This window comes from Kogia breviceps, chromosome X, assembly GCF_026419965.1.
Source record: "Kogia breviceps isolate mKogBre1 chromosome X, mKogBre1 haplotype 1, whole genome shotgun sequence".
NCBI classification, from domain to species: domain Eukaryota; kingdom Metazoa; phylum Chordata; class Mammalia; order Artiodactyla; family Physeteridae; genus Kogia; species Kogia breviceps.
In genome coordinates this window covers 71,368,022-71,512,200 of record NC_081330.1, presented here as the reverse complement: position 1 = coordinate 71,512,200, position 144,179 = coordinate 71,368,022, and the positions used below count along the sequence as shown (strand labels likewise).

Sequence of the window (144,179 nt, the reverse complement as noted above, 5' to 3'; positions counted from 1 at the left end):
AGTGCAGCCGCTCCAGCTGCCAAAGGCAGGCACCGCGTCCGGCTCAGAGGGAAGGATCCTGTCCCGGAGGCAGAGGAAAGGTCTCTGCAGCCCCAGTGGTGGCTTTGTTTTTCTGGTGTTTTTTTTTTTTTTTTTTGTGTGTGTGTGTGTGTGTGTGTGTGAAACAATTAATATATTTATTTTCCTGATATTACAGAATAAGGTTTTATCTGATGTATTTTAATAGATTATTAAAATATTGTCACTTTATTGTTGGCATTCTTTTTCCAGTTCTGACCTGGTTACAGAAGATTGAGAATGTGCTACAGGTTTGAAAGAAAAACCTAATTTTAAATAAACTTTATTTGGAACTTAAGAGAAAAATCACAAAATCTCACAGGTGTATTTCTCAAAGTTTAGAGCATGGTCAGCAAACTTTTTCTGTAGAGGGCCAGAATGTAAATATTTCAATGTTTTGAGGGTCTATTTCATAATTTTTTTAACGCAAATGCTTGTTTTTAACACAGAAGTGAAATGTACCTAAAAATGATCAGTCCCTACCCTCTTGCACTGTTGGTGGGAATGTAAATTGATACAACCACTATGGAGAACAGTATGGAGGTTCCTTAAAAAACTAAAAATAGAATTAACATACAGCCAGCAATCCCACTACTGGGCATATGCCCTGAGAAAACCATAATTCAAAAAGACACATGCACCTCAGTGTTCAGTGCAGCACTATTTACAATAGCCAGGACATGGAAACAACCTAAGTGTCCATCGACAGATGAATGGATAAAAAAGATGTGGCACATAGATACAATGGAATATAACTCAGCCATTAAAAGAAATGAAATTGAGTTATTTGTAGTGAGATGGATGGACCTAGAGTCTGTCACACAGAGTGAAGTAAGTCAGAAAGAGAAAAACAAATACCATATGCTAACACACAGATATGGAATCTAAAAAAGAAAAAAAAATGGTTATGAAGAACTTAGGGGCAGGACAGGAATAAAGACACAGACGTAGAGAATGGACTTGAGGACACGGGGAGGGGGAAGGGTAAGCTGGGACAAAGTGAGAGAGTGGCATGGACATATATACACTACCAAATGTAAAATAGCTAGCTAGTGGGAAGCAGCTGCATAGCATAGGGAGATCAGCTCAGTGCTTTGTGACCACCTAGAGGGGTGGGATAGGGAGGGTGGGAGGGAGACGCAAGAGGGAGGGGATATGGGTATGTATGTATACGTATAGCTGATTCACTTTGTTACACAGCAGAAACTAACACAACAATATAAAACAATTATACCCCAATAAAGATGTTAAAAAAAAAAAGATCAGTCCCTGTACAGAGCAATGCGGCCAACAGGGCCATACTGGAGAGGTCCTCTTCTTGCTTGCCCCAAGCTTTTGAGCAGGGATGTGAGAAGCTGACGACTTCCCCACTCTCCCCAGAGAGGTTCCCTGATAGGGTGGGTCCCCCCTTTTCCAAAATAGTCTGCCTAGGTGACCCAGCCCTTAATCTTGTCCCTTCTTGACCTTTCCCACCCGAGGTGATGGTTTCAAAGATTTGGGCTGATGCAGCAGAGGGCAGGGGGTGGGGTGGGGAAGAGCTCTAGCTATCAAGGGACCAGGGTTTCAGTACCAGCTCCATCTCGAGTGTGACCTTGGCCACTTCATTATTCATTCATTCAGAAAACATTCATTGTATCCACAAGACACTGACCATGGGGGGAAGGGAGGAGGCCAAAGCTGTGAACAATTATCCTGACCTTAAAACAGCTTATGCCTCCCACAGAAGCCCACACATAGGTGACCCATAAATATTTTCTGAATAAATAAATGCTACGTCTTAATCACTACCCACAAGGGCAGGGAATTTTGGGTCACTGATGTGTCCCAGGTGCCTAGAACAGTGTATGACACACAGTAGGTGCTCAGTAGTTTGTCAAATGATAAAGGAATACATTAAGCATTTTGTGAGCACAGAGAACACCTCACCCACAAGAGTAAGTGATGTTTGAACCAAGTCTTGAGGAAGAGTGGGTGTTAACTAGGACCCAGGGCCAGAGGGGAGGGCGATACAGGCAGAGAAGAACCTGTGCCAAGGTACAGAGCCCACGGTGTCCTCACCAATCTGTGCCTCAATTCGTTCCTGTAAGAAAAAAAAAAAGGATAGGGTTGGCCCTCTAATCTCTCAGATTCTTCAGGTTCTGAGATTCTCTGATTCTAAAAATGAATCCAGTTACCCAGGTTAGGTCCTGGACAGCTTTGCAGTTCAAGATATTCAGGTTTTGACTTTTGAGTGGGCCCATCGTCAGAATAAAGACTTGGCGATCTTAGGCACCCCTTTCCCATCCCCTTGCTCTGTCTTTTGTTTGTTTGTTTTGTTTTTTTTTAACATCTTTATTGGAGTAGAATTGCTTTACAATGGTGTGTTAGTGTCTGCTTTACAACAAAGTGAATCAGTTATACATATACATATGTCCCCATATCTCTTCCCTCTTGCGTCTCCCTCCCTCCCACCCACCCTATCTCACCCCTCTAGGTGGTCACAAAGCACCGCCCTTGCTCTGTCTTAAACCTTGGAAATCTCCCTCGAATCCTCATACAATGAGTTATCTATGCCACAAAAAACAGCACTTATTTGTGTATCGCCACGATTTTTCTTTGTATTCAATTGGTTTTTGAAATAAAGCCTTTGTTAATTTCATATTATTAAACTAACACAGTTAATTGTGGGCAAAACAGAAACGTATACAGAAGAAAATAAAAACCACCCATCCTTCACCTACCTGATGTAGTTCCTTGAAGATTTGTTATGCCTTCATTATAATACACACACCTGAGCTCATACAACACACCGTCACAGATGACTGTCATGTGAGCCTTATGTTCCCAGTGAAAGCATGAGCTGGAAGCTGTTTTCGCTTACCCTCCATTAGTTGTGTCTCTGATGGGAAGAGATGTTGGCTGGGACTCCAAAACTCCGATTCTTCAGCCAGGTGTAGACCATCATGTTAAGTCCTCAAAGACCATACTGTTCAGAGAACTTTTCTTTCTGAGGCAGGGCTTTGGGCCTGAACCACTGTGGGGCCTTCTCACCCTGCCTGGAGTTGGGCTAGAGTTGGGCTAGATTACATGGGGGCCACCAGGCCTCCTTTGATCCAGACCAGAGACAGCACTGAGCAGCTTTCTGGGGAGGGGCTGCTTGGGAACTTACTTCCCTACCTGCCTGAAGGGGGCTCCACAAATAAACCCATAACCGTGGCTTACTCAGTTTCCCTTGGTTCCTCCCATTAAAAGCTTCATCCCCAGCACACTGACCCCTTATTGTGTCATAGTTCCTTTCTATTCAATGTGGGATCCATGGGCCAGTGGCATAGACAACAAGCTCTCTAGGAGATGGTTTGTATATTAAAGTTTAAGAAGTAAAGTGTAGATTCTATTTCAGAAGGTCTGAGGCGGAACCTGAAATTCTTCATTTTCTAACAGGTTCCCAAGTAATAGTGATGCAGCTGGTCCACGGACCACAATTTGAGTAGCAAAGATCTAGAAGTCTCTTTTGCCTCCCCTTGTCCTCCCTGAAGGTGAAGGGTTAGGAGAGGCCTCCAGCATTCCCTAGAGATTAGAATATGTAGACACACACACACAGACACACACACACATACACGGAGTCAAGAGCTATGTCCTGGGTGTTGAGTAAATGTTTGATGAGTGAATGCATGAAGTTTAAGAATGAGAAGACTTCAAGGTACACTTGTACCCCTCCCACCCCTCAATGTGTTGCCCATTTTAGTGGCAATAGCATCAGCTTCAGTCACCAGATGGAATTGGGTCCTTAGCCAATTTTTTTAAATTATTTTTTATTTGTTTTAAAATTTACATTTTAAAAATTTTATTTATTTATTTTTGGCTGTGTTGGGTCTTTGTTGCTGCATGCGGGCTTTCTCCAGTTGTGGTGGGTGGTGGCTACTCTTCGTTGTGGTGCGCAGGCTTCTCTTGTGGTGGAACGCGGGCTCTAGGCGCACGGGCTTCAGCAGCTGTGGCACGTGGGCTCAGTAGTTGTGGCTCACGGGCTCTAGAGCGCAGGCTCAGTAGTTGTGGTGCACAGGCTTAGTTCCTCCGCGGCATGTGGGATCTTCCCGGACCAGGGCTCAAACCCGTGTCCTCTGCATTGGCAGGCGGATTCTTAACCACTGCGCCACCAGGGAAGTCCCTCCTTAGCCATTTTTGCCTGGCTTTGTCTTTCCTTTCTCACTGCTTCTATTCTCATTCAGACACTTCTCATCTATCCCCAGGCTTCCTCTTGTCTCCGGTCCCACTCCCCCCTCCCCAGTTTACCAATAATCCTCTGCAGCTGCACACCAGGCCTTGAAAAAATATTTCCAGAATCTCTCTTCTCCACTCTGAACATGCTTTTACTACCATGGTGTGTCTGGTTCCTGGAAACCTTACCTGTTTTTTCCCACTCCCCTCAGCCCTGTTACAGCCTGCTGCTTAACTTGATGTCCACTTGGATCCAAGGTGCTGCCTCTGTGACCTGCCCTGCTGTGCCCTCGCACCCAACTGCTTTTGCATTGCAGCCTTATTGTAGTGCCCCAGGCTCCTGCTTGGCCTGCAGGGAAAGTCAAACATGGCAACCTGGTTCTCTATTCACATATTTCTATTACTTTCTATATCTTGTGTTCATAAGTAAACTCTAAGCTCCTGGAGGGCAGGGATGTCTGTGTCTTATTCCTCTCTTTCCCCTTTGCAATATCAGCATCTTCATTCATTAATTCATTCATTTCTCAGAGATTGAATCTCCATTCTATGCTAGGCCTGGTACCAGGTTCTGGGGCAGCAGAGGAGAGGCAGACACAGTCTAGTATATTCTAGGAGATTCAGGGCAACAGGGAAGTCCACAAACGTGAGACTGGCAAACTGATTTTGAGCCTGGGCCAGTAGAAATATTTGTGAAAATGGTTGGTGAACAGGCAGGGCCTAACCATGCTTGGGACAGATCAGGAGGCAATTTGGGCTGGTGGATGCTGGACGCCTACCTTAGGGGCTCTGGCGAGAAGTGGAAGAAAGGGATGGAGTATTGTCTACATTAGCACATAGAAAGGGAAGTAGCAATTATGGTCCTGACCAAAACAACGTTTCCAGTTGTTACCTGAAACAATAAGATTTGGGGTGTAATTCTGAGAGGTGGGTGATGTCATGGGAATAGCACTAAAGTCAATTCTTTCTAGAATTCAGATTCCACGACCCTTTGACCTGGGTTTGGGTGCCAGCTCTCCCTCTTGCTTGCTGTCAGACCTTGGCAGGCCCCATTCCCCTTTGGCCTCAGCGTCTTCCTCTCTGACATGGCAGGATGTGGAGTGGGGTGGTGTGTGAGGAGTTGGGCTTGTGAACCATAAGCTTCCTCCCAGCTCTTGACATCCGTGGCTTGCGATGGGAGGAGAGGCACAGAATAAGAAGGCTCAAGCAGCAGAGTGGACTAGGGTTGGGGAGGCAGGTGAGGAGTGGAGGGAGAGAGGGCCTGACCCAGGGCAGGTACTGGGGCATGAAGAGGGGCTAATGGATTCATACCATATTTAGGAGGAAATGGAACTGACAGGAAGTGTCAACTGACCAGATGATGGAGAGAAAGAAGAAGGGAGAGGTCAAAGACGATGGAGATTTTGCTCCAATCCAGGAGGACAGAATAAGAGGAATCTTGGGTCACAGGCCCAGAACTGCCAGCAAACTGCCATGTGGTCTTCAGCAAGTCTTTGCTTCTTTCTGGGTCTCAGTTGCCACATCTGTACACTGAAGGGATGGCTTTGATCTACACAGACCCCCCTCCCTGACCCATGACGACTGCAATAAGTTAGGGAGTGCTTCTGGTTTCCAAATTACCCTTTAGCTTGTTAGAGGTTTGGAGGCGAATTCTAGACTCTTAAGTGGGAAACCTGAAGCCATGGCAGAGCCTGTAACTTCAGCGCCTTGGGCAGCGGAGGTACGGGGGCGGGGTGGGGGTGGGGGTTGGAGGGCAAGTGGGGCTACGGGGAGAGGCCTTGGAGGTTGTCCTGAGGCAAAGCCAAAGGACAGGCAGTCCCTGAAAAGGGGCTTGTTTCTTGGCCTCAGAAGACCTGGCCTTGGCAGCGTTTTAAAGGGGATATTTAAAGATCCCAGGTCCCAGAAGAATACAAATGGCACAGCACTGTGCGTGGTGTTGGAGTCATCTTTGCATAGTAGGGGAGCTTAGCTGGAGGTAGGGCTTTGCCCTGGGGTTTGAGTTAATGAACTCTGCACCCTGATCTATGGAAGCCCATTTGTAGATAACAATAAGAGCTAACACTTAAAGGGTACCTGCTGTGTCCTAGGCCTGGATCTAAGTACTTTACATGTACTCATCCACTTATTGCATCCTCACAGCAACCCTGTTTTACAGAAGAGGAGACAGTACACAGAGAGACTAAGTAGGTTGGCCCAGATCACATAGCTATTGAGTAGAGGAGTGAGCAGACCTGTCTCCAGTGCAGTAAGCCACAGTGGTATTAGCAGCATCTGGGACTGTCACCGGTAGAGTCACAGCTTTTTCTCATATCACATCACAGTTGTTGCAGGAATCTCAAAAAATCATTTTTCCTTATTACTGCCTCAAAATTTTGTATTAGACCTACTGCTAGATATTGTTACCTTGAATCTGTTCGTCAAGAAGCACATATGACCAGATTGTAAATTGCATTTCAGTAATCAGTTTCCTTTGTAATCCTAAGTAGTTTATTTAATGTATTTAAAGGCATTTTATTTTTTCTGAGAAAGCATCCATAGACTGCCAAAAGGCTTTGCTGCGTGCCCTAGAAGGCTCCTCTGATAGAGGGCAGGCTGGAGAGTTGGGAAGCGTGCACACCAAGCACCCCTCTGTGCCAGGCACTTCGCCCATGTACTTTCATTGCAGTCCCGTGACCCAGGAACTTGGTGTGATTATCCCACTTGACACACGAGGAGACCAGGGCTAGCGAGGAGGAGAGCCTCGTGTACAGTCACCATCAAGTAAGTAGCCAGGCTGGGCTGTGCGTCCAGGTCTGTCTGACCAGAGTTTATTTTGTAACCACTGCAGCTGTCTGTCTTCCTAGAAGGTGAGTGCCAGACCTCAAATGCAGTTTCCTCAAATACGAATGACCTCCCTAGGACAAAGGACAGCTGAATGCATACGAGGTGACACCATTTTTTCAGCCCCCATGCATCTCCAGACCTAAGGTATGGGATGAAGGCCCTTCCAGGGAGGAGGGGAGTGTCTTGAGAGCAGTACCAGATTTGATGGTTGGCAGCCAGGGGGATGTGGCATAATGACTGACAGCTGCATGCCTGAGCTCAAATCCCACTCTTGGACCAATTGCTTCACCTCTCAATGCCTCCATTTCTTCAACTGCAAAATAAGGATAATAATGATACCGCCTACACTGGTCATGAGGATTCAGTGAGGTAACAAAGCCTTTGACACTGTGTCTGGCATGATGGTGTGAGCCGTTGGCATTATTTTCTCCTGAGAGAGTGATATGCATGGAGGGAAGAACTGCTTCTGGAAGAACTTTGGGAGATGCCAACCCTTTCTCTTTCCCCATACCTGTTATCTGGTCACCCTTCCTCGGATTCCCTGATGTGTTAAGCAGCAGGAACCCTCAAACCCATGGCTCGCGCCTCTGACAGCACATTAGAATCACCTCTAGAGCTTTTACACAGGTGGTGCCCAGGGCGCCCTAGACTAACGGAATCTGTCTCCAGGGGTGAGGCTTGAGTAGCAGCCTTTTTTTTCCAAAGCTCCTCAGGAGATTCTTATGTGGAGACAGCTGAGAACCATGGCCTCAAAAGGAAATGAGGCTGTGTGCTGCTGTTTTGGGTGAGAAAGGAGGAGGCAGCTTGGAGACGGTGCCCCGCTCTGCAGACAGGATGAAAAGGAACAGAAGCCCAGGGGTGGAGAAGAGGCGGGAAGAAGGGGAGCTGGCGCCTGCAGTAATTAAGAGCCACCAGGCCCAGAGCCTGGCCCCAGGCCCTGCCAGGCCGATGGCCTAGGTGGTTTTCCTGCAGAGGAAATGGTAAATATGGGGACAAGGGGAACATGAGGATGTGCTCACAGCCTCTTTCTGTGCCCTCGAATGGCAGATCCTGACCGGTTGTTAACACCTTGTAAAGAACACGAGAGACAGGCTGTTCCTCCTCCTCCTCCCCTGGCACACACACAAAATGGCTCCCCATCTACCCACTCACTAGCTCGCACCCAGATTCCACCCCCACCCAACCCAGCAGAAAGTCCCAACTCTGATCCGTGTAAATATCTGGCAGCTGGAACAGCACAGCCTGCTGGGAGTCAGACGCCAGGACCCTAAGGGTGCTGCCTTCTGCTGTAACAGGAGACAGCAGCAAGCTGGGAGCATGGCAGGGCTGCCACTATTAGCTTTTCACGTGTCACGAAAGGAAACCATGGCCCAAAGGAGAAGAGTGACTCTCTCATGGTCACACAGGAAGTAGTGAGAGATGGGACTCCTGCTCCAGTGCTCTTTTTCCCACACCCACCTGCAGACTTCAGCAGACCAGCCCAGTGACTCTAGCAGAGTCTCTTGAGTCACCCAGCAGAGGTCTTGAGTTGGCTTCTCCGAGGGAATCTTCAGCTGTGGGTCTGTATCAAGAGTGGAGGTGCGGGGCATTTGGGGTTTTGCACTTGTGTTGCCTTCCCCCTATCTTTTGTCCTGGCACATATTTGGGCCAGGTGAGAGATTCCCACCGCACCCTCCCCCATTGTGGAGACTATGTCTTTAAGAAAGGCCGAGTCAGAGCTGCAGGGATCAGTTTCAAGCAGCCTTCAGAAGGCAAATCTGGATTGAGTTTAGGAGGAAAAAAGAAGGGGTTAGCTTTGGTCCTGCCTCTTTTCCTTTCTCTCCTTTGCTTGTCCCTCCTCCAGCTTTAGTCTGGAAATTCAGTTCATATGGCCAGGAGGTTATGGAGCCCAGGGCTTTCCCCAGCAGCCTTGTCCTCTCATCTTGTCCCTCCTCCAGCTCCCAAGCGCACGATCTGGAGGACTACCGGGCAAGTTGCTGGAATGACTAGGTATGTAGTTTGGACATTTTAACCTTTGCCCTGTCACTGAGGTCCGGGGGTGTCTGACATGGACCTGGTGGGAGGTGGGAGGGGGACCCCCCAGGACCTCCAACAACCTTCATAACTGAGGCAGGAAGAAGATGCATGGGCTTTGACCACAGCCCTCTGGTTGACTCCACCAGGGGCTCTACGTTCGAGAGTCCGTACGCTCAGACAGAGGCCCAGTCCATGCAGGCTGGCCCACCAACACCCTCACGAGTTGTCTACTCAAATCCTGATGAGTGGCAGTTTGGGAATGTGAAGTGTTGAGTGTGCTGCTGCTGCTGGAGGAATTGAGGCCAGAGGGGTGCCAGGAACCCCATGAGAAAGGCAGAGGGGAACATTTCCAGCCCCAGCCATCAGTCTGTCTGTCCATGACACGCTGGTATATAACCTCTTCCATGAGGCAAATGGCATTCGGTCAGCTCGAGTTGCACGTGTGGTGGCCGTGGTGGCCAGGAGCCATGCAAGCTCTTCTAAGGCTTGTTCTCCACTTTGTGGATGCCTACAAGCAAGGCTCTTGGTTTTTAAAGACTTCACTTTACACTTCAGAGAAAAGGACTTAATGCTACTTAACTGAATGGGGGAAAACACAAAGAAAGAGGTAGGGAAGGTAAACTGGGCCAGTGATAGAGATTCAAAGAGAGCCTGAGATTTCTGTGAGCTTAAGAATGTTTCTCTCCTATATTTTAGGATTCATCCATGCATTTCTTTATGGGTTTATTCAGCAAACATCTGTTAAATGACTATCGGCCACTGCTGGTGTTGGGGGAACCAGCAACCCAACATGGCAGCTGACCCTCCCACATGAACTCCTTCTCTATGTCGCTCCTCCTCCCTTCCCTCACCCAACTCCCAGCCCTTTTGACAGGGAAACAGGCATCAGCTTCTAGTGCACTCAGGTGACCTGATGAGGGCATGATAAATGCTGACATTGTTGGCACTAGAGTGGGTATATCTCACCTGACAGCAGTCCCTCTTGAAAGAAACTTGGGGCTGGGGCCCAAACATGACCTCAACCACTGGGAAGGACTTTGAAGGTCAGGAACCAGCAGGGACACAGAAGTTCAGCCTAACCCCTCCCAGACAGAAGGGGTGGTCCAGCCCTTCTCTGGACATTAAGGGTAAAGCTGGGCCCCTAGTTGGGCCTCAGCAACATACGTGGGCCAAGGATCGGTTGGATTTTCCAAGAGCATCTGAGGACTTTGTTCTTTGTGACTTAAGCAAGTTGTCATAATTTGGGCAGGAGGCATGCTGGGTTCTCAGCCACTAGGCTGTTGAGGAAGGGGTTGGGGTTGGGAATACTGGTTCTTGGGTGGTCTTTGGGTGTGGAAGGCTTAGGCATGGCAGAGACAGGCTTGTGTGCACACGTGTGTGTGTGTGTGTGTGTGTGTGTGTGTGTGTGTGTTATAGGAAGTAGTCCCTAGGAGAAAGAGCCTGGCAAAAGCCAGGCAGGAAGTGTAACCCTTTCCAAGTAGGCTTGGGATTCAGGACTGGACTCATAACTGGCAGGTTGCACAAGGGCCCTGTGAATACAGTGAAAGAGCAGTAGATCCAGTGCCTGGGCCTGCTCACCCTGCTGGAGGGAGAAACTGGAGGGGCTGAGTGGACTGGTGAGCTCCATGACTTCAGCTGAGGGGGCTGAGCGGGACTTCCAGGAGCTACCACTACTCCACTTAAAAACAACTCCTTGGGCTTCCCTGGTGGCGCAGTGGTTGAGAGTCCGTCTGCCGATGCAGGGGACACGGGTTCGTGCCCCGGTCCGGGAGGATCCTGCGTGCCGCGGAGCGGCTGGGCCCGTGAGCCATGGCCGCTGAGCCTGCGCGTCCAGAACCTGTGCTCCGCAACGGGAGAGGCCACAACAGTGAGAGGCCTGCGTACCACAAATAAACAAAAAACTCCTCATAGCAATATCTGTCTACAGTGCACTCTGGGCACTTGGGCTTGAGCTGGGCTTATCTGAGGGGCTATTTCTGAGCCTAGACAGGAGATGGGGACAAGACTGTGTGATTTCTTGAGGCTATGATGGTGACGCTCTGCAAATTTATCCTCGTCCACCCTTCAAATCCCACCGTGGTTGCTCCTGCCTCCCCATGAAGGGCTATCACCGAGCTACACCGCCTGTTCCCACAGGTAGGCCCCCTGCCCTCTCACATGCTGTGCCCACTTCCTGGACCCCGGGGTCTGCCTGCAAGCTCCTGTCATTTTTTCACAGAATAAAGCTGCTGCCGTAAGCAAGTTGTTCAGCTGGGTAGCTGAGGGGAGAGGGGCAGGGAAAGCAGAGGAGGACAGGAATTGTGTCAGGAAGGTTAAATGCCAGCCAGCATCCTAAAGATAAAATAGGGAGCTGGGCCTTCCCATCTAGGGCAACTTCATGGAAGAAGTTCAGTAAACGTTGTTTTCTCTCTGAGGGTGCATTTTGGAGAAGCACTTCGTTTCCTCTCCATTTTCTCCACAAATTGATTGTCTAGGGGGAGCAGGTTTTGTGAACTACTTTTTTAAAGTGGAGAAAATCACCCCTTCAATGTAAAGCTAAGTAATTCCAGTAAAATGATCCAAGCAAATGACGCTTCTGCCCAAGTATGGGAAAATATCCGTCCATCTCTCTCCACTTAATTAGAAAAATGATCTGCTGGGTAGTGAGTCATGCTGCCCGTCAGCAAACAGCACCATCCCTAGCCACAGAGCCAGGAATAACGTAGGTGAGAGATGACAGCAGCCGAGATGAAGAAAAGACGTGAGGGGACTCGGATTCTTGATGCCAGCAGCTGTTTGGACTACCTTTGCCCCCTCCTGCGCAATAGATAATGCACTGAACTGGTCTGCCTCATCATCCGTGACGCATGCAGATCAGTATGGCTGGGGAGCGTCAGTGCAGCTTGATTAGTGGGGTCTCTGCAGGGGGGCACTCAGGATCAATCCGCAGCTCTTTGCATAGTCTGGGAGTTCCTTTTTATTGAGTAAAACATACATATAGTAAATTGCATACAGTTCGCTAGTTGTAAATGTGCAGCTCAATGGATTTTTACCTATGTATACATCTGTGTGTAACCATAAACCAAATCAAGATAACATTCGCAGCACCCCAGAAGGCTCATTTTTGCCCCTTCCACCTGGGAGTTCTTTATTTACATGCACCTAAGTGCTGCAGCCAAATGTCTTGGATCAGCAGTGTGCTGGTAAATGTTTAACAGCCAGTTATGGTGTTTGTGGGGGATGCCCTGCTTTGTAGCATTTGCCAGTTTTTCTGGTGTAGATATTCCTGCCATGGCTGATTTCAAGCTATGAACAGTTTAACGACTGATTTGCAAAATTCTGAAACTTTAACAATCAGCTATGGTGAGCCAGGGCAAACTGGCTCCAGCATACCAGTGGCTGTGATGCGGTCTCAAAGAGAACTGGATCCACACATCTACCCAGCCCACCTGGGATAGGTGAAGGTGGGCTCTCAGATACTCCCAGGTGCAGCCCCCTTAGTTAAGAGAGAATTGGCCACAGGATTTAAAGTGACCTCTAACTTCTTTTATCCATGCACCAGACATCAGTTGTGCCTCTATTCTAGAGTCAGGAACATGAGTAAACCATGGTTCTGTCTCTCAAGGAGCTTCCATAATTTAGCACCTGGAGGGAGAGGCAGGCATGTGGAGGTATGTATGCAATAAAGCATTCTAGATACTGGGGTAAGAGACTCATGGGACTTATTGAGGGCACTGAGGAAGGCTCATCTCTGCCTTGGAATCTGAATTTCTTACCCCACTTTACTTTGGGAAGTGCCTTGGGGTTGAGGAAAAGAGCATCATACACGCCTGTCTTGGATCCTGATTCTACCTCTTCCATACTATATGATCTTGAGTAGGTCATTTAACCTTGCTGAGCTTCAGGTCCCTCATCTGTTAAATGGGAGTAATAGTAGTACCTGCCTTACATAATTATTTTGAGTTATTAAATGAAATAATTCATTATAGCACTTAGCACACAAAGCACTTAATAATTATTAGCTTCAATTAGGAATTATTAGCCACTAACTTGGATAAGCTCTGAGTCTCTTTAAGACTTATTTTCTTCATCTGTGAAATGAGAAAAAAAAAAACCAACCTTGCCAGGGTTGTCTTGAGATTTAACTACAGTCATGTAGGTGAGTTGTCTAGCCCAGAGCATGTTCCCAGCAAATACTGGTTTCCATGCCTCACCTGCTTTCTGATAAACTGAGTATGAACCTCTCCCCAAAAAACCCAGCTCTGATATCTTAGAAAATAATACATCACGTAAATATACCATCCCCCCTTTAAAATTTTTATTTGGAAATAATTATAAATTCACAGCAAATTGCAAAAAAAATGTACAGGGGGTCCTGTGACCCTTCATCCAGTTTTCCCTGATGTTGACATCTTATATGACTGTAGTTCAATGTCAAAATTGATATTGGTGCAATCCACAGAGCTTATTCAGATTTCACGTTTTACATGCACTCTGTGAGTGTGTATATGTATTGTGTGTGTATGCAATTTTATCACGTGTGTAACCATCCCCAAAATCGAGGTGCAGAACTGTTCAGTCACCACAAAGATCTCCCTGGTGCTACCTCTTGATATTCACACCCACCCACTCCCCCCATCGCTAACCCCTGGCAACCAAGACACTATTCTCCATATATATGGTTTTGTTATTTTTAAAATGTTATATAAATGAATTCATATCATATATAACCTTTCGAGACTGGCTTACTTCATTCAGCATCACTTTCTTGAGATCCTTGCAAGTTGTTGCATCTATCAATAGTTCGCTCCTTTATATTGCTGAGTGGTATTCCATGGTATGAATGTACCAGTTCATTTAACCATTCACCTGTTGAAAGACATCGGTGTTGTTTCCAGTTGGGGGCTATATGATTAAAACTGCTATGAGCATTCATGTAACAAGTTTGTCTGTGAACATAAGTTTTCATTTCTCTGGGATAAATGCCCAAGAGTGGAGTTGCCAAGTTGTATAGTAATTGCATGCTTAATTTTTTTTCCATGAGGATTTTTTAAATTATTATTATTTATTTATTTATTTTTGGCTGTGTTGGGTCTTCGTTTCTGTGCGAGGGCTCTCTCTAGTTGCGGCGAGCAGGTGCCACTCTTCATTGCGGTGCGCGGGCCTCTCACTGTCGCGGCCTCTCTTGTTGCGGAGTGCAGGCTCCAGACGTGCAGGCTCAGTAGTTGTGGCTCACGGGCCTAGTTGCTCCGCGGCATGTGGGATCTTCCCAGACCAGGGCTCGAACCCGTGTCCCCTGCATTGGCAGGCGGATTCTCAACCACTGCGCCACCAGGGAAACCCATGAAGATTTTTTTTTAATTGAGGTATAGTTGATGTACAATATTATATAAGTTTCAGTTGTACAATATAGTGATTCACAATTTTTAAAGATTGCATTCCATTTATAGTTATTATTGGCTATATTCCCTGTGTTGTACTATATATCCTTGTAGGCTATTTATTTTATATGTAGTAGTTTGTACCTCTTAATCCCCTATCCTGTCCCTCTCCACTTCCTTCTCCCCACTAGTAACCACTACTTTGTTCTCTATATCTGTGAGTCTGTTTCTTTTTTGTTATCTGTTTCTGTTTTGTTATATTCAATAGTTTTTTTTAGATTCTACATATAAGTGATGTCACACAGTATTTGTCTTTCTCTGTCTGATTTATTTCACTTAGCATAATGCCCTCCAAGTCCATCTATGTTGTTGCAAATGGCAAAATTTCATTATTTTTTTATGGCTGAGTACTATTCCATTGTGCATGTATGTGTGCGTGTGTGTGTATACACAACATCTTCTTTATCCGTTCATCTGTTGATGGACACTTAGGTTGCTTCCATATCTTGGCTATCATAAATAATGCTACTATGAACATTGGGGTACATGTACTTTTCAATTTAGTGTTTTCCCTTTTTTTGGATAAATAGCTAAGAGTGGAATTGCTGGGTCATATGGTAATTATATGTTTAGACTTTTGAGAACCCTCCATACTGTTTTCTTTTATGGCTGCACCAATTTACATTCCCACCAACAGTGTGTGAGGGTTCCCTTTTCTCCACATCCTCACCAACATTTTTTATTTGTGTTCTTTTTGATGATAAACATTCTGACAGGTGTGAGGTGATATCTCGTTTGCATTTCTCTGATGATTAACAATGTTGAGCATCATTTTAAGTGCCTGTTGGCCATCTGTATGTCTTCTTGGGAAAATGTCTATTCAGGTCTTCACATTTTTTAATCAGGTTGTTTAGTTTTTTGATATTGAGCTATATGAGCTGTTTGATATTAACCCCTTATTGGCCATATCATTTGCAAATATTTTCTCCCATTCAGTAAGTTGTCTTTTTGTTTTGTCAGTCATTTCCTTTGCTGTGTAAAAGCTTTTAAGTTTAATTAGGTCCCATTTGTTTTCTTTTGCTTCTATTTTCTTTACTTTAGGAGATAAATCCAAAAAACTACTGCTACGGTTTATGTCAGTGTTCCGCCTAGTGGCTGTACCAGGATTTGGTGTGGTCATTTTTTTTTAAGCCACTCTGGTAGATGTGATATCTCACTGTGATCTTAACTTACATTTCACTAATGGCTAATGATGTTGAACATCCTTCTCATAGTTTACTTGACATCTATATATACTCTTCAGTGAAATGTCTGTTCATGGCTTCTGTCCATTTTCTAATTGGATTGTTCTTTTTTTACTGTTGAGTTTTGAGACTGCTTTATGTATTCTAGCATCTAGATATGTGGTTTCTTGGATATGTGGTTTGCAAATACTTTCTCCCACTCTGGAGCTTGTCTTTTTGTCCTTTTCACATGGGCTTTTGCAAAGCATACATTTTAATTTTGACAAGATTCAGTTTATCAATTTTTCTTTTTATGGCTTGTCCTTGAGATGTCAAATCCAAGAACTCTTTACCTAGCCCTTGATACCAAAGATTTTCTCTTTTTTTCTCTGAAAGTTTTATAGTTTATATTTACATTTAACTCACCATCCATTTAGAGATTCTTTTTCCCCCCCTGGGGAGGTCAATTCCTTCAGTACCATTGTTTGAAAAGGTTATTCTTCCTCCATTGAATTGCTTTTTCACTTTTGTCAAAAATCAGTTGGGCATATTTTGTGGGTCTATTTCTGGGTTCTCTATTCCATTTCATTGATCTGTATATCTATCCCTCCACCAATACCACTCAGTTTTGATTAATGTAGCTATATAGTATGAGTAGAGTGAGTCCTCCCACTTCACTCTTCTCTTTCAAGATACTTTTAGCTATTCTAGGGCCTAGTGCCTTTCCACATAAATTTTAGAATAAGTTTGTCTATATCTACAAAAGAATCTGTGGGATTTTGATAGGAATTGCATTAAACCTATACCTTCAGTTTGGGAAGAATTGATATCTTTACTATGTTGAGTCTTCCAATCCATGATACAGTATTGTCTCTCTATTTATTTACATATTTAATTTCTTTCCTGATCGATTTAGTAATTTTCATCATAGAGATCCTGTACAAGTTTAATACATAAGTATTTCTTTTTCTTTGGAACAATTGTAAATGATATTTTGTGTTTTTAATTTGGTTCCCATATGGTCAATGCTAGTATACAGAAATGAAATTGTCTTTTCTGTGTTGAGTAAGAGTGGTAATAATAGACATCCTTGCCTTGTTCCTGATCTCCAGGGGGAAATAGTCTTTCACCATTAAGTTTAATGTTAGCTGCAGATTTTTTTTTTTTTGAGGTATTCTTTACTAAGTTGAGGAAGTTCCACCTCTCTTCCTGGTTTTCTGAGCATTTCTATCATGAATGGGTGTTGGATTTTGCCAAATGATTTTGCTTCAATTGATCTGATCATATGATTCTTCTTTAGCCTGTTGATATGGTAGATTACATTGATTTTTCAAATATTGAACAACTCTTGCATTCCTGGAGTAAATCCCCACTGGAATAAAATATCCACTTTATCATGGCATTTAATTCTTTTTCTATATTGCTGATTTATATTGCTAATATTTTGTTAAACATTTTTGTGTCATGTGTCAATTCATGAAGATATTGGTCTGTAGGTTTCATTTTCATACTGTCTTTGTCTAGTTTGGTATTGGGGTAATACTGAACTCATAAATGATTTACAGGAGTGTTCCCTCCTTTTCTGTTTTCTATAAGAGATTGTGTAAAATTGGTGTTAAATTTTCTTTAAATGTTTGGTTGAATTCTCCAGTGAAACCACCTGGGCCTGGAGATTTCTCTTTTGGAAACTTTGTAAATTTTGAATTCAATATTTTAAATCATTATAGGACTATTTAGATGATCCATTTCTTGTTTTTTTTGTTTTTTTTTTTTTTTGTGATATGCGGGCCTCTCACTGTTGTGGCCTCTCCCATTGCGGGGCACAGGCTCCAGATGCGCAGGCTCAGCGGCCATGGCTCACGGGCCCAGCCGCTCCGCGGCATGTGGGATCTTCCCGGACCGGGGCACGAACCCGTGTCCCCTGCATCGGCAGGCAGATTCTCAACCACTGCGCCACCAGGGAAGCCCCAGATGATCCATTTCTTGATTAAGCTTTGGGAGTTTGTGGTTTCGAGGTATTGATCCATTTCTTCTAAGTTGAGTTTATGAGTGTGCAGTTGTTTTATAATATTTGTTTATTATTCTTCTAATGGTTTCAAGATCTGTACCAATATCCCTGTTTCACTCCTGATATTGATAATTTGTACCTTCTCTTTTTTACCTTTGTTATTCTTCCTAGAGGTTTATCAATTTTACTGATTTTTTTAAGAACCAGCTTTTTGTTTCATTGATTTTGATCAATTGCTTTCTCATTTTTCAATTTCATTGATTTATGCTCTTATCTTTATTATTTCCTTCATTCGTCTTACTTTGGGTCTATTTTTTTCTTCTATGTTCTTGGAGTAAGAACTTAGATTATGGATCTGGGGCCTTGCCCCTTTTCTAAGGTAAGCATTTAGTGCCACAAATTTCCCTCTAAGCACTGCTTTAGATGCATCTTACAAATTTTGATATGTTGTATTTTACTTTTCATTCAGTTCAATGTATTTTTTAATAAATTTATTTATTTATTTACTTATTTATTTATTTTTGGCTGTGTTGGGTCTTCACTGCTGCTCATGGGCTTTCTCTAGTTGTGGAGAGCAGGGGCTACTCTTCATTGCAGTGTGTGGGCTTCTCATTGCAGTGGCTTCTCTTGTTGCAGAGCATAGGCTCTAGGCATGCAGGCTGAAGGAGTTGTGGCTCGCAGGCTCTAGAGCGCAGGCTCAGTAGTTGTGGTTCATGGGCTTAGTTGCTCCACAACATGTGGGATCTTCCTGGACCAGAGCTCGAACCTGTGTCTCCTGCACTGGCAGACAGATTCTTAAACACTGTGCCACCAGGGAAGTCCAGTTCAATGTATTTGTTAATTTCTTGTGAGACGTCCTCTTTGACCCATGGATTTTTTAGAAGTGTGTTGTTTAACTTCCAAGTGTTTGGAGATTTTCTTGTTGTCTTTTTTTTATTAACTTGTAGTTTGATTCCATTATAGTCATAGAATACACTCAATATGATTTCAAATATTTTTAACTTACTGAGGTCTGTTTATACATAGTCTAGGATATGGTTTACCTTAGTGAATATTCCATGAATGCTTGAAAAAAATGTATTCTGCTCCTGTTGGGTGGAGTTTTTCATGTATGTCAATTAAATCCTATGGATTGATTGTATTGTTGAGTTCTTATGATTTTATGTCTAGTAGGTCTATCAATTATTGCAAGTGGAGTGTTTAAGTCCCCAGCTATAATTGTGGATTCATCTATTTCTCCTTTCACCTCTTTTAGTTTTTGATTCTTGTATTTTTCAGCCCTGTTGCTTGATGCATCCATATTTAGGATTGCTGACTTCCTAATGAGTTGATCCTTTCATCATTACGTAATGTCTTTCTTTTTCCCTAAGTAGACTTGAAAGCAAAGAAAGTAATTTTCTTTGCTTTCAAGTCTACTTTATCTGATATCAATATAGTCTCTCTTGCCTTTTAAATTAATGTTTGCATGACATATCTTTTTCCATCTTCTTACTTTCAACCTACCTATATTGTTATGTTTGAAGTAAGTTTCTTATGGACAACATATAGTTGGGTAATGCCTTTTAGTCCACTCTGCTAATCTCTATCTTTTAGTTTTAGTATGTAGACCATTTACATATAATGTAATTATTAATACGTTAGAGCTTAAGTCTGCCACTTTATCTTTTGTTTTCTATTTTCCTTTTCCTGTCTTCATGTGGGTTACTTGAACATTTTTTAGAATTCCATTCTGATGTATCTAAATGTCTTTGAGTGTATCTCTTTGTGTAACATTGCTGAAGGTATTTATAGATAGGTAGATAGATAAATAGATATAGATAAATAGGTAGATAGATAGATATCTCATAAGATGTAGATATAGGATAGACCTTATCACAGTTGCTAATGTTGTCATTTTACCAGTTCAATTGAAGTGTAGAAGCCTTACCTCCCTTTCTGTCCTTTTTAGCATCCATTTATAATTGTCTTAAATATTTCCTCTAGATACATTTAGAACTATGTCAGACAGTATTATAATTTTTGCTTCAACCATAAAACATAATTTAGAAAATGTAAGAGAATCTTAAATCTATTGATTTACCCATATTTTTGCTTATTCTGTGCTTCCTTCCTTCCTGATGTTCCAAAATTCGTTCTTTAATAATTTCCTTTATGTTTAAAAAATTTCCTTTAGCTATTCTTTCAGGGTAGTTCTCCTGATGACAAATTCTCTTAGTTTTCCTTTCTCTGAGAATGTCTTGATTTCCCCTCCATTCCTGAAAGATATTTTCATTGGATATAGGATTCTAGGTTGACAGCTCTTTTCTTTCTGCACTTGAAAAATGTTCTACTTTTTTCTGAACTCCATGGTTTGTGATGAAAACTCTACTGTCAGTTGCATTGTTTTTGCACTATGGGTAATAGATTGTTTTTCTCTGACTGCTTTCAATATTTTTTTTCTCTATATTTAGTTTTCAGAAGTTTATTTATGGCTTGTCTTGGTGTGAATTTCTTTGGATTTATCCCATCTGGGTTTGCTCACCTTCTTGAATCTGTAGGCGTATGTCTTTGATCAAATCTGCGGAGTTTTCACCCTTTATTTCTACTCTCCTTCTGGGGCTCTGATGATATTAATCTTAGATCTTTTGTTATTGTCCCACAGGTCTCTGATGCTCTGCTCATATTTTTTAGTCTACTTTATCTCTGCTGTTCAGACTGTATAATTTATGTTGTTCTATCTCCAAGTTCACGGATCCTTTCCTCTGTCATATTATTTCTTCTACTGAGCCTAGCCAGTGAGATTTTGTTATTGTATTTTTAAGTTCTATAATTTACGTTGGGTTCTTTTTGTATCTTCTATTACTTTGGTTGAAATTTTCTATTTTAAAATTTTTTTCAGTAGTATTTGTTGAAGCACTTTATGATGGCTGCTTTAAAATCCTTGCTTAATAATGCCAACATCTGATTCATCTTTATGTTAGCATGTGCTGATTGTCTTTTCTCATTGATGTTGTGATTTTCCCGGTTCTTGGTATGATGAGTGATTTTTTTAATGTGTCCCAGACATTTTGGATATGTTAGGAGACTCTAGATCCTATTTCAATCTTGTATTTTAACAGGAAGTAATTCTGTTTAGGTTTAATCGGCAGGTCCTGGCCTAATTCTGTGGGCTGTGGTTCCAATAACAATTTAGTTTGTAGAGCCCTTGCACTACAATTCTGGTCTTTTTGTTCACCCTACTGGTGAACAGTAGAATGGGAGTAGAATGCACTTCTTTACATGGGAGTAGAATGCTTCACATGGGAGTAGAATGCACTTCTCCAGGACTGATACTGTTATGTGAGGGTGGGAGACACCAGGCTTGTGAAGGAAGAAAGCTCTTCGCCCGGCCAGATGTCTGTGGACCTCCCACTTGATCCCTACTGGTGCCCCCAGTTGTGGCAGAAGGTGCTTCCCCAGGCCTCTTACCAAGTTCTTCTTGGTAAGCAGTGAGAGATACCAGATTGCAAAGCAGAGAGTGCCTCACCCAACCAGCTCTGTGGGCAGCCCAGTGCCAACAGGGTTCCCACTCAATCTCTACTAGTGCCATCAGGGAAAGAAAGGCCTACCTAGGCTACCTTCTGTCACTGGGTGGACAGCTGGGAGTTTCTGGACCTGGGTTGCCTTCTGCCACAAGGTGGAGGGTTGAGAAATGCTAATCAATCCTGTTTAAGAATCCAAACCACCAGAAAGCTCAAAGAATCCCAGTTTGCTTTGGCAGCATAGGACTTATACTTCCAGATGCAGGGTATGAGAATGAGGTCTGGGAGCCTAAGACCTAATCATACTTCTTGTCTTTGGACAAGTCATTTCACCTGTCTGAGCCTTAAGTGCCTCCTTTGTAAAATGAGGTGAAGGTTGTGTGAAGGTTTAAATGATCTGTGGTCTGTAGCAGGCCCTCAACAAAGAAGCATGTGTAAAAGGATGAGGCAGGGGCAGCCCGAAACACTTTTTTGCTCCATATTTTCAAAATTGTAAACTCTTTCAAACATACAGCAAAGTAGACAGGAAAATGTCAAATCTTAACATTTTGCCACATTTTCTTGAGATCTTTTCTAAGAAACAGCTCATTACAGATCCAGCTGTGAGCCCCACCCCATCCTGGCCTGGAGGAAGCCAGTATCCCAAATTGGCTCTTTCTAATTCCCATGCATGCTTCCACCACATACATATGCATCCATAAAAATATATATATTGTTTTTGCATGTTTTTAAACTTTGTATAAATAGCATCATACTGTTCATGCATATTCTTCTGCAACTTTCTTTTTTTTAAACATTATGCTTTTGAGATTTATCCATGCTGATACAAGAGTTACAATTTATTCATTTTTATTGCTGTATACTATTCCATATAGTGGCTGTACCACAATTTATTTATCCATTCTCCTGTTGTTAGACATTTAGATTTCTTCTCATTTTTCAGTGTTTACAAATACTGCCACTATGAAATGCCTTTTGAAGCTTTCAAAAAAAGTCTCCAACTTCAAGTTTAGTCAAGTTCAGTGGCAGGTACACTTCCAATAAGTAATCCCCATGTGGTATCTGTGGGAAATCTCAGAAAGGTCTGTTAACCACAATCTGGCCCATTTTAGTTGGGTAGGAGCTGGTTATATCAGTGGGCTGGGTCCTGGGTGGAGTTGTTATGGGTATTCAGGACACACACATGCATCTTTTTCACTCATTCTCAATCCCTTGGCCTCATCTCATTGTGGCCCTATTAAAATTCCTCCTGTCCTTGTCACTTTCATGTACACCCCCTTCAGTACACAACATGACATGTCCTCAGTGTCCCTCCTTCTGCCATTATTTATTTGTTAGCCTGCAGTCCTGTGGCCCCACGGAAGGGGAAGGGCCCAAGGTTTATTGAGCATCTGCTCTGTACACTAACACCAAGTTAAGTGCTTCAGATGTCCGGTCTCATTAATGGTCCCACCCAGCCCTCCAAGAAATTGTCATCATTTTCATTAGAGATGAGGAAACATCCAAAATGGCAGCCAAAATGTGTTAAGTGAGTGCAGCACCTATGGGAGTTGTGGGCACTAGGGGATGGGGATTGGGGTGGGGCAGAGCTCTGCTGTGCCTGTGAGCAGCCTTTGATGGAGGAACTGGACTTAGCTCTCTCTTTGGAGGTCTTGTTAACCATCTGTAGTAGGATTCTTCCTTTTAGAGGATGTGTCCTAATTCCCTTGAAGTATCCCAAGGAATCGGAGCTGGATAGGAAAACAGATCACATCTGTACGGTTCCACATGTAATTTAACATACCCATTCACTCTCACACACACACATGCTCCTTACTAACCTAGACCAACAAAGGGCCCAACACTTATTAACTGTCTGCAACATGTCACTTGACCTAGAGATACCATGTTTATACATCATGCCTACTCTGTGATGAAGTATTATTATTATTTTCTCTTTTTTTCTGGTTTGGTTGTTGAACCTCAGAGAGGCTAAGTCATTTGTCTAGGGTCCCAGAGCTAGGATGTGCTGGAGGCAGGATTCTAAACCAGAGTGATGTGAGGTGGCCCCTGGAGCACTCCAACTCCAAACTAAAGTTTAAGTATCACTCTCCTTGGTCAGATGAGCTCCATTCTTTTAATCCGTGAGCACTTAGAGTGTGACAAGCTCTGTGCCAAGCACTTGGTGCCTAATGAGATTGACTTCAGGGAAACTAGAATCGCTCTGGTACCACCCAACTGGCCTCTGGTCCCCATCAAGGGACAGTCATTATCTATCCTGAGTGAGCACTTTACAACTCCCTTTTCATCCCTTCAGTCAGTCATTCCATCATTTATTCAACAAGCATTTGAGTGTCTCCTATGTGCCAGGCCCCTTGCTAGGAGATGGCGATTCAAAGACAAGGAAGACCTAGTTTAGTAGCACACAGTTTAGTAGCAGAAACAGACATATAAATGCATAATTATCATCCAATGGGTAAATGATAATGGTGGAGCATTGGCCTCGATGCAAGAATCCAGATGACGAAATCCCCAGCTCTGCTTGCATGAGTTAGGGAAGGCTTCACAGGGGAGATGAGGCTTCAGTTGGGTTGTAAAGGATGCATAGACATTTTCTAGGTAGGCTATGGGGTGGCATTCCATGCCAACGGTAGAATAAAGCAAATATGGAGGTGTGTTTTGGAAATAATAAGTAGCTGAAAGTAAATCAGAGATCTCAACTGAAGTGCTGAGAGGGCCCAGGAAGTTAATATAAGTGCGTGAAGCAGATCATGTACAAACAAAGACTAGCATGAACATAGTAAGTGGCCCTCCATGCTTGGAGCACCAGAGGGAAGTATGGGGAATGTGGGAAACTGGACAGTCTGTGCCCCAAGGGGACTGCTGCTTCTAAGCTCTGCTACTCGTTGTCATCTGGAATTACTGGCCCAGTGCTGCCACATTTTCCAGTTTTTCGAGATGCCAGAAATTAATCGTTTTTACTGTAAAATATTGTCACTTTTCAACGTTGACAATGATTTCAAATGTGTAAGCTACACCATCAAAACATGTCTACTGCAGGAATAAAGATGCAAATGTAGAGAATGGACTTGAGGACACGGGGAAGGGGAAGCTGGGATGAAATGAGAGAGTGGCATGGACATATATACACTACCAAATGTAAAATAGCTAGCTAGTGGGAAGCAGCAGCATGGCACAGGGAGATCAGCTCGGTGCTTTGTGACCACCTAGAGGGGTGGAATAGGGAGGGTGGGAGGCAGATCCAAGAGAGAGGGGATATAGGGATATATGTATATGTATAGCTGGTTCATTTTGTGATACAGCAGAAGCTAACACACCATTGTAAAGCAATTATACTCCAATAAAGATGTTTAAAAAATAAAATAAAGGAATAGCTGGACGGGGAAAAAAGAACATGTCTACTGGCCACTCCTTTATGGCCTCTAATATGACTATAACATGGAGAGCAGAGGGGGCAGGGAAGAAACACTAGGGCCAGGTGCCCTACCCTTCCCCTCTGCAAGTAGCCCTACTCCTGGGTGATGCGGAATTACATCCACCTGACTTTAAAAATTGGCTTTCAAACAGGAGACAGCACAAAATAATATCCAAGAAGTTGGAGAAGAAAAAAATGGGAGGAGGGTTTCATGTCACTTCCCTCTTTCCCTTTCTGGGTGGAAACATTTAGTGTCTGGGTTATTTACTCATCTGGTCCTGGCCTTCAGCTAGTAATTCTCGAAGGCTAAGGGTGGGGGTAGGATGAAAAACAAAAGGAGTTCAAGAAGGGCATGGTGAGGGCTTCTCTCAGAAGCTGCCCACGCAGGATGCTGCTTGCCTTCTCTTTCCCCTTCACGCCTCAGTTCTGGGCTTCTCTGTGAGACTTGCCAGCCCTGACAGAAACAGCTGCCACAGAGCCCAAGAGCTTTCTTTCGGGTAAGAGCAGGTAGACTGGCCTGGGGTGGAGACTGGAGGCTTTGCTTGGGGACAAAGGCCTTGCAGGCATCATGGATGAAGCCACCCCCTCAGGCCTTGCCCCTGGGTGTTCTCTCCCCTCCCAGTCTGTCTGATCCCTAGTCCCTGTGATTTCAACAGAAAAACATCTAGGATGGTTTCAACCCACAGGGTCAGGTGGAGTGAGCTAGTCCTTGAAACAAAAGCCTGAAACTCCACTCATTGAGCTTCAACCTCCTGTGGGGATGCGGCGGGGCAGCCGACCCAGTGTGCTGCCTCTGTGAGAGATTGGCTGTCCCAGTTCACCCCCAGTAGGGGTCTAGGAGAGGACTGTCCCCAGCTGACTTCCTGGCCTCACTGTTTCTCTGCCCTACTCCACCCCCATCCACGTCCTCCCTGAGAGCAGGGCTCAGTTGCTCTCTTCTCTGTCTTTGAGTTGGTCCTCAATCCTGACCCCTTTTTCCGGCCAGTAGGAGCCTGGGGTGTTAGGGCCAGGCCAGGGTGGGGTGTCCTGGAGCTGCAGGGGGGTTAGGAACTACACACCACACCTATTTGTAGGCCGTAATGGGAGGAGCCAAGAGGTAGGATTTATGAAGCAGAATCTTGTGAAGAAGCTGAAAATCAAAGCTGAGCAGGATGTCCGGTGAAGAAGATAGTTCCTGAACCCAAAGAAGGATCTGCAAGGACTTTGTAGAGTGATCAGGGAGCCTTAGGCCTGGGTTGGTGTGGACCTACTCTGTGCCTTGTGCATGGTAGGTGCTTTATTGAATAAGTGAATGTATTGCAGGAAAGAGAGCTGGGGCCAGAGAGGATGGTCACGTCCCAGGTCTCAGGTGAGTCCCTGGGACGGCCACCAAGTGTGGGTTCTTGGCTTCATGCAGAAAAGAATTCAAGAGCAAGCCATAGTAAAGTGAAAGAAGGTTTGAAACATACTCCATAGACAGAGTGTGGGCCATCTTGGAAGCTGAGAGAGGCAAGAGGGTATGGGGTTGTCAGTTTTTATAGGGGTGGGTAAATTCATAGGCTAATGAGTGGGAAGAGTATTCCAGCTATTTTGGGGAAGGGGTGGGGATTTCCAGGAATTGGGCCACAGCCCACTTTTTTACCTTTCTGGTTGGCCTTGAACTGTCATGGTGCCTGTGGGTGTGTCATTTAGCTTGCTGATGTGTTACAATGAGCGTATACTGAGGCTCAAGGTCTAGTGGAAGTCGACTCATCCGACATCTTGGACCTATTTGGTTCTAATCAGTTTATGTCATGTCCTCGGGCTATGTCATTCTTTTAAAGGTTTTGCCCTGTCCCCTTCCTGTCTCAAATGAATGGATGAACGAACCAGGTGAAGACATGTAATTCAGGGCTCTCACAGACCCAAGTCGGGTAGCTTCTGTCCATAATTATCTGGTTGCCCTCTCGCCTCATGCATCTGCTCTGTGCCAGGCCTGGGCTAGGTACGTAGGGTGGTGGGGCAGAGAGAGGAGGGTTGTGCTCGGTGCTGCCACTGGGGTGCCCACAGTTGGCTTGGGGGAGGTGAGCATGCACACATGCAACTGCAAGGTGCAGGTCCCTACTCCAGTGTTCTCTGCCTCATCAGACCTAATCCCCATCAGACCTAATAAATAGCCAGTTCACTGTCACCTCATTTACTATCCTAAAGTGAATTTCCTAGAAGATATAACCTGCCTACACACATAATTCCACCCTGAAGACCCTGCTTGAAGTCTCTGCAAATTTAACCACGTTCAACTTTGTGTGTCAGGATCAATCATGTACCAAACATTATTAATCATATTACTAATACATGCCATTTATTGAGAATGTTCCAGGTTACAAGATAGTTTCTATGTATTATTTGTAACCTTTGTACTAACTTGAAGCAGATAATGTTACTATCCCCATTTTACGCACGAGGAAATAGGCAATGAAGTTTCCTTATGAAATTGCCAAAGTCACCCAGTAGATGGCAAAGCTGGGATTTGATCCTAGGCACTCTGGCCTCAAACCTGTATGCTTTCTGTTACACCCTGCTGCCTCAGAAACGACTTCTTTAGAGCCCCTGTGCACATTTCAGCACTCTTTACTCGAGGGCCCCTTTCCTCAGAGGCTGCTGTGCATTAAGACTCCCTGAGGCTTCCTTTTGACCAATGTGGTTGCTGTCCCTCTTGGACCACGCACAGTTGATTATGTTGGCAAATATTTGCTCTCCATCTCATCTGGGGCCTGTGTTCCTAAGCCCTTGTCCTTCCCCACTCAACTCAGTGTGAGCAAAAATTCACTTCGTAATCACAAGTGGAAATCCAAGTTTTAGGTCAGATCTTTCTTCGAAAGGAGTGGAGATTCTGCAAGGACAAAATAAGCTAACCAAGCCATGAGGAAGCCAGTTTAGTCCTACACTTGAAGCCAAGTGCAGGTATTTGTTCTGTCAACACTTACAGGCCCTCCTTTGTGTCACACACTCTGTGGGTGGTGATGGAGATACAGAGATGAATGAGGCCCAGACCCCATCCTTAAGGGTCTCCCAGGCTAATTGGGAGGTTTGTGGAAAGCCAGTTCCAGATGGGCATCACCAATGCTATGGTCATGGAAGACAAAAGGCTGGAGCTGAGGGGACACAGGTCAATCTTAGGCCCAGCAGACTGGCACTTAAGGCAGACTGGCACAGAGAGCCAGCATTGACACGAGAGCCAATCAGGAATCCAAAGATGAACCAGAAGCAGATATGTGGGGCCAACATGGTAGCAGTGGAGGACGTTGTGGCTCTTTGGATTCTCACATGCTTGGGGCCCATCCGACACAGCTAGAGACCAGGATTTAGGACAGCAGACTGAATCCCAGTTCCTCCTAGTTTTTGAACTCTTCCCCCCATTGAGTGGAAGGGAAGGTGCTGCTCCCTAAACCAGGACTCAAGCCCTGTTTAGTGTGAGCATCAACCAGTATCCTTGTCAGTGTGCCCCTACCACCTCCCACCTCAGTGTGGCTTGTGCCCCCACAAAACATTGAACTGAATAAAAAGTAAAATACAATATATCAAAATTTGTAGGATGCATCTAAAGCAGTGCTTAGAGGTAAATTTGTGGCACTAAATGCTTACCTTAGAAAAGGGGAAAGGCCCCAGATCCATAATCTAAGTTCTTACTCCAAGAACATAAAAGAAAAAAATAGACCCAAAGTAAGAATGAAGGAAATAATAAAGATAAGAGCATAAATCAATGGCCCATGGAAACTTCCTAACTGGGGTGGCCCTGTCTGTACAGCAGGCTAGAAACTCCCACGTGGGGGTATGGGGCCATCAGGTTCCAAGCTGGCTCTGGACAGAGGGGCCGGGGACAGCTAGAACCCAGCAACCTTCCCAGCTCCTAGCACACGGTAGGTGCTAAAATTGAGGAATAGCCCAGCCAGGGCATGAGAAGCAGTCTGAGTATAATGTCTAAAGGATGTGGGGGAAACTCAAGGCAGATGTGATACAGAGTGCAATATCTAGAGAGTGTGGGAAGCAGGGTGCAATAGCAGGCCTTGGCGTTCGGTGGGAATCTAGTCACTCATCCCACAAGCCCACACAAGGCATGGGGCCTAAGTACAGTTTTAACATTGAGGAAAGGGAGGGACTGGCAGGAACCAAACCTGCCAATTGGCTCCCCAGCAGCCAGCTGAGGCTCAGGACTGGATGCCAGGTCCCCTGCGAGGTGAGGCTGATGGAGAGATCAAGACAGTGGCCCCAGGCACAATGGCTGGTCAGGAAAACCAGCCCTTCAAGGTGGGGGTTCAGGCACAGTGGCAGGTGGGAGACCCCCATGGCCTCTGGGGCTTAGCTCACTCCCAGCCTCAGATGCAGCGCCCAGGGCAGCAAATGCTATTTGCAGTGTCCCCTCATACCACTTGCTAAGGACGGAACCCCCTAGCGCCCTGTCAGGCTGGGTTCACATTGATTCCAGAGCCGGGCCAAGTTGAGTGGGCAGAAAGTCTTTGATCATCCTTGCTGACTGAGACAGGCTTGGGGCAGGCAGGGACTGACATATAAATAGCTTTTCCTTCACTCAGGGGTTTAAGATGACCATGTGTGCCTTTTTATATCATGTACAGACCACATGCCTATGGCCTGCACAATTTGCACTTGTGCAGACCTGGCAAAAGCAAAAGTCTGCTAAAAATTGCCATAGGTTTTTTTTGTTTTGTGTTGTTTTTTAATATGACTGAGAACTTATGGATGCCAAAGGCCTGAGTGGGAGCGGCCCCAGCTTTCTTCAGCCCCCTCCATGGACAGGTATAAGCATCTAAACAGAGCTGCCGACCTCTCCTCCCCTGTCCCCAGTTCAGGAAGACAGTTTCTTTATCACAGCCAATGAAAATCAAGGCTGCCTCATGGAAACAGAGGGGCTCACCCTCCATTGGTTCTTGGATGTTGCTGAGTGCTTTCATTGGTCCGTTCCCCCTATCTCCCTGGGCCCTGCATTCCTAACCTTTTAAGGTTTGGAGTTTCTTTGCTCCTAGGCCTCCCCACAGCCCCATCTGATAGGTAAAAGAGTCGCTTAGACAACACCTGGCAGCCTATCTTCCTGGAAAAGTATCGAATGGCTCGAGACCCTAAAAAGCCATCCCTAAAATTCTAACAGCAATAAGGCAACTCTGCATACCCAGAAGAGGGCTTTTATCAGGCCAGGTGTTGGAAATGGCAGAAATCTTGTGCTTCCCAATTCCCACATCTTTAAACAAAAAGAAAAATACTCCCGTGCTCCCTGAGGGCTGATGTGAGAATGAACTAATCAGAGTGATCTCGATGTACTTTGCCAATATAAAAGTGAGCTGGCAGTACTCATGATCGCTAAGGAATCTGGCCCATTTCCTCCTCTTCCTGTGGTTATGAATGCAGAAAGCTTATTAAAGCTAAGAGTCTGGTGGCACTGATAAATGGGCCATGCCACCTGGATTCTGGCTCCCAAATCCTGGGCTGAGGATTATGCTCTCTTCTCTGGGGACATTTCAAGGACAGACACTACAGAGAGGGGGGTTCAGGGGTCACCTTTACCCTGTGTTTCTGCTTCTCAGTGTCTTTACGTTGCTGGCAAAGCCCCTAATGCTGGCTCAGAACAAAATTTAGATGTAACAAATAAATGACTTCCTCTGTGCCTGGCACTTGGCTAGTTTCTCTTATACACATTTAAGCCCCCAAACAACATTACCAATGTAGTATTGTTATTGTTGTTATTATTATCAGGGTTGTACAGATGGGAAAACAGAGGTTCAGAGAGGTTAAGTGACTTCTCCAAAGTCACACAGCTAATAAGTGGCAGAGCTGGTATTAAAATCCCAGGTTTGTTTAATTCAAAATGTAATGTCATGTGCATACACTACAGCTGTTGTTCACCCTGAAGGTGGTGAAGTTGAAACATGGCTGCCCCCTTAGTTCCCTCCCTCTTACACACACATACCTCACTTCATCATCCTTTTTGCCCACCATCCTGAAACCATATCCAGGAGCCTAGTTGCCCTCATGCTTCCCCCAAGTGGTCTCCCCCATTATGCTTCCCTTACTTGTATTTGAGTATTTATTTCTCCGTAGGTGTTGGCAGACCGAGCATGGGGAGAAGGGAGCTGGCACCCATTGTGTTTCTCAGTTTTGCAGAGACTTTGCTCAGTAAACTGTTCTACTAACGCCATCAACATTCGAGACTGATTCACTGTGTTCCCATTCTCAGGCTTTGTATTCTCACTGGGAACAATGGCTTTGGCCATGGAATGAAGATTTCTAATGGCAACAGCCACTGAATGACAGAGGAGGCACTTCTGGGCTTTTCTCTTGCCCTCCAAATCCTCTCTGCCTATATTGAGCCTGGCCCTGACTTTAAGTTTTTTAGTTCATTAGTTGTCTCACCAAATCGGGTTCCAGGGAGCCCCAAGTGTCTCAGGATGAGAACCATTAGTAGATTTCTCCCAACCATTGTGAGGCCTAGTGTGCTGGGCTGGGCACAGAGAAGGTGTGCCTGGTGCCTGGATGCAACATGGCACCTGAGGCCAGCTCCTAGTGCTAGCAGCCCTTGGGGTTGCCCAGTCATTTCAGATCAAGAGAGCAAGTCAAAATAGGGTAAAGAGGAGGCAAGTTGGGAAGCCAAGAGTGTCAGGAGGAAAGGATTGCCAACTCCGCCATGCAGAAGAATGCACCCTGAGGGCTCTGGGATCCAGCCTCGCAGTGACCAGGAGCCTTCTTTTGTAGGGCTTCCATCCTGAAACAAACCCTGAGCTATCCAACCCTGACTTGTCCAGACTGGTTCAGTGCCATTGACACTTCATTGTCGTTCAGTGTGCCCTTCACATTCAAGATAATGCTAATAATAATAAGCAACACTTATCGAGTCCCTACTACATGGCAGGCACTAAGCTAAACACTTTATGTGGATTAACTCCCTCAATCCTCACAACTCCATAGGGTAGATACTATTTTCTTCCCATAACACAGATGAGGAAGTGGAGGCACACAGATTAAGTCACTTTCCACTACTTGTGTTAAAGGAAAGGTAGTTAATAGGATGGGATGTGATCCAGGATAGAGGTGGGCAGGAGCAGACTTGAGAAAAGATGAAGGACCTATCATCCTTCAGGGGAAAAAGGAACTCACGAAAAGCAGATGCAGATAACTTTGTTGGTGGGAGGGGCAGAGTGACAGAGTTCTCATCTGATGGCTACCACTTTCTCAGAATTACGAGTCTTTATTCTCTTGCTTAAAAAGGGGTGACATGATCTCACTGCGATCTTGGGGAGAGTGCTGATGCTCTATCCCCATTGTTTCCAATGCAGATGTTCCAGCAGACTCAAATACTCACATGTGGATGCCAGTGGGGGAGCCTTTTATTTCTCCTTCAGTGAGAGGAGAAAAGTCATCAACATTGCCTTTAGGCAACACCAGGGGGTGCAGCAGCTTGTTTGTAGCCTCTGGCTTCTTGGACTTTACTCAACCTCTGTTGTGAGGGTAGAGAAGCATGTACCTCCCTAAATGAGGCAGGTGAGATGTTGCTGATAATAGAACACAGAGTCCTTGCTTGTAGAATAATATTCAAAATTCACCCGAGAACTGATTTTCGTCCGTTGGCTCCACCTACCTTCCTGCCAGGGAAGAAACTGCTGTGTTCCAGGGCAAGGTGGCCGGGCAGAAGCTGTGAAACAGGGATAGCAGCCAGGGTGGTGACAGTGCCCTCAGCAGGTGGCAGTGGGTTGCAGAATGATGGGAGACTAGAAACAACCTGGTTGGCCAGAGGGCTGATATGGGGATCAGGACCGCTGCATATGGTTCTGTAAGTTGTGCCCTGTGCAAGGGCGCCCAAGCAAGTTGGGACTGAAATCCAGCCCAAGCTCCAATAGCCAAGCTCTGCATCTGGGGGCCATTTACCCTAATCCTCCCCGAGGCATCGCTGCTCTCCAAATTGTGTGTCCAGCAGAAGACACCTTTCTCAAATTTGTGCAAAGGTGCCCTTATGAGCTAGCAGTGCCCAATGGGAGTAAAACCCTCCTCCCTTCCTTATTCTCTCTGGTGTCTCTTTTGCTTCTAAGAGCCCCCTCCCCATACATTTTTTAGGGACATTTCCTGCCTGAGCCTCCTGGCTTTTTCCTCTTCCTGGAGTCTTACTTCTCTGTAGCTCTATCACCCTTCCTTCTGCCGACGCCTCAGACCCAGTCCCCAGCTCCTACCTCAGGCAGCAGTATACATTCCCTAGAAACACTGTGAGCACCTGCTTTGGCACATCTGAAATCCGGTCATTTGAGCAATCAAAATGATGCAGAGCTGGGGACACTCAAGGCTTCTCTCTTCTACCCTGTGCCACTCAGCGCTCCTTTTCACTCACTCAGCAGATAGTCAGTGAACATCTACTCTGTGCCAGGCACTCTTCTATAGGCACTGGGGACGCAGCAGTGAACACGAGTAAATCCTGCTGGAGCTTACGTTCTAGTTCTAGCGAGATCACATTCCCTTTGATTTCACCATCCTTCTCTGGGTCTGATGACCTGAAAGCTCTCCTCTTCTCCTTCCCCTCTGGAAGACCCCTCCTGGCCCCTGCAAAGGCTGGACCTTCCACCTTGGCTATGGAGCTCAGACATCCTGCAGGGAGGAGCTGATTCTCATGTGAGGAACATATGTGTAAATTGTGCTCTCCAAGTGCCTTTGCATCCGGGCCTGGCAATAAGTTCCAAATCATTGTTCTCTCCACCTTGGGCCACTTTCGTTTAATATTATTTATTTATTTTTTTGACTGAAAGCCAGTGAAGCTGGGTACGGGCAAGGGTGGCACTGAACCCAGGCTCTGTGATTTGGCTTTTATTAGGAACTGTGGGATCATTTTTCCTGTTATTTTTCCTGATCATGGCTGTGTTGGTCTTCAGTTTGGGTCTGTGGGCTTCTAGTTGGTTGGATTGTAGTAGTGGCCAGCTCTGTCTCTTTCATCCCTCCCCTCCTTTCCTTTTTTCTCTTTTACTTAAAGAATATTTCAAAAAGTCAGAGGATAATGTAGCAAATTCTCATGTACCTTCCACCAAAATGAACAAATGTTAACATTTGCATCATGTTTGCCTGAGATTTTTTTCTAGCAAGATGACACATTACAGATCCCACTCAAGTCCCTGTGCTGTCCTCTCAGTCCCATCCTTCATTGCCTTAACCATGATAATGTTACATATCCAGGCCATGTTTATGTGTCCATATATGGTGTGTAGTGTTAGTTTTTGTACTTTAAAATTTGTCATAAGTGATATTCTTTATGAAATAGCTGTCTAAAATTTGCTTTTTTCACTCAGCACTATATTTTTGGTCTCTGTTCTTTTTACACATATAGATGTAGGTTGTTCATGGTAACTGCTACATGGTGTACCATCATATGAATAATAAAATCTATTTCTCTAATCCCCGATGATAGAAACTTAGGTTGTTTCTATTTTTTTACCACTGCGAACTACACTGCAGTGAATGTTCTTGTGCATATTTCCCCAAGCACATGTAGAAATTCAACTGTATGTACCTAGAAGTCAGATTGCTGGGTTGAGGGGTATGTCTAGATATTACAAAACTGCTCTTTATGATGGCTGTGCCAATTTACAGTTCCACCAATAATATATGAGAGAACCTCTTCCCCTAGGTCAACATCAGCATTTCCCACAGCGACTGCACATCCCAGATAATGTCATGCCACAGGATCACCTCCTACCTGACCCACCTCTCTCTTGCTTCTCCCATGTCACTACCAGGTCAATCTTAGTTAAGATTTCCTTCTCCACAATGCGTTCCTGATCCATTCCTCCAGCTGGAATTTAAGACCCTCCACAGGATGGGTCCAGGCAACCTTCCCAATATCATCTCCTACCACTTGCTTCCAGCAAAGTCTTCTAATTGCAGGCCTCCAACCATGCATCCGAATCTGTTATCTACACACCTTTGGTCATGCTACTGTTCCCTACACCTAACCACAGTGTTCATTTCCACCTATGAAAACTTCATTTATTCCTCAAAGCTTGCCTCAATGGCACCTTCTCTGGGAGCCGCCCAGATACCTCTAGGCAAAGTCCCCTCTTGGTTCCCACTGCACTTAATACAGTATTTATCCCAGCAGCTTGAAACAAATCAGACATAAAGCCTCTTGACTCTTGCTCGGAAAGTAAGTTTGGCCAGCGTGGACTCATTTTCCCTTGTTGCTTAGAATTTCTTCAAGAAATTAAACAAATATGAATCACATGCTCACTCCATCAGGGCCAGGTACTGACTGGTGGCTGAGCCCACCTGGGCCCCTGCCCTCCTGGTGCTCCCAGTGTGATGGGACAAGGAGCAACATGCGTGCCTGTCATCCTCTGAGAAAGCTGGGTCCTCGGGCCTCTGAGGCATGCCTGACTGGATGCCCCAGTTTATGTCCTCAGTGTCTGGCACCAAGGAGGGATGAGAGTGAGCTTGCTTGTGTGCAAGGTCAGGCACTGAAAGGCTTGGAGACTGGATGGGAGAGAAGCAGTCCTCAGTTAGGGCACAGAGCTGCCAGGAGGCCTCCAAGCCAACCATCCTGGGAATTGTCTGGGAGGCCACACAACTTCTGGAACAAAGCTAGGAGTCTCAACTGAAGGAGGTGTGCTTGGAGATGCAGGAGGGGATGGGGCAGGGACATGACCAATCTCTGGTCCTCCCCACTTCTGCCTCTCCACTCCACCTTCCCCTGTGTCCCTCTCCCGTTCCTCCAGGGGCACAGGACACTCTCACCTGTCTCTCCAACTTGGGCTGATGCCCTGGTGGTTTCCAAGCTTGACATTTTCCTATGTGTGAGGAGTGAAAGCCCCCCTCCAGGTTGCAAATGGAAAAGGCAGTTGGTGGCCTCCCTGGGGCAACCCATCTCTCTGGGCTTTCCCTCCACACTGCTCAGGTAGCAGAGCTGGGGACATGTCACTGCCTTGCCCCCCGCAGCCCCTCTGCAGATACCCCATTCCTGGGTTGCTAACTGAAAAGGGTAATTTTCTCTCTTATTTATTAACACCTGTTGAAGGTGCTGCTGGTCTGGCCCTCTTGGCCTCTGTAGGAGGCGGCTTGATTTCTATTTGTAAAAGGCAGCAGGGATCTGATGTGAACCTTTCCTGTGGGGAAACATTTCCTGTCATTGCCCAGTCCAATTGGCACTTTGTTTAAACAGCCATAACAATGTGTCCCAAATTGGGGAAGGGAAATGACAAACAATACTCCATGTTGGGAAGAACATAATGGCCAGAATTGAATGTGAGCCCTGCCTCATTAGGAATTGAGTGCAGCGAACCAGGAATTAGGAACCTTTTCTTTAGTCGTTCACTTCTCCCCGCTGACCCCAGGCTTCTGGGCCATTTCTTCGGAGTTGAGGGCTGCACCCCCTCTCACTAGATTCTTGCAAGAGCCTCCTGACTACTTTGCCTGCCTTCATTCTCTCCCCATCCAATCTTCTCAATTCTGGAGATAGGGCCTTCAGTGGCTCTTTATTACCTTTGGTACAATTTCCCAAAACTTGGAATCTCCTCCACTTTCATGAGTTGAAATGCCTTCCAGAGGTACGGATGAACTTTTCCTTTTATTTGAATGCTTATGTATTTATTTTTCTATACACTAGAGAAAAGTATAAGCAGCATATCAAATCCATAGTGTCATAGAGATAGTATTACTTAGGATGAGGCTGAAGTTCAGAACCACAGACTGGCAGATCTGAAAAGGGCCTGAGAGATCATCTCGCCCACTCACATGTCTTTGCCTTCACTTCAATTCTCATGCTCTCCCTGACTACATCTGCCTCCTGAACTCCTACCCTACCTTCAAAGCCCATCTCAAAAGCTGCTTCTTTCACAAGTTGCATATTATCTTCCCCAAACTGGGAACTTTTTGTAATAAGCTTCTCATCTGGGGGCCCACTCCTCCACTCCCATCTCATGCCCAGCACATAGTAGGTGTCAAGCAATGTGTTTGTGGGAGAAATGAACAGTCTTACCATCTAGGGAAACACAGAATATGTCTGCTTCCCCTGGGTGAGTCCCTTGAAAGTGGCTTGGGGGCAGGGACTCCATCTAAGGACTTGGTCATCATGAAGAGAGCCTTACAGAATCTTCAGCAAGGCCTCACTGAGCACCTTCTCACTCTGGGCCAGGTCTGCTCTGGGTGCTGGGGATACAGCGTAGCACTCTTTCCAAGGAGACTACGTAACCCATTCTCTGCCATACTCCTCTCTGTACTTTGTATAGGAAGCAGAGTTATCCTACTTGCACATGTCAATGACAAGTTCTAGTACCATTTGGTAGGTTGTTCTAAATTGGCTGCTTTTAGATGGGTTCAATAAGCTTTTAGGAGACCCCTACTCCCACCTCCCCAGTGCAATAAGCAGGACATTTTCAAACTCTCTCTTCTCTGGGCCACTTTTGCAGTTGTCTGAGCTGACCCATGTTCTGAGATTCTTAATAGCTTCCCTTTCAGAGAATGACATGTCCTTCTGGTCCCACCCCCCAACATTGTCTTAAATAGAGTTGATTTTCCTGATTATAAAAGTAAAATGTTTTACTTATTGGCAAAGAACTTATTACTTAAATCTCTTTACATAACATAGAAATTAACCCTTTTCTGCCCTGTGCTGCAAATATCTTTTTATTTCCCACTTTGGTACTTTGATTTTTGAGTTATTGTGCTTTGGGATGTGCTAACATTTTTTTTTTTTAATGATGCTGCCAAATGTGTGGCTGTTTTCCTTTGTGATTTTTATGCTTAGAAAGTCTTCCCTTTTCCCAAATCAGATGAATACTCATCTATATTCTCCTCTAGTGGTGAGGGGAACGTTCACCGACCTTGCCCCATTCTACTTCTGGGCTTCCCTCTTCCAGCCTCCAAGCAGCCCCTCCCCCTGCGGTGAACACAACCTTTCTTCAATGGAGGCCAAAGCAATCAATTAGGCTGAGGCTTTAAGTATGCTAATGAGGTCTATACCCCAGTCACTCTTTTAGCCCCTTTGACAAAGGACAGCGTGGTGTGGATCCCTCCCACCAACTTTCTATCTCCTGCTTCCTAACCTCCTTCTCAGTGGGGAGAGGGAGGAAAAGAAAAGTAAGAACTAACTTCAAGTGTTGGAGGGCTACCTTGCTCTCACCCCATCTCCAGTGTATGCTTTTCACCTCTTCTCAGTAACTACATTTTCAGTTAGGTTCAAATCTAGTGCTCCCCGTTAATGGACAGTCCCTGAGCATCTAAACACTCGGGCCTGAGTGAAGTCATGCGGCCAGCAGCCAGAGCTCCCCCAGCAACCGCCAGGCCAGGCTCCTGCATCTTCTCCGACACAGTTGCCATGGGAACTCGAGCTCTAAATTGCTTTGTGTGTTTGGAAGCTGAAGACCTCAGCTTTGACGCATGTAGCCCAGAAATCGATTGACCTTACGTTAGGTTTTTGTTGTTTTCTTGAAGCATCTTCTGCTTGCGTCTTGCCCATCCCTCTTGAGGACTGCGTTGGAGAGAGACCCAAGCTGTAGCTCAATTTTTGTAAAAAAAGATTTATACCTTGACTTATTCCAAAAATGATTTAAGGTAGCTTATGAAGATATACCCAGTACTTGGGAAGAGCCTAAATCAGATGTACGAGAGAAAGATGAGGCAAGGGGAAAGCAAGGGTAACCGGTGAAGAAGTCCCTTCTTGATAAACATGAATCTCAAGACTTGGCTTTAAGCTTTCATGGCAGATAACAGAAAGGGGAAGCATGATCAGTTATAAGATTCACAGATAAAAGCAAATCAATTGCTTAGTGAAAGCACAAGTGTTCCAAACCTTGAGACTAAAAAACAATCTGCATTTTTTTCTGGAAACTCTAACAAAAAGTTCTTATCTTTTTATTCCTGTCACCCAGCATGTAACTTGAACAAATGGAGACATATTCTAACCTCAGTAGATGCTCTTTCTTTCTTCCTTTTCCACCTTTGTTATTATCGTTGTTAAATAAGTAAAAAAAAAATTGTAATGGGAGAAGAGTAGAAATGGCCTGAATAACCATGGAATACTATGCTGCCTTAAAAAGTGAGGTGGCTCTTTGTGTCAAATGAAAAGTGTAAGGTGCCAAAACTGTGTGTAATATGATGGTACCATCTAATTTCTTGTATATGCACAGAACATCTCTGGCAGGATGTCTAAGAAACTGGGCTAGGGCTCAAGGACACTCACTTTTCTCTGAATTCACTTTTGTACTCTCAATATTTATGCAGTGCATATGCATTAACTATTCAAAAAACATCCTAAAATGAGTAATACACATACACACAAGAGTGGTTAGAAGGTGGAGAAATGAGGAGAAATATAAGTGTAGAAAATAAAACAACCGTTACAGAATTTTTACCACTTAGATCTGACTACTGTTAATCTTTTATTTTTTGAAACAGAATTTTTCCCACGTAAATCGGTACAGCCTTTCTGCAGGGCATTTAGGCAGTATGTTTCAAAAGCCTTAAAATGTGTATACCCTTTGGCCTGGCAATTCTACTTTTAGAAATGCATGCTAAGGAAATAAACAAGTGCCCAACGATTCTTATACAAAGATGTACATCAAAATGTTGGTTATGATGTGGAGAGAAAAGGAAAAAAATTCTAAATGCCCTAAATAGGGGACTGGCTAAGTCAGTTATGGAGTGGCCCTACAGTGAGGTACTGTGAAGCTGTTGAAAATGAGGATGGAGATCTCTATTTATCAGCAGGTCTCCCGAACTGCATCCAGCCTCACCAGTATACACTCTCAACATCCTGTACCTTCTTCTTTCCTTGCAGTTATCATGGTTTAATTATATTTGTATTTATGTGCTCACTTAACACCCACCTCCCCCCACCTCATACACGCACACATACACCCCTAGGCTGGCAGGTCCATGAGGATAGGGACTATGCCTATTTTACTCCTTATGGTATCCCAAGTACTTTGCAATCTTCTTGGCACATAACGGATGTTCAATAAATATCTGTTAACTAATTGACTGACTAAATAAATGAATGAAAAATCAAGGCAGTTTTCCTCGCATCTATCTGAGAGGTTCCTCAGTCTCCAGCTGGGCCTTCGATGCTGCCTGGACATACTTTTATTTCTCTCTAGTCTCTATGGCAGCTGCTTCACATCTTCCATGGCTCTTTTTATTTTATTTTGTTTTGTTTTATTTATTTAATTTTATTTTTTATTTGGCTGCGTCGGGTCTTAGTTGCGGCACATGGGGATCCTCGTTGCAGCATGTGGGATCTTTCATTGCAGCATGTGGGATCTTTCATTGTGGCACGTGGGGCCTCTAGTTGTGGCGCATGGGTTTAGTTGCCCTGCGGCATGTGGAATCTTAATCGAACCCGTGTCCCCTGCATTGGAAGGTGGATTCTTAACCACTGGACCACCAGGAAAGTCCCTTCCCTGGCTCTTCAAGCCCCAACTACATACCATCTCCTAGCAATGATCTCATCTCCTACTTCCCAGAGAAAATAGGAGCCAGCAAGTGGAAGCTCCTTCCATGCCCTCCCCTATCTTATTCTGGCCTTATTCTGTGAACTTTAGAAACCAGGAGGCCAGTGGTAACCCAAGCTAGTGCATGTTGGGTAGATTGATAGAAATCAAAATGTAGATATCCTATCCACTTCTTTCTCGGGACCTCTCTCCAGCAATCCCCCCTACTTTTCACCATCAGAGCTCTTGAAAGAGTAGACTGTTTTCTGACTCCCATTCATTTTGTCCTTATTTGCACTCAAGGGCACAGTTAAATATATTGCTCTGCATACTATTATCTATCCATGAAAGGTCCTTTAAATTTTTGTGCAGTCTTATTTTATTTTTCCCTTTCACCTCTAATCCTCACTCCCATCCCTTCTCTAGTCGGTTGGTATGTGTTCTTGGAAATACACGCATACCTCGTAGATGTTGTGGGTCCAGTTCCAGACCACTGCAATCAAGCTAATATCGCTATGAAGCGAGTCACACAAATTTTTTTTCAGTTTTCCAGTGCATACAAAAGCTGTTTACACTATACTTAGTCTATTAAGTGTGCAATAGCGTTGTATCTAAAAAAAAGATGTACATACCTTAATTTTAAAATACTTTATGACTTAAAAGTGCTAACCATTATCTGACAATGCAGGGTTGCCACAAACCTTCAGCTTGTAAAAAAAAAAAAAAAAACACGCCATCTGCGAAGCACAATAAAGAGAAGTGCAATAAAATGAGGTGTACCTGTATGGATGTCTTTGAAAAATACATAGTGTTTTATGTATATATGTGCTTTTAATTTACATAAGTGGTGTTGATCCATAGATCATATTATTTTTTCCCTTAACACTCGGTTTTTGATGTCTCCCTATGCTGCTATGTGCACATCTAGTTTATTACTTCTGACACAGCATACATCTGTCACATTTTACTTCTCCGTTCCTCTAAGATTGGACGTCTTGGTCCTGCCAACCTGTTATGACCACAAGTAGTACTGCAATAAACCTTTCTTAAGTTGCCCCCATGGACCTGAGCAAGAATTTCTCTAAACCAGCAGTTCTTAAAGTGTGGTCCACAGACCCCTAGGAGTTACCAGGGCCCTTTCAGGAGGTGTGCAAGATCAGAGCTATTTTCAAGATAATATTGTACTAAGACATTATTTGCCTTTTTCACGAGGCTGACATGTGCACCAAAGGCAGAACTGCTGGCACCTTAGTATGAATCAAGGCAGTGGCACCAAACTGTACTAGCGGTCATTGACTACTTCACCACCACACACTCTCAGTTTTTTTTTTTAAGTCTGTCTTACTGAAGAATGGCTTTGATAAAGCAGTAAAAATTGTTAATTTGATTAAATCTTGACCCTTGAGTTCAGTTCTTTTTAATATTCTGTGTGACGGAACAGGAAGAACACATAGAGCACTTGTGCTGATGCTGAAGGATGATGTTCGTCTCGAGGAAAAGCACTTGTACAATTGTTGAGGTGTGAGCTCAACAGGCCTCTTTTTTTCATGGAACATCATTTTTACTTGAAAGGACGACTGACAGACAAACTATGGTTTTTCAGACTTGGGTACTTGGCAGACATTTTCTCAAAAATGAATGGAGTGAGCCTGTCACTTCAAGGAAAACAGCTGACAGTGCCTTTTACCAAAGATAACATTTGAACTTTCAAGTGAAAATCAGAATTTTGGAAAATATGTTTCTGCCACCACGGGCTTGACAGCTTCTCAATACTTAAAGGCTTTCTCTTCCTACCCCTTAATTCTTCATGACCTGTTGGGATTATCAAGTCCCTCTTCCAGAAAATCCTCATGTCAAGGGTGCCAGCTGCCTGCCTGGATTGCTAAGGCCCTATGCACACGAGCCCATGTCATCTTTGTCCACCCAGTTGCAGGAGGGCATTGGTCTGCATTGCAGGAGTTTCCCTAAAAGTTGGACTAGTGCAGAGCCAGGGAGAGACACAAAAAGTCAGGACCCAAAACATAAACGTCAGTGCTCCCTTCTCTTCCCATTTTCCCCACTCAAACTGGACCGGCTCATCTATCTTTGGCTTCATATACCCCTGAGAGGTAGTGACTGCTCCATATACCCCTGACCTCCTCCGAGCCCCAGACTGCACATCTCCACCGCCTCCTGGACAGCTGCGCCCAGAGGCACTGCGCATGCCCAGTGGCCAAGCTGAGCTCTCTCCCCCTTCCCTGCACCTGCCCCTCTTCCAGAGCCACCTAACTTGGAGAATGGCACCACCCATTCTATTCCCATGTCACTGTGGCTGTCTGTTCTTCTCTCTACCCCACCGCCAGGAGAGAGCCAGGGAAAAGGGTCAGGTCATGACAACCTGGGGTACTGTGTTTTAGGGAAGTTAAGCAAATCTGCCAACCAGAAGTATTTCCCCAAGACACACAGGCTTTGGACCCTGGTAACCTGGAAGTGAGCTCAGGGATCTTCATCAACATACACAAAACCGGCTCGCGCCTCTCCTCCCCCTGCCTCTGGGAGATACCCCCACGGGGCTTGGGCCTCTCTGTCGAGGCAGCCCTTGAGCTGATTCAGGCACCCAGCTGCCTGTTGCCATGGCAACATTCCAGCGTGCTTTGCATAGTGACAGGGATGCTAAGCTTTGCTAACAAAGTGCTCTGTAAAGGACTTCATGTCTTTGGCAGGAACAATTCCACCTTCTTTTTCACAAGGATAACTTTGGGGGCCGTGAGGGATTTGGCAAGTCACTTCCCCTGGCTTGGCCTGCGCCCCTGGGCTTTCCTTGAAGGCACAAATTGGCAGCTTTTTATTTTTCTCTTTCCAAATACACCATCACCACCTTCCTCCTGTCCACTCCCCCTCCAAAAGAAAGAATGGGTTTTCCCTTACTTTGAGCTCTGGTGAACTCAGCATGTTTAAGAAAATGGGACAAATGGACTGTTTTAATCACTTATATAACCTTGGCTGAGTGCTGGGTCAAATAGTCTTCAATCCCCTTTTCTTTGTTCAGGATGCCCAGTAATTTTCAGGATTGAATCAGGAAGACCCTGTATTGTCTTGGTGAATGAGTCCCTGGAGCAGGAAACATAACTAGAATTCTGAGTAGGATGGAAATGTAGCCAGGCAGACCTGGGTGAATCCTGCTTTTATCACTTACAAGCTGTGTGATCTTGGACAAGTTAACTTCTCTTGGCCTCAGTTCCCTCATATGTGCAGTGGGGATGATAATACTGGCCTTTCAAGGGCATTATTGTAAGTTTGTCACAAGGTTTAAATATATCTTATGCTTGCCTGCTTCTCACTGTTTCCATTGCCCTGATCCTAGTCCACCGTCTCTTGCCTGGACCAGTATGGTAGCCTCCTCGCTTCTCCATTTCTACTCGAACCCCCTTTCAATCCATAGTCCACATAGCAGACATGGTGGCCTTTTAAATTTGTAAATCAGATCTTGTCACACCCTTTTAAAAAAATCTAACGGTTTCCCATTGTACTTAAAATAAAATCCACAACTCTCCCCACCACCTTCTCCTAGGCCACCCTAGATGTGCTGGCCTCTTCTATTTCTCAAAAACATTAAGATCCTTTTCACCTCATGGACTTGGCACTTTCTGTTTCCTCTGCTGGCTCCTGGTCATCCTCATTTCTTAGCTCAGAGGGACCTTCCCTGATGACTTATCCAAACTAGCTCCCCACCCCACCCCCCATCACTCACCATCATATTGCCATGTTGATTTCTTCATAGCACTTTTCACAAGCTAGCCCTTCCTTGGTTATTTGTGTCTTTGATTATTGTCTGTCTCCTCTGACCAGATTGTAAACTCCTTGTGTGTGTCCTGTCCATCTCTCTGTCCCCCAGTGCCCAGCACAGGGCCTAGGTATAATAGGCTCAATGAAATCTACTGAATGAATGAATGACTAAGGCATGCAGAATACTGAGAACAAAGCCTGAAAGATAGTAGAGCACAACACATGCTTATCCCCTCCTTTTGCCTTCTTCCATCACCTGGCTGTAAGGCAGATGGTGGTTCACTAGACCTGTGGCTTCCAAAGTGGGTGCATAATCCATCGGGGTGCAGGAAGAGAATATTAACATTCCTATTAACATTCATTTTAATCACATCTGAATTTCCATATTTGTCTATGTTTTATAATTTATAAGATCGATTAGCACAGTATTACATGAATATCCTTTATACATCAATATACAGATGTTGGGGTATGGACTCAAGAGAACTGGGAGACCACAGCTGGTGGGAAGCACACTGGCAAGCTGTTGGCAGCCTGTGGACCACAGATAGGTTGGGCTGGGCTAGCATAGAGGTTTCCCAGATTGGAGGTTGAGTGCTTAGGGGCCAGAGTCAGGGATGGGCAGCATGCACACTCCAGCTCTCCACCACCCCCTATTACTTCCCCCAGCATACTTCATACATTTCTCTGCCCTTCCCAGCCTCGTGCATTTCCAACCCCAGCTAGGGTTTCCCTTGCAAGTCTCTAGAGACCCTCCTACTCTGGAACTTGGTGCTGGCATATCCCCAGGAGCAAGTATATTGGAAAAACCGATGCCTGGGAGCCTCCTGAGGGCAGCAGCTGGGACATCTCAATCTTGCATCCCCTATGACCAGAATGCTGCCTAGAACAGAATGAGCACTCAGATGATTCAAGAACGCATTCGTTGACAAATTTCAGTGCATAGGACAACACCTTTCTGAATGTCTGAGTTGACAGGACCCTCAGGGAGCAATTAGGTCCATATATTTCACTGCCCAAGTGGGAACTAAATGGGGTGCAGAGAAGCCCAGAACCCACCCAAGGTTATGAAGCATCCAGCCAACACTGCCCCCTGTGCCGGCCTCTTTGCTTAGCCTCTGGGATGTATGCTCATTTATGATCCAGGCTGGTTCCACCCCCTTGGCCTGTGACTCATCAGCACCAGCTCTCAGAAGGTGCTCTGGCTTTCTTACTGGGACAGGGGACAAAGAAGAAAACATGCACCAAATCACAAATCCACAGCCTCCTGCTTTCCCTAAACCCACTTCCTATACAGCCATGCCCTCCCTTCCTTGGATGTTAATGGCACCACCTTTCTAGTCACTTGGGCCCCAAACACAAAGTGTTCAGCCCCTCTTGAGCAAGGACCTGTTTTTAAAAATTTGTCAGCTGCTTTTCCAAAAATAAATTGTATGGGTAATTAACATACACACCAAAAAATGCACACATCAAAAGTACACATCAAAAGATGCTCACATTGATGAATGATGACAAAGTGAACACACCAATGTACCCACTACCCAGGTCAAGAAGTTGAGCCTGACCAGGACTAAAGAAGCCCTCCTCAAAGCAGTTTTTGGCCATCACTGCAGATCTTCTCACAACAGCCCTGGGAGGAAGGTGTAAGTAATTCAATATACTTTAAAGATACTGAATTATTTTTCTTGAAACCAACTCACTTAATTCAGCCTTGAGTACTCAGGAAATTACACATTTTCTGCACTAGAGTTTTCCTCTGAATACTATTAGAATTTAATATGCATTAGAATGAATACATGACTATTAAACTTTAAAAAGATCCTTCATATATACTGAAAATTCCCTCTCGTACCATTCCCTCACTAGCATTTGCCACAGCAAAATGTATACCACACTTTGGGGAACATTGTGTTGTAACATTGTAAACACAAGGAAGAGGCAGTTTACATTTGGGAAGATCAGGAAAGGCTTGAAGCAGGACGAGGAGGCATGTGCTATGGGCCTGACATTTGTGAAGAGGATATGTTTTCTTAACCACTTTATTGAGGTATGATTGACATACAAAAACTGTACATAGCTAATGTATACAACTTGATGATGTCGGGGAAAAATTTTAATAATAAATAAATAAAGAGGATATGGCCACGCGGAGGTGAGTTTGCTTCTGGCTGCAAGGCTGAAAGTAAGCTTCATGGAGGAGGAGGCTGTGTCTTGAGAGATGAGTATGATTTTTCACAAGAAGAGTTGGAAGTGGAAGGAAAAGCATTCCCGGCAGAAGAAGTAGAAAACAGGGAGCTCTTATTTGGGGCTGGAAGAGAAGTTAGTGCTTCAGGCTTGAGGGACTGTGACTGATATGCAGTGGGAAAGTGTCCCTGGGATGGGGCATTGAGTGAACTGCCAGGGGCCAGCTTCTCGTCAGCTACGGCCTGCCAGAACCAGAGTTGGAGCCGGGTATTAGAATCCACTTCTCCTTGTGGAACTTGCACCTGTAGGTTTGCTCACAGCAGGATAGTGTTTGTGAGGGTCATGATAGCCAGGCCAGAGGAGGGAAGGACCAGGTTTGGAGTTGGTCTAACTTGGCTTTTAGTTCTGACCATGTCACTTAGCAGCTCCACCTCCCTCCCCAAGCTCCACTTCCTCATCTGCAGAAGCGGGCCTAATAATGCACAGGTCACAGGGTGGTTGTGAGGAGTGAGTGAGAGAGCATGACTCAAGCCACATGCTGGCTCTAGTCCCAGCTCCTGGGCTCCCAGGGACAGTCTGGAGATAGTACTGACCTGTCCACTCTTCCCCCAACCCCGAGTACAGCTGGATGTGACTGATGAGGTGGCAACAATGAGCCTTAAACGCTTTCACTTTGGGGAAATGGACCCCAGACTTGCTTATTTCAAGCCTCAGCCTTCTCTGTCACCTCTCCTGGTGTCTCTAAGACTCCAAGTCGGGTGAGGACCTGGCCCTTCCTCCATAGACACGGCTGCTCCTGGCCTGGCTTGGCTTATGTGTGTGCTGAAGCCCCTTCCCCTCTAAAACTCCACATGAAAACACCATAACGGGTCTAACCCCTTCCTAAAGCCACTGCATCCCACCCCCAGCACACTACTCGGCACAATGGGTAGCTGATCTTCCTAGCACCATTCTACCAGCAGTGATCTCATATCAGTGGACCCAGCAGAACAGCTGCCACTAGCACCACACACAGCCTGGAGGTCCACCCTGATAAGTAGAAAGGGATGAGAACATTTTCAGAAGACTCTTGGGTTGGTAGGGACACGAGGACCAAGCATGTGGAGCCTTTGGAGGGATTGTCAGGGAGCAAAGAAGATGTGGAGGAAGAGGAGGAAGGAAGATCTGCCTGGTCAGGGTAGCTTGGTCTTTGCTGATTCACTGGCAAACACTGAGACATCCTCTGTGCCAGGCCCTGCATGGGGCATACTCGAAATTGCAACCCATCCCTCAAGGAACTCACAAGCTCCCTGGGCAGAGAAGGTTCATGAGCACATGCAAGATTTCTAACAATTTCAGGACATCTATGTTTAGGGACAAGTGAGTGGCTCATACAGCTGGGGCTGAAGGTACTGAGGAGGGAGTGAGCCCTGCAGACTGAGGGTGGGTGGGGAGAGGGCTTTCATGGGATGGTGGGGATTGAGCTGAATCTTGAGGGGCTGTAGGATTTGGGAACAGTAAGGAGAGACAGTGAGAAGGGGATGAGAAGCACTTTTTAGCAAACACCTACTATGTGCCTGATGCCCGTTAGCTAACAGAAATCTCTCAATAGCCTGCAAGTTAGATGTTTTCATCCTCCATTATACAGATACGGAAAATCGAAGGCAGGGAGGTTAAGTAACTTGCAAGATCACACAGGTAGAAATGGTAGAGTGGGGATATGAATCCAGATTTCTCTGACTACAAAACCTTTCCCGGGTTGCTGCACCATGGAGTGATAAATCATAAGGACAAGGTAAAGAATATAACGAGTAGCCCACAGGTTGCATGGGCAGAGGTGTTTGTTTCAGGGAACAAAGAGAGAGAAGTTGAAGAGGTCAGCTGGGCGGGTTCTGAGTGTTGGCTAGAGAGCATGGACTTGACATTGTAGACAACAGATCACTGGCAGACTCCAAGCAATGGACTGATATGATTTGGTTTACATTTGTAAAAGCTCATTCTGGCTGTTGTGTGCAGAATAGATTATAAGATGCAGGGATGGAAGCAGGGAACCCAGTGAAGAGGATGCTCACTGCAGTGTTGTGGGGGAGAGGGATAATGGTGGCTGGGGCCAGGGTGAGAGAAGTGGAGGTGACACTGAGAAGTGCTTGGATATGAGACAGTTCCAAGGAATAGCTTACAGGATTCAGTAAGTGGATACGGTAAGAAGAGGAAAGTGGTAAACATGTCTAAAGGCATTTCCCATCCCCGTTAGATGATAAAGAGGGATATGGTAGAGAAGGTGCTGAATTTGGAGATAGCCAGACAGGGGTTCAAATACTGGCTGCCCCGTGTCCCAGTTGGGTTCATTTAGTCAAGAAGGAGCATGTGACTCCCAGTGGCAAACAGAGCAGGGAGACCCAATGACAAAAGATGCTGAAGCATCCTGGATGTGGCCATGGGGACCTTCGTGACTGGGTGAGGGATGAGGAGGAGCCAGGGCTGCAGAGGGGAGGAGGTGAGGACGTGGGACACGGGCTGTAGACTCCCCTTATGAGAAGCTCAGACAAGAAAAGGAGGGAGAGGAATGATAAGGTCAAGGGACACAAGGAGAAAGGAGGGGTTCTGTGTCTGTTGTTCTGTTCTGTTGGCTTTTCTCCTCTGGGGGCAACTTGAGCAGGTGTATAGGCTCAGTGGAAGAGGCCAATGGAGACCTCGGTCAAGCTCCCTCCCCTCACTTAGCCTCCGCTTAGGTATCTGTAAAGTGGATTGAACTGGTATCTACCTGACAGGGCTATTGTGAGGAGATCTGCAATAATGGTTTAAAAACTGCTTGTAGGGGGGCTTTTGTAGTCCCAGTCAGGCTCAGCTTGTTGACCTGGGTAGTGAGTACACACGTGTGCTCAGTTTATCATTCACTCATTCCTCAGCAGCCCTCTCCATCCCCTTAGTCCCCAAACACTTCCAAAACATGCCTGTTCCTATTCAAGCTTCCTCACCTGGCCCCTGGGAATATCATCTGGTGGCCCAAGTGCACAGCCCAGTTGAGTTCGATTCTGCTTTGACTCTCAGGGTGTTCCTGTGCATTTTAGGACTATCTCAAGACATCAGGGTTCTGTCTCTTCCAGCCTCTCTAAGCTTTTTCCAGTCCATGTTTACAACCTTGGACCTACCAAGACTCATATCTGGGATGCACCACAAGTGGACAAGAGGGCAGGGACCAAACTGTCCCCAAACCTCACCTTCAGGGTTTTTCCTATGTTCATAAATCTTTAAGGTTTTTCTCATAAATCTATTTTCCCAAGATGCTTCACCCTTGGTCCTTCACACTTGCTCTGGGACCTCTATTTCCCAAGACCTCTTTTCTGACCTCCAGTAGGTCCCCTTGGAGGCCTCCTGACACATTCAACAGTGAGCTGCAAAGCCCAAGCAAGGATCACACCATCCTGTGACTTCTCAGTATAATTATCTATCTCCCCAGTGAGGCTGGGAGCCTCGAAGTCAGTGTCTGCCTCCCTCTGTAGCCTTGTTCTGGCACAGAGGTGGAACTGAAGGGATGTGTGTGGAAATACTGAAGAAACCTGAACAGACTGTTGACATCTGGGGGCCTGGCAGGAGATGTTCCTAGCACAGGTACTATTCCAAATATTTAACAGTATACCCTTTCCCTTTCTGGGTCTGGCCAATTCTTCTTCATCCTTCTTGACCCACTCCAAGAGTTACCTCCTCTGGGAAGGTATCTCCAACCTTTCCAGACCAAAGAAATTTCTCATTGGTGTTCCCCTAGCATGTGATCCTTTCCCTGGTATAGCAGTGATCACACTGTACTGTCATGGTCTGTGGATATGTCAGTCACCCCTCCTAGATGGTGACTTATACCGCTGTGTCCCCAACACTTAGCACAAGGCCTGTCTGGCCAGAGCAGATCTCTGGGAACTGTTGAAAGAATGACTGAATGACTGAATGGGAGAGTGAGTGGGTGGATGGATGGATAGATGGATGGACAGATGGATCCCACTTTAGACCTCTTGCCCCAAAGTCAGAAAGCTCTGCTTTCTGGGTGGCACAGAGCCCTAAGTCGGCCAGGCTGAGGCTGTAGTTGGACCTGCATCCACAGTGCTCTGTGGCCGTGATTGTGACAGACAGGCTCCCTGCCTCTGTGAGCATGAGTCTGATGACATCAGCGTTGGGCAGTACGACAACTCTGCTAAGTAAGTGAAGTCACTCAAGGCTGTCTGGCTCTGGCAGAGTTGATTCCAGGAGTCATGGCCCTTCCTCTCTGCCAGGCTATTGGGGCTGGAATGAGCTGCTAAGCCAGCACAACCTGCCCCATGTCATTTATCCCACAGGGCTACAACGCTTGCAGTGAACAGCTTCGTGTGTGTGTGTGTGTGTGTGTGTGTGTGTGTGACACAGAGAGGGGGGGGTGAGAGGATTTACAGAGGGACTCATGGAAGGAGCCTTCTCATTGGCTGCCAAGGGTCCCCGCTCCAGTCTGTGAATCTCTGGGCTGCCAGCGCTACCCTCCCCTGGGAAGGCAAGGCAGGCGAAGGAGGGGAGAGTGGAGTGAGACTTCAGGTGTGTCTGACAAGGAGGCAGGTACACCTAGTGACCACATTGGGCATGCAAGAGGCATCTGGCTGTGTTTGTTCCCAGTCTGCAGCCTGGCAGCCTCGTGCTCTGCCCAGATTTCCTCAGTCAAGACTGGAGCCCAGAGTCCATTGGCAGCTGTCACTTACAGAACTGGATCCGTCCCCCAGCGGAGCAGGGAGCTGTGTCACTTAGAATTCCTGGGTAGCACATTCCTTCACTGGTCTCTGTCACACTCCCAGATTAGGCTCTGTTATTGGCCCCTCGCTCCTGCAAGCTTCTGCAGACAGAGCCGCAAGCTAGCGGCAGCAGAAATGACAGCACTGGGAACAGAGGCAGCCAGGGATGGTGAGGGCTGGCGAGACGGGTCCCCGAGGGCTCCCGTGCTGGCCCCGTCTGCAGAGGCAGATGTGGCGGGGGCCAAACTCGGGGCTCACTAGGGTTCTCCTGGAACCTGGGCTGCTCAACCTGAGTGGAGCACCAAGCAAGGGGGAGGGGGGAGGGAGGGGGAGAGAGAGAGAGGAAGGGAGGGAGAGAGGGAGGGAGAGAGAGGGAGAGAGATAGAGAGAGGCTGGGAGAAGCTCCTAGCAGGCTCTAGTCCAAGTGAGAGGGTCAGGTCTGGACAATTGTGTGCCAGGGGCACAAGTGGGATTTTGATGAGCCATGTGTGTGAGAAGCAAAGCTGAGGTGATGTAAGCACCTGGGGAGGAGCACAGACAGAGCAGGAGGAGGAGGGGGGGAGGAGGGGGAGGAGGAGGAGGAGGAAAAGGAGGAGGAGGAGGAGGCGGCGGCGGCAGCCACGGGGCGGCTGCCAGTCCAGAACAGAATGATGGGCAACTCTCACCACAAGCAACCGAGGAGTAAGAGCCAAAGCAGGATGCATTCAGCAACAGGTACTCTCTTCCCTTCCCTCCTTTTTCCGGGGCCCCTCCAACCAGGGCCTCCCCAGCTGCAGCCGCGCGGGGGCCCCTGACCCTTGGCGTGACTTTCAGGGGCTGGCAGGGGGCGGCGAGAGAGCCCGAGGGAGATGCCGGTGAACTCCCAGCTCCCCTGCTCCCGCGCCAGCCTGAATTGCATAAGTCAGAGCTCTCCGAGCTGGTAGGGGCCGGCCTCTTCGCCAGCAACCCCATGTAGCCTCTGGAGGGTAGCTGGAGCGTCAGGGAAGTGAGCAACGTGCTGTGGACTGAAGTTTATTGCTAGGACTGTGCTTTCTGTCTGCATCAGTAGGCAGAGACCTGGAACCATGCATGGCTTATCCTCTATGAGCCTCCTTTGTTATTCAAACCTCCATCTCCCCCAGCGGCCCCCACCCCCGCACTGTACACCTACACCTCTCCTGGCTCTACCTCCTATGCTGCATGCACGGAATGATCCAGATGAATCTGTTTCTTGCTGTGTAATGCCCTGCCCCCACCTTCTGCCCCAGCCCCGGCAGGGAGCTCTCCTCACCACAAGGACGAGAGGAGCCTATGCCAGCTTTGAGCTTGTTGCCTTCCTACCCTGGGCATGCCCTGCTTCGCCCCTGGGCCCTCTCCAAACAAGGACTCAAGGGTGCTGGCATAACTCCCCCCACCAACCCCTTCCTGGATGCTAACAGTGTGGAAATCAGGGACACAGGATCTGGAGACAACTTTTCCTAGCCCACCATCCCAGGCAGTGCAAGAGCAACGTGGACGTGACTTCTCTTGTCCCGTTCACCCCCCACCAACTCTTTTCCCTCCTGCTTTTCCCTTGGTCACTGGGAAGCAACTTCCACGGCTGCTTCAGATCAGGCCGCACACACTAGGGCCAGGGGTAGCTTCCCTGCCCTCCTCCCTCTGTCTTGATGGTGCCCCGTCCTCTCTCTTCTCAGTATCCCTCCTCACAGAGAAGCCCGTGGTTTTCATCTGTACCTGTTGGGGAGGCCCTCAACTACCATTCAGGCCAGCGGGAAGGAAGAAAAAGTTTTCGCTAAGTTTAATTCAAGTTTACCATAAGAAAGCAACAAATAGATAGGTGTCTTGCTGAAAATCTGCCATGCTCAGGCCCAGAGGGTTGCCTCTGCCTTTTCCTGGGGACTCAGCTGGCCGTCTGGTTGAGGGGAGTTGTCCAGGGCCGGCCAGTCCTAGGGGCAGCCCTAAAACGGGAGTCTTGCAGGGTGTAGTGGGGAGGGAAGCTACAAAACAAGTGACTTGGGATGTGCTGCCAGGCAGGGTGACTGCCACGGGGGCCCACCTGTCAGAGCAGGTCCTGGTTTAGCCTCCTGGATGGGCTGAATTGGTGACCCTGTGGTGGAATGAGCCAACGGCAAAGGTTCTGGGCATTACAGTTTCTTTGGAATCTTCTGGGGACACACTCTTCTAAGGACACCACTAAGTGAATGGCCCAACCACCACCTCCTGCTTCTCTGCCACAGAGCTGGAGGCTCAGGACCTGCTGGTTTTAAATGGAGATGCCTTGTACAGGCCAGTACAGGAGCTTGAGGATAACTTTCCACATAACTGCTGGTACTACAGCTTGGGACAGTTACTGGCTGCCATTTCATCTCTTAAAAACTGCTCTGCATCTTCAATGGCAGCTCCAATCCAGGATCATCCTGGAGGCAGTAGCTATGGGAGTAGCTTCTGGCTGCCTGAGGAGGTGGTCTCATGACCACTTCTCCCCCCACCCCTCACTCCACCTCCTGCCCCGCTTCGCCTCCTGACCCTTGCCTTCCCCCAGCACTGTACCTTCACACTCAGTATCCCTAGGCAGTCCCAGAAGCCTTGATTGAACATTCATGCCCACTGGGCTAACTAGAGAAAGCCTGGTTAGCCTCCTAGCCCCAGGCTGCCCACAGACTGCTCAAGGAGAGGAGGGAAACACAGGAGAAAGTTGGCTAGTGGCCTAAGGGAGGAAGTGAGGCCCTGGCCATGGGAGGCAGTTTGTCCTGAGGTCATGAGGAAAGGCTTTGTGGAGAAAGAAAGTACCTCTTCCATTGCCCACCCTTAATGCAAATTCCTTTTCTCAGAGCTCTGTCTCAGCCTGTATCTCCTCCTACTCTGCACCCTCTCCCCTGGTGGTCAAGGCCACACCCAGAGACCACCTCCAGAGGCTTGGCCTCCAAATCTCTACCTCCAGCTCAAACTAACATAGTCAACTGCTCCATCTCCACCTGAATATCACACGAGGACCTCACACTCAGCTGAGCACATCTTCTTGTACCGCCCTCTGCCCCTGAAGAGAAGCCCCCCTTTCTCTTTTCCATTTTCTCTTGGTGACACCACCATCTCTCCAGGAACCCAAACTAGAAAACTGGGAGTCATCTCCTCTTTCTCCCTCACCTCACACTTACAGTTTTCACTCATCCACCCACCCATTCATCCATTCATTCAACAAATCTTTATTGTTGAGTCTTCCTCTGAGACCTGGCAGCCCCTCCTCTTATCCCACTGTCAATGTCTGAGTCCAGGCCTTTGTTATCTCTGGCCCGTTCCAGAACTAGGCTCCCTGCCTCCGTATTTGCCCTTCTCCTGGCCATGCATAGCACAGCCCCCAGAATGATCTGCCCCTGAACTCCCCTTCTATGAAGCCAAGCCTCGCTAATTTGCAGAAGGGAGATCAGGATTGCTCCCAACATGTACCCTGCCTGTCCCAGGTGGCCCAGAGAATCACTTGCAGGTAGTATAGACAAAACTTTTTTTCACCTTTCAGAGTTCTGGATATATTTTAATGTGTATTAGGAAAAAATATAACTAACAAATCCAACCTGTGGTTTCTCATATATTTTTTATTAGGGCAAGATTAAGTGTTTTAAAAGTGAATCTTTTTTAATAAAATGGCTAAGTAAATAGTAGTATAGGTGCATTGAAAAATTTGAGAATGTAAAACAGGATTGCCCAAGGTTTGGGAAGCACCAGTTTCTAGGGTAAATTATATGTTCCTTAGCACAACTTAGAGACCTTCCATGATTGGACTCCACCTACTTCTCTGGCCTTACCTCCTGTCACTTCCTGCTGAACTTGATGATCCAGCCATCTTGAATAACTTGTGGTTTCCCAAATACACCATGCCCATTCAACACGTCCATGCTTTCACAAGTGCACTTTCCTCTGCCTGGACCCCTGCCTCTAACCACCTATCTTCTCTTGGCAATTTCCTAGTCATCCTTCAAAACCATGATTGGGTGTCACCTCTTCTTTAAAGCCTTACCTGACCGACCTCCTTCCTCCATACAAAATTAATTAGCAGAGTTCGTCCTTCCCTCCTCTGTACTAATTCGGGAACTTGTACATAATTTTATCGTTGCTGGTATTGTCTTGTTTTTTCAATGTGCTTTTCATCTGTCTTTTAAAAAATAAAGCCTTTTATTTTTAAGAGCAGTTTTAGGCTCACAGAAAAATTAAAGAGAAGGTATAGAGATTTCCCATATCCCCCCTACCCCCGCACATGCATAGTCTCCTGCATGATCAACATCCCCCACCAGAGTGGTACATTTGTTATAATTGATGAACCTACACTGACACATCATAATCACCCAAAGTCCATAGTTTACATTAGGTTCACTCTTGGTGTTGTACATTCTATGGGTTTGGAAAAATATATAATGACATGTATCCATCGTTATGGTATCATACAGAGTATTTTCACTGCCCTAAAAATCCTCCGTGCTCCACCTCCATCTCCCCTCCACCACCACCACCACCAATCATTCTAGCAACCACTGATCATTATAATATTAACATAGCTTTGACTTTTCCAGAATGTCATATAGTTGGAATCATGCAGTATGTAGCCTTTTCAGATTGGTTTCCTTCAGGCACTGTCTTTTTTATGGTTGTTATTGCATGCTTATCTGCCCTAGTAAAATGTGAGCTTTTCTAAGGCAAGGGCTAAAATTTGTTTACCAGAGGATGGAGAAAAGTTGTTGACCAGGCCTTGGAAGGCTTGGGTTCTCATCTCTCTTGCCTGTGAACCAGCAGGGTGATCTTAGGCAAGTCATTCACCTCTGTTACCTCCATCCTTCAGCTATAAAAGCTATAAATCCTTAAAGGTGATCCTTAGCACACACATACCCCACCCCACCCCTGCCAAAGGGGGCTTGGGAAGATGTGGCGTCAGATGCTAGGAAGCTTTTAGAAAGTTGGGATTGCTTTTCAAATGAAACAAGTGATTATGATTGCAGATGGGGGAACACCATGGTCTTGCCCTGAGAATGGAAGCGGAAGTGAGCGTGGCATGTGTGGGGGACCGTGGGGAGCTGCCAGTGCAGCTACAAAGCTGGTGGAGGTGGGGGATGGGGGCAGGGTAGTCACAGCATGTGGAAGCCCAACATGACCTTAGAGCATAGGTTGCTTTGACCCTGGAAAGACTTGTCTACCAGGCTCGTGCATTGGAATTGATTTCTCATCAACTTTCACACCCCCTTTCACCTCTTGAGTAAGTGTAGCCCTGTTGCCCTGTGAATCTGTATGGGGTGAGGGAAAATACATGCTAGTGCTGCCCTAACTACACAGCATGTGCATACCTGTGCACATATGAACCATCTATGTGAACCAGTATCCCACAGAGAAGAGACAGGGAACCAACATCACACACCTACTGTATGCCAGCACTTTAAAAAATTGAAGTATAGTTGATTTACAATGTTGTGTTAATTACTGCTATACAGCAAACTGATTCAGTTATACATATATATATATATACATTCTTTTTTTATATTCTTTTCCATTATGGTTTATCATAGGATACTGAATATAGTTCTCTGTGCTATACAGTAGGACCTTGTTGTTTATCCATCCTATATATAAATGCCAGCACATTTCATCCACAACTTTACTTAACCCTCAGAACAACCTCCAGGCAGGGAGTGGTTTTCTTTGCGGGGGGATTGTTTTTTGGAAAATGATAGAGAAACGTTTTATTTATTTTAATAATTAGCACATATTGCATTCAACTTCCCATTAGTATAGCTCCTATTTGTTCTGTGAAACAGTTTTCAAAAATGGTTTGCCTGGAGGTGAGATGACCAAGTCACAGTCTTGGACTTGATGAATCTCTCCTGGTAATGATCCACACCAACTTTCACTGCTCCCTTCCCCCCACCACCCCCACTCCCCTCCTTCTCCATGTACCTCTCACTTCCCATCTGCCCCCTTCTCCCCTTCTCTCCCAGAATGCCTCTGACCTGTACCTGCTGGGGGTAACCTCTGCTCATGGGTAGTCTTGTCTCTGCTGGTCAGACAGGGACTGTTGATGCCATTTTACAGAGGAGAAAACTGAGACTCAGGGGGTGAGGTCCCTCATGGTCCGATAACAAGGAAGTTGCAGAGCCAGGATTTGAGGCCAAGTCTGTCTGTTTATCAAGCTTGTGCCCATTGTGCCATGCCATTTGCTTTTCAGCATCTTTGCATCTGTGACAGGAGTTAGTAACGCTGGGGACCAGATACGGTGAAAGGAGGGTTCTGTGGTTCTGTGCTGGTAGAGCTAGCAGATCTCTATAGCAACAAGGACTGCAATTTCCAGCCTTGTAGAAGTCCCACCATATGTGTGTCTGATGACATGTTTGTGTTGTTGGAATAATTGAACTCATTTGAGGCTCCACGTTGGGTCCAGAAGCTAGAGCTGAGGATTCCTGAGATAGTGAGAAAGTGGGGGATTCTTGAATTTAAGCCCAAACCAGGTGTTGAGAGGGGCTTCTGATGCAGAGACAACTGGTATCATGCTTCTTTCCAACCCCTCTCCACCTCACCAAGCAACCACGCCGGTACTGTAAGCAAGGTGATCTGTGCTTCAGGATGAAAATGAGTCCACCATTCTCTCCTCTGTACCTAAACACAATGAGATCATCTCATTGCGTTTGTCAGGCATTTTCATAGTTGACCTGGCCCTTTCATAGCCACAAGCTTATGGAACTCTCAATCCTTGATTTCAGTATGATGGATGCTGAAGTGGCAGAGACTTATAAGGGAGTCAAGTGGTGTCTCTCCCCCTGGGGACCTTCTTCCCAAAGGCATAATTCCTAAGCCAACTTAATGAGCCCATTGGAAGGTATGGAGGAAGTTGAAACCCTAGGCCACCAAACAAAGTATTTCCTGGTGCTCCTCACCTCCCACAGCTGAGAGACATGTTGAAGGTAGAGGCATGGGCCCAGGGCTTGAGGCCAATCGTGATACTCCCACATTCCCTGGGCCAGAACTAGAAGGAAGCAAAAAGCGGGTATAAAAAAAGTACAGTGACCACCCTACTGTCAAATCATAGGGGAATGGCTAAGTGAACCTGATGCAACCAACCTCACTGAAGTGAGGCGGAGCTGCTAAAGAGCTAATTATGAAGATAGTTGAGCAATACGGACAATGCTCCTAGTAAAGTATAACATACAAAAGGCACGATACCAAATTTTATCTAGGCTGAGCTTTACAAACCCTGCAAAAAAGCATGTCTACACACGAGTGAGGGCTGGAAGGGAATTTGTGGAAAAAGCAAAACTTGATTTATTGTGGGTGGCAGACTTATTGGTGAATTTTTCTTTTCCCTTAGACTTCCATTAATGTTGTTATAATGTTTGTGCAAAGAAAAATAAAAACCATTAACATATAGAACAATTACCCTGACAAATCATTCTGTCAAGCTGAGAGACCAAATCATATCATGTCCCTGAGCCAGAAAATACACTTGAAAGACATAAATGCAAAAGTCGGCGTCTCTTTTTATGGAGAGAAGCAGCCACAGGGAACATGGAAATGTGTGGATTTAGTGTGGGAAACCTCAGGTTCGAATCCAAGCTCTGACCCTTGCTTAGGGTCTTTGGAGGAAGTTATTTTACTCCTGTAGCCTCAGTTTCTTCATCTGTCACGAGAGGATAATAATAATCACCACCACCACTTTACAGGGCTGTGGTGAGGAGAAAATGGCACAGGATGTTTTAAAGGGCTTTTTGTGTGAGGTGTAAAAATGCCGCACAGTGTAAAGCCTCATAATGGTAGAGATACAAAGACTTGGAAACAAAAGTAATAGGTACTCTTTGCCACTGTCCAACCTCAGTTGACAACAAAGCCAGGCTGGGCCTGTGCTGCTGGGTAGTTTCAGGTATCTTCTCTGATTGCAGGATGCCATTGAAATTTGATTAAGCAAGTGAAGCTTTCCAGTTTTAGCTATGGTTGGGGAATAACTGAGGCAATGTTGTCGGTTTTTCTCCTCTAAAATGCTTAAAATTCATGGAGAGATTAGAATCATTGATACAGAACATGGCAAAGAGTTCCACAGCTGCTTGGATTCTCAGCCAGACTTGGCCACGTACTAGCTGTAGGCCTTTAGGCAAGTGACCTAAGCTCTCGGAGTCTCCGTTGCCTCCTTGGTCTGGTAGGATTCATAGTGTCTACCTCATAGGGTGGTTGTGAGGATGAAACCAGGTGCTGCTTGCAAAGCCCCTGGCACATGGTAAGCAAGGAGCATGGGTGTGCTGCCATCATTACTGCCTAAAACTGTCAGAGTACGAGGGGTCTCTAGGGATCACCTGATTCTGAGCTTCTCAACAGGTGCCAAGAGGGGTGTGGAGGGAGTCCTGGGGGAGCACAGTGTGTACATATTATGATTTTTGCATGTCAACGTTAAAAAGCCTTCCATGGGAAAAGTAGACATTTTGTCTATCATGGTGGGACCCAGGTATTTTAAAAGGTGAGATATGCTTTTGGAAACCACTTATCTCCCACAAACCTTTCATTTTATAGACCCACACAAGTGAGGTGATGTGCCCACAGTTACCTAGCTACAGAGATGAGATTGATGTGGGTCACAGTCTAGCTGCTCTCCGCCCCCGCTACCCCCACCCACCACTGTTACCAGTGCCCAAGAGATGTCCCCGTGGCCTCTGGGATTTCCTCATCACTCTGGTGGAGACACACTGTGCCACGCTGGCCATGTGACCAAACTGGGAGAAAACAGACAAAGTTCTGACATGGAGAAGAGGCAAAAATGATGCTTGAGATGAGAAGGAAAGATGTCCCTGGAAGGGGGTCCTGCATGCTGACGGGTCAGCTCTGCATCACCCCTGGACAGTACTTCCAAACAATCTGGGCTGACATGGCCTCCTAAGGGCCATCTGCATCCCTGTCGAGTAAATGGTCTTTGATGAAACCCTCATCTCTCCCAGCAGCAGATTTTCTATTTAACAATCTCCTGTCAAATTCTCCAAGAGCACACATGGAGGGCTGTGGGGTCCCAGAAGCGGGATGAGGCTCCCAACTGCTCCCTGCCACCCGAGTGGAGTGTGTTCTCTGCCTCTCGTTTCTGGCATTGGGGAAGGTGGCACAGAGCCACCTCTGTGAATTCCTTTTGTGGAATTTGTAGACCTGGAGGTTGGAGGATGGGGCAGGGGGGCACGGTTTGCTGGTTAGCCCCTTTAGGCTTGCCTTGGAGAAGATGTGCCCCTCTCCTGTGCCACACAGGAGATAAAAGGCACATACCATGTCTAGCATACTGCTCCTCTGAGATATTCTCACCCACCCAGCAGCCTGAAACCTTGTTCTTGCTTTGGGGGCCTGGCTTCTGGGATTTCTGACTTTCGTGGCTTAGCTCCTCACATTTCTGCCCTTACTTTTGTTGCGGAACACTGATGCTTACCCCATCTCCTTTTCCAGACTCTTGACTACCCCTGCCCCTGTACCATGGCTGTCTTCCTGGACATCTACCCCAACCTTTGGTTCTGTCACCAGCTCTTTCCTATTCTTTGGGTGCTTCAGGGCCTGGCTTGGGGGGGCAGGAGATGTCTACTCAAGGTAAAGGACAAAAGGGGAAAGTTTGAGATCTCTTTCAGTGGCCACCCAAGCCAGAGTCCTGATCCAGAGAGCCCAAGGTCACACTGCTGGTTCTGAGGATGAAGACAGCCCCTTCCCCCACCATCATCAGGCCTCCAACCCCCCAAAAATGAAGTCTGTGTTGTGGAAACTGACACACACCAATCATTTCTCCACCCAGGGACAATAGTTTGCCCTGACTCCAGCCAGAAGAACTCAAAAACCTGAGTTGAGAAACAAAAGGCAGATATCAGCCGAGACTCTAACTGTGGAGTCTTCCCACCCCAAACAATGTGGCTCTGCTCATGCGTGGTGGTGGTTCCTATCACAGCAACAGCAGCCAGCTCCAGCCTAGAGGAGCCCAGGTGAGAAGCAGCTGCTGAGGGGGATGACAGAATCCAGCCTGTGCAAGGCAGGCCAGGGATGATAGCTGATGGGAGACTAAGCTGAGGACAGGACCACCAACATTTTTGAAGGGAGGTTCTCCTGAGCCTTAGGTGGACTTCCAGGAGAGACAGTAGAAGACACAGGCCAGTCCCAGCAAAGCTTCTATCAAACTAGGCAGCATCCTGAGCACTTTGCAGATATTAACTCATTTGATCCACACAACAACCTGATGATATAGGGACTTTTATTATCTTTTAAAAGGATGTATAGTTTAGAAACTGTAGATTATATAACTAATCTATAGATTAGAAACTGAGGCTCAGAGAGGGTAAGTAACTTGTCCAAGGGTGCACAAGTGAGACTGGGATTCAAGTCCAGGCAGTAGGGCTCCCAAGTCTGTCTTCTTAACTACTCTGCTAAGCTGCCAACATAGGGGAGCTAAGAGAGTCAGGCCATTTTTCCCTCTACCCACTAGCTGGGCTAAGACTGGACTTCAGTCTCTACCAAGAACTAGTGTGATGATTCTCAGCCTGGGGAGATTCAAAACACTATCAACTCCTGGGCACCACCCCTGAGAAATTCTGGTTTAATTGGTCTGAGATGAAGTCCAGCCTTCAGCGGGTGTGGAGGGTAGGATGAGAGACAATTTTGATGGAAGCTCCTCGACTTAAAAACACACAGCATGAGCTTCCCTGGCGGCACAGTGGTTAAGAATCCGCCTGCCAATGCAGGGGACATGGGTTCGAGCCCTGGTCCGGGAAGATCCCACATGACACGGAGCAGCTAAGCCCGTGTGCCACAACTGCTGAGCCTGCGCTCTAGAGCCCGTGAGCCACAACTACTGAAGCCCGCATGCCTGGAGCCCATGCTCCACAATAAGAGAAGCCACCGCAATGAGAAGCCCATGCAATGCAACGAAGAGTATCTCCCCTCGCCGCAACTAGAGAAAGCCCGCACACAGCAATGAGGACCGAATGCAGCCAAAAATAAATAAAATAAAAATAAATAAATTTATTTTTAAAACCCAGCAATTTTGACACAAAAATAATAAACGAACATATATATCTATATATAAAACACACACACACACACACACACACACACACACACAGAATCTCTCCCATCTTGACAAACATCTAACTCCCAGCCATAGCTCTGCCTCTCCCTCTAACTATGGCTCTCTTTCCTCTCTAACCACAGCCAGACTCCCTGAGGGGTCTCCCCTTCCCTGCCGTTTCCCTCCCTAACCTGTTGTCTTCTGGCCTCTGGAAGCTGGCCTTGCCAAGCTACCCTTTCAGTGTTGCAACAGTGCATATTCACTGCTTGGTCCTCAGCCTACTTAAATTCATGAATGCAATTGATGATGTCAATAGGTTCTTGCTCCTAGAAGCTAACCTTCTGCCAACCTTGGGGGCACAACCCATTGTCCTTGTCTGGAAATTTCATGTCAGTCTTTTTTCTTTTTTTTGCAATACTCGGGCCTCTCACTGCTGTGGCCTCTCCCACTGCGGAGCACAGGCTCCGGACGCGCAGGCTCAGCGGCCATGGCTCACGGGCCCAGCCGCTCCGTAGCATGTGGGATCTTCCCGGACCAGAGCACAAACCCGCGTCCCCTGCATCGGCAGGCGGACCCTCAACCACTGCGCCACCAGGGAAGCCCCCATGTCAGTCTTTTTGGATGGGTTTTTGTCCCAAGCCACACAAATATGTTCTGAGAATGGGGCCTCCAGAGACCCACAGCCCTGCCCTCGAGGAGATGAGAGTCTTGTCAGCACAAGAGGGGCTCAGCATCCTTGTACTTGAGGCAACAAGGTGGTTCCTCCAGTGGAGGCCCCCAACTCCCTCCCTCAAGCTGCCTCCCTGACTCTTTGCACCTCTGGCAAAAATGGGAAAGAGAACAAAGCTCCGGCTAGGTCTTCACTCTGTGAGCAAGAACCCATGATGCCTGTCTTCCAGTTAAAAGCCAGTTACTGGGACAGGGCGCTGTCCGTCCGCCTGTGCTCTTTTTGCCAGGTATGGTCATAGACTTCCTCTGCAATGAGCTTCTGGCACACATGGCTTATTTCCCAGGACCTTGTCTTTCTAAACACACAGAAACAAATTTGAACAAGATATGTTTTAAATGTTTTAAAGCCAGCAATTCTCTCCTGCTTTGTGTCCTGGGAAATAGGCTTTGCTAGAATTTGCAGCACTGATTCTAGAATGCTGGCAGGGTGGAGGTGGGAGGAGCAGTGAGGAAGGACAGCAGGGTTCTCCACTTGATGCTATGGAGAGCAAAGTTGGACTCTGAGTCTCACTATTCTCTGGCTGTTGGACCTTGTGAAAGCCCCTTTCCCTCTTGGAGCCTCAGTTTCCTCCCCATTTACTGGGGCTCATAATCATTGGCTCCTCTGTCTGTGGCGAGGATGCTGGGACATGACCCTTATATGCTGGAGGCGTGATCCTCTGCCAGGGTAGGCACTCTGCTAGGAGTTGGGGAAACTGAATTGAATTGTGTTCGGCCATAGTGCACAGCCTTGTTCCAGGCCAAGAGAGAAAGTGTGTGTGCAAGAGAGACTTGCAAAAAACAAGGCCTATCTCTCTGCACGTCTCTCCTCTGGGAAGGAAGGGGCCCGCACAGTGACAATAGACCAGGGGCGCTGACTCAGACAGCCAGTTCCTGCTCATTTCCCCTCACTGTAGGACAGCAGCCGAGCGGGAGGTCAGCCCTCTGTGTGGCTCTGATTTGGGCCTTTGGCCAAGAACCTTTCCTAGAGAAAGACAAGACCAACTCACAGACAGGTCTCGCTGTGACGGGGCAGACTGGACCACTGTGGCTGTGGGCAGGCAAGTGGGGGCAGTGGGGAGTGAAAAAGGACAGAGAGGAGACTCACTCTGAATCCTGCTTCACTTTCCCTGGGCTGGGCAGCCTGGGAACAACTCTACAGGCAACAGAGCATGTGACCGATAGGGCCAAACTGACCCAGCCAGGGTGCTGGGAAACGGGGTTCAGGAAGAGTCCCTGGGTGTCTGCTGAGGAGCCTGGGGACAGGGTTCAGAACAGTGTGGAGCCCCTCGGCTCCCTGCCCTCAGTGTGGGCTCACCACACGCTTCTCCCTTGCATGAGGAGTTGCTGGATGTGGAGTCTTGGTCGTCCACACCGCTAGGATGGAGAGAGCCGAGGCTATCACCCTCTTCTGGAGCCGGGGAGGTGAGTCGGAGAGGAACAGGGTCGCATGCTCAGCAGAGGGGGCGTGGGGAGGAATCGGGGCTCACTGAGGGGGATGGTCGTGCACTCAGAGCTGTCCTGAGGCAGCCTGGGCCTCCTGGGGGGGGGGAGATGGGTTCCTTTAGTGCTAGAAACATGTGAGGAGAGGCAGGATAACTGCTTGGCAGAGGGGCTATAAAAGGAATTCAAAATTGGGTGGCTCTGGAGGAGGAGAGGGTGGATGTGATCACATCCCAACCCTGATAATCTGGGATTCTAGAGGGATAAGAAAAGTGACTGAAGAATTATAAGTGTATGTGTCAGAAATACTATCTCTCATTTTCTGTAAATCAACTTAACATGCTCTCTGAAGCCTTGTCCCTTGCATGGTAGAAAATGCCTTTTCAGTCAATCTCGGGGCTTTGCCCACCTCCTGGAGTCCTGCTAAAATGCTGATTTTTTTTTTGCACTACCAAAGCATGCGGACGGGAGGGGGCAGGAAAGGGGTGCCTATCACTGGTCATCTGTCAACACAGGTTACTGCCAAGGGACCAAGTGCTTTCTAAGCTCAGTTCAAGCCAGACCTCCTGGCAGTAGCATGGAATCAATTTCAGGGTCCTGAGCCACACCAGGGGACCCCTCTTTGGTTTGTGTGAAGAGGATGTTGCCTGCACTTGACAATGTACTAGAAGCTCTAGTTACGGCTGCAGAGGTAGCTGGCAGGAGCAAGGGTTGGTCCTCTGTGGTAGGCTCAAAAGGAGCTTATGAGCTAAAGGAGTTTGAAAAGCAGAGTGATGGCACTGAGAACTCAATACTGTGAGGACTACGTGCTGTTTGGCATGGAGAAGAAACAGAGGAAAGTGGTCTTTGGTCTTCAGGTCTTTGAGGGTCTGTCACAGGGTGAAGGGAATAGATGGGGGCTGAGGGGGGCTCAGGAGGCAGAGCTGTATGACCTGTGGACAAGGAGGAACTCTCTAACAGACTCTCCATGGGCTGCCTTACAAAGGAGTAAGGAGTCTGGGTGTCTCTGGGAAGTAACAGAGCGAGCCCTAGAGAAGACAAGGGCAAGTGAGAGCTGGTCTTCTTCTTCCAAGGAGGGAGGGGTGGAGGGAGGGAGGCACCAGGGGCACCTGGCCTGCAGGGCCGGCCCCATCCTGCACTGGGTTCTCTCCTCCCACTCCTCTGGTCCAACACTCCCATCTCCCTCCCTGCTGCTGGGCTCCCTGCTTCCACTCTTGCCCCTCTCCAACCCATTCTCCACTTTGCACATGCTGTGAGACCTTATAAAACAGCCCCGGCTGCTAAAAATCTTCCAGTGGCCACCCACCACCCACTGGTGCAAGTCCAGATTTATTTCTCTTCTCTATTGCCTCCTTTCTACTCTCTAAAAACAGAGCAGAGATAAGATCGTTTCTCACTCTAACGCAACTCTGACATTTCATAAATCTATGTCCTAGACAGCTGGAAAGGGCTATATTTAACCTTCCGCCTTGTAGTTTATAATGGAGGGACTTGCTTAAGGAGCTGCCTTCTAACGCTGCCACAGGAGATTAGTGCCTTTTCTTTGTTCTCTGCAAAGCCACAGCCAGCCTTTCCCTCCAGCGGGTGCAGGCCACTTGCCCCAGAGCACCCACCATCCCCTCTGTCTCTTGGTGAGAGAGGTCCCCGTCCCACCCCCTGTAGTGTGCCCCCTCAGCTTTCTTATCTGAAAATACCTGAAAGACTGCTTATGAACCCCAGAGCCCAATAAGTGGGACAGCAGGTGAGCACAAGAATAGATCAGAGGACGGGCTATGAGGGGTGGGCTGGGCTAGGGGAGGGAGCCAGGAGAGAAGAAAATGTCTTGTCAGGGGTCTGGTTGTGGCCACAGAAAGGGGAAAGGGATTAATGCTGAGTAATGTGCCGGACTCTGTATATGATACTTTGCATACGTTGCCTTGTGCGATCCTCACAGCATTCCTAGGAGGCAGGTGCTAATAGTACCCGCATCATCTCCAGAGGCGGGATGGGCTCAGAGCAGTTCAGTGACTTTACCCAAAGTCAGACACAGCTAGAAAGTGACAGAACCAGGATTGAGCCCAGGCCTGTCAAACTCCAAAGCCTGGTGGTGAACAGTATGGAGGTTCCTTAAAAAACTAAAAATAGAATTACCATATGACCCAGCAATCCCACTACTGAGTATATACCCATAATTCAAAACCATAATTCCAAAAGACACTTGCACCCCAATGTTCATTGTAGCACTATTTACAATAGCCAGGTCATGGAAGCAACCTAAATGCCCATTGACAGACGAATGGATAAAGAAGATGTGGTATATATATACAATGGAATATTACTCAGCCATAAAAGGGAACAAAATTGGATCATTTGTAGAGATGTGGATGGATCTAGAGGCTGTCATACAGAGTGAAGTAAGTCAGAAAGGGAAGAACAAATATCATATATTAATGCATATATGTGGAACCTAGAAAAATGATACAGATGAACCGGTTTGCTGGGCAGAAATAGAGATACAGATGTAGAGAACAAACATATGGACACCAACGGGGGAAAGTGGCGGGGGCGCTGGTGGTGTGATGAATTGGGAGATTTGGATTGACATATATACACTAATATGTGTAAAATAGATAACTAATAAGAACCTGCTGTATAAAAACATAAATAAAATAAAAAATTCAAAAATTCAAAAAAATGAAAGCCCGGTGGCTTTGCCCAGTCCCGGGACACCTCTGGCTGTGTCGGTACTGCCCTTTAGGGCAGTTCTCCCTCATTTCTTTGGGTATCTTTTGCATATGCTTGAGCCCCTTGCAGGCTCTGTCCACACTGCCCACTGCGCAGGCCCCAGGCCCACCTCAACCTCTGCCCCTAGCTGTGGAGCCCAGCCCAGGAGGTCTTTTGATGGTGCCCCCGTGCTCTCAGGCCTGATGGGCTGACTTCCCCCTATCTCTGCTTCCACATTCTGTTCTCTTCTGCCTCACAGATAGCAGCTACTAGGACCAGGAGTCTCAAGCAATAGGCTATATGATTCTTTGTTCCATGTCTGCCCACTAGACCACTAACACTAACACCCTCTGTGGGCTTAGACAAATTGTGTCCCTCCTCTGGTCCCAGTTTCCCCACCTGTAAAGTGGGAAGATAGGGTGCTCTGTAAAGGCCCTCACAGTTCTAAGAACCTGGAATGCCCAGGGTCCTGCCCCTCTCCAGGCCCCACCCTTTCTGCTTTCTCTCGCACTATATGGAGAATGATGGTCGCCACAGGCACTAGTTTAGAAACCTTCACTAAGCCAATGAAAGGGCAGCTACATCAGAATGACTGCCCCAGAGCCAATGGACAAAGCAATCAAGTGGTAATAACAACCACATTTGTAGGGCACTTTATTGTTTACCAACTGTTCTCATAGCCAGCCGAGCGCTAGGGAGGGGGACGCCAAAGTGATCTTAATGGTACGTGGTGCATCTTTAAAAAACATTAAATTACATGGTGAGAAAATGATTCTTGCTTCCTTCTCTTTCCAGCTTTCTGATTACATCAAGGAGAAAGTCTCAGTGTGATGCTATTCTTCACCCTGTGTAATGCTTGCTAATCTTCTTTCAGAACAGAGCTAGAGCAGGCCTCAGGCTCAAAGACAAAGACAGGCAATGATATCTACATAGAATTTAATTACTCTGTTCTGTTCCCATTGTATTTATTTTTACAATTACTTTCTATTTCTGGCAAAAGATCCTCTTTTTTGTTTTGGTTCTTGGGTGCCATATAAAAAATTTTTTAATATATATTAATTAAGGCAAAAAAATTCATGTCAAGAAAAAGATGAAGTGAATAGCAAATAGAACCAGCAGTGCGCAGATATGGCAAAACTTGTCAAAGTGGTTCCTAAATGGCTGAAGCTTGGGCAACACTGGAAGGTGGCAGTTGTTCAGCACCAAGTTCCTTAGTGTGACCCATAGCGCCCTGCACAGTCTACACCCACTAGTGTCCCAGAATTTGTTGTTCCTTACTCCTTTCCCTCCCACACCCTACACCCTTTCACACCTGCCAGCCTTTGCACATGCTGTACCCTGTATCTGGAGTGCCTCTCCCACATCCCTTGTCCACCCATCAAACCCTAACTCAGCCTTCAAGACTCAGTTTAAATGTTACCTCCTCTAGGGAGCTTTCCTTCAGCTAAGCAGTAGGTTCATTTATTTCTCTATTATAGTCTCTCCCATGGCTATAATTATGTGCTTCCAGGCTGATATCTTCTACCCTATTGGTTCCAAATACATTTTATAAGAAAGAGAGAGAGAGAGAAAGGAATAAAAATGTAACTGTGAGTAAGGCCTGGGCACAGTGACTGGGCCTTGGGGACTGTTACAGCTCCTGGGATCACATGGAATTGAGACTTCCCAGATGCTGAGCCAGAGCCTACACAGGCCACAAATCTGGCTCAGGAGCTGCCTCTGGGGGATGGTTGCTGGCTGCATGTAAGTTTACTGGGAGCCTTTGGGATCAACACATGGGATCTAAGAGGAGGAGGCAGGATTGGTTCGATGGAGAAGGTTGGGCTGGGACAGCTCATAACAGCCTCAGCTGACCCTGTGAGAGCTCTGGAACTGGGTTGGCCCTTCAGAGTTGTTCTGAGTTAGGGTGAAGGGCCCAGGCATTGACACCAGCCCATATGGACCAGTTATTAGATGCAGGCTGGTCCCAGGGAAGGAGCGTGGTCTTGGGCGAGGCAGCACTGGTCTGAGGAGGCGGATGGGCAATCCTTGAAGAGGACTGTCAGCCAACAGTGCTCAGTCCTGGGGGAGTCTTGGGGGGCATCGCTGTGTGCACGAAAGCAGCCTTGTCTTGCCCCCTGGGACTTCAGTGCTGGGAGGGCAGGGAGAATAGAGCAGTGGTTTGAAGGGCAGAATGTAGCTGTCAAGAGTTGGTGGCTGGAAGAGCCTAGTAAATGTTTGTTAAAAATTGAATGGCTGAGTATGAGGTTCAAGGCAACGTGCTTAGAGGCAAGGAGGATACAGAGGCAAACAAGTCACAGGGAACTTCTGGTATAATTGGGGTGACAGATATGGAAAAAAAACTATTCCAGAACAATGTGTGTAGGGGCTACAATGTGTCCCACAGACCACGCTGCCACAGCATCTCATTCTTGCTTCTCTTGGAAGCCTTATCTTACCACCCTTCTGACAACGCTCTAAGGCATAAATTCTTGTCTTCACTCTTCACATGTGAAAATTGACATCCAGGGATTTTCTCTAGAACTCACTGCCGCTTAGATCCCCCAAGCGGGTGGACCTAAACCACCCAGCCCCTCTCCAAGCCACATGCAGTCCTTTGCAAAGTGCTTATTACATATGTTCCATCTTGTCACAGCCCTGTGAGGGAGTAAAATAAGGATGTCAGAGGAAAGTAGATTTTTACCTTTATTTTCTTAACTTGCCTGGTATGCTTTCAGATATAGATATATTCTGATCATATTTATAACAGTGACATTCTTTTTTATTCTGGTTTTCTTTTTCCTACACATTCTTAACCACCTGTGAAATTCTTCCATTACACTCATGTGTTCTTCCATATCTTGTCTCAAAAGTGAGAAGATTGTGATCAAAATCCAATTCGTTCCCTTTGAGCTGTGAGGGGGAAAAATATGTGTTGTTGTTGTTGTTTTTTTAAATTTCAGCCTTACTCAAAAAGGCAAAACTTTCTTGGTTTGAAACATTAAAAATGTATGAAACCAAGAATACCTCTGATTCTATGTGTGATTAATACTCTAGGAGAGATGTTCTATGGGGGAGATTGTATAGTTTGAATAAAAGACCGCTCAGGAGCAACTAAAAATCCCCATCGAGAAGCTGTGTCTTGGGCAGGGTTGCTGTTCCTTGCTCCCCGACCCACCCAAGTCTGTGCCCTCTCCCTACCTTTGAACCTACCCTCCTCCTCAAACTGCAGGCTGAGTTTCTTTCTTCTCTTCATTCCCTGCCTTAAAGATTTTCTGTCAAATGATGATGAGGGCAAAGTTTGAAGCTGCCCCCAAAGAATACTAGCATCTCTCCCAGTGGATTCATTTCTATGGCCTCTCTGGTCCCAGAGCTCACCTAAAGCAACTAGAATTTTCCTAGCAGAAGCTGTCACACTGTAGAGAACCAACAGTTGCTCTATGTTCCGAAGGAGAAAAGTCTCCATATGTTCCCAGTGAAAATAAAGATGTACACGCTCTGTGTCCATGCCTAGCCCTGCGTGATTTCATTTGCCATCACTATTATGGGATCACAATTAAAATTTCCCCTCTTGTTTTAACTACCAAAACACCATGCTGGCCTCATGACAAGGGAGCCCTCATTTCTACTCATTCCCTTGACTTCCTTGTAGGGAGCTTGCAATAGGCAATAGGGGCCGAAGTGGGGTGCAGGAGTCAATTTTACACTTTAAAGATTAGCAAGGTAGATAAATTGCCCTTATCAAAGTGTAACTTTCAAAGAACTAAAAATATGACCCTCATTGAAATATATAGTGATCATGTATCAGAAATGTATTGAGGGCTTCCCTGGTGGCGCAGTGGTTGAGAATCCGCCTGCCGATGCAGGGGTCACGGGTTCGTGCCCCGGTCCGGGAAGATCCCACATGCCGCGGAGCGGCTGGGCCCGTGAGCCATGGCCGCTGAGCCTGAGTGTCCGGAGCCTGTGCTCCGCAACGGGAGAGGCCACGGCAGTGAGAGGCCCGCGTACCACAAAAAAAAAAAAAAAAAAAAGAAATGTATTGAACTGATTGATGAAGGAACCAACATTGTGGTAAAGCTGGTTTTAAAAAAGATATGAGAGTTTGGCAGTTTCTCAAAAGTTAAATATAGAATTACCATATGAGCCAGCAATTCCACTTCTAGGTATATGACCAAAATAATTGAAAATACGGACTTGAACAGATACTTGTATGTTAATGTTCATAGCAGCATTATTCACAATAGCCAAAATGTCCATTATTCACAACCCAAATGTCCATCAATGGATGAATGATAAACAAAATATGGTATATCCATACAGTGGAATATTATCCATCCATAAAAGGGAGTGAAGTTCTAATCCATACCACAGTATGGAAATATTGATTCCATTTATATGAAATATCTAGAATAGGCAAATTCATAGGGACAGAAAGTAGGCTAGAAGTTACCAGGGGTTGGGAAGAGGGGGAAGGGAAATTACTGCTTAACATTTCTGTTTGGGGTGATGAAAAATTTTGGAAATGGATAGTGGCGATGGTTGTACAACATCATGAATACAATGAGTGCCACTGAACTATATACTTAAAATGATTTAAATGGCAAATTTCGTGTTATATATATTTTACCACATTTTAAAAAATAGTAAAAAAAAAAGTATCAGAGACCAAAATTCAGGAACTTCAAAAGAAGCCTGGAATAAGATCAAAAAGCTGGATACAAAACTGGTTAGTTATACAGGATAATAGAACTTTAACTCTTGGGGCTATCTTTCCTACTAGACAGAAATAATTTTCATTTCTACCAGGCAAAAATCATTTGCAACTTATCAATCTTCTACAAGCTAATGTTTAACTTTACAGAGTGGGCCTTAATTAATAGTGAATAGTCAAACAACAAGGATTTACTGTACAGCACAGGGAATTATATTCAATACCTTGTAATAGCCTATAATGGAAAAGAATGGGGAAAAAGACTATATATATATATATATATATATATATATATATATATACACAGATATATATGTATAACCAAATCACTTTGCTGTACACCTGAAACTAACACAACATTGTAAACCAACTATACTTCAATTAAAAAAAAATTTTAATAGTGAATAGTCAAACAGCCACATAGATGATACTCTCCTATGTTCTTGAAAGGGCACTCAGTAATATTTTTTGCCCTGTGTCAAGCTGCAGATAATTTTTCTTAGCACCTCAAATAATACATGACAAATCACAACTCCCATATGGGTCTCCATGAAAGAAACTTAACTTTAGCTTCAAGGCCTGACTCTCATGGCATTAACATCTTGGTGGCATCTTCTGAGGGGCACCCAGCAAGTACAGACCTGGGCCACTTGTCAGGCTCACTTCAGTCCATACTAAATCCAATATGAATCCACCAGACTGGTCTTTCAAAACACCACTTTCACTGTTCCTCCCACACACAAGACTGAAATGACTCCTGATCTAGCCCACACTTCCCAGACTGGTTAGCAGAAGCCTCTGGAATCTAGCCTGGCTCAAAATTTGAAAAGGAGCTTTCAAGTCTCAGTGCCCTCAGTCCCAGCCAGGTTGGCTGCTCCCAACTCCCTGCTGAGTTTCTGAGCTTCACTCAGGCAGAGCTCCCACTTTATGTCCCTGGCCCATCTCTTATCCTAATGGGCTTATGGCAGTTTCCCAAATTTCAGTCATCCATGTACCTCTGTCACAAATTTTGTTTGCTATCTGTACTATTTTCTAATTTTAAAAAAACTGACTTTTTTAAAAAGATTTTACTTGCCCAAAGCTGCAGTTTTGCTAGGCTATGTAAAGAAAAAAGTTCATCGGTGTATCACCTCAAATCACATTTATTTCATACTTGGTTGTATTCTAATTGTTCAGCGTGTTTGGCCTCAGTTGAAGATGATAAGCTCCTTGAGGACAGGTACTATGGTTCTGGTGTCCCTCAGCATGCAGCACTGGCCTAAGCCCTTGGTAGGTCCCACCACATGCCCTTTGGTTGACTGTCAGTCTCCTTTGGTAAACTTCTCATAAGAACATTGCTGGCTTTCCCTCCGTCCCTTTAGTGTGCACAGAAACATTGAAAATGTACCTCCAGGGACTTATACTCTGGCTGGGAAAACAAAAGCAGGTGTTCTTGGTGAGTCCGGCAGACCTAGCTCCCTCTTAGCCACTTTCTATGTATGTTACCTTGAAGAAGAAGCCTCTCTGCCCCTCAGTTTCCTCATCAATAAAATGAGAATAATAATCATAATACCTGCCTTGCCTCCCTCATAGAATGGACGGGAGGCTCCAATGAAGTGATAGTCGTGTAAGTGCTTTGTAAACAAGAACATGATATCCATATTTTAGTTAAATGTTTCCATAAAGTTTCCATAACAATACAAGATGGCCAGATAATGTCACAAGGCAGCTTCCCAGGCTCCAAATGAGTCCCTGTGGTGCTCAGTTACTAATGGGCGGAAGGGTTCCAGAGGACTTGCTTGAGATGGGCCATGAAGCATAAGCAGAAGGTCAATAAGGAGTGGGGGTGGGGAAGGGCAGCAGAGCCAGGTGTGGCGCATGAGGGAAGCAAATTGAATGGGGAAGAAAGATGAACCCCTGCTTGGGCCTGGTGAGGAGTGAGGAGGCCAATTGGGCTGCACAGAGGACAGTGTGAAGGGGCAGTGGAAGAAAAGGGGAGGTGATCCAGACCTGGAGGCCTCCAGTGCCAGACTGAGGTGCTGGATCTTCCTGCTATGAGGTCACTGGGCAGCTTTTGAACAGAGGAGCATGTGAGGAAACCAAGCTTTACAATGCAGATTCCTCTAAGATCAAACTTCTTGTTTTCCTCATCATTTATTTACCATTTATATATTTTTATTATGAGATAAAATACAGAGTCGTTATGCCAAAACAATCACAAGTAAATCAACAAGCATTTAGAGAAAAAAAAAAAAGTTCCCCTCTAACCTTTCCTCCCCCTCCCCCTAGTCAATCCCAGTCACTTTCAGAGACTACATCTGTTATTTGCATGTTGTGACTCATTCCAGATCTTTTCCTATGAATATGTCTGTGTATGTGTATACATATCTTTTTACATAAGTGAGATTCTCTTATACATCTTGTACAGAGCCTTGATGTTTTTAACCTAATCTGTCTGTGGACATTTTTCTATGGCAAAATCTCTTCTTCCGAATGGCTATATGGCATTCCTTAGTAAGAATATGCTGCAACTTATTTAACCAACTCCCTATTGATAAAGAATTCTGCAATTAATTTTGCTTTTTCTTTTTACTTTCATGTCTTTGAAGTAATATATGCAGTAATATATGCATGTGGCAAAGGAAATTCAACAGTAAAAGGAGTATTTAGCGAAAAAGTAATTCTCCTGCTGACCCCTAACCCCCCCGCCCCCATTTTAATAGCTCGCCTCTCAAGAGGCAACCACAGAGACCAGTTGCTTGTGTGTCCTTCCAGAAGTGATCTATGGGTATACATAGATCACTTCTATGTGTGAGAGTATGTGTGGGGGGGCAGAGGAAGAGACAATATTCCATATCAGCACATATTTCAGCTACATGATTCTTCTTAATGGCTGCAGAGTATGCCATCGTGTGGCTGAACCACTGTTCAACCTGTCTTCTACTGACGGAGTTATTGCCAGTAGTTTGCTATTGCACATAGTACTACAATGTATATCTTTGTTCATGTGTCTTCGTGTGTACTTTGTCTCTAGTGTAAAGTGGCATTTTTGGATAAAAGGAATGTGCATTTTACACTTTTGACAGATAATGCCAAACTGTCCTCCAAAGAAGTTGTTCCAATTGACCCTCCCACTAGCCGTGAGTCCTGTCCCTCCATACCCTCTCTCCCCATCACAGTGGGTAACAAAATTTTTTCATCTGTGCCAGAGGAAGAGGATGAAAACCTGAAGTGGTGGGGTGGGAGTGTAGTCAGGGAAGGCACAGATGGCCCAATTGTTCCCCATGGGTCTGGTTGAGACTCTCATAACAGCCCGATGGTGCATTTAACCCACAAAATTGTGTCCCCAAGACCTTAGGTATCTAGTGGCACCCAGGAATTACCCATGATCCACAAACCCATGTGGTACAGGTCTGGACTGCCCAAAGAGATCCTTTTGGTTCTTGCCACCCTCTTTCAGCTTCACACAGAACCTCTTCTGGACCTGCTTATGTGCATCACCAGCCAGGACCAGGAAGCCTGGATAGCATTCTGCTGGAGAGCGGGGCCTCCAGCAAAACGTATTTTCACCCACTGTTCCCAAATTCACACACACACACAAACACACACACACACACACACACACACACACACACACACACACATACCCCAAAAGGACTGAATATAGAACTCAAGACCCACGTTCAGAAATGCAAGCCCGGGCCTTGGGAAGCACAGGTCATGTGCGGTCTGGGTTCCCAGACACTTCAGGCTAGTTGGTTGCAAGAAAAAGGGTGTGTCTTGGTTTCCTGGGTGGCATGGCATGAGTGTAAGTATTCATGTGTAAGTGAAGGACAGGAAATCGTCTCCGGCAGCCACTACTCTTCACAACTGATGACTCAGCAGTGCTTTACAAGAAAGCAAAGTGCCTACCACTTCTCCCACTCAGCTGCTCTCTGCCATTGCTTTTCCTCTGCTCCTGTGGTCTTGCTTTACCCACTTTCCATGGCTTTTGCTTACTGCTGTCTCTGTGGGCATCTCCTGGCTTCTGGGCCTTCTCCACTGCATGTGCTCTTCTGTCTGTACGTCTCACATCACATTACCTAGGGAAGGAGTCTCATCGGGTCAGTTGGTCATTCTGCATTCTGGAGCACTTGTCTGTCTGGGTCCTCACTGCAGAACACGCACAGGCCACTGGGCGCCCTCAGAGCCAGCTGGCAGATGGCTACCCTTGACTCAGGCACAGTTTCCCCAGTTCATTCAGTCATGACCAAAAGAACAGTGCCTGGCACGGAGTAGCCACTCAACAAAATATTTATTGAATGAGTAAATAATAATCCAGAATCAAGAAATGACTTCTGTACACTTTGCTCAGAAGGGGCTATGGGTGAGGCAGGCATGCAAAGCATTGTGGGAGCCCTCTCTAAGGCCACACTTAGCAAATGAATTACCTGGATTTCTGATATACTTCTGTCTCCAATGTAAAGGTGCAGCATGTTATAAGTAGAAGAATGCAGGCTTTGTCACCAGACAGACCTGAGTTCAAATCCTGCTATCACTAACACTGCAGCTTTGGGCAGGTTCCTTGACCTCTCCCCATCCTTACCAATAAAATGGTAATATATATATATATATATTATGTTTTATATATATATATATATATATATATATATATATATATAACATAATATATCTATCTTGTTGTGTCATTAGGGAAACTAGTCTAGACAAAGAAAGCAGTGAAACTAGTCTAGACAAAGAATGCAGTGCCTGGTACTTAAAGGTGTTCAAGAGGTATTATCTATTGTGATTATTAAAATCATTTTTAAAAGTTAAACCTTCTGGCTTTATCTATTAAGCTCCCAGTAAATGAGAGTGTGCTTGCAGTTCTAGAGATATGCTTGAATGTCTCAAGTCAAATACCGTCAGGCACCACAAACATTTCCTCTTATTGATGTTCATTACCAAAGGAAAAAGCCTTTTCTTCCTTTTCTTTCTGCTGGCCATTTAGCTTTGAGACTAAGCAAGCCACCTCATCAATTTGCAAATGTTCCTTTCAAACACTTGTGAATTCTGTCTCCCTCTGATAGTTCCACAACCTGAGTTCTAATTTATTCCTTGGACGATTTCCCTATTTTTATTGAAATTGATTGCCAGGAAAGGCACCTTCCCTGCAGACATGGGACTCTGGCCAGCTCTCCACATGGCAGGAGTGAGGGTATCTCTATCTAATACACCAGGAGTTACAAGTCACCTCCCGGGTACCTAGCCCTGTGCTGTAAGCAACATTATTTCTTCAGTCCAGGAGTCAAGGCAGTAGGTGAGAAAGGGACTGCTTAACATTGCTTTCTTCCAGAGTCCAGGCATTCTCTAGGGTGGAGGTTCCATAAGTTGTTCATCTGCCCCGCTCTGCACTGATGGATGTTGAGAATGTTTCCAGTTTCACCCAATTGCTGATAACGGGGCAATGAGTGTTCTTGTACATAAATCTGTGTATACATGTATGAATACTTCCCTAGTCTAGCTTTATGAAAGTGCAATTACTGGATCAAATAGAGTATGAATAGTTACTTTGGATAAATATCAGAATGTTGCCCTTGGGACTTCCCTGGTGGCGCAGTGGTTAAGAATCCGCCTGCCAGTTCTATTTACAATCGCCAGGACATGGAAACAACCTGAGTGTCCATCTACAGATGAATGGATAAAGAAGATGTGGCACATATATACAATGGACTATTACTCAACCATAAAAAGAAATGAAATTGAGTTATTTGTACTGAGGTGGATGGACCTAGAGTCTGTTACACAGAGTGAAGTAAGTCAGAAAGAGAAGAATACCATATGCTAACACATATATATGGAATCTTAAAAAAAAATGGTTCTGAAGAACCTAGGGGCAGGACAGGAATAAAGACGCAGACGTAGAGAATGGACTTGAGGACACGGGGAGGGGAAAGGGTAAGCTGGGATGAAGTGAGAGAGTGGCATGAACATCTATACACTACCAAATGTAAAGTAGATAGCTAGTGGGAAGCAGCCACATAGCACAGGGAGATCAACTGGGTGGTTTGTGACCATCTAGAGGGGTGGGATGGGGGCGTGGGAGACGCAAGAGGGAGGAGATATGGGGATATATGTATATGTATAGCTGATTCACTTTGTTGTAGAGCAGAGGCTAACACACCATTGTAGAGCAGTTATACTCCAATAAAAATGTTATAAATAAATAAATAAACCAAAATAAAAAATAAAAATAAAGAATCCGCCTGCCAGGGACTTCTCTGGCACACAGTGGTTAGGAATCAGCCTGCCAGTGCAGGGGACACGGGTTTGATCCCTGGTCCAGGAGGATCCCACATGCCACGGAGCAACTAAGCCCGTGAGCCACAACTACTGAGCCTGCGAGCCACAACTACTGAGCCTCCGTGCTGCAACTACCGAAGCCCACGTGCCTAGAGCCCGTGCTCTGCAACAAGAGTAGCCCCAACTCACCACAACTAGAGAAAGCCTGCGCACAGCAACGAAGACCCAACGCAGCCAAAAATTTTTTAAAAAATTTAAAAAAAGAAATTGCCCTCATAGAAGGCTTAAAAATTTACACTTCCACCCTTTACCTCAATTATTGCTTGCCTAGGTATATATCCTAGAGAAACTCATGCAGGTGGCCACCGGCACATATACCATGGATGTTCATAACAGCCTTGTTTAAAAGAGCAAAAACTTGAGAAACAACAGGAGGACAGATAGATAAATAAAATCACTGCAAATTCAAACAGTGGAATACTACACAGCATAAAAATGTCTGAACCAACATCAACGTGCTATTTCTCACAACTCTAATGTTGAGCAAAGAAAGCAAATTGCAGAAAGATATATACGGTTCAATATAATTTGTACAAAGTTTAAGGACATGCAAAACAATACTGTATATTGTATATTGTTTACGAACATATGCAGAGTATCTTTTAAAACATGCATGTGAATCATAGGCTGTCCATTCAGGGGGATGGCTGCCTCTGGGGGGAGGAATGTGTGACTGGGGAAGAACACAAGAGGCTTCAACTGAACCTGTAATATTTTATTTCTTTAAGGAAAAGGTTCTGGGGTAAATACTAGGAAAAGTGTTTGTTCCTAATACTTTTCTGGATGCTTAAAATAGTTCATCATCTTCAAAAAAGAAGAAAACAGAAGAAGAACAAAGATTCCCTCGGCTCCTTTTTTGCAGATGAGGAAACTGAGGCTCAGACAGGTTCACAGCCTCTCTGGAGCCCACCCTTTTGTCCAGCGGCACCCAGTACATCAGAGAGACCAATATCCTCTACAGGAAGGGACCTCACACCCTGATTCACTGAGAACCCCCTTCTGTCCCAGACTCCAGTATAAATCCTTGGCGTGGACTGCTTGGGTAATAACATCATGATTCTTGGCTTCCCGGCCCAAGAGGATGGCCACCTAAGTTTTGCTATTGTCACCCAAATGGTGGAGTCTGCCTGCCCACCCATCTAAGGATTCTGTGTGTACTCAAACCGAGTGTGATGAATGCTTAGGGCAAATATTAGATCCAGTCCTGATTTGTCAAGAGCCTTTACCATGAGCCCACCATTGCAGCATGGGTGCAGGGAAGCAAGAGTATTGCAAAGCTCTTCCCAGAACTGAAATTTTGCCACAGTGCCTCCTGCAAGAAGCATTGCCCTGATTGGGTGACACAATGGAACCATCAGGCCTTACCAGCAGCACTTGGTCTAAAACAGAAACTAGGAGGGGTAGGAAGGGCAGTCCTCAGTGCTTGGCCCTGTTGCTATGGCCCCTGTTGCCATAGTCTCCAAGCATTTTTGCTTATTATTTCCTTCAGCCATTCATGGCATCCATCAGCAAGCAGGACCTAGATGCTCTTTGAGGCAGACCAGGGAGAAAGTGGTTAACAGAAAAGATAAGAGAGAGTAAAGAAGTAATTAAACCAAAAAAAGAGTGGGTGGAAAGAATTTGGTGTATAGAAGCACAAGGCCCAGAAAACAGATACTTTTACGGAATCTTCTTGAGATGTGATGGACCAAGATGGCTGGGTCAGAATTAGCTGAGAAGTGCCCATTATGCAGCTGTCATGCGTTTCAAGTATAGCAACTCTGTGCCCTAGATTTTCCAGAAAAGTCCCAGTTTCAAGTATTGGGTTCTGTTTGTCAGACCAAGGATCCTGATTTGAGATTCAGAAAATAAGGTCACTCTAGTTATAGTAGCTCTCTAAGTCAGCCAGGAAAAGCTCATTAGAATTCACTCTGCCCCACTGGGCGGCAGGGAATCCCCACAGTGCCTGCCCGTGGGCACTAAAGGCCTGAGCAAGGTGGCCTCTTATACTGCCAAGAAACATCAAAGTGCTTCTAGACTCCTTGCCCTCCACACCACTGTAGCTCTCCAGGGGGCGTGTAGCCAGAAAGGCATAGGTTTTGACCCCCACAGACCTGAGTTTCAACATTCTCTACTTTAACTCTGTCAGCTTGGGCAATGCTCTGAGCCCCAATTACCTCATCTGTAAAGTGAGAACAATAATATCTACGATACAGGGTTATTTCAAGCAAACATCAAATGAGATGTTTACCTTTAAAGCTCATACAAGTGTTAGTTGTTAAAATTTATCCCTACATTCAACCAGTAAGTGTCCGCTACATGCCAGGCACGAAGCCAGTCCTGGGGATACAGACATGAGCAAAACAGACAAGATCCCTGCTAGCATGGAGCTTTCAGCCCAAGGCAGATGGCAGACAATAGCCAAAGAATTACCCATCCAAAGTTCACACAGAGGTAGAGATGTCCTTTCTAAATGCTGGCTCTGGCTGTTTTGTAGAGTGAGAGGGTGAGAGAAGGGGCTGGAGGCCACTTAGGAGGCTTCTGCCAGCCGTGGTAGCATGGACTAGGGTGGTGGCAGTGACGGTGAGAAAGGGTCAGATTCTGGATCTATTTTGAAGGTAGAAGCAACAGAACTGGATGATGGACTGACATTTGGGAGCGGGGAAGAGGCAAGGAGGTATCTTAGCTAGCTGTGTCCCAAGGACTGGAGCCACTGGAGCCACAGATTCAGTCCCAAGGCCGCTGAGAGATTCCATGTGGAGGTTGCATTTCTTCTCTTCTCCATTCCGTAGAACGGTGCAATTTCAGTCAAATCGGTTTGCTAGACTTGATCTTAATCATTTAGTATTTAAAATTTTGCTTGGAGGTAGATAATAAAGGCAAATATACGGCATTGGGGGCTTTACAATGAATGCAGAGTTCCCCTTAAAGGGAAATCCTTTGCTTCCAAATTTCAAATGGAATGTTACTTTAAAAACAACATAGTTTCCATTCATTTAGGATGCTGAAAAAAATCTTCAGTCTAGGTGATCTCCTCGGGGACCAGCATATGTTCTTTAAACTGGATTCCTTTCAAACCTCTGGCTCAGTATTTTTTGTTCCAAGAGGCTGGGAGAGAAGAGGACTGAACGGGGAGGGAGTGACAGGAAGGGCCAAAGACAAGTTTGAGTTTCATAACAATAGTGAACCACACTTTATAGTTTTCAAAGGAATTTCACACCAATTATTTGTTGTCATATTTTGCAAATTCAGGACCAGAGCTATGTCCTCACTCCCAGTCCAGTGCTATTGCTACTTACAGCACTGCCAGGTCCTTAACTTTGGGGAGTGGGGGAGGGGTGGGGGAGGGGCAGGTCTCTCCATGAAAAACAAAAAGTTCCAATAGACATTCAAGGCCCTTCTTTATTGAAGCAATTTATTTCATTTGCACTGAGAAGGATTTTTAAAAGAAAATTTGGTATTTTCCCACACCAATTGTCCCCTCTACACATCAACAGGGCTTTTATTTCTCAATGCTTGCAGGCCCACCCTTCAGAAGCTGTTATCTGCTTGACAGTCTGCTGAGACCTCTTGTCTTTTTTCCTCTCTCAATTAAACACTAAAGACTGAGGTTCCATCTGCCCTGGAGCAAACAAATCTTTTGTTATACCTGTTTCCCAGTAGCTGGAGAACTTTTTTCCTTTCTCCAACTTCTATAGTTCTCTTTTCAAAACACTTGAACCTCTTAGTGATTTTTAACTGCAGGTGGCACATGAAATTGGCTTCCCAAACTTGGACCAAGCCTCTCCAAAGCCCACTGCTTTTACCCTGCCTCCACCAACCCCTGAACTAGGAAAGAAAAAAAACACACACACATTTTCCTAAGTTGTTATTTTTCTCTTTTCTAAGCAGTCTCATCTTAACATGAATGTGGCAAACTCCTAGGGAGAAATGGTAGGGTGTATCTCCACTGGGTAGGTTTTTCTCTCCACAGTGGATGGGGCTGACCTGGCAGTCTTTGTCTTTTCTGTTTTCTTTTTTTTCTAAGACTTATTCATTATTTATTTATTTATAAATTTTATTTATTTTTGGCTGTGTCGGCTCGTAGTTATGGCACGTGGGCTCTTCGTTGTGGCGTGCGGGCTTCTCTCTAGTTGTGGTGTGCGGGTTTTCTCTTCTCTAGTTGTGGCGCACAGGTTCCAGAGCACATAGGCTCTATAGTTTGTGGCATGCGGGCTCTAGTTGAGGCGCACGAGCTCAGTAGTTGTGGTGTGCAGGCTTAGTTGCTCCGTGGCATGTGGGATCTTAGTTCCCTGACCAGGGATCGAACCCATGTCCCCTGCATTGTAAGGTGGATTATTTACCACTGGACCACAGGGGAAGTCTCCTGGCCGTCTTTGATAATGCTGTGGGTAGTTGAGCTTTATCTAGCATGGTGCCTTCCTTTTCTATGGAAAGACAGAGGGGGCCTCAGGTTCAAGCTGAGCAAGGAGCCAACAGAAGTGGAATGGCTCCCCATACACAGGGTTTTGAAGGTGAGAGGAAAAAGAAGGTGAGGAAAGAAACGGGCAGAAAAGGAGGAACAAGAAAGAATAAGGCAAGAGGGGTGTTTGCAAGTAGAAATAGAGCTATGAAAAGAATAATAGAACCTCTGATTTGGGGGTTGAAAAATGTTAATACTTTTATACTGTTATATAAACTATTATAATAAATTATTTTCCAACATATAAAATTTAAATATATGTAATGGTTTCATTACTGTAAAAATATCACATTTGTTGTTAAAACGTCAAAGAGCACTGAGGGTTTAAAGTGAAAAATCCGGGTCAGTCCTTCTCCCTCCCTCGCAAAGCCCTCCTCACGCCCCCTAGAGGCCGTTGATGGTAACAGTCCTTGTGTGTCCTTGGCAGACTTGTTTACAATACGATATATTATACAATATACAATTATATATTGTATATTATACAGTTATGCAATACAATACAATATATTGTATCGTTCATATACAAACTTATGTGTGCTTTCTAGATGCACAAATGAGATCATATTATACATGCTGGCCCATTCTTTATCCTTTTTCCCTTAAAATTAACAATAACTCTGAAATGTTCCCATTTCATTTTTTAATTTAATTTTTTGGTAGTTTTAAAACAAAGTTTTTTCTTAATTGAAGTATAGTTCATTTCCAATGTTGTGTTAGTTTCTGGTGTACAGTAAAGTGATTCAGTTATTCACATATATATTTTTTTTCATCTTTTTTCCATTATAGTTTATTGCAAGATACTGAATATAGTTCCTTGTGCTATACAGTAGGACCTTGTTGTTTATCTATTTTATATATAGTAGTTTATATCTGCTAATCCCAAACTCCTAATTTATACCTCCCCCTCCCTTCCCCTTTGGTAACCATAAGTCTGTTTTCTATGTCTGTGAGTCTATTTCTGTTTTCTAAATAAGTTCATTTATATCATTTTTTTATCCTCCACATATAAGTGATATCATATGATATTTGTCTTTCTCTGTCTGACTTACTTCACTTAGTATGATAATCTCTAGGTCCATCCATGTTGCTGCAAATGTCATTATTCTGTTCTTTTTTATGGCTGAGTAGTATTCCGTTGTATATATGTGCCACATCTTCTTACTGATTTATTTTCATTGAAGTAGAGTTCATTTATAATGTTTGAAGTTTTCCCGTTTCTACTCATAGATATCTACTTCATTCTTCTCAATGGCTGCATGACATCCCATTGTATAGACACCCTGTGGTGTGTGGAACCCTGTTGACTGACATTTAAGTAAAATAGGAAGCCCAGCACAGCACCATCCAATAGAAATAGAATGTGAAGCACAAATAAAAGCCACCTATGGAATTTTGACTTTTCTGGTAGTAGCCACATTTTCTCCCTACTGATTTGAGATGCCACTTTTATGATACTCTAAACACTCATACACACATGAACCTCTCTTGGACTATTTTATTTCATTCACCAATTTTCCAGTTTCTACACCAGTATCCCCCATTTCCAGTAGCCACATTTAAAAAGTAAAAAGAAAAAAAGAGATTCTAGAAACGATTTTTGGCATACTTGGTTTTTTCCATTATATATCTTGTTTCAACTCATTTCCATACTAAAAAATAAAATAAAAAGAAAGAGATGAAATTAATCTTGAGAATATACTTCATTGACTCCAATTATCAAAAATATTTTCAAGATGAAATCAATATTAAAAATTATTAATAAGACAGATCCACCAGAGGGCAGACAGCAGAAGCAAGAAGAACTACAATTCTGTAGCCTGTGGAAGGAAAACTACATTCACAGAAAGGTAGACAAAATGAAAAGGCAGAGGACTTTGTACCAGATGAAGGAACAAGATGAAACACCAGAAAACAACTAAATGAAGTGGAGATAGGCAACCTTCAAGAAAAAGAATTCACAATAATGATAGTGAAGATGATCCGGGATCTCAGAAAAAGAATGGAGGCAAAGATTGAGAAGATGCAAGAAATGTTTCACAAATACCTAGAAGAATTAAAGAACAAACACCTAAAAGAATTAAAGAACAAACAAACAGAGATGAACAATACAGTAACTGAAATGAAAAATACACTAGAAGGAATCAATAGCAGAATAACTGAGGTAGAAGAACGGATAAGTGACCTGGAAGATAGAATGGTGGAATTCACTGCTGCAGAACAGAATAAAGAAAACAGAATGAAAAGAAATGAAGACAGCCTAAGAGACCTCTGGGACAACATTAAACACAACAACGTTTGCATTATAGGGGTCCCAGAAGGAGAAGAGAGAGAGAAAGGACCTGAGAAAATATTTGAAGACATTTAGTCAAAAACTTCCCTAACATGGGAAAGGAAATAGCCACCCAAGTCCAGGAATCACAGAGAGTCCCAGGCAGGATAAACCCAAGGAGAAACACACCAAGACACATAGAAATCAAATTGGCAAAAATTAAAGAGAAAGAAAAATTATTGAAAGCAGCAAGGGAAAACTGACAAATAACATACAAGGGAATTCCCATAAGGATAACAGCTGATTTCTCAGCAGAAACTCTACAAGCCAGAAAGGAGTGGCGTGATATATTTAAAATGATGAAAGGGAAGAACCTACAACCAAGATTACTCTACCCGGCAAGCATCACATTCAGATTGGATGGAGAAATCAAAAGCTTTACAGACAAGCAAAACGTAAGAGATTTCAGCACGACCAAACCAGCTCTACAACAAATACTAAAGGAACTTCTCTAAGTGGTAAACACAAGAGAAGAAAAGGACCTACAAAACAAACCCATAACAACTAAGAAAATGATAATAGGAACATACATATCGATAATTACCTTAAACGTGAACGGGTTAAATGCTGCAACCAAAATACACAGGCTCACTGAATGGATAAAGAAAACAAGACCCATATATATGCTGTCTACAAGAGACCCACTTCAGACATAGGGACACATACAGACTGAAAGTGAGGGGATGGCAAAAGATATTCCATGAAGATGGAAATCAAAAGATAGCTGGTGTAACAATACTCATATCAGATAAAATAGACTCTAAAATAAAGAATGTTACAAGAGACAAAGAAGGACACTACATAATGATCAAGGGATCAATCCAAGAAGAAGATATAACAATTATAAATATATATGCACCCAACATAGGAGCACTTCAATACATAAGGCAACTGCTAACAGCTATAAAAGAGGAAATCAACAGTAACACAATAATAGTGAGGGACTTTAACACCTCGCTTACACCAATGGACAGATCATCCAAACAGAAAATTAATAAGGAAACACAAGCTTTATTTTTTTTTTTTTTTTTTTTTTTGCTGTATGTGGGCCTCTCACTGTTGTGGCCTCTCCCGTTGCGGAGCACAGGCTCCGGACGCGCAGGCCCAGCGGCCATGGCTCACGGGCTTAGTTGCTCCGCGGCATGTGGGATCTTCCCGGACCAGGGCACGAACCCGTGTCTCCTGCATCGGCAGGCGGATTCTCAACCACTGCGCCACCAGGGAAGCCCGAAACACAAGCTTTAAATGACACAATAGTCCAGATAGATTTAATTGATATTTATAGGACATTCCATCCAAAAACGGCAGATTACACTTTCTTCTCAAGTGCACATGGAACATTCTCCAGGATAGATCACATCTTGGGTCACAAATCAAGCCTCAGTAAATTTAAGAAAATTGAAATCATATCCAGCATCTTCTGTGACCACAACACTATGAGATTAGAAATCAATTACAGGGGAAAAAAACATAAAAAACACAAACACAGAGAGGCTAAACAATACATTACTAAATAACCAAGAGATCACTGAAGAAATCAAAGAAGAAATCAAAAACTACCTAGAGACAAATTACAATGAAAACACGATGATCCAAAACCTATGGGATGCAACTAAAGCAGTTCTAAGAGGGACGATTATAGCAATACAATCCTACCTCAAGAAACAAGAAAAATCTCAAATAAACAATCTAACCTTACACCTAAAAGAACTAGAGAAAGAAGAACAAACAAAACCCAAAGTTAGTAGAAGGAAATAAATAATAAAGATCAGAGCAGAAATAAATGAAATAGAAGCAAAGAAAACAATACCAAACATCAATAAAACTAAAAGCTGGTTCTTTGAGAATATAAACAATATTGATAAACCTTTAGCCAGACTCATCAAGAAAAAGAGGGAGAGGACTCAAATCAATAAAATTAGAAATGAAAAAAGAGACGTTACAACAGACACTGCAGATATACAAAGCATCCTGAGAGACTACTACAAGCAACCCTATGCCAAAAAAATAGACAGCCTGGAAGAAATGGACAAATTCTTAGAAAGGTTAAAGCTTCCAAGACTGAACCAGGAAGAAATAGAAAATATGAGCAGACCAATCACAAGCACTGAAATTGAAACTGATTTAAAATCTTCCAACAAACAAAAGCCCAGGACCAGATGGCTTCACAGGTGAATTCTATCAAATGCTTAGAGAAGCACTAACACCCATCCTTCACAAATTCTTCCAAAAAATTTCAGAGGAAGGAACACTCCCAAACTCATTCTATGAGGCCACCATCACCCTGATGCCAAAACCAGACAAAGGTACTATAGAAAAAGAAAATTACAGACCAATATCCCTGATGAATATAGAGGCAAAAATCCTCAACAAAAGACTAGAAAACAATCCAACAGCACATTAAAAGGATCATACACCATGATCAAGTGGGATTTATCCCAGGGATGCAAGGATTTTTCAATATATGCAAATCAATCAATGTGATACACCATATTAACAAATTGAGGAATAAAAACCATATGATCATCTCAATAGATGCAGAAAAATCTTTTGACAAAATTCAACACCTATTTATGATTTTAAAAACTCTCCAGAAAGTGGGCATAGTGGGAACTTACCTCAACATAATAAAGGCCATATACGACAAACCCACAGCAGCCATCATTGTCAATGGTGAAAAACTGAAAGCATCTCCTCTAAAATCAGGAACAAGATAAGGATGTCCACTCTCGCCACTATTATTCAACATAGTTTTGGAAGTCCTAGCCATGGTAATCAGAAAAGAAAAAGAAATAAAAGGAATACAAATGGGAAAAGAAGAAGTAAAACTGCCACTGTTTGCAGATGACATGATACTGTACATAGAGAATCCTAAAGATGCTACCAGAAAACTACTAGAGCTAATCAATGAATTTGGTAAAATTGCAGGATACAAAATGAATGCACAGAAATCTCTTGCATTCCTATACATTAATGATGAAAAATCTGAAAGAGAACTTAAGGAAACATTCCCATTTACCACTGCAACAAAAAGAATAAAATACATAGGAATAAACCTACCTAGGGAGACAAAAGACCTGTATGCAGAAAACTATAAGACACTGATAAACGAAATTAAAGAGGATACAAACAGATGGAGAGATATACCATGTTCTTGGATTGGAAGAATCAACATTGTGAAAATGACTATACTACCCAAAGCAATCTACAGATTCAGTGCAATCCCTATCAAACTCCCAATGACATTTTTCACAGAACTAGAGCCAAAAATTTCACAATTTGTATGGAAACACAAAAGACCCCAAATAGCCAAAACAATCTTGAGAAAGAAAAACAGACCTGGAGGAATCAGGCTCCTGAACTTCAGACAATACTACAAAGCTACAGTAATCAAGACAGTATGGTACTGGCACAAAAACAGAAATATAGATCAATGGAACAGGATAGAAAGCCCAGAGATAAACCCACGCACCTATAGTCAACTAATCTATGACAAAGGAGGCCAGAATATACAATGGAGAAAAGACAGTCTCTTCAATAAGTGGTGCTGGGAAAACTGGACAGCTACATGTAAAAGAATGAAATTAGAGCACTCCCTAACACCATACACTAGAATAAACTCAAAATGGGTTAGAGACCTAAATGTAAGACTGGACACTATAAAACTCTTAGAGGAAAACATAGGCAGAACACTCCATGACATAAATCACAGCAAGATCTTTTTTGATCCACCTCCTAGAGTAATGGAAATAAAAACAAAAATAAACAAATGGGACCTAATGAAACTTGAAAGCTTTTGCCAAGCAAAGGAAACTACAAACAAGATGAAAAGACAACCCTCAGAATGGGAGAAAATATTTGCAAACGAATCAACGGACAAAGGATTAATCTCCAAAATATATAAACAGCACATGCAGCTCAATATTAAAAAACAAACAGCCCAATCAAAAAATGGGCAGAAGACCAAAATAGACATTTCTCCAAAGAAGAGATACAGATGGCCAAGAAGCACATGAAAAGCTACTCAGCATCACTAATTATTAGAGAAATGCAAATCAAAACTACAGTGAGATATCACCTTACACCAGTTAGAATGGGCATCATCAGAAAATCTACAAACAACAAATGCTGGCGAGGGTGTGGAGAAAAGGGAACCCTCTTGCACTGTTGGTGGGAATGTAAATTGATACAGCCAGTATGGAGAACAGTATGGAGGTTCCTTTAAAAACTAAAAATAGAATTACCATATAACCCAGCAATCCCACTACTGGGCATATACCCAGAGAAAACCTTAATTCAAAAAGACACATGCACCCCAATGTTAATTGTGGCACTGTTTACAATAGCCAGGTCATGGAAGCAACCTACATGCCCATCGACAGACGAATGGGTAAAGAAGATGTGGTACGTATATACAATGGAATATTACTTAGCCATAAAAAGGAACGAAATTGGCTCATTTGTAGAGACGTGGATGGATCTAGAGACTGTCATACAGAGTGAAGTAAGTCAGAAAGAGAAAAACAAATATCGTATGTTAACGCATGTATGTGGAACCTAGAAAAATGGTACAGATGAACCAGTTTGCAGGGCAGAAATAGAGACACAGATGTAGAGAACAAACGTATGGATACCAAGGGGGGAAAGTGGAGGGGGCAGGGGTGTGATGAATTGGGAGATTTGGATTGACATATATACACTAATATGTATACAATGGATAACTAATAAGAACCTGTTGTATAAAAAAGTAAATAAAATGAAGTTCAAAAAATAAAAGAGACTACGAAAGTGAAAATAAACATATTGGACTACATCAAACTAAAACACTTTTCTTGGTAAAGGAAACCATCAACAGAATGAAAAAGCAACTTTCAGAATGGGAGAAAATATTTGCAAATCATGTATCTAATAAGGGGTTAATATCTAAAATATATAAAGAACTCAACTCAATATAAAAAAAATTCCAATTAAAAATTATTAATAAGTCATTTAACACTCTTATTTTCATACTAAGTTTTAAAATCCGGTGTGAATTTTACACTTATAGCACATTGCAGTTCAGACTAGCCAATTTCAAGTGCTCAAGAGCCACACATGGCTGGTGGTTGTGGTACTGGAGAGTGGAGGTCTAGCAGGAAGAGGCCAAAATGTCACCTGAGTTGTGTGTCTCTGTGGTGGGTAGGAATGGATTAAAAGGGCAGAAGCTGAGAACGAAAACCTCAGCATCACCACTTGGGGCAACTCCTGGGGCCTCTCGGGTCCTTTGTGTGTGGACCCCCATAAACTCGCTGCACGCTGGCCTGGTGCAGGGCAGAACAGCCAACACAAGTACAAAAAGCCCAGCTCCTAAACCCCTCATGGGCTCTAGCTCTGCCGGCCACAGAGATAAGGAAAGGACCTCGAGTGCTCAGGAAGTGATCATCTGGGGCCTGTCACAGGTTCCCCTTTCTTTGCTTCCAGAGGTACCTCTGTTCACAGCTTCTCATTGTACTTAATGAGCATTGTACCCAATGCTCCATTTCCTTTTTTTCAAAAACAGAGTTGTGTGGCAATGGGGCTCTGAGGAAAGCCGTGGCACTGGGGTCGGGGAGGGTGTGGTGTGAGGAACCCACACTGTGGCTTACTCAACTGTGAGATCTTAACGCCGTGGCCCCCAGAGCTTCTGCGGCCCTTGGTGTCAGTGGTGACGGCCATGGCAGCCCAGCCGAGCACCTGGAATGGTGAGCATGAGTGTGATTGCATACTGTGAGGGGATTTGCAGTGGGTTTGAGGTTGGGGGTTGGCGCCTGGATGGGTGCTGGCAGTGTGGGACGCAGCAGGTGGCTGGAGGGCCCTGAGGATGGGGAAGCCAGCTTTGGCCTGGCTTGAGCCAGGCCAGGTTTGGGAAGCATTTGGACTTCCCAGCAGGCTTGTGAGCTTGCCCCCGAGTTGGCAGGAAGCTGAGAAATGTGATTGTCCCCTGCAGGACAGCATGCTGCCCCTGGGCAAAGGTGGTGGCCCCATGCCCACTGCCTGACTGATTTCCAAATCAGCCCTACCCCAGCCTACCCTTCCCCTCCTGGCCAGCCACAAGAACCAACCCATGGTGTCGGGCTGGGCCAAGGTCTCACAGTGGACTCTGGAGCAGGAGAAAGGAATGTCGTCCTGTGGCAGCTGGGAGGGAGCTCTTCTTCACCTGTCTCACACCCAGTTTGCCTGAGGCTGCCTTGCAGGGCGGAGGCCCAGCATTCCTCTTTCACTCGGGCTGCTGCCTCCTCCAGCCCTGCAGCCTAGAAACTCTCAGTGGGATCAGACTCCTGAAACACCAGCAAAACCCAGCTGCTTTCTGCCTGGTCACCTAAGCTGGAGCCCCAAAACAAGTCAAGCATGGGTCAGAGGAAAAGGACTAGGAAGACAGAGTAGCTTCACAAGAAATCAAAGTCCCATATGCACATGGTGGCCTCACCCCAGTTCCACCGTGCCAGCTCCCTCCCCCAGCTGGCCAAAGGGTGGAACCCTGCTGATTAAGACTCATCCCTGAATGTCAGTAGCTCAGCACCTAATGCAGTGCCTGGCACATACATGGGAGCTAACCAGTAGACTTCCCATGGATGGATAGATGGATGGATGGATGAACATGCTCTAGATTTTGTCTTTGCTATACCACTTGCTCCCAAAGTCCTCAAACTAAAATCTCTCACATCATCACTTTAGTGTCTTCTACTCCAGGCACCTAGGCTGACACTAATCTCCAGTAACTAAGAAAAATTCCTGAGTACAACCAGCCCAAGGATTCCTGAGGGTCTCTCCTCACATTATTGCTTGTAGGGTCTTCTGGGGTGAATCATCCTACTTTGAGAATCAAGAGCATGGGGGTTGGGTTCAAGCCTCAAGCCTGCTTTCTCCTATCTATGTAACCTTAGTCAAAAGTCATTTTGCCTCTCCAAGACTTAGGACTCTGCTGTGTAAAATGGAGCTAAAAATACCTATCTGGGATTATGGTAAGGAGTAAATGAGAAAAGGTATTAGGTTGAACCCTAAGAAATTGCCCCCAAACAGTTGAACACCAGCAATTTTGTACGGTTCAACCTAATATATAAAGTGTTTTATCCCTTTCATCAGAATACAGATCAAACTAATAGAAGCAGCCACTTCTCCACCAATCATGGCTGCAGGCATTTCCTGCAGTAGTTTGGCCTGGGAACAGGGTGACTCGTGGAAGCTCCTGCCTGGAAATGATTTACCCACAAGAGCACAGTAGGAGTTGGCACCTTCTCCTGACCTGGGTGAGAGTGCCCACTCCCTTGGTCAAGTTCCAAGGCAGAGATGGCCTAGGACAGGCTTTCCTTCCCAGGGGCAGAGCCACAGGGGTCCCAGGCCACCAGGCACTTGGAAGAAACTGAAAGCAGCTGCCTGCCAGCTTTTCTCTTCCTAGTGACAGCTGGCAAGCCCAGATCTTCTTGATCCAGCAAAGATCCAGGCCTGAGAAAGCTCCAATTTGGAACTGACAGCTGTGGTGACCACATAGGGAAAACCCTCTCACCATCCTACATATCTGCTATCCAATCCCAGCTCTAGCTGTAAAAGTCACAGGGATTTCAGGTGGGAGGGGGATGGGAGGAGTCAAGAGAAATGCCCATTGACTGGCCATGCCTCGGATGCTGGTGCCCCAGGCTGATGAGGACCACGGGGGCACTAAGCAGACATTTCTAGAGTGCCTACTCAGTGTTTCCCACTGAGGGCATGATTGTAATTTTGGTTAAGACAATTCCTTGTATAGGACTGTCCTGTGCATTGCAGGACAAGTAACATCTGACAGCAAGATAAGGATAGGGTGCACACTGTAAGCCTAAGAACCAGATGAGTCCCAGCCACTGAGGCTCAGGAGAGGCCCCAGCAGAGTGGTAGCCCCTCCACCGTTCTGAATGGCACCTTGAAGGTGACTTTTTTAACTAGATGTTCCACAACTATGTGTTGGCCTGATGGCCGTGAACTACCTCATGATCCTAATGCCTGGGTAATCTTGGCTGGGCCAGAGGAGACATGTAAAATCACTCAGGCCCGGCCTGGGACCTCAGGGGAGAAAAGCCAGGGAAGACATCCCCCAGGAGCTGCCCAAATGGAGTGTGTACCCCTGGCAGGCAGTGAGCCACTCTGCTCAGGGCCCCAAGCCCTGGCCAGCCTGTGCCAGAGAGTCCACATGGAGAGTGAGGCCAACTCAACCCATGGCCCAAGTGCTAGTTTCCCAGCATCAAGCAGGATGGGATGCGTGAAATTTGTTCAGGGAAGTGTGATGAATCTCCAACTTGAGCTACAGCATCGACTCCCAGAGCACAGAGGTGCCTGACCAGGAGTCCATGTACTTGGATGGGAAAAAAAAAAAAATTACAACTTTGTCTTCACTAACCTCTAATTGAAATTTCGCGTTTCCTTCCCTTATGAATGCAGCAGCACACTGAAGTCATATTAGCACTACCTGCGACTTTGTCTCCAGTTAGAACTGCAGAGATTTTTCTATCTCATTACCATTGCTGCAGGTATCTTGAAATAACATTACACTCATGGCTACTTCAAAAGTGTGGTAGTTACTGGACCTGCCACTAGATCATGTTATTCAATGTGCTAATAATGAAATGTCTCTTACTATATCACAAATTTTAAAACATATATATTTATAACCATCTTTAAATATGATTGGCTTCCCTTGTAATCTTATGTATCTTATTTTATGCTTATAGAAACATTCCAAGAAGTGGTCCATAGGTGTCATCAGACTCCCAAAATGGTCCAAGCCATAAATGTGTTAAGAACTCCTGGGTTCTAGAGTTGGCAGGAAATCAGGCTGATTGGGGTCAACAGGGAAGGCCTGGATGCCAGAAGAGGCAGCACGGTCTTGTGCTCTGTAGGCACCAAGAGGATGCTAAAGGTTTCTAAGCAGGAGACTGCACAAGATGATGCTGAGGTTTCCAGCCTGGGATTCCAGAGATGGTAGCATTAACAGAAATAGAGAAGTCAGGAGGAAAGTTTGAGCGGGGTAGTGGGAGAGGGTTTTGTTTTAAACGTATTAAATTTGGGACTAAAAAAATGGACATCCAGGTGAAGTTGTCCACCCAGCTCTGGGAAATGAAAGTGGGCAGACTGGGAGAGTGGCCATGGCAACAGGAAAGATTTGAGGAGGCTCATCCTTCAAGATGGTCATGGAAGCATTTGGAGTAATTGCAGTCATCAGTGGAAAAAGGACAGTGGGAGAAAAGAGTCCAAGGCAAGGGGCTGTCATAGGCTGGCTTCTCTGGGAAACAGATTCTGAGACAGATTTGTGTTCAGGTTTATGGGACTAGCTTCTAGAACAGCACCTGTGAAGAAGTAAGGGAAGCAGGATTGGTCAAAGGCAGGAGTTGAACTGCAAAACAGTCACACTGCAGACCTTAGCTGATCCCATGAGGAGCCCTGAGCTGAGATGGTCCCTTCAGAGGGTCCCAACTGAAGCTGGCGGCTGGGCCTTTCTCCTCCCACCACCCTTGCCCCCCATCTATTGACTAGTCTTTGGATGTAGGCTGCCCTCCCCCCAGGGAAGGAGCATTACCTTGGATAGGGACTCAACTGTGAGCCATCAGCCAACATCTCTGGCAGCTGGGGGATTGAGTGCCTTGGTCCTAAATGGGGGAAGAGGGGAAGCTCAAAGTCTGTTCTCCCAGCTGCGGGGAAAGTGCAAGTGGCTACCCCCCCAACCTTGCGCAGGCCTCTGAGCAAGTCCCACCCTGCCATCCACAGCCAGTTGTAGGAGTCCCAGGGACAGTGAGTCAGGGTCTAAAAGGAATTTGAGTCCTTGGTGCCTATAATTCAGGGTCCTCAGTATCTCCTCCAACCTCTCCCATTTGGGGCTACGCTGGTGGGAAGTTGGAGAGAGCTGAGCCGTTGCCATTCTCTGCAGTTTGTTTTTAAGAGGTTACCAAACTAAGCAAACCAACCACAGCAGAAACAGGTTCTGTGGCCTCTGTGTCCCTCCCTTCCTTCTGGGGCTACCCACATCTCAAAGAGGGGATGTCACCACAATTGAGGTTAGAGCCCTGCTCACAAGGCCTGCAGTCTGTCCAGGAAATGATACTATTAGAGCTGCCAAGTAAAAGGAGGTTGGGCTTCATTTTGAAAGCGACAAATGTACAAACTTGACTTTTGATTTTAACATTTATGTCCTAAGACCAAAAAAGCAAACCAAATAGCAACCAAACTGATTAGGCACAAACTCTCCCCAAACTTTAAAATCCAGAAAAATTGATTCGTTCATTCATTCATTCATTCCACAAAAAACTAACAGGTTCTGAGTTTGCAAAATGATAGGTTGACAGACCAAATGTGGCTGAAGACCAGCTTGTTGTTGTTTTACATAGTTTTAAAAAATAATTTAAGCTAGTTGCCAATTCACTTTTTGTTTTAACATCTTTATTGGAGTATAATTGCTTTACAATGATGTGTTAGTTTCTGCTTTACAACAAAGTGAATCAGCTATATGAATACATATATCCCCTTATCTCCTCCCTTTTGTGTCTCCCTCCCACCCTCCCTATCCCACCCCTCTAGGTGGTCACAAGGCACTGATCTGATCTCCCTGTGCTATGCGGCTGCTTCCCACTAGCTATCTGTTTTACATTTGGTAATGTATATATGTCCCTGCCACTATCTCACTTCATCCCAGCTTACCCTTCCCCCTCCCCGTGTCCTCAAGCCCATCCTCTAGTAGGTCTGCGTCTTTATTCCCATCCCACCCCTAGATTCTTCATGGAATCTAAGGAAAAAAAAAGGTTCTGGAGACCCTAGGGACCAATTCACTTTTTAAAAAATTGTAAGATCTGACCACAATGGACCCGTCAGCAAGAACTAAGTGCTGCCCCCTTGTGGGTGGGCATGGGTCCCCCCCTCCCCAGTTCACCTCAGACCCCATTCAAGCCTGCTGCTCTCCTCCGCAGGGGCCCTGTCCTGTCAGCGTTCGTGTTCATGAACACTAGACCCAAAAAAGATGGATGCTGGGGTTGCAATGCTGGATGGTGTTATGGCTCTTGCTCACAGGGCTGTCTCTGCTCTCTTCCACTCACTACCTAGGGTGGGACTTGGACCCACCGACATAGACATTGCAGACTCGTTGTGTACCAACAGACAGGGTCTTGGGGAAGGAGCCACAAATGTGGTCAAGAGAAGTTGGGAAAACTTAACAGAGATTCTAGGAGAATGGATAGACTCCTACTGCATGGGAAAGAGGGCAGCGGTGGGGGAAAGAGGCACGTTAGCCCAAAGGAATGCCGGAGGATGGAGCTTCTAAAGGAAGTGGCACATGTGTAGTAGAGAGGGGTGGAGGAGGCCTTGCCAGCCAGGCTGAGGAATTGGCATTTTATCCCAGAGGTTTTGAGGCAGAGGCATGAGGTGATCTGACTTGTGCAACTAGAAGATGACTCTGGTGGCCCCGTGGAGGGCAAGATCCCAGGCAGGGGGGGCAGGTAGGAGGTTCTTGCCACTGTTTAGGTGAGAAGTAATAGGGCTTTGATTTGGGGAGATGCCAGTGAGTAGAGGAAGGAAGGGATTCAAGAGGGATTTAGGAGGTCAGACTAACAGGTCCTCTTGATTCCTCAAGGTGGGTGGGAACTTGCACACCATGGAGCATTGCTGAACTCTGCTGGCGGCCACAGTAGCGGGTGCCCTTTGTTCGGCACTCGCCCATCCGTTAATGCACTCCAACCTCAAAGCCAAAGACAGCCAATGGACTGTCTTTCCACAAGGCAAACAGCTCCTTGAAGAGCTCCCTAGCGTCCCTCCAGACACCCTGGCACATCCTGACCTTAGCCATAAGGACAGTCTCCTCAAACCATCCTTTGCTTCAAAGCAAAGTCCAGGAGGGCAGGGACTGTGCCCCCCCTGGTCATCACTGTATCCCCCAATGCCTGTGTGCCCAGTACACAGGAAGGACCCAATGTATTTGTTGAATGAATGAACTATTTTTTGGCACCTACTTTGTGTCTGGTACTTTGCAAATATTAATTCATTTCATCTTTAAAACATCCCCATGAGGATAAGCCAGGTATGCTTATGATCCCCATTTTGTAGATGAGGAAAATGAGGCATGGAGAGGTGGAGAGACTTGCCCAAGGCCATGGGGCTTAGGAGAGACAGCTGGGATTTGACTCTTGACTGATGCTGGTTCCCCTACAACACATTGCTCCAAAGTGTGCATTGAAACAGGATCTCGACTGAGAAGGTTGAGGTTATCCCATTTATTTTCTTGTTTATTAAAAAACCCACAGGGCTTCCCTGGTGGCGCAGTGGTTGAGAATCCGCCTGCCGATGCAGGAGACACGGGTTCGTCCCCTGGTCCGGGAAGATCCCACATGCCGCGGAGCAGCTAAGCCCGTGAGCCATGGCCGCTGGGCCTGCGCGTCCGGAGCCTGTGCTCCGCAACGGGAGAGGCCACAACAGTGAGAGGCCCGCATACCACAAAAAAAAAAAAAAAAAACCCCACAGATTTAGAGAAGTTAGATTTGCCCCTCAGAGTGCAAAGCAGAATTTCTACTCAGTGAGAAAGTCATCTTTCTCCCACCCCAGTGGGAGATGCAGCTGAAGCTCACAGGACTGAACATCCCCTGGAGGATGCAGGAACAGAGGGGCGAAATGCCTCCCTCTGGCCCAGGTGTCTTTTCTCTACCAACTTCTTCTTAATCAGATTGTGATATGAGGGCCAGCAGCAATAGCAGCACCTGGGACCTAGTTAGGAATACAGCATCTCGGCACACACCCCTTTCGCACCTACTGATTCAAACCTTCATTTTAACAACATCTTCATGGGATTCATATGCATGAAAAGTTTGAGAAGCACTGACATAGGGGGCAGCCTCTGGGAGTGACCTAGCTCCTCACCAGGTGGGAGCTCCCTGAGGGCAGGGCTGTGTCTAGTTGTGTCCCCAGGTTCCTTGCACAGTGCCGGGCACCTAGCGGGTACTTAGTAATGTGTGTTGAATGAGTATATTGCTGAAGAAATCTAGCCACATACAGCCAGCTTAGGCACAGATAGAATCATGTACCAGGCACATTGTGCAGCCCTGCCCACCCCTGTCACCCACTCCTGCAAGCTGCCCAAGGCAGAGGCCCAGTCCTGGGGCTCCTTCCTAGCCTATGGTCCCATGAGGGAGACCCAACAACAGGGAATTTGTCTCTATAGGCCTTAGACTTTGGACAGGACGCTGAATAGGCTTGCTTCCTCCATCCTCCTACCCCTAAAACCCCAAGGAGGAACTTCTGAGGTGCCCACACTCTGGTTTTTTCTCTCTTCACTGAAAGCCTGGCCTCCTCAGCACAAGTGACCACTGCCATCCCCATGCCACTTCTCAAATGCCCCCCCTGGAAATCCAGGTCCCTTCCAGGGTGCAGAAGGTGCTGCCAGGTGCTGGCTACCAAGCCCTTGCTGAGCGTGCAAGCAAAATAAACCTCAGTTGATATGGAAACGGGTCAAATTATTTTAAGAAAAAAATTGCTCCTTCATTAAGTCACGTTGTTATGGCAACTGGGATTAGGAAAGTAACTTGGCCGAGGAGGTTATGTGCAATGTTTTGGGACTGAGAGTTTTCAGAAGAGCGGAAAACAATTTGTGAGCTCATCTCCTCATCCCCTGGTTCTGCCTAGAAGAGGAGGAGGAGGAGGGCCAGTTGAGGATCAAGCCATCCCACCTGGGTGGGCTTGTGCAGGGGGACTGGGGGCTGCTCTCGGGGGACCCACCTGTGGTGATGCAGGCTGAGGTCATAAAGGATACGTGGGAAAGGAAGCTACCCGGGAAGAGGATGTCCTGACCAGAGGTCCAGCACTGCTTGTGCAAGCGAGCCCTCCACTCTGCTGCCAGAGGAATGCCACAACTTCCTGGAATAAGGGGAAGGCAGGAGAGTTGAAGAAAAATCACAATAGCTACTCTTGATTGGGTCCTAACTATGTGCTGGGCACTGAGCTAAGTTGACACTCTGACATTCAATCCTTGCAACAATGCTGCCAGGCATTATTATTACCTCAGTTTTGCAAATACGGAGACTGAATCTTAGGTCTGTGGAGTAACTTGTCAAAAGTCACACAGCAAGTGCAGAGCTGGGGTTGGAATCTTAGTCACCGCTTGTGGCCTCTGCTGCAAAGTCAAGGGACTAATCAGCTGAAACATGAAGCCAGGTATTATCTTCTGCCCTCATTCATTCATTCACTCATTCATTCAGTTAAAAATAATTTATGGGGCACCTACTCTGTGTCAGGCCCTGAGAAGAGCATAGACATATTACATTTGCTTTTCGCCTTCAAGGAGTGCAAGGACGCGTTGGGGGGAAACGTTGCAGTAAGTTGGGTACCAATACAGGCAGCCCCAGGCAAGATGCTGGGCAGTGTGGGGAGCCAGAGGGCCCTGCACAGAAGGAATGGCAAATCGGTCCCTCCTCAGAGGGGCCCTGCTCTCGCTTCTTGATTCCCTCTCCCTTTCAGATATTCCAAAGGGCTCCTCAGACTCAGGAAACACTGGCCTTTGGGATGGGAAGAAGAGAGGTTGAGGGTCTCAAGCCAACAAGGAGAGGGGTGGGAGCACCTGAGACTCCAAGGGTCAGGAAAGGAGGCCAATCAGAGGGCCCAGCCTCGGTCAAGTTTTCTGCTTCCTTCCCTACAAAGCTGAGAAATGCACTGTGAACCTTGGCAGTGGAGGAGGTTAGGAGGCTGCTGTCCTGGGCAGGTGTCCTGGGCCCACTAGAAAAAGCAGGCTCCATCCCGCTAAGCTGAGTCATTGTGCACCAAGGCTTTTCTTAATACATAGCAAAATCTGTTGCTGCTTTTGAAAATGCCAGTTAGTATTAAATGAATAGTGCTGAGGCCCTTTGCCCTCTTTTCTTTCTAGCCTTGAATAGGCTACTGTTGTGAGATTATCACCAGCCTGTTGTATGCTGGTTTGCTTGGTGTTATGTAGCTGTCAGCATGGGCTGGGGCCCAGCTGAATAACAAGGGCCTAAGAAAGAGCCCCTCACCCAGCCCAAGACAAAGCCTTCAGAGCCTGCCTGGAGGATCACTAACCCAGGACCAAGCGCGTGCACCCTCACCCCAGCACACCATAGTCAGTGCTCAGCAGGGAGCACAAAGGGGGTCCATTTGCACTCCAGAGACCCAGTGAGGGCCCTCACACACGGGCGCGTGTGTGTGTGCGCGCACACACACACACACACACACATACACACACACATACACACACCAGGTCTTGTGCAGTTTTGAGTAGGGGAATAAAATTTGCCAGAAATTAAACATTCCCATTCCCATTTAGTCCTCACTGTAAGGTAGATGCTATTTTTCCCATTCTATAAAAGATAAAACAGAGGCTCTCAGAGGGCTAGTGACATGCTCATGGTCACACAGCTGGGAAGTCACAGAGCTGGGGTTAAGAAACACAGAGTTCTCATCCCTCACTGCTTCCAGGGCTAGAAGAACCCCCCAGAAAACTGCCTTATGACTCGGTCAACTGCCTCAGCAGCCCCAAGCACTATTTACATTCAGCTCAGTGTTAGCAAAGCCACTGCCCACTGGAATCACTGGGGATATATATGATTAAGAAGTCATATCTATTTCTGCAAGCTGGGTTGGAAAATTAACTGTCAGAGAGACCTGAATTTAAGTGTAGGGCTACTCTTTACTGGCTGAGTGATTTACAGAGCCTCTCAATCTCATTTTTTAAATGAAAGCTTGTTGTAGGAATTAGAGATAATATATGTACGGGGCTTACCTAATGCCTGACATACAATAGGAACTGAATAAAGGGTTAAGAAAAAAGAATCATCTGGAGAGTTTTTTAAAACAGCCCATGTTGGAGCCTTACTCCAGACCAAGTAAATCAAAATCCCTGAGGGTGGAGCCCGGGGATTAGTATCTTTAAGTTCCCCAGATAGTTCTAAGGTACAGGTGATGTTCCAGGAATGACACCCATGGCCCCTCTCTTCAAGGAGCTCCCAAGCAGTGGAAAAGACAGAGGTCACCAGGCAACCACAGTCCACAGCAGCCAGGACTGCTGCCAGGTGCTGGGACTAGGATTGGGTAGCAGCGGACAGCAGGTGGTAAGCGCCATCAAAAGCTAAATTAAAGAATCACAGGGAATTCTGTGGCGGTCCAGTGGTTAGGACTACACGCTTCCACTGTCGAGGGTGCAAGTTCGATCCCTGGTCTGAGAACTAAGATCCCACTAGCTGCGCTGTGCGGCCAAAAACAAAAAAGAGTTATAGCAGCAGTAGCAGTTCCAAAGTAGCATGTCAGCAGTGAGGAAGGGCTGCACTGATCCTCCACACACTCACACTCAGTCCCCCTCAGCATCAGGAGCAGATATTTGCAAGGACAGTTGGCTGGAGTGAGAGTCACTCGTATATTCATTCAACATGCATTTCCCCAGTACCTACTATGTGCAAGGCACTGTGGATAGGCTGGTGACCAAGACAGACAAAGTCCCTGGCCTCACAGAGTTTACCATCCAGTGAAAGGCAAATAGACAGGAAACAATGAAATCAATAAACCAGAAAAGTTTCAAATGGTGGAAGCACTATGAAGGAAAGCAAGCAGAGATGCGGCCAGGGCAACTAGGATCTGGGTACCATAGGATTGCAGGATCAGAGGAGGTCTAACTGAGGAGGTGATATTTGAGCAAAAACCCAAATGAAAGAAGGAAGCAAACCATGTGACTATCTGGTAGAAGAGTGTTCCAGGCAAAGGGAGCAGCCAGTGCCAAGGCCTTGAAGTGGGAATGGGCCTGGCATGTTTGAGAAGCAGCAAGAAGGCAGCAGTGACCAAAAAAGAGCAAGCAAGGAGAGTGGTAAGCAATGAGGCCAGAGAGGGGACCAGAGGCCACATCATGGTAAGGACTTTGCATTTTCATCTAATGGGATGAGAAGCAATGGGAGGGTGTGCTGAGGAACAATAGAATATAATTTACATTTTTCTTTAGTAACAGGTTTATTGAGGTATAATTCACATGCCATATAATTCACCCATTTATTTATTTATTTACTTGTTTATTTATTTAAATTCAAGTATAGTTGATTTACAGGGTTGTGTTAGTTTCAGGTATACAGCAAAGTGATTCAGTTTTATATATATATATACATATATATACATATATGTATATATATATATATATTCTTTTCTAGATTCTTTTCCATTATAGTTTATTACAAGACATTGAATATAGTTCCCTGTGCTATACAGTAGGTTCTTGTTGTTTATCTATTTTACACATAGTGGTTTGTATCTGTTAATTCCAAACTCCTAATTCATCCCTCCCCCACCCTTTCCCCTTTGGTAACCATAAGTCTGTTTCCTATGTCTGTGAGTCTATTTCTGTTTTATAAATAAGTTCATTTGTATCATTTTTTAGATTGCCCATATAAGTGATATTATATGATATTTGTCTTTCTCTGACTTACTTCACTTAGTATGATAATCTCTATCTACATTCATCCATGTTGCTGCAAATGGTATTACTTCATTCTTTTTTATGGCTGAGTAATATTCCATTGTGTGTGTGTGTGTGTGTGTGTGTGTGTGTGTGTGTGTGTGTGTGTATACTACATCTCCTTTATCCATTCATCTGTCAATGGACATTTAATTTACTTCCACGTCTTGGCTACTGTGAACACTGGGGTACATGTATCTTTTCACAGTTCACCTATTTAAAGCATACAATTCAATGGTTCTTAGTATATTCCCATATATGTGCAACCATTACCACTGTCTAATTCCAGAACCTTTGCAACCCTTTACCCACTAGCAGTCACTTCCCACTTCCACCAACACCCACCCCCAACCACTGGTAATCACTAATCTACTTTCTGTCTCTTGGATTTGCCTAGTCTGGACATGTCATATGAATGGAATCATACAATGTGTGACCTTTTGTGACTAGCTTATTTCACTTAGCATCATGTTGACAAGGTTCATCCATGTTATAGCATGTACCAGAGCTTCATACCTTTTTATTGCCAAATAATGTTCCATTGTGTGGATATACCACATTTTGTTTATCCATTCATCCGTTGATGGACATTTGGTTTGTTTCCACCTTTTGGCTATTATGCATAGTATTGCTACAAGCATTCGTGTACAAGATTTTGTGTGAACATATGTTTTCAATTTTCTCGGGTGATAACTACAAATGGAATAACTGGGTCATGTAGTAACTCTATGTTTAATCATTTGAGAAACTGCAGCCTGTTTTCCATAGTGGCTACACAATTTTACATTCCTGCCAGCAGTATATTTGGGGCCAACTCCTCCACATCCTTGCCAACACTTGTGATTATCTGATTCTAGCCATCTTAGTGAGTGTGAAGTGGGATCTCATTGTGGTTTTGGTTTGCATTTCTCTGATGACTAAAGATGTCAAGCATCTCTTCATGTACTTACTGGCCATTTGTATATGTTCTTTGGAGAAATGTCTACCCCTTTTTGCATTACGTTACTATTTGTCATTTTATTATTGAGTTGTAAAAGTTCTTTATATATTCTAGATACAAGTTCCTTAGGTAGATGATTGGCAAATATTTTCTCAAGTTTTGTGTGTTGTCTTTTCACTTTCTTGATGGTGTCCTTTGAAGCACAAAAACTTTTAATTTTAATGAAACCCAATTTATCTTATTTTTTTCTTCTGTTGCTTGTGCTTTTGGTGCCATATCTAAGAATCCATCTCCTTATCCCTTGACTTTGAGAATGACTCTTCTGGCCACCATGCTGGGAACAGATGGGAGGCAGGGCTGCAGAGTACTGAGCAGAAGCAGGATGACAGTGGCCGTGAGGGGTGCTCTGAGTACTCTGCTCAGAGTACTAAGCAGAACCTTGGCCTCCTGATTGAGGGCTGGGCTCCGAAGCCTGCAAAGTGGCCCAGACCTGGGCACAAACACTGATATGCTGTCCTTGTTTTCTTGCCTTTCTTTTATGCAAATCCTGTTTCCTGGTTTGAACCTGGTTGAGCAACTCAGAGACATCTGGAAAACAGGCTCAGGAAGTGATATGGATGGCCTTGGGTGGTGGGGAGGAGCCCCTGTCACACTAATGCAATGTAAGTCCTGAGAAGACACCTTTCCTCTTTCTGGGCCCCAGTTTCCACATCTCTATTATGTGAGGGGCTGGACTTGGGTCTCTGGCTGCCCACAGGCTTCTGGGTCTTCACCTCCCCAGTCTCACAGGGTAGCTGAATGAGCCTGGCAGAAAAGATTTATTGTGGGGGTGAGAGAGAGAGTTTAAGCAAACAAACCACAAAGCAATATTTACAGTATGATCCCTTAATTTGTTTGCATAGGAAAATTTCAGGAAAGATACACCCAAGGTATCAACAGTGTGTAGGATGATGTGTATTCTTTTCCTCTTTCAGTTTGTTTGTGTGTTCTGATTATTCACTGTGACAAATACGTTTTGCTTTTGTAAAAGGGGGGGAAAAGAAAGGCATAAGAGAAAGAAACTAAATTTGACAATTTTTTTTGAAGAGAGAGATTGCCTAGAGGTCATTAACAGGAAAAGGGAGAGGGAAAGCTAGTCTCCGTCAGGACCGGTAGCAGCACGCCTCTATGCACCTTTCAAAATGCAAGGTGCTTTCTCTGCCAAGTGAGGTTGGGTGTCCCAGAAAGTGGACTCTGAGAGGGAGATGAGCAGGCGGGAAGTTTAGTAGGGAGGATCTTGTGATCGACAGCTGTGGAAAGTGGGTAAGGAAGCAGGATCGTGCAGAGGGGATAAAGTAAACTGCACCGCAGTCCTGACAAGAGCCTCACTCGGTCAATCTAAGCAGGAGGCTCTGTCTCTGAGCCGGCCCCTCAGAGTTGGCCTGACTTGGGATGAAGGGGCCACCCCAGGAAGGAGGTGTGACATTTGACAAGCGATCCCCAAAGAGGGCTGGCGGTGCAATGCTACCTATGGCAGCTCTGCTGACACTTAGGAGACTAAGTTGTTTGTCCCTGAGGTGAGATCTGGGCAGCACATCACAGTGTCTGCTATAAGAGAACTGCCTTGCAGGTGACCTTCATGAAGGGCAAGGCCATAGGCAGATATTAGGGGTCGGTTTCAAAGAGGAAAACCTCATTTTTGAACTCAGATGCCTGACTGCTCTATCATTCTGAGCTCTGATCTCTATTCCTGATTTGTCTCCTCAGGCAGTGACCTTTGAGGGCCACCGATGGGCCAGACTTTAGTTTAGGTACTTCCCAGGATCCAAAACATTGCTCCAGACTTTGTCTCCTAGGACCCTTTCATGGCTTTGGAATACAGACAAGGTGGAAATATTATGGGTGCATTTTATTAGTGAGGAATCCCGGGTTCAGAGAGGAGACACAGCTAGGTGGTGATGAGATAGGCTCAGAGCCAGCTCTGTCCAGCCCCAGGTCCCACCCTCTTTCCCTGGTGACACAGCTGCCCAAAATTTCAAGTGATCAAATGGACAAATCTCTTCCTCTTCATTAATGCTAAGCCAGTTTGTTCCCCACACCTACCAATCAATTTCCAGATGAGCCCATCTCAATCCTGCAAATCACAAAGTGAAATTTGACTTAGTGGGTGCAACACAAAATGGCCCTTCCTCTTCTGGAAAGCTGCTCTCTTTGGAGGGGAGCAGAGCTTTCTTGCACCATGGACAAGCCTGAGCCTCCCCAGTTTGGCGGGGGGACACATGAGAGGCTTCAGGCAGTCTGGCTGAGTTAATCTTGAGTTAATCTTATTAACCTGTGGGATCAATTGGCTGCAGGCACCAGACAAGTGACAGCACGGGCATTAATTCAGCAGTGGCCGGGGCAGCCTGACAACCAGGGGGTGATTTATCAGTCTTTTTAATGGATGGGATTGCATTTAGCTAATTGAGTCTGAGACTGGCATGAATAAGCCCTCTCTTCAGGCAACCCCCCTTGTGATGTGGTGCTCCTCGGTGGGTGTCCTGCAGAGGGGAGGATGAGGGAAGGAGAAGAGGAGGCAGATGACAAGTGATGCCCCCTCCCTGACCACTGTAAGAACTGGTTTGGGGATTCAGGTATCTCTAAGCTGCGTGCTGCTGTCGGGAGGCAGTTGTTCTCAAATGTGATCCTCGCACCAGCAGGATCAGCATCCCTTGGGAACTTGTGAGAAATGCATAATCTTGGACTCTACCCCAGACCTACTCGATTAGAAAGTCTGGGAGCGGGGCCCAGCAGTCTGTGTTTTAACAGGCCCTCCGTGGCATTCTGATTCTCACTAAAGTTTGAGACTCTCTGGATGAGTTATGAGCACAAACTCTGGCACCAGGCAGCCTGGGTTACTAGTATATGACTTTGGACAAAGCATCTAACCTCTCAGTGTCTCAGTTTCTTCATATGTAAAATGGGGGCTATAATAGTACCTGCCTTATAGAGTTATTGTGAAGATTAAGTTTGCAAAGTGCCTAGAGCAATGTCTGGGACGTGGTAAGGGGCTGTATTTATAAATGTTAACAACTGCTGTTATTGTTGGAAATAATGGAGCCTAAGGCTTCTGTCTGCTCCTTCAGCATGACAGTGCCTCTAAGTAAAAAACCGGATTGGATCGTAAAACTCCTATGATTTGATAAGTAAAACCATATGGTACAAAATTATCTCTACTGTGATTGTACTTATGTAAAAATGTGTATGCACATGAAGAAGGTAAAATTATGGGTGATTTCTTTCTCTAATCACAAATGTTTGCATGTGGTTAAATGTAATATACCTTCGGAATCAAAATATTCACTACATTCGACTAGGTGAGAAAAATGTACTGGATCATAGATAACCAAAGGGCAGAGTTGAAGACTACTCCAGACCACTCAAGATATAGGGCTGCCACATGTGGGTCCCTGTCTCCACTCAGGGACAGGACAGCAGTTCTGGGCTCATCAGGTCACATCAGAGCAAAACACAGGGTCCCTCAAGGTTAAAAGGGAAGAGATGTGAGCCAGAGTCTGGTCCAACTAAGGAACCTCAATAATAGCATGAAGGATGGCTGGGAGGTGGGCATGAGGGCTGGGCAATGAATTCATCCTCAGGAAAGGAGAAAGATTCCAGCTGAGACTCAGCATGGCCTTGGGAGCTCTAAGACCTTGATGATTGCTGTGTAAAAGTCTGAATATTTGGTGAGAGCTTCAATTAAATCTCCATCTCTAAAGGAATAAGTCCAGCTAGCGGCGGGTCTATATCTCCATCTTGTCACCTACATATATCTAGGTACCAGGGGACTCCTGATTGGGCTGTAAAATCCTGGCATAGGGCCAGGATAGCTGACTTCAAGATTAAGATCTAGGTCAAATTATTGGGATAGGTGTGTAGTAAGCTTGAAACTTCAAACATGTACGCTACTCTCAGCTCCACATTCCTCTTTTAAACTTCGGTACCTAGAACAAGGACACTCCAGTTAGAGTTTACTAAGATCTGAGTATAGTGCTTGTTTCTACAGAGTATTTCTTTGTACCTCGGTAACCTGTTTACTTTTAAATAGTAGCATATCTGTTGATACATGGTGACTATGGAATCTACTAAGACGTACTAGACTTTCTGCAGTTTATCACATAAACTACCCTGATCTCATCTTGTGGCCTTTGCTTTAATACTTGAGTATGATATTTTGGTACATTTCTGACTTACCAAGGTTCTTTTTCATGTATACAACAGCTTTATTGAGACATAATGCATGCATATACCGTATAGTTCACCCATTTTAAAATGTACAATTCCATGGGTTTTAGTATATTTAAAGAGTTGTGCAGCCATCACCACAATCTTAGAACATTTTCAACACCCCTGAAAGAAACCCTGAACCCCCTCCCCAGCCCTAGGCAAACACTAATCTACTTTCTGTCTCTATGGATTTGCCTATTCTGGACATGTCATATAAATGGAATCATTCACTATACTATGTGGCCTATTGTGTCTGGCTTCTTTCACGTGGCATAATGTTTTCAAGGTTCGTTGATGTTGTAATATGTCTCATTAATTCATTCCTTTTTATGGCTGAATAACATTCCATTGCATGGCTATACCACGTTTTGTTTATTTATTTATCCATTCACCAGTTGATGCACACGGGTTGCTTCCACTTTTGACTATTGTAAATAATGTGGCTATGAATATTCATGTACAAGTTTTTGTGTGCACATGTATTTTCATTTCTCTTGGGTGTATGCCTAGTAGTGGAAGGGCTGGGTTGTATGACAACTCCATATTTAACATTTTGAGGAACTTACCATTTTCCAAAGCAGCTGCACCATCTTACGTTCCCACCAGCAATGTGTGAGAGTACCACTTTCTTCACATCCTCACCAACATTTGTCTGACTTTTTGATTCTAGCCATCCTAGTAGGTGTGGAGTGGGATCTCATTGTGTTTTTTATCTGCATTCCCCTAATGAATAATGATGTTGAGCATCTTTTTATGTGCTCATTGGCCATTTGTATATCTTCCTTGGAGAAAGGTCTATTCAGACCTTTTGCCCATTTTTGAATTGGTTTGTCTTTTATTATTGATTTGTAAGAGATGTTTATATATTATGAATACAAGTCTCTTATTAGACATATGATTTGCAAATATTTTCTGGCATTCTGTAGGCTTTTTACTTTCTTGATGGTGTTATTTGTAACACAAATTTTTTAATTTTGATGAATTCCAGTTTATCTATTTTTTCTTTTGTTGTTTGTGCAATTTGTGTCACATCTAAGCAACTATTGCATAATCCAAGGTCTCAAAGATTTACACCTATGTTTCCTTCTCAGCGTTATAATTTTAACTGTTATGTGTAAGTCTTTGATCCAATTTGAGTTTAATTCTGTATGAGTGTGAGAATGAATTCCAACTTCGTTCTTCTACATATGGAAATTCCACATTGAATGAATTTGGCACTCTTGTCAAAAATCAACTGGCCTTGAGTATGAGTTTATTTCTGGATTCTCAGTTCTGTTCCGTTGATCTATATGTCTATCCTTATGCTATCAGCACATTATTTTTTTTTATAAATTTATTTTTTATTTATTGGCTGTGTTGGGTCTTGGTTGCTGCACGTGGGCTTTCTCTAGTTGCAGCGAGCGGGGGCTACTCTTCGTTGCAGTGTGCAGGCTTCTCATTGCAGTGGCTTCTTTTGTTGCAGAGCACGGGCTCTAGGCACACGGGCTTCAGTAGTTGTGGTGCATGGGCTTAGTTGCTCTGCGGCATGTGGGATTTTCCCGGACCAGGGCTTGAACCCATGTCCCCTGCATTGGCAAGCAGATTCTTAACCACTGCGCCACCAGGGAAATCCCAGCACATTCTTTTAATTACTGTAGCTTTGTATAAAGTTTTGAAATTGGTGGGAAGTGTGAGTCCTCCAACTGCGTACTTTTTTAAGTTTGCTTTGGCCATTCTGGGTCCCTGGAATTTCCATATGAATTTTAGGATCAGCTTGTCAATGTCTATCAATACAAAGAATCCAGCAGGGCTTCTTATCGGGACTGCTTTGAATCTATAGATCATTTTGGAGAGTACTGCCATCTTAACAATATTAAGTATTTTGATCCATGAACATAGGATGTCTTTCCATTTGTTTCAATCTTCTTTAATTTCTTTCAACATGTCTTATACGTTTTCAATGTACAAGTCTGGCACCACTTTTGTTTAATTTATTCTACGTGTTTTATTCTTTTGATGATATTGTAAATGGAATTATTTTCTTAATTTTATTTCAGATTGTTCTTTACAAGTGTATTATGATACAATTTTTATATTGATTTCATATCCTACAACTTAGTTGAAATCATCTATTAATTTAAATAGTTTTTTTAGCAGATTCCTTAGGATTTCTATATATAATATAAGATCATGTCATCTGTAAATATAGTTTACTTCTTCCTTTCCAATCTTTCCAGTGCCTTTTATTTCTTTTTCTTACCAATGGCTAGAACCTCCAGTACAACGTTGAATAGAAGTGGTGAGAGGGGACACCCTTGTCCATTCCTGATCTTAGAGGGAAAGCTTCTAGCATTTCGCTGTTGTCATGTTCTTGTGGGTTTTTCACAGATGCCCTTTGTTAGGTTGACGAAGTTTCTTTCTATTTCTAGTTTGTTGAGAGGTGTTTTTTTTTAATCATGAAAGGGTGTTGTATTTTGTTAAATCCTTTTTCTGTGTCTATTGAGATAATTATGTTTTTGTTTTTCATTCTATTGATATACTCTATTTCATAAATTGATTTTCAGATGTTAAAACAACTGTGCATTCCTGAGATAAATCCTACTTGGCCATGGTATATGATCCTTTTTATGTTGCTGGATTTGGTTTGCTCATATCTTGTTGAGGATTTTTTTGTCCATAATCCTTAGAGATATCGGTCTGTAGTTTTCTTTTCTTGTGATATTTTTTGTCTAGTTTTGGTATCAGGGTAATACGGGCCTCATAGAATGAGTTGAAAAGTGTTACCTCTTCTATATTTTGAAAGAGTTTGTGAAGCATTGACATTAATTCTTCTTTAATTATTTGATAGAATTCATCAAGGAAGCCATCTGTGTCTGGGCTTTTCTTTTTTTTTTAAAGTCAATCTTTCTTAAAAATTATTTATTTAATTTATTTATTTTTGGCCGTGTTAGGTCTTCATTGCTGCACGCGGGACTTCTCTAGTTGCAGCAAGCAAGGAGGGCTACTCTTCATTGCCGTGTGTGGGCTTCTTATTGCGGTGGCTTCTGTTGTTGCAGAGCACGGGCTCTAGGCACACGGGCTTCAGTAGTTGTGGCTCGCGGGCTTCAGTAGTTGTGGCTCGTGGGCTCTAGAGTGCAGGCTCAGTAGTTGCGGCGCATGGGCTTAGTTGCTCTGCAGCATGTGGGATATTCCCAGGACAGGGATCGAACCCGTGTCCCCTGCATTGGCAGGCGGATTCTTAACCACTGCGCCACCAGGGAAGCCCTGGGCTTTTCTTTATGGGTAGTTTTGATTACTAATTCAATCTCTTTACTTAGATTTATTTGGAGTTTTTGTTTCTTCTTTGTGTCTTTTCAATAGTTTGTTTCTTTCTAAGACTTTATGCATTCTATCTAAGTTGTATACCTTACTGTCATACAATTGTTCATAGTATTCCTTTATAATCTTTTTTATTTCTGTAAGATTAATTGTAATGTTCCCTTTTAAATTTCTGATTTAAGTAATTGGGGTCTTCTCTCTTTTATTCTTGGTCAATCTAGCTAATCAAAGTTCTTTTGAATTCTCATTTGGTCCTCAGTCTCCTTCTGCCTATGTTTGGGAGCATTGGCCAACCTAAGAACATAAATATATTTCTTTTATAGTCAAGAAAATAGGTCTTATTCACACTCCAGCATGTGGAGCTCTCAACCTGAACCCCTGAAGCATACTATTCTGTTCCCTCGACTAACTGAGGCAGACTCATTGTGAACCAGTCTCTTTATTAGCCCCTGGCTATAGCTCATAAAGCTATCACAATCTCATCCTCTCACTTTGAAAATTAAGCTGCAGCCCTTTTAGCACATTAGCCATCAGCCAAGTATTGTTCATTTCTGAGTAAATATGGGGGCCTGGGGAAGAGCAGAAAGCAGTGGACCCTGGCCAGCTGGGACTCCCAAGCAAGGCATTGTGAGTAGGCCTGGGGCCTGGTCTTGATGAACAGTGCTCTTTGAGTCTTGAATGGGAGCAGAGGCAAGTTAGAAGAGCAGAGGCCTACTGCTGTTCTGACCATTTGTCTCCTTGGCCATGGCACCCAGACTGTGCTGCCCTGCTTGGCAGGATTCAGCTGACAGGTGGCAAAGTCAGGAAGTCAGGAAAAAGCATTTGGTATTTTGGGAAATTGCCGATTCTGACTGGTGTTCTGGGGTGCATGGCACAGTTGGTGATCTTTCCCCTTCTCTCTGCAAAACTTAAGCCTGGCTGAGGTGCTGGGGCAGAAGCATCCATTAGCTCAGAAAATGTCTTCAAGCCAATAAAACGTTCGCTTAAAGATTATTTCCAGACTAATGGGAAATCTGTGTGTGCAAGCAAGTCCAAATTTTAAAATGGAGCAAAACCCACCAAGATTTCACTGGTAAGGAAGTGGCAACAAATCAACTCTTAGGGAGGAGTGTGTGGTGAGCTTGAAACTCATACCAAGTGTGACAGCCTCAGCCCCACCCTGGGCTGCTGACTCAGGACCAAGAGGAAGAGGGAACTGCCAGACTTCATGATTTCTGTAAACAGTTCTTGAAAGAGAAACCACACACTTGTCTTTCTGCCAGCCCCCAGCTTCTCCTGGGATCTTATAGTTCAGCTATTGTCTTTTCTCTGACACCTGAGGGCAGGGCTTCTCAACTTGAGCTCTGTGGACCTCCAAGGGGTGGAAAGAATTTAGGGGGTCTGTGAACTTGGATGGGAAAATTTTGATCCTTTTCCACTAACCTCTAACAGAAATTTATCATTTCCTCGAATTAGGAATGTAGGCAGCCAGCCATAATAGTATTAACAGTATCTGTGACTTTATCCCCAATAGAAATCACAAATATTTTCATATCAGATTACAGTTATTGTATCTCAAGAAAGTTACTTATGTTCATCATCACTTCAAAACTTCTAATCTATAGACTTGCCACTCAGTCTTGTAACTTAATGCATTATTAAAGTAGTAACATAACTAGATTATAATTTCTTAAAAGTATTTTATAACTATTTCAATATGATTCATTTCCTTTTTAATTCTATGCATTATGTTTTATACATCTGAAAATATTGTTTTGAGAAGGAGTCCAGAGGTTTCACCAAACTGTTAGAGGGACCCATGATCTAAAAGGGATTGAGACCCCAGCCCTGGATCTTGGCACTCTCCTGCTCCACTGGCCTCAATTCTGCTCCACAGAACTTTCCTTGTTTTACTGGAGGGCTCGAAAGCACTAGCATGCTAGTGCTGTGACATTGGGCAAGTTGAAATTTCCCTGCTGTTTCTTAACCTGCAAAATGGGGAATAATAACACTACCTACTTTTATTGTTTGTTTGGTTTTGTTTTGTTACGGTACACGGGCCTCTCACTGTTGTGGCCTCTCCCGTTGCGGAGCACAGGCTGCGGGCGCGCAGGCTCAGCGGCCATGGCTCACGGGCCCAGCCGCTCTGCGGCACGCGGGATCTTCCCGGACGGGGCCACAAACCCGCGTCCCCCGCATCGGCAGGCGGACTCTCAACCACTGCGCCACCAGGGAAGCCCAACACTACCTACTTTTATAGGGTTGTAGTGATGATTCAATCAGTTAATCCGTGTAAAGCGCTTAGTGCCCAACCAATAGTAAGTGCTTGTAAGTATTAGCTATTTGTATTGTTGTTGTCATTTCATATCAATTATCTCACTAATATCTACTATTATTATCTCCATTTTTAGAAAAAGGAAACTGGGGCTTAGAGAGGTGAAATGACTGACCCAAGGGTACACGCAAGGAAATGGCAGAGCCAGAGTTCAAAGCCAGATCTGTGGGATTCTCAAGCCTAGCAGATTTCGCTCTCCACCACATCACAGATTGGGAGTGATGGCCCCCCAAAGAGACAGGGACCATCAACAGGGGGCTTAGTTGGGAATGAACAACAAACTCTGCACCCTCCTGCTTTCCCTTCCCAACTTATTCCAAGCTCATTTGGGGTCATGAACCAGCCTCTGCTCAAACCTTATGGAGCATTGGGGTCAGGGGCAGGGGAGTGACTGGGGATTCAGAAAGGCAGGAGCTTGTCTGGGGAGTGAAGGCAGCATCGTGGAGGAAGTGGTCTTGGAGCGGAGGAGATCGCCAGTTGGAGTGGGGCCAGGAGTGCTTATGAATTTTTAAGGCAGAGGGGAATAGAGTGCACAAAGGGCCAGAGGCATAAAAGGGCCCAGGATGTAAGGAAAGAAGAAAGTAATTCAGGATGTCTGGGGTTTGGACTGAATGGAAAGAGGGAAGAAGGTTGGCATGGGCAGATGAGATGGCATAGGTAGTTTATTTTATAACCAGCTAGTGAGGAAGGCCAGAACCGAGTCCACAAGTCTTCCAATAGAGGAAGGAGAGCCATTGAAGGGTTTTTGTATAGGAGCGACAGGAGCAGATTTGTGCGTTCAAAGGACCATGGCCACCCACACTACAAGCAGGTGTGTGGAAGGTGGATTGATTAGGAGGGGTAGAGACTGGAGGCTGGTTAGACCGGCAGGGAGGCTACTTCAGCAGTCCAGGGGAGAGATGAGGGGGGGCCTAAACTGGGTGGGGAGGAGTCTGGAACTTGTGACACTCCCTCTGGCTCACGTGTCTGCACTAAGTGGTGAGGAGGGGGTAGGACCAAACCGGCAATTGCTGGGGGCACTTGCCCTCCTCAAGTTTGGTTGTGAATGGAAAGGCTTCCTTGGGCCAGAGGACTGTCGCCATGAATTCACAGGCTAACACCTTCCATTTTAGCCTCTTTCTCGTATTAACAGTACACAGCAAGAGCATAATAAAAAGCCAGGGCCTTACTTTCTGGCCCTGCCCTCCTGGGAGAGTAGCTGAGGAGAGGAGCGCCAGCTGTACCCCTCTGTGTGGCAGGCAGGAAGGGCACAGGGGCCGTGAAGAACAGGTCAGAGCCTGCCCTCTGTCAAAGGAAATATCCACTCTCCTAAGCCTTTCAGAGACTGTTTTCTTCCAAGTAGGTCCCGCTGTTACCAGGGCAACCGAGAGCCCTGGGCTTTGTGTTTCTGTGTCTGTGGAGTCCCTGGGGAGAAGTGGTCTGCCGAGCTTTCCCTAGTCTGGGCAGGATGCAGGAAGTGCTAGCCGGAGGTAGAGCCCCCATCCCCCTTTGGGGGTAATCTCTTGTCTTGTTAATGCCTGTCCTCATCCCCCGGGAGGGTCCATAGCCCCAGGGGAGTCAGTTCTGGCCGTCAAGGGTTAAGACTTAGGACCTGGTTTCTCAAAGTCAGATTTCTGCACCTATCCTATGGCACACCTCTCTCAGGAGGTGCAATCTGAGCAGGTGTCCTGGAGGGGCGTGCTCACACCAGACCATGGTACATGCTGGGGGATCATTGCACAAATATTTCTTGATCACTTACTGTGTGCTAGTGCAGGATCTCCAGGCTGGTTCCTGCTCCAGGGAGCTCTATGGGAAGTCTCAGGACCAAACTGGCTGCTAAATATCACCCGGGCTAGTTGGTCCCCAGTGCTCTTTTCTGCACTGGGCTGAGCTGGTCATTAGAATTGCCTAGGGAGCTTTTTAGAAATAGAGATTCCTGGACATTCTGATTCTACCAGCGTGGGTTGTGAGTGGAGGGTGGAGGTTAAGAGTTATGGAGGTCTAACCGCTGGAGTTCACAGTCAAACTCTGCAAATGGAGCAAGTGACCTTGAGCTGCCAGTTTCCTCACAAAATGAATGAGAGGAACCGTGAAGCCTGCTTCACAGGCAGCAAGCTTTTCTCTGCCTTCCTCCATACCTTGGGAACAGAGTTTTTATGACTCTTGCCATCCTTGTCACCCTTCTACTGCCCCCACTCTTTCCTTCCTTCCTTCTTCCTGGCTTTTGCTCTATTTTCTTATTTTCTTATTGCAAAAGGGCTTCTGTGAGGTGCAACCTGGTCACCTTCCACTGGGCAGCCAGGATCCCAGGTGGGCCCTGTCCATCTCCTGGGTCTCGCACTCACTCTGTTGCAGCAGCCCCAGAAGGTATTAGCATTTCTGGCAGCCACGGAAGTCTGCTGATTCATCCTGAGCCCCCATCAACTCAGGTTTTCAGATTTTTTTTCACAAGTTTCTTCTCATCCACATCTTCCCCACTCGGGCTTCTGCAGATGGTTTTCAGAACTTAACTACAAGATCTCACAAGTGCACCTAGTAAAGGTCATTTCAGCACATTCTTCCAAGTTAGAGAGATTGCGGGGGTGTTCCTGATTCCATTTTGGAGGGGATCCTCTAGTCCTCCAAGCTTCATGCCATCTGCAGATGCCCTTGGCAAGCTACCTCTAGGTCTCCATCCAGCGGCCCATTTTTTCACTCACTTCTTAGTTTATGTACCAAACTGGGGTTGTGATCCTACTGTGTATCCAGCCATATGCTGGGCCCCAGGGACTAGGTGGATGAGGAAACCGTGTTCTGAGCAGGAATGGGACTCACATAGGGTCCCAAATCCAGTCAGTGGTGGGGCCGGACTGGAATCCAGGGGTTTTTTCCCTATACTCATAGGGCTCCCCACTGCAGGGGTGGGCAAGGCTGACCTTGCTCTTACTTTCCACCCCCTGCTCTGATGGGCCATCGTACACGCAATCTGGGATCACCTATTCCCTACCTGCAATGGCGTGAGAAACTCCAGGGTGTGCTGGAGACTTTATCTGACCCGCTGAAGCAGAAAGGGGAACGCTAGTGCTCACTGATGCTGCTCATGGCCCCACAGCCCTGTCCCTCCCCAGAAGGGGCAGTCAGCCACACACTCATGCATACTCATCACTGTAAACTCAGCCCTGCCACTGGCCTGGCTTGCTCTGCAGGCTCTTCCCAGCAGGGCAGAACTGACTGGTTCTGGAGCCTCCAGAGAGAGGGCACCTGATGCATACCTGGTTGCTTTGGCAAAGACCCAGAATCCAGTCAGGTTGAGGCTTGAGCTCGTCAGGGGGCTTTCCTGGGAAAGGGCATGGGGTATCAGAGTTGAGAGAGTAGGGGTCTGGGAGTCACAAAGACCCAAGTCCCCCATGCAACCTAATATCTCTGAAAGTCAGGTCCCTCAGCTCTAAAAGAAGACACCATTACCTGCCTCACTGAGTGTGGGAATGAAATGTGGTGAAAGGGTCTGGCACACAGTCAGAAACAAGCTGGTTTCCTCCCTCTCTCCCTCCCTTCCTTCCTCCCCCATAAAGAGGCAAAGCAAGTGCAACTCTGATGCCTGGCTTTGTTTCTCACCGCACGCCTGTACGGTGGCAGGGCAAGAGGACAGGTGGGCAGGACAGGGCAGACCCGGGAAACAGGAGGGCCACTGGATGGGAGGCAGAGAGGGGAGAAGCTGTGATAGAGCCACTTAGCAGCTGTAAACTTTGGGCCAGTGACTTCTCCTCTCTAAGCCTCAGTTTCCTCATCTGTAAGATGGGGGTGAGATGAAATGAGATAACGGATGTGTAGTGCCTGGAACGACACTTATACCTGGTAGGGGGCTCCATAAACGTTCTCACCCACTGTCCCAGGGGAAGAAATTTCAACTCATGGCTGGGAAACTTGAGCAAATCCCAGAATGGGATTCAGTTTCTTCTGCCCCCACAATCTGTGAGGAGCAGTGAAATCTTGCTGGAGGGTGTCTGCATTGACTGCTCTAGGGATGTATTTAAAAATCTTCACCAGCTTTCTCACTGGTGTCCCATAGCACCATCTAGTGCCAAGAAGTGGAAGGGCCCTCCCCCTTCCCCAACGTGGGACCCCTCCCTCCCTCCAAAGTCCTGTGTGGGGGGGTGCGGGGGTGTGGGGGGGCAGCACTGTTATAGGATGGTAGGGTAGGGCTAGACCACTCATACATTTATATCTTTATATTAGTGGAGAACTAATGCTGTTTTTCAAGATACCTAGTCCCTCCACTTCCCTCCTGACAACTTCTGCCATCCACAAACTCGGTAGGCTAGGGCCCTTAGTTTCCCTCATTGAAGGACTTCAAGGCTTCAGGCTAGGGTTGATCCAGGCAAAGTGCCTGGTAAGTACCTAATGCCTCCTAGGTGAGCTTCTGTGCTTGCTCAGTAACCCAGAGAGACAGTCTTTACACACCCTATATCTTTTTTATTGAGGAGAAAGCTTTAGCATACAGAACGATTTCTCATCTTCACAACACAGTAATGCAACAATATACAATAACACATTGGTTTCAAACGACTTCTTCCCGGGTCTCTGGGAATCCATGGGCTGCCTTCATACCCCTGCATGCATCTCCCCATCCCCACCCACCCCTCTTTCAACCCAAGAAAGCGCCCAAAGCCCATAGTTCCTCTTACAGCCCTTGTGGCTGTTACATCACAATATTGAAGATCTGGGAAAGGGGGGAAGAGGGTCAAAGGGAGCCCAAGCCCCTTTGCCACCAGAGGGCCAGAAACCAGCTCACTGCTCATCTGCCCTTTCCCCAGCTGAGGCTACACGGGCTCAGGATGAAAAGCACCATGGGAACAGGCAGGGCCTGTGCTGAGGGGTCCCTGAAGATGGGCGTGCAAGGCACCTGTCCTTTGCACTTCTCCGGCAGGCACGTGGGCAGCAGGGCCAGCGTGTCGGCCATCAGCAAACAGGGTCCACGGGCTTGAAGAACAGCGGTTCCCCTTCTGGAACTCTCTCCTGAGGAAATAGCTGAAAAACAGACAAACTTTTCTATACAGGGTTATTTAGTCCTGCACTAGTGGGGATGGGGGAAACCAGGCAATTGACATGTCCAACACATTAGGAGAATGCTTAAATAAATGATTCAGTCTGTGTGACTGCATAGGTGGCAGCCATTTTAAATCCTGCTGATCGAGAGCTCGCAGGATGATCTTGGCTTTGAAAAGACACAGTGAGAACACCCTAGAAAGTGTTAACAGTGCTTGCGTCTGTGTGGTGGGATTCTGAATGTTTGGGGCTTTGGGGTCCTTATCGTTTTCTCTATTTGCCAATTTTTCTATAATGATTATATATTCCTTTTCTCTTTGGAGGAGGGGGGTAGCCTTTTTAAAGGATAGCAACAGGTTATAGGAACTTGGCTCCACCGATCCCCAGGCTGAGAAATGTGTGAGCAACAAAAGGGCTTCTTACCTCCCACTGATGAACAGAGACCTCACCAGAAACCAGCCGGAGGACTGGGTTTCTCCATGACTCCTCTTCCTCCAGCTCCTTCCTCTTGCCTCTGGGCTCAAAATCCTAAGGCTGGGCTGAGGTTATCTACCACACTCCGGTGAGGAACAGAGGCTTAATTTACTATGTTTTCCTCCCTTTGGCCACAGACACTTTGGCTACACTTGCCCGGCTGCCAGTCCCTGTGCAGGAAGCCCAGTGTGGAGGGCAGTTCAGGCCAGCAGTGGATCTGACTGGCATTCTGTGGCCAGAGTGACATAGTGTATATTTTTCACTGCAGAAGCTGTGTTTTCTGGACCCAAGGCAAGCAGCAGGTCTCTATGAGGGCCCCTAGGTTAGGACCCAGAAGCCCCAGGAGTTACTAGGAGGCAGTCAACTGCTTAGGCCTCACCACCTACTCAATGCCCAGCGCCAGGCCATGGCTTGTCCCGAATGTGAGAGACACAAGGTCATCCCGACTGCAAGTCTTCAGTGGGTGAAGTCTCTGTAGAGAGGACCTTCCTCTCTACTCCCAGAAATAAGGAGTCCTTTAAGATGGAGTTGAAGAGCAGGCCTTGGGCCTCTCTCTCTGGCAATCTGGGAGGGAAAGACCAATTAGGCCACCTCTGGAACCCCAAGGATGGCAAATCTTCTGCCAAGACCTTTGGCTGGAGACTGCAGTCCAAGGCCTGGCCAGGGGAGGAGACCACCATCCCTAAGGAAAGAGTCACTCCTTACAAGGTCAAACTGAGTTGTTGCTGCTGCTTTCTCCTCTTCCTGCTCCCCCACCCAACTGCCTACCCTCTAGGCAACATCAAGGAAAAGGGTAGGGCATGGAACATTGGGCTCTGTCCACTGGGGATGCCCAGGAGGGTAATGTAGTAAGAGGAGAGGGTCCCAGATCTGGAGACCCCTGAGGCCCTGAGCCTGTAGTCTGTGGGAAGGTGGAACCAGCTTGCTCAGTCATTCAAGGTCAGGTCTCAGCTGGGTTGGTCCATTGGACACGTGGTTTTGCATACTCTCACTGGGCTAGATGGAGGGGGTTCTTCGGGGCCCTCCTGCTGGAGGGGTGACCTGAAGCAAGTGTAGGCTTCCAGGAACGTTTCTTGATAGCATTTGCTCTCCACTGATTATACCTAGTAAGTGGCCTCAGTGGCTTTAAGAGTTCAGTGGAGTCTGTCCTTTCACTCACTGGGGCAGAGCAGTGAGGCATTGGGTGAAGTCCTGGGTAGCTAGTCAGAGGATTAAACCATAGAACACAGTGTGAATAAACGCAAGAGAGGTGAGGGCTGGGAACAACTAGAGGGGAAATACAAGAGGGTGACCAGTTCATTTTAGAAACGGGCCCAGACACCTGCTCTCTAGCTCGCAGCAGGACTGAGCAGAGTGCACACCAAGAGGGCAGCTATTGCTGAGCCCTCCTTTCCCGGGTGTCACTCCCCGGTCATGGTCGCAGGAAGGTCTGGAGTTCTCCAGATCTTCTTCGGGTTCTGCAGGTTTGGAACTCCCTTAAGTACTGGTCAGTCAATGGGGCAGGTGTGGCAGCGAAAGCAGGGGCAGGGGACGCAGTGGAAGGGTGTGTTCCGGGAGGGGCAGCTCGCCCCAGCTCTCACACGCGAATGCGGCCCCGCGCAGCCCGGTGGCCCCCCTGCCTCGGAGTGAGGCGGAATAGCACCGGGGGACGGCGTCGTATTTGGCGTTGCGCCAGGCGACCTGCCCGGCGAATCAGTGGCGGCGAACTGTAGAATGGGGAATTGGTACCTGGAAGGCCCTCCAGAAGTGGGACTCGATTCTGATTCCTCCGTCTGCTGGGCTGTATGATGGGAGGTGACACATCTAGGAAATTTTCATGATAGTAGCCAGAAGTCTGGGATGAAGCATTGGCGTAGGTGGGCTCTATCTCCATCAGCTCATCCAGGTCATCATCTTGGGTCTCATCCTCTGTCTCTTGCTCCTGTTCTGGCTCCTGCTCGAGCTCCTGCCCTGGTTCCTGGCAGCCACCCTCATGTTCATCGTCTTTCTCATCCTTATTCTGATCTTCCTCCTCCTTCTTCCTCTTCTTCCTCATCCCCTCCTCCTCTTCCTCCTCTGCTTCCTCCTCCTCTGCTTCCTCCTCCTCTTCTTCTTCCTCCTCCTCGTACACCTCCCCTTGTTGTTTCCGCTCCTTCTTCCTCATCTCTTCCTCCCTCTTCCCCCTCTTCTCCCCCTCCTCCCCCCTGGTCTCTTGCTGAATAGCTCTCATGCGCCTCCCCTGGTCCTTGTCCTGGAGCCTACGCCTGCATGCCTCTTCATCTTCATCCCCACTGTGGCACTCTTCTCCCTCTTCACCTTCAAGATTACGGTCTGCTGCAAAAGGGAAGAAGATATTGCGAACCCCAGGGAGTGGGATTGGCTTGGGGACACGCACTTTTCTTTCTATCTCCACGCACTCGAGAATCAGCTCATCCAGGTCGGCCATTTCAGTTGACCATAAGAGCTCCTTGCGGAAGAATTCTGACAGGCCCTTGAGGAATTGGTTTTGAAGGCGGCAGTCATCCCAAGACAAGAATTGAGCCAGGAACTGAAAAGCATCTGCATAGCTGCCCAGGGTACAGTCTCCCTGCTTGAGCTTGCGGATGGCTTTTTTTGCCACGCTTGGGGGGATAGGGCCACAGAATTCCTTACGGATTTCATCCAGGAAGCGCGGGAAGTTGGCATGCAGGGGGCTTCCTTCCTGGGTGACTGAGACGGCCCAGTCCTTGGCTTCACCAGCGAAAAAGGAGATCAGAAAGGACACCCGCTCAGCGCCCCCGGGGAACTGATCCTCATGGTCGGCTATGAAAGTCTCTAGCTGCATCAGGAATTCAGCCAGGTAGACTGGGTCGCCCGAGAAGGGTTCTATCTCGGGCCGCTCCAGAGGCGGCAGAGGAGGCTGCAGGGGCAGCTCCGTGGCCGAGGGCGGGGGCAGCGCCGGCGGGGGCGGGCTGGGCAGCGGGGGTGGGTCGGCGGGCCCGCCGGAGGTGCCGCAATCCTGGATCACGCTAATCAACAGTTCGTCTGGGGCGTACTCGGGCTCAGCGCGCGGGGGAGGCCAGCACAGGAAGGGCAGTTCTCCCTCAGGAACGGAGTCGATCTCACTGAGCGGGAACTCAAAGTTCTCCTCGGAAAGGACGGGCACCGGCCAGCGCATGTAGCTCGACACATTACCCCGCAAGGAATTGACCTCGGCCAGGGCTCTGCCAAGCTGAAGGCCCAGATTGGCATTCTCCCCGCGAAGGGCATTTAATTCTTCTCGCAAGGCCACGTTCGCCATGCGGAGGCTATTGAGATTCCCGGCCGCCTCGGACATCAGGACTAGCCTGGGAGACTGAGGCTGCGGGCGGGGGTAGGATGGGGAGCGGGGGGCCCCTAGAGGAGCCGGGGGCGGCGGCGGGGCGCGCGGGAGGCCGAGCCACACCCACCGGGGCAAGGGCCCGGCGGCTCGGCCCAGGGCGCGTTACCTCGTCCCAGGGAGCGCAAAGGGCGGGCAGCGGCGGGAGCCGGGAGGCGCCGGGCGGAGGAGGCGGGCGGCGAGGCAGCGAGGCGAAGACCGGGCGGGCGGAGGCTGCTGGCGAGGGAGAGAACGGACTGCGGCACGATCTGTCGAGGAAAAATCTTGCGGCTGGCGCGTCCCCGCCTTTTAAGCGTGGCCCGCGCCGCCCCCCCACCCCCGGCCGGGGCGGGTCTTGGGGAACCGCGGGCGCCCACTGGCCGCCGCGCGCCGCCCCCTCCCCCCCACCTCGCCGGCGGCGCCTCTCACTGCCTCTCTCCTTCCCTAGCTGCAGCTAACTCGGGTCGGGAAAATGCGACAGCGACTGCCCACTCGAGGTCGTCATGGCGACAGCCAGTGAACGTGTTCCTCTCCTCGGGCAGGCCCCCGAGTGTAGAGGAGCTGCTTCGCGAGGCGCAGCTCAATCTCCAGAGCCTGTTGCAAGGTACTGAGAGGGAGGGGGGCTGCGGCCGGAGCCCACGGGCCAGATGCATAGCGTCTGGAGGGAGGCGACGAAGAAAGAGGACAGGGACTCGCGAAAGAGAGAGAATAGTAGAAAACCTATTGAGAAACAAAACACACACTTTCCATCTTTCACCTTCCAAACTACTGACTCCAAAAGCCCTAATTCTACGGCTGTTTACACCCTCTGGTCCCCCTCCCTTGTTTTTTTCAGTTCAGTAGTCTCTGGGGGAAAAGGGACAGAGGCCGAGGCAGGGCCATGGGTCAAGTCATTTACAAAGAGCGCTGATGAGAGACTCCCGCAATGTGGGCCCACATACCCTCAGGCCTTCTCTTGCCACATCACCCAAGTCTTTGGAATCCCGGCGCCCAAAGACAAAGGAGGCATCTGCAGGGTCTCCCACTCTGGGCTTCACTCACTCTGCTCTTGCAATAACCTTGTCCATATATCTCCTGGGTCGCTCCTGCCTCACCAAAGTAAGCCCAATACACAGCACTCAGAGCTCACCTCATCCCCAATTCCCAACCCCGTGTCTTTGAAGTATACTGATGAGCACCTTGTACACAAAGCTGGGTCCACACAACCCAGAGAAACAGCCCAGCCATAATGCCTGAGCAGTCAGATTGCCTGCACCAGGCAGAATGAGAAAACCAGGACTCTGAAATCAGACAGAGCAAGAATCTAATTTGAATCCCACACCTAACTAGCTGTGTGACATTATGCAGGTTACCCAACCTCTCTGAGCTTCAGATTAGTCAGTCATCTTTAAAATGGGGATTCTAGGGCTTCCCTGGTGGTGCAGTGGTTGAGAGTCCTCCTGCCGATTCAGGGGACGCGGGTTCGTGCCCCAGTCTGTGAAGATCCCACATGCCGCGGAGCGGCTGGGCCCGTGAGCCATGGCCGTTGAGCCTGTGCATCCGGAGCCTGTGCTGTGCAACGGGAGAGGCCACAACAGTGAGAGGCCCGCATACCACAATAAATAAATAAATAAATAAAAATAAAATAAAATGGGGATTCTACTTCCCCACATGGCATGATTTTGTGAAAATTGAAAATAGGGTGTCCATAAACTTATTAGCAAGAGTATCTTGCAGCTGGAGAGACCCAGATAAGATGCAACATCAACTCCAGGTCTGTGTCCTTTGGAACATAGGCTGATCTAGACACAATATTAAAATTAATGTAAAAGAAAGAAACAATTGTGGTCCCCAATAGAACCTTACAATGTGAAGAACATACACATTGACCAGAGGGATTTATCCAGTGTAACTGGCAATAGGATTAAAACTCAGTGCTATGAGAGAGACTACTGGGGTGCTACAAACATCTGGATGGCAGTTCAAGGGGCATGCATATGTCAGAATTCACTGAGCTGCACACTTAAGATTTGTCCACTTTACTGTAGGTAAGTTAGATCTCGAGAAAATAGTACAAATAAAAGCCCAGTGCTAGTCACAAGCTCCTTATAACCTCCAGGCACTCACTGTCCCATTCAGGCCTCTTTTCCAAACCTAAAAGCCCTTACTCCATCTTCCCCACTCCAATCCTTACACTTTCTTCCAAGTTCTATTCCTGCCGCATCCAAAAAGACCTTTAACACTAGTTCTGCACTTTGCATCATTCCCTCCCTAAGCACTACTCATATGAGGCCCTTTGTACCATCCATCTCAAGAGGAATTGTGTAGTTCCGAACTGATTTTTCTTTCATTTGTTCATTCATTTACTCATTCATCTACTAGTCCCAGGTATATATTTTGTCCACCTAACCAGACTGGGCTTCTGAATGTAAAGGATCACGTCTCTTACTACTCTCCAGTTTCCAGAAGCACCTGGCACAGGGCTGGATCCCCAAGAGGACATTTGCTGAATGAACATTAAAAGTGAAAAGAGGTCTTATTAGCTGTCATTTATCCATACCAACAAAGGGTAACTTTTACGGAGAATAGAAAACTGCAGAGGGGCCGCCCAACTGAACAACGGCCATGAGCCCACCTCCCTGCCAGGGCAGTGGCAAGCTTAGAGAAGCAAGATTCTAAGGGACACCATGAGCCTTGTGTTCAGATAAGAGAGGAGTTGCTATGCAGAAAGAGTCAGTGTGCTCTGTGTTGCCATCATGGGCAGAATGAGGACAAGTGGGTGGAAACCTAGGGGGAGGCCAATTTCACCTCAAGATAAGGAAGAACTTTCCTGACATGCCTGAAAGCCCCAACTGTCCTTGGATGGAATGAGCCACCTTGGGAGGAAGGCTTCGCCCCTCCTCTGCAGGCAGGTGTGTGTGGAGGCTGAAGAAACACCTGGAAGGGATGCTGAGGAAGCCGGAGCTCAGAATGGGATGTTGGACCAGAGAACCCTCGAGGCCCCTCCTGACCCCAAGTTTCTATGATTCTTCAAATCTCTGTTCAAATGTGCAGAGTCCTGACTGTTCTTTAGTCTCACTTCCTTCACTCATTGAATTCATCACTTAAATGAAACCCATTCAAATATTCTGCATCCTTCTTATTCCCCAACGATGTCCCCGAACTTCTCCTTCCTCCTCCGCCACTACCTCCACCTTCCCTCTCCTTCCCCTTAGCCCCCCTGGACCTGATATCCCCCCCACAGTGGGACTAAGGTGCAGGGAACCGAGCCGTCAGAGGCTCAGGTAAGAATTCTCAGCAACCAAGGGAGCATTCCATGTTGGACTTCCCAACGCAAATTTCTTTGTGCATCACACAGGTCATGTCCCTGGTAGGGTTGCAGAAAACCTGAAGAGCTGCAGGGCCTCAAAGAGAGAATCTTGCAGCAGAGAGTAGCAAAAGGCGTCTGCATCCTGAGCCTCTTCCCTGAGTTGAGCACTTAAGGTGGGGGCCATGGAGACAAAGGCTTGGTCCCCGAACCAGCACAACTCAAATCCATTGACTCTCTTTTCTCCTCATAGGAAGTAGGCATTTTTCCATTCTCAAATGGCTCAGACGCCGGAAACTATCCTAAAGAAACAATGAGAGTCAGACCTGGCAGCTAGAGCAGGAGGCCCCAGCTCATGGTCCTTCCCTGGCCCACCGCTTGGCCGTAGCTCCCTAGAGTGTGTATCCACTGTGCTGTTTTTCAGAAGAATATGAGGAACAGTACTCGGAGGCCAGACTTCTGGGGCAGACCTTCCGCTCTGCTGATGAGGCCCCTGAGCCCACTCCCAGCCCAAGGCCCCAGTCTGCCAGGCGTCTGGAGTTTGTACTGATGGTGAGTTGCCTCCTCCCCCACCTGGGAGAGCCAGCATGCAGAGCTCACCCCGCACCCATTGACGGGGGACCTGGAACTGCTTACATTACCCACTGGAAGCTGCTGCTCATCTCTGCTCACCAGCAGAGCCATCCTGAGGCCCTGCCGAGATGGGACCTGCGTGGCAGGCATCCGGCCTGGCAGCCTGTCCACACTTTCCTGCCTCCCAGATGAAGCCTCCAACCACCTGCCTAGACAGCCATTCTGTGGGCACAGCTCATCTCCAGTCGGGAGCACACCCTTCCCATCACCTTCTTTCCCAACAGCCCACAAAACGGCAGCTGAGCGAGGATGAGACTACCATGCAGGGTGTGCGGGCCCCCGAGGCCTCCCTGAGCCTGCCCACCACAGCCGACAAGCAAGCTGCCTGGAATAGCCCCTTCCCTCCGCCTGCCCTAGAGGAGAAGCGATGGCTTCAGCCTTGTTCCACGCACTCTGACATCGTGCCCATCAATGTCTCCGGTAGAGTTGTTTAGCATCGCCTCTGTTCGCTTCCCTCCATGCCAACTACAGATCATCCTCTCCAAATGCACTGGGTGCTGGGGGAGGGAGCGAGACTTTCTTTGCTACTGGCTCACCCTGGCACTGTCAAGGTCGTGGCTCTCGCCCGGGAACGGAGGCATGCTCTTCCTTCACTCTCTACTGGCCCTGCCACACTAACTGAGACCATTTGATGGCAAAGGAAACTCTCGTAACAGAAAACTCTAAAACTTTATGAATTCATGTGCTCTTTGGAGCATCTGTGGAAACTTAGAGTGTATGAGTTATGTTTGGTTTGGGGGAAGGAAGACTTCTTGTGCCAGAAGCCGGGTTTGGAGCACACGGATAGGAGTTGCAGGGGAAGTGTGGGGTTCAGAGTGCTGGTGGTAAACGGGAGGATCAGACCCAGAGTACAGACCAAGGGCCTTGTGGCACTTTGAGTCATCACTCAGTCTCCTAGTGAGGTGGGCCTCTTCCACTTGTGTGAGACCAAAGAGGGATCCAGTACTACCTTGAGATGGGGACAATAATGTACGCAGCTCAGCTGGCTGTGTCTCTGGGGACATGTGGCACCCTGTACCATGCCCATTATTAATTCATTCTCCACACTTCACCAGCTGTAAGTGGAAGAGGAAGAGGGTCAGCCATTTCAGAAGGAGATAGGGCCAACGGCCTGATGAAATCAAGACCTCCTAGCCCAAGGGGACCAGAAGCACCCTGTGAGCCAGTGCCAGCCCGTGGTGTGCTGGAAAAAGTTGATGAAGATGATGAGGACAGCTCTGGCCACAGGTGGTGACGCTCCCTGGATATGGGGTAATCCAGCGCCACTGGTGTCATCTCAGGAAATTAGAGACAAGAAATAGAGCCCAGAGCCTAGGGAGATGTACTAAGAGGTGTGAGGGCTGAGAGGAGAAACTCACAAAGTGATGGTGGGTGCTTTGTTTTTGAACCTCTACCTTATTCTCAACGAGGCTGGCCCTGTGTTTTGCCCACAGAGCCACTTTCTGTGGAGGGGCATACCTATGTGGCCATGGGGCTGAGAGGAGAGGGTTTGGTTAGCCAGCCGCTGAGTGAGAGACAGTGCAGGGGAGCAGCAAACCTCACCCCACTGCCCCCGCCCTGCCCCTGCCCTAGCAATTCCATAGGAGTAAAGACTGAGCGGGTGCTTTGAGAAAAATAGATCTCAATCACCACACAGGGGCGAACTTTGATCAAATGTGATCAGGTGGCTGGAGGGCAGACTATCAGACTGCTTCCTGGATGGTGGGGAGGGATGGCGCAGCTTCTTGGAGACAGTCTTCATCGGCCTGAATAAAGGCTTTTCTCTGAGAAAAGATTGCAATCAAGCAATATCTAGTCTCAACATGTCTCTCCACTCCAGTGGTTCTCACCCCGGGCTGTACATCTGAACAATCAATCACCTGGGGAGTTTGAGAAAATGCTTCTACTTGGGCCCTATTCCCAGAGTATTAAGTGTTCTGAGGTGGGGTCTAGTTATCAGAGTTTGAAAAGCTGCCCAGTTTATTTCGATATGTAGCCAGTGTTGAAAACCATGGCTCTCGGCCACCTAAGATTCACAGGTGACCCCGGGTGGACCTCTGAAAGCCAGCATGCGTGCTTTGGAGCTGCGGGTGCCCGGGGCCAAGTTGGGAGGGATGGGGAAGAAGGGTCGCCTGCCTGGATGCTATTCATGCTCATCGCTACTGCCATCATCCCTTCTCTCAACCTCAGGCCAGTTTCTACCCTACTGTAAACAGAAACCAGGATGCACCCAAGTGTCTTTATTTTGGCTACAGGGCAGCAGTTTGATAAACATGCAAGTTTGCGACACTCGTTGTTTAACACAGAGACAGCCGTGAACCCCAAGTCCACCCTGAGGCGGAGGCGGACCATTATTGGATTCTCTAACTATTCCCAGCGAGACCAAGGTGACCCCACCATAGCGGATCCCCCAAACCCTTCCCCTTGCTCACTCTCACCATTTCTGTAACCCAAGTGGTATTGCTGTGACAGGGAACAGGAATGATTGGGGGGGGGGGACTTTGGATGTCCTGAAAAAGCCAATATAGTAATTAAGGATAACCAAGGACCTTTTGTCAAGGGCAGCAACCGAATACAGAGAGCAGGTCTCCCAGGCTAATAAATTCATTATGTTATTGTTTCCCATTATAAGTGGAATATAACTATGTATCTTGAATTTAGGCAGATAGATGCCTAAGAGGGGGAATCATCGCTAAAAGTGCCGTCTTCACAAAACCATTACTGCCATTAAATGAAGGCCATCCAAAGAGCACAGACCAGAGAGATATGGATACAAATTCTGGCCTCTCCACTTACTAACTGTGAGGCCTTAGCCAAGTTCCCTAACCTCTCTGAGCCTCAGCTTCTTCATCTGTAAATTGGGGATGATGATTCCAACCCAGTGGAATGTTCCTGAGGATCAGAGTTATTGTATGTAATTTTCCTACCATGCGCCTGGTACATAGTATGTGCTCAGCAAATGGTGGCTGTTATTATAAATTATCATAAGAGTAGTCGTCATCGTTGTCATCATCATCATCATCATCATCATCATAACATCATCATGATATAATAATTGTTGTGTATATGAGAAAATCTTTGGGGATTTTCAACATCTGAATGGTTTCCTCACATCTGTAGGTTATTCTCACTTTTTCCTATTGCCAAGTTAAAAAGTGACAGGTGTCAAAAATGCAACCAGACTCTGAACTTTCCAGCTGTGGCATACTCCCAATGCACTGCTGGAGCTGAAGTTCACACTACTGTCCTTTATCAGTTCGAAAGCCTCTGCTCTCATCTCAGAGGAGGTGAACGCTGAGGTCTGTGGTGGTTTCATGAGCCTGGGGTGAAAGCCTGGAAAAAACCCATGGTAGTCCCACGTGCCACTTCAGCTCTGAAAGGCATATTTAAAGCTGGAAAGTCTTTGGCAGCCATCTGGACAATTCAAGGGCACCCTGTGACTCACTGTGTGGTGATGGGCAAGGACCCAACGTCCCCAGTATCCTCATCTATGGAAAGGAAGAACCAAGGAATTCTGACCAAGCTGTTGGCAAATGCTTCTTGGCAAAAATTTGGTGCTCCTGTCTCTTTAGTGACAGCTGCTGCTGGGGGATCCCTGGCTTCACCACTAACATTCTGTGTTTACCTCCCCCAGGTCACAGCAACAGCCCCACAGGCAGTGTGGCCCGCTCTACCACCTCAGACGTCAAGCCCAGCCATTCAGTTCCAGGAGGTGTTCATGGAAGAGCTGCCATCAGTCAGGAAGCTCAGTTACCAAATCTCACCTCGCCAGTACTGAGAAATCCTTCTAGTGATCCGGAAGAACCTCTCCAGGCACGTGGTGGCACAAAAGTCCCTGGCATGGAGAGCATGGGGATGGTGTACAGCGTCCCCAGTTCTTGCAATGGACCAACAGAATCAACGTTCTCCCCTTCCTGGAAGGGAGATGCTTTTACCTACGTGACTCCAAGTGCCACTGCTCAGAGCAGTCAAGACAATGAAAATGGAAAAAGTCCTTCCTCTGGGAATTCTTGGATCTCTCTGCACACATTGCCACCTCTGGTTCCTAAGGAGTCTGCTACCTTCTTTGTCATTCGTGATACCCCAGCAGGATGCAGTGGGTCTGCTGGCTACTCTGAGCATTCTACTCAACGAAGGCACATATCAGAACGACCCTCCAAGATTGGCCTCCTGACTGGTGATACCTCAAGGCTGGAGACAGGCCCAGGTGGGGCCAGCAGGTTCCGGGAGCGGTCACTGTCTGTACCCACAGACACAGGCACCACGGATGGGGACTATGACGAGGAGCAGAAGGCCAGTGAAGCCTGTGCCCTGCCTTATGCCAGTACAAGTTCTGAGGGCAGTAACAGTGCCGACAACATTGCCTCCCTTAGTGCCCAACAGGAGGCCCAGCAAAGAAGGCAGAGATCCAAGAGCATCTCACTCAAGAAGGCCAAGAAGAAGCCTTCCCCTCCAACTCGCAGTGTCTCGCTGGTCAAAGATGAACCAGTCCTCTTGCCAGAAGGTGGGTCAGCGCTACCCAAGGACCAGAGGCCCAGGAGCCTTTGCCTCTCCTTGGAACATCAAGGACATCACTCATCCCACCCAGATACTCAGGGTCACCCAGCTGTGCCAACCTTCAAATACCCAGAAGGTACACAATTCGCCCACCACTGGTATCTTACTGACTGGAAGTCTGGTGACACCTACCAATCCTTGTCCAGCTCCAGCACTGCCACTGGCACCACAGTCATTGAGTGCACCCAAGTTCAGGGCAGCTCAGAGTCTCTCACCTCCCCTTCCACCTCCAGAGCCACAACACCTTCCCAGCTTTCCATCGAGGTGGAGGCCAGGGAGGTATCCTCCCCAGGAAGGCCCACTGGGCTGATGTCACCCTCCAGTGGATACTCCAGCCAGTCAGAAACACCAACACCCACTGTCTCCATGTCCTTGACCCTGGGCCACTTGCCCCCTCCAAGCGGCAGTGTCCGGGTGCGTCCAGTGGTACCTGAGAGGAAGTCATCACTACCCCCAACATCACCAGTGGAGAAAATGTCCAAGTCACGGCTATCATTTGACCTACCGTTGACCTCTTCAACCAACCTGGACCTGTCTGGGATGAGTATCTCCATCCGAAGCAAAACCAAGGTGAGCCGGCATCACTCAGATACAAATTTTGGGGCCAAGCTGGCCCAGAAAACTAGCCCCAACCAGCCAATCATGCCCATGGTTACTCAGTCTGACTTACGTTCTGTTCGCCTGAGGTCAGTCAGCAAGTCTGAACCAGAAGATGACATTGAGAGCCCTGACTATGCTGAGGAGTCGGGAGCTGAAGTCTTCACCTTGCCAGAGAGAAAGGCAAAGCCTCCCATAGCCGAGAAGCCCCCACTGGCCCGAAGGCCTCCAAGCTTGGTCCACAAGCCACCGTCTGTCCCTGAGGAGTACCCACTAACTTCTCCTACCTTGGCTATGACCCCCAAGACCTCAATTCAACATATGAGGCCACTCCCTCAAGATATATACACGGTGGTGCGGAAACCAAAGTCCTTCAGCTTCCCTGAGGGCAGAACCCTGGGGGAGTCAACAGCACCCTCATCTCTTGTTTTCACGCCTTTTTCCAGTTCCTCTGGTGCTTTCTTCTCAGGAACACAGCAACCTCCCCAGGGAAGTACAGAGGATGAGGGCCCCAAGGGGAGAGCTCTACCTGAAAGAATTAGCCTCCAGAGCCAAGAAGAAGCTGAGAAAAAGAAAGGCAAGATTCCACCTCCTGTACCAAAAAAGCCCAGCGTGCTGTACCTGCCTCTCACCTCACCTACAATTCAAATGGAGGCCTACACGGCTGATCCAAGGCTGCCTCTCAGCCCCATCATCACCCTGGAGGAAGGTGCCAAGTGTCTCCCAACTAGCGACCACCTGCCATTAGCTGGTACAAGGACAACCTCCACGCCACAGGCTGACAGTGAAAGGGAGGCAAGCCCTCTGGGTTAGTAAAGTGTCTGCTGGCTTTTCCTTTCAATCCCAGGAGAGGTGAGGGTGAGGACAGAGTGCCAGAGGCAGAAGCAAATGCCCCCAGATAATGATTCTGATCCCAGGGCGACCAAATCAGTAGGGTACACCTCTTGAGGGTTTGATGTGGGTTTGAGGGCAGATCTCCAAGGCCCAGTTTGGGCCAGACTACTCTGAAACCGCCAGTGCTGAGCTAATGAAATCAGACTAGATCTTAGCACCCTAGGATCTTAGGAGCTTACCTTCCTCCTCAGGCAGGCATCTTCTGCCCTAGGCACTGTCTCTCCATGTCACCATATAGCACTTTTCACCAGCCACACTGAATTTAGTTTCATGCACGGGACTCAGTACCCTCCCAGCCTGAGTTCAAGTATCATGGCAGGCTGGAAGGCTTCAAGCAGTGGAATATGTTACTAGCAGCAGCTTCTCTTAGTGTTTTCTAGAGGAAAGGGGGCTCATTTTCTTGGATGGTTTGACCCTTGCTCTTCCTGGAACCTTAAGACCAGGCTAGAAAATGTTTCTCATCCTTTTGGGGGTTTTTCTTGTCTCTCTTCATTTTAATTGTGGTAAAATACATATAACATAAAATTTACCATCTTAACCATTTTTAAGTGTACAGTTCAGTAGGTGTTAAGCACATTCACAATGTTGTACAACTATCACCACCATCCATCTCCAGAACTCTCTTCATCTTGCAAAACTGAAGTCTGTACCCAGTCAACAATAACTCCCCATACCCTCTCCCCCCAGCCCCTGGCAACCACTCTTCTACTTTCTGTCTCTGAATTTGACTCCTCTAGAGACCTCATATAAGTGGAATCATACAGTATTTGTCTTTTGGTGACTGGCTTATTTCACTTAGCATAATGTCCTCTAGGTTCATCCATGTTTCTCATCCTTTTTGAAACCCTTAACACCCAACATCAAAATCTTATGGCCTTCCTTAAGCTGATTTGGACTTTCAACGTAAGTTAAATCATTGTGACTAAAACAAGCAAACAAATCAAAGCCACAGGTAATTTTATAATCTGCTTCCTCAAACTCCACAGGCTCCCTCGGAGATTCAGATAGGTCCCACTCCCACCCACTGATTGAGTCATTGCTTTAGATTGCTCTCAGCTCCTTGAGCTTTAAAAATGATGCATTTAAAATGAGAGAATGCTCAGGCAACCTGTTGTAATGGAAAAGGCACGAGAGAACAGGGACCCAGGCTGATCTTCATCACTCCCTCCACGTTTCGTTGGCCAAATCACTAACCTGAGGAACATTTTGTTCCTCTGCAAAATGGAGACAGCAAGTCTCTGCCCTGCTGCTCTCCCAGAGTTACTTTGAACATCCCATGAAATACATATGAGAATGTGCTTTGTCCTAACAATTGTGGTCAAAATCATTCCTTCTGTTTCTTATGCCTAGGGAGCTTGATGGAACCAAGCACCGAAGAAAAAAGTGTAATCAGTGATAAAACAGCTGAATGGATTGCGGAAGATGATGATGATGTGTTTGTGGCTTCACGAACAACTGAAGATTTATTTACTGTGATCCACAGGTCTGGACCAATTTCCTAAATTCCTATTATAATTGCCTTTCCTTCTAATACCAGAAGAAAAACTGCTACCTCTAAGCAGAATGCTTAGAATGGAAACTGGAGACTAAGTTCAGATACCCACGTAGTGAACCCAGTCCAGGGCCTCACCACCTCCAATTCACTGACATCTTTGGGTGGAGTGGAAGAGAGGCGGGTGGGGAAGGAAGGACCAGGTGCAGAGTGAGAGGCCCCTCGTCTCCTAGCAACCCCATGGCCTAGTGTGGCTCCATCTGCTTTCTCACAGCTCTGCCTAGAGTCAGAGACATTTAACCCTTCACAGAATTCCTTGTACCAAAAAATCTCATCAAGAAGTGAAGTGGGGCACCAGGCTGAGCATCAAAGCAGGAGCTTAGGCAAAGGGGGACCAAACGGGGACCCAGTTATTGGACAGAAGCACAAAGCACGGGCTTCATGATGAGGAAACGGGAAAGAGCCCAGTTATCGGAGTTGGAGCACCAGTTCAGAACAGGATCAGCTCGTGGGCTGTCTTGATTCAGAGTCATTGAGCTACTAGCTTTGACTCCTTAAATTCTTCCTTGGTACCAGAACCTGGGCAGGACTGAGCCTGCAGGCACAGGCCAAGTGACTCTAGCTGTGGGCATTGAAAGGAGTGTAGGAACAGGGGACCAGACAAGGGACTCTGAGGACTTAGTAGAGAGAGAGAGAAAGCTAGTAAGTACTACTGCTCACAAGGCTGTTGCATAGAAGTTCCCAGATTGTGTCATTGGCATTCGTGAAGTTATATGAAGCATTAGGAAATGTCTGCCACATGAATTCACTCAAAGCAAACTTTCTCTCATTTAGGTCCAAAAGAAAGCTCCTTGGCTGGAAGGAGCCTGGTGAGGCCTTTGCTGGTGGCAGCAGACCAACCTCTCACTCACCAATAAGGAACACGGCTGAGTCTCCCATCAGTGAGTTGGCTGCCTCTGCAGGGTCAAGCGGCAGTGCCAGCCTAGATGCTGGCAGAAATGATGATTTCAAGGCCTTGCTACAGAAGAAGGGAAGCAAGGCAACTCCAAGGTCCCGCCCCTCAGCAGCAGAACTGCTGAAGACCACTAACCCACTGGCTCGGCGAATTATTGCACAATTTTCAAAAGACTACGAAACCCCTGATAACCCCAGTACCTAAGCCCTGGGTTCAGCAAGCAAGGTTGAGTTACTAAGCTTGAGTAGAAAAGGGGGAAGAGGAAAAATGGTTTTAAAAAGGAACCATGGAAATAACAAAAGAGCCTGCATTTCTTTTACATTAACTCACACTCTGGACAGCAGGAGAGAGGCCACATCCAGAACTAAAATCATCAGGCACTTTAATCATCTTCAGACATTTTATGTTCTCATACTTACAATCTTGCCATTACTGACTACCGATTTTCTCCTTATTTCCCCCAAGTGGTATGCACTCAGAAGAAATTCTCAGATGCAAGGGCACATATGCCATCTTTTAAATCAATGACCAGGCTGCTCCATCCCTGGCTCCTATCACTGAGGGGCACAGTGAGAGAGCAGATTGGGGACTGCCAAACCCAGGGGACATGGGGTGCCATTGCTGATTACTCACTTTCCCAGCAAGGCCCTGATGGCCCTGCACGGAGAAACAGAAGGACCCTGATGCCTCTTCAGCCACAGTATAATTCTCCGCAGCGAGAGGTTTGCAGGTGTGCACTTGTTTCGGCATGAGGTTGATTGGATGGCTTTTGTCGTGCAAAATATGAATGTGACTCTGTCCTGAACTTCACACCTTTTTCAGTTTGATTGTCTACACGGAGATCAGGGAGATGAGTTTTAGTAAACATATAGAACCCCCTCCCCCCTCCCCACCCCCCTTTGCTAGAAAAGGTCAGGAATGGGTTGCTTTGGATGAACCAAACTCGGCCAACAAACAAGGCAGCTGTTTGTTCACTCAAATCTATCCAAGGTAACTCACATGTGCGCCTTGAGATCCTTCAAATGTCTGCCAACAACGGTAGCTAGTGTCTGTGCCCAGCTCATGCTGCATTCGAAGAACTCTCACTTCATTTGCATATAGTATTCATTACAGGAAGTCTTTAGCTGAAGGAACAGCGTCATCAAAGTCTCAAGGAGGAGAGAAAGTAAGTGTAACTTGCCCGCCACCATTCACTTCAGGTTGTGGTTTGTGGTTGGTTTTGTTTTGTTTAAAGGAAATCTTCCTCTGTTTCCAAACTGAGAATGTATAGACTAAAAGGATAGATCCAAAATCTGAAAGGCAGCCTTGCAAGTTGCTATGGCCCATAACCCAAAAAAGGGCTACTTTTTGCCATTTACTTTCTGCTGTTTGACCAATTTTCAATTAACCTGCTGGGGGAGAATGTAAGGACTGGGGTAAATGGGATACTGGATGCTGACAGAGTCCCAGGACAGTCATTGTGACCCCTTCTCCCCACTCCCTGCCAAAGCTTATAGACACTAACTTTTCTTGTCAGTTCAATTTTCTAAGCAAAGCAAGAGCCGTGATTCATTTGATTTTCATATGTCTGGCTTCTGGGAGGTTGGGGGGAAAATAGCACTGAACAAAGAAAACTGGCTGACCAATAATGGAGGATTAATTGTCCACCATTCCCAAGAGGGAAAAAGGAAAGTCAAATGAAATTGTAGCCTGCTTCACAAAGAGAGTCCCCTGACCTCTTCCTCCTTCACCCACCACCCAACAGATTCATTGGTCAGCCTCTTGGAGGATGTGGAAACTGCTCCCAGAGACAAGCAGATCTTGATTTTGACAGGTCTCAATAAGAAGCAAGCTCTTTAGCCCAACTGCCCACACAGCAGAAGAGCAGCTGGAAAACCACACTGAGTGCTGAGGGGACTTGGGCCTCTCATATAGAAGCCCTAGGCCTGGGCCCTTGGTTGGTACAGTTCTGAATTCTAGACTTCTGAGTACAGGCCAAGCCCAGCACCTCCCCCTGATTTAGACAGAAGCCACCTCAAATAATAGACAGTTCTTGAAAGCCCAGTTGCTTTTGAAAGCATTCCAACTTTTTTTTTTTTTTTTTTTTTTTGCGGTCCTCTCACTGTCGCGGCCTCTCCCGTTGCGGAGCGCAGGCTTCGGACACGCAGGCTCAGCGGCCATGGCTCACGGGCCCAGCCGCTCCACGGCATGTGGGATCTTCCCGGACCGGGGCACGAACCCGTGTCCCCTGCATCGGCAGGCGGATTCTCAACCACTGCGCCACCAGGGAAGCCCGCATTCCAACTATTTAGTTCAAGGGTCCTGACCAAATTTCAGAGGTTTTGCCTGAAATAAAATAAGATTCATTCCTGGCCTTAATTTATATACGAATGCCACACACTTGTCTGCCCCGGACTCAGAATCCCAACGGATGGAAATATTTTCCTCTGTGGGGAAATGAAGGGGTGTTTGTGCTTTTGCCTAACAAAAGTGAAAGGCTGCCGGGGCCCTCTACTCCAGAACCATTATGAGCTCTAAAGCAGAGTATGAGACTCACACGGTATAGGACTTGTTACTTCCTCTAACTTTTCTGGAAGCTTCTAGTTTGGTACTTCTAGTAGGTTTTGCCTCTCCCCTCATCTTGCCACCTCTGGTGGTTTTCCCGAAAGATTCTAAAGCTGAATATCCAGACACCTTGACATTTTTCAATTACCTTGAGTCTTGCTTTCCCCTGCGATACTCCGTATGCCTGGAATTTTTTTAGAAGGTCTTCTACATCTTCACTATGGCCCTCCAATGCCCAGTGGTGTTGCCATTAGCATAAGAGGATTCGGGGCAGAGATGATGTGGTCAGAGGTAACACTGAGGACTGGTAATATTCATTTAATATTTTGTAACAGGTGGACCTAGTCCCAAACAAACAACCAAATTGTAGAATTTCTACCAATCTCTGATGAACATAATACCGGACAACTCTCCTAGTCCTCACACTCAACGTCTCACCTCCTCTTGGGTATCATAGCACCAACTCTGTCTTCCACCCAGGCACAAGCCACAGTGTCTGCTGCCTCGTGCACCTACTCTGCCAAGGCTGGAGAAGAGAGGCTGAAAGCCCCTTCCAGGAGGCCTTTCAGAGAAGTGACTGTTGCCACTATTACTAGTGTGAAGAGTGATAACGATTTTTGAAGGTGGAATACAGAAGGGATACAGGTGAAATGAAGTTGGCCCCAGGAAGTCAGGTTCCAATTCAAGTTGTTTCTGTCCCTTTGTTTCCTCTGATTCCAACCAATAGCAGCAGGTGGCTCTACTGGACTGACTTCTGCCTAAGCAGGAGTAGATGCGGTCGTCCCCAGGGGAGGAGGTTAATCGGTAGCTAAGAGCACTCTGCCCTTGGTGAGTGTTCATTATGTATTTGTGGTTCAAACATTGAGGGTAGGGAACAAGTTGTTCTCAGCACAACAGGAAGCTTTGCTGCTGTCTCCTGTCCTTTGCCTGTCTCAGTCTCTCACCTGGGCCTCCCACATGGCCCCAAGTTGCCCCTCAGTCCCTATTTCTTTGAACTGCATCCCTAGCCGACAGCTCACCCTTTAAGGACGCAAGACTGCAGGCAACAAAATAGCTTGCATTAGCTTACTGACCACAGATCGACCAGTTGATCTGGAATCATTACCTTGAATGTACAAAGACAGAGGAGAGTCTGCAAGGCTCTCACAAGAAGCACGTCACCGGACACCCATTTTAACTCTCCGACGACGTGGGTCGGATTGTGATCCTGCTGGAACCATCAGTCTGAGCAGATATGTCCACGCCACCTGCTCTCTTCCTCATCAACAAACTACTTATGAAAAAAACAAGTTCACAGTCAGTGCTCTGTTCCTCCAGAGAACTTTCCATTATCATCAAGTCTGTAACACAATGGCCAGGCTTCACTTTAACATGATTTGCCAGGGCCAGGACTACAGTGGGGTGAGTGAGGTGCCTGGGGTGCAAAATCTAAGGAGGCACCCGCTCTCAGGGCCATGTTAGTGCCTTACCCTCGTCCCGGCCTTGCGATTTGCACTCTATAAAGTAATATTGGTTTATCTTCTTTCTATGGACATGTATGGTTCTTCCGATTTGAGGGGGTAACTCCCTATCTGTTGTCGCACCAAATATTTTATTGCCATCTATTTTTCCATTGTTCTAAACTTTTGTATGCCTACACATCAAAGACTCTTCAATATTATCAGAAAACATGGCCGATTTCTAAGTAACCTACTCCAAGTGGCAAGTTAGCACCCATTTCAATAGGGATGCTGACAGGGACAGCCCTTCAGCAAAATAGTGAATGAGTTGGAGGTCTGTCATTGGGATCCTCCATCTCCTCTCTCTGCTCCATTCCCCCCAGACCTTGCTTCTTGGCACCAACTCTCCTGAGTGCATCCTCGTTTGTCCTCCTCCTTGCTAAGGAAAGCATGCTCTCAGGAAAGGGATAAATTCCTTTACTTTGAGATTATAAGGCTTAATGATACCTCTTTGGAGGGTCACTTGCATTTTAACAGGGAAAAAGCCTTAAGCCATAGGAATGACGTTCTACTTGTAGAATTTTAGGCATCAATCAGTTGCAGAAGTGTATTTTTCACCATGGAAAGGTCAAATTCCCTGATGACTAACTCCCGAATATAGAAAAAACCTTAATCTCCTGGAACTAAGTAAATTGCTGATGGTCGATTAAATTCTCCTGATTTCCAGTGCTGTTCAGTATGGTTACTACCAAGGGACTCTCAGAAATGGCTACTAGAGCCATTGAGAAGGCCCAGATAATTCTTATTGTACCTTAACATTTTTACAAAAATGGAATTAATACTATTTATTATTTGAGTAAAGAACACAAGGATTTAAAGAGTTTGTGAAAATGTGTCCTGTTTATGAAAGGTGAAACTGTCCAATCAGTGTCAGATCAATGTCAGCCATCTGGTATCTCTGGTACCAGATTATTAAACTTCCGCAAGGCGCAAATTTACTGCACGCAGCCTTGGCTGCCCCCCAACGCTTATCTGTGTTTTGTGCTACTACTTCCCCTTGGTGTGAGAATGAGACCAGATCTATTCCAGAGCACCCAGTCCCTCCTAAGCCTTTGCGTGTATTTCAGCTGTACTTGACTAAACTATTTGGGATTTAAAAGGATGAGTGGGAAAGAGGTACAAAGAGCTACATTTGTCAAAGGGCAGCAAAAATGATAAGGATTTTAACAAGGATATGAAATAAACAAATTTTTGAATACTCTGAAATATTTGTAGAGGAATACAGTAAGAAATGGTTATAGGCACACATTTAAGGCACTTTTAATAAGTTTAACAAGACAAGAAATTTGCATAAGTAATGGATTATGTGAAATAGGTATCTACTTTTGCTCAGTAAAGCCCAAAATCTAGGACAGTGGTTCTCAAAGCGTGGTCCCAGGACCAGCAGCAGCATCCCTATAGTGTATGTGTGTGTGTGTGTGTGTGTGTGTGTGTGTGTGTGTGTGTGTGTGTGTGTGTGTGTTCCAGTGACATTACTTCTTCAAGCCCCTGAGTCACTGTAGCCACGACTCTCCAAATGATTCCAGCCTTTCCCATCTTTTCTGCTGTCGTTACATTATGTGATCAGTCTCTGGCCATGTGATTTATACTGTCATGTTGCTCGGATACATTTTTATTTGCTGTTAAGAAATTATCAGATTGAATCAACTACTTGCTCAACCTGCAAAACCTTTGATTCGACTTAGCCAGCACATCTGGCCAATTTTTGGTTTAAAAACAATTTTGTAATTCACAAATAGGAAAGAGGAAAATGTGTTACATTCATTTGGTACTGCCAACCCTTAAATGTCTGTCTTTCCTGTGGTGGCTGTTCTCTAGGAGGGCTCTGGCAGAAATAGATTTGATTTTAAGATTTTGCATATTTGTGGAATTTGATATCAACAAATCTGTAAACAAAATCTGAACTGGAACAAACAGTTAACTCCTCTCTCCTTAATTCCAAGCTGTATGGAAATGTATTCCTTATGTGGTGTTGAGCTCTTTTTAATGTTCAATTTTATAAAATGTTCTGCATGCAAACGCAGCATCGTGCTCATTGTACAAGTCACCTGACACTCATCTCCTCCTCCATATGTGTGATGGTGAAGAAACAGCAACATGTATGTTCTTACCTCTCCTGAATCAATTGTAAATTACAAATCTTTTCATTACTTTTAAAATGAGATATATTTACTCTGGCTAGTAGTTAAAATTTTATTCTTTTTATTATATTTCATTGCTACTTTTTTCTACTGACTCCAGAGCTTACTTTGGGGACTATTTCTTATTTCTAGATTGCTGTATTGATCTTATTTCTATATTTATCTGTAGTCATGAAATGTTAGAGCTGAAAGGGACCAACCTCTCCTTTTACAGAGGAGGAAACTGAGGCCCAGAAAGTCAAATAACTTAACACAAGGTCACGCAGTGGCAGGGCCCAGCCTCAATCCCCGTTCTCCTGCCTCTGGGCCCAGTGTTTTTCCATCCAAAGCACTGCATTTATGGAAGAGCCACAGCTGGCTTCTACGTTTATGACACATGAATTTCCCAGGTATTTCAGCGAGCAATATACATGCTTTAAGGAAAATGTTCGAGTTCTTTAGCTCATGAATCCAAAGACAAATCTGATTTTCAGTTTAGAAACTTTCATTTCCCTCCAATTTCAATGTATGTGCCCTACTCTATACAGTGGATGCTTTCCCTAAAAGTTATTTGAAAAATGAATTTTTATAGATTAAATTTCATTTTTTTAGTAGAGAAGCTTCCTATGGAAGGGAGTCTTCTGGTGACTTCTTTTGAAAAATGAAATATCCTCTTGTCAATGTCCCCTAATGCCTCTACTTTTTTTTTCAGTGTGAAATTTTGTAAGTGGCATTTATTTAAAGTAGGGCAAACCAATGTAGGCTTTCCTAGAATCTACTTTATCCTCCCCTTCTTAAACTTTACAAGATAGTTTCAGACTGTTAGGTGTTCATGAGATACTTAGTTGTATTCTAGAAACTTCTTGATATTTTATCAATCCCTGGGCTCAAACTCTATCTCAATCTTATCAAATGATAACCAAATTTCCTAATCAGTACTGAGCTCTGCATGCAGTTTCATTTCCAGAACATTATTTGCCTAATGCTCCTTAGTATGACTCTCTCTTTAGCTATTCTCAGGCTTCCTTCCATAGCTCCTGTGTACCTCATTAGTCTGGTTTAGTAGAGTTGCAGGCAGTGCTCGTCAGATGGAGTGGTATTTCCAATTATCCCATTGTTCCAGTCCTTCTCCTGGACCTCCTCTGGTTTCCCCTTTCAAGAATGCTCAGAGATTGGTGGGATTTTCCTTGTCATCTAGACCAAGGTTTGACAAACTTTTTCTATAAAGGACCAGATAGTAACTCTTTTAGGCTTTGTGGGCCACAGATGGTCTCTGTAGCATGGTCTTCTTCTTTGTTACTGTTTGTTTGCTTGCTTGCTTGACAACACTTCAAAAATATAAATACTATTCTTAGCTCTTGGGCCATATGAAGCTGCAGATTGGATTTGGCCTGCTTGTCACAGTTTGCTGACCCCTGGGACGGGCATTTCTGTGACCCACATGGTGACTGAGTTGTGTGCTGGGTGATGTGGCTCACTGCCCTCCCATCTCCCGAGCTATCAGGCCGGCCTGTGCAGAGGGGAGTGGAAAGGGGCTGCATTTGCCAACTAGTACTCTCCGATAGATGGACTCTCTCACCTGTCTCTGTCTCTCTGTCTCACTCTCTAACTACCTCGGTGTAGAAACCCTCATTCTTTTCTCTAGATCTCCTGTACTGGTTATCCAATGTGCCTCTGTTTCCTCGAGTGTGGGGTGAGCTGGCAGGAAAGAATGGATTTCTGAGGTTTCTTATTTCGTTTGTCCCAAACTGTGGTCGGGGACCCCTGCCCTGGATCATCTGTCCCATTCTGCCCTATACTGCCATCACGTGTTCAGGGCCATCTCTGCAAAGTCTGGTGGCCCAGGCCATGAAATTCCAGTACAGTCTACTCTTTCCTAGGGGAATCACTAGCTCTCTTGGTTCCAATGGCTGGTTTTAAAACCCAAAATGTCCATGTGTCCATTTTAATGTGATTTGGACCTGTTCTAGACTCAGCCCCAGCAATGAAATCAATGAGGTATGGAAGGTGTTTTGTGCCCAGTTTTTCCCCACCTTAACCCCCTGCCTCCTAGACCCCCAGCTTTGGGGATGGGCTCCTTGGGATGCCCCATGCAGCACCACAGCCAGCAGTCATTCATCACACCACCACCTCCTGTTTTCTGAACCCCTAAGAGGGTTCCTTAAAGCTTCTTCACATCTCTCTCATCTCACTCCCATCTCTACCTTTCATGCTACTTGGGGGTATAAAGCTTAGTTTCACATTTTCACATTTGCTTGTATAAATATTGGGGGATATGGGTGAATGACAAGGTGTGTGCCTCTGTGTGTATGCATGGTTTCTCCACCTGGACTATGAAGGTCCTATTTACTCGTGTATCTCTCTCTCTCTCTCTCTCTCTCTCTCTCTCTCTCTTTCTCTCTCTCTCTCTCTCTCTCTCACACACACACACACACACACACACACACACACACACACACACCATCCAGTTCTGTCATCAGTTCTCTGGTCCAGTTCCAGGTCTGATGGGGCTGGTCAAGGAGGAGGGATGGTGGGGCTCCTGAGGCATTTCCCTTTTCTTGTCTCTTGAAACCTTCTTTCCACTGGCTTGTGCTGGCTTCTCCCAGGAAGCCATTTGAAGAAACTCCTCTGGGGCAATTCTGGACAGGCCAACATACAAAGAGCTAGGACTTTAATTCCATATGAACTCTGTCACTTAGACATACCTCTCAGGCTGCAGGAATTTTTTTTTTTTTTTTTTTGCGGTATGTGGGCCTCTCACTGTTGTGGTCTCTCCCGTTGCGGAGCACAGGCTCCTTACGCAGAGGCTCAGCGGCCATGGCTCACGGGCCTAGCTGCTCTGCGGCATGTGGGATCTTCCCAGACCGGGACACGAACCCGTGTGCCCTGCATCGGCAGGCGGACTCTCGACCACTGCGCCACCAGGGAAGCCCTACAGGATTTTTTTAAATCTAAGAACATTGCTTCTTGGGACCTTTTGTTTGCTTTCTGTCATTTGAGCCCAGGGATTTACCCACTTACTGAAATCTAGATTTTAAAAACTCAAGACACGAGTAACTTTAGGATTTCCTTATTTGAAAGCATCCATGAAACAGTTTCTTTCTGCCTTTTGTTTAGGATTGCCAGCCTTAAGAAGGAAACCAGGCTTGTACCTTGGACTCTAAAGCAGCAAAAGTACCACACTTGCCAAAAGCAAAATGAGGAAGGAGGATTGGCTAGGCCTACTCTGCATTGTCAGGAGAAGGACTTTTGTTATGCGCTAACCGCTCACCATTCAATGCTTACTGAATGCCAACGGTGCACTCAAGAAAAATAAGGGAGACAGGAATTTGCAGGCCGAGATCCTAAACTGGGAGGCAGAGATAAGGCAACTCCCCCAAGTGATGAGAATGTGTCCCTGGATAAAAATATCAAGAAGCAGCATAAACTAAGAGAGATTGTCATCCCGGTCTTTTTAGAATTCCAACACAAAATGGAAGGGAGCCCTCTGTGGGGTGATATTACAAAGGGTTTTTCTTGTCTTTCTTTCTTTTTCTTTTTTTTCTTTAAAAGAAAAAGCATTCCTTACTGGCTTGCTACCAGCAATTGAACTGTATTCTTTATATAGCTAGAGCTGTTTGTGTCTTCTTAAAATAAACTTTTTCTGTTAAAATCATTTTCTGTTTCACCCTCTGATTCTCATTGTAGCAATGATGACTTTATCCAGACACTAAGCCCAGTTTGTGAGTATGTTTTCCAGACCACACAAGTGTGGGACCCACAAACATGAGCTTTGATTCTCACAAACCCCTGAGAGCCCAAAACAGATACGCAGGACACAGTGTATTGCAGAAACTTGGCCCACGGAGCTGTGAACCTAAGTTATAGGGGCAGGGAATATGTCTTTGAGGAATTTGTCTCAGGGATTCTAGTTCAACTGCTCCTAGAAGCACCAAGAGGCCTCAGACAGGCGCAGCTCTGGTGAAGTAGGCACCGGTCACCAGGCTCCTAAGGAGAGGAGGTTGCCATAGCAACTGTGCTCAGGGCATGCACTCCCTCTTTGTTCTCTGGCTCAGTGAAGTCACCCAGCAGGGAAGACCAGAGTGAGTCAGGGCTGGGAGCAAAAAACACAGACCAGATGTGGCCCAGATCACTTCCATCCCTCAAGAAGGGTATGGTCCCACTAAGCAGGTGGTTACAGCTATATTCAAGGGTCAAGTCCCATCCAAAAGGAGCTTTGTTCTCTG

At 46.2% G+C, this 144,179-nt stretch overlaps 2 protein-coding genes across 14 annotated transcripts; one reads left to right on the top strand and one right to left on the bottom strand.

The window, feature by feature from the left end:
* Positions 1-51,338: 51,338 nt before the first annotated feature.
* NHSL2 (NHS like 2) lies at positions 51,339-143,608 on the top strand. 13 transcript variants are annotated; one of them, XR_010838689.1, is made up of 9 exons: positions 51,339-51,405; positions 121,846-122,001; positions 125,108-125,235; positions 125,541-125,736; positions 127,551-127,682; positions 128,930-131,257; positions 132,694-132,826; positions 133,670-134,520; positions 143,071-143,608. XR_010838689.1 is itself a non-coding variant. In XM_067023616.1 (8 exons), the coding sequence occupies exons 1-8, from the start codon at positions 51,339-51,341 to the stop codon at positions 133,992-133,994; spliced, it is 3,465 nt and encodes a 1,154-aa protein (XP_066879717.1). In that variant the 3' UTR covers positions 133,995-143,608. The 13 variants fall into 13 exon arrangements, 9 of the variants coding, with proteins under 9 accessions (XP_066879717.1, XP_066879726.1, XP_066879718.1 ...); XR_010838688.1 differs by having other exon boundaries at positions 133,670-134,955; XR_010838687.1 differs by having other exon boundaries at positions 133,670-134,955; positions 136,670-143,608.
* On the bottom strand, positions 117,014-121,756 carry RTL5 (retrotransposon Gag like 5). The gene is made up of 2 exons (XM_059050410.2): positions 118,031-121,756; positions 117,014-117,589 (listed from the first exon to the last, which is right to left on the bottom strand). Exon 1 carries the CDS (start codon positions 121,374-121,376, stop codon positions 119,658-119,660), a length of 1,719 nt encoding a protein of 572 aa, XP_058906393.1. The 5' UTR covers positions 121,377-121,756; the 3' UTR covers positions 117,014-117,589; positions 118,031-119,657.
* Positions 143,609-144,179: the final 571 nt, after the last annotated feature.

What these genes read in the sequence shown, in the direction of transcription:
- NHSL2 (XM_067023616.1), top strand. Translation starts at nt 51,339, where the DNA reads ATGATGGGCAACTCTCACCACAAGCAACCGAGGAGTAAGAGCCAAAGC. An exon ending in GTCTGGAGTTTGTACTGATG is followed by an intron (nt 125,236 to 125,540) that starts GTGAGTTGCCTC and finishes CTTTCCCAACAG; the next exon opens with CCCACAAAACGGCAGCTGAG. An exon ending in TTATTTACTGTGATCCACAG is followed by an intron (nt 132,827 to 133,669) that starts GTCTGGACCAAT and finishes TCTCTCATTTAG; the next exon opens with GTCCAAAAGAAAGCTCCTTG.
- RTL5 (XM_059050410.2), bottom strand. Translation starts at nt 121,376, where the DNA reads ATGTCCGAGGCGGCCGGGAATCTCAATAGCCTCCGCATGGCGAACGTG.